The sequence below is a fragment of the Phalangium opilio genome, unplaced genomic scaffold (genome assembly GCF_054372755.1).
Source record: "Phalangium opilio isolate 3A_F unplaced genomic scaffold, DU_Popi_V2 ptg000089l_1, whole genome shotgun sequence".
NCBI lineage: Eukaryota > Metazoa > Arthropoda > Arachnida > Opiliones > Phalangiidae > Phalangium > Phalangium opilio.
In genome coordinates this window covers 7,717,252-7,847,066 of record NW_028324194.1, presented here as the reverse complement: position 1 = coordinate 7,847,066, position 129,815 = coordinate 7,717,252, and the positions used below count along the sequence as shown (strand labels likewise).

General features: G+C 38.2%; 4 protein-coding genes and 1 long non-coding RNA gene across 7 annotated transcripts; 2 read left to right on the top strand and 3 right to left on the bottom strand.

Moving 5' to 3' along the window:
* Nucleotides 1–48,866: 48,866 nt before the first annotated feature.
* LOC149647347 (uncharacterized) lies at nt 48,867–72,340 on the bottom strand. 2 transcript variants are annotated; one of them, XM_089850196.1, is made up of 7 exons: nt 71,852–72,340; nt 53,404–53,476; nt 52,475–52,643; nt 51,366–51,493; nt 50,407–50,646; nt 49,588–49,771; nt 48,867–49,158 (listed from the first exon to the last, which is right to left on the bottom strand). In XM_089850196.1, the coding sequence occupies exons 2-7, from the start codon at nt 53,441–53,443 to the stop codon at nt 49,002–49,004; spliced, it is 918 nt and encodes a 305-aa protein (XP_089706322.1). In that variant the 5' UTR covers nt 53,444–53,476; nt 71,852–72,340; the 3' UTR covers nt 48,867–49,001. The 2 variants fall into 2 exon arrangements, with proteins under 2 accessions (XP_089706322.1, XP_089706321.1); XM_089850195.1 differs by having other exon boundaries at nt 71,859–72,340.
* Nucleotides 72,341–76,518: 4,178 nt separating this feature from the next.
* Nucleotides 76,519–79,894, top strand: LOC149647346 (uncharacterized). Its single transcript, XR_016371809.1, has 5 exons — nt 76,519–76,954; nt 77,034–77,071; nt 78,930–79,195; nt 79,628–79,644; nt 79,733–79,894. It is a non-coding gene; the product is annotated as an uncharacterized LOC149647346 (long non-coding RNA).
* A 3,412-nt stretch (nt 79,895–83,306) lies between these two features.
* LOC149647345 (uncharacterized) lies at nt 83,307–87,014 on the bottom strand. The gene is made up of 3 exons (XM_089850194.1): nt 86,237–87,014; nt 83,599–83,666; nt 83,307–83,395 (listed from the first exon to the last, which is right to left on the bottom strand). The coding sequence occupies exons 1-3, from the start codon at nt 86,721–86,723 to the stop codon at nt 83,327–83,329; spliced, it is 624 nt and encodes a 207-aa protein (XP_089706320.1). The 5' UTR covers nt 86,724–87,014; the 3' UTR covers nt 83,307–83,326.
* A 1,653-nt stretch (nt 87,015–88,667) lies between these two features.
* LOC149647344 (uncharacterized) lies at nt 88,668–96,408 on the top strand. 2 transcript variants are annotated; one of them, XM_089849733.1, is made up of 10 exons: nt 88,668–91,364; nt 91,442–91,710; nt 91,946–92,072; nt 93,023–93,125; nt 93,608–93,728; nt 93,795–93,929; nt 94,345–94,467; nt 95,271–95,492; nt 96,018–96,117; nt 96,200–96,408. In XM_089849733.1, exons 3-10 carry the CDS (start codon nt 91,955–91,957, stop codon nt 96,358–96,360), a joined length of 1,083 nt encoding a protein of 360 aa, XP_089705859.1. In that variant the 5' UTR covers nt 88,668–91,364; nt 91,442–91,710; nt 91,946–91,954; the 3' UTR covers nt 96,361–96,408. The 2 variants fall into 2 exon arrangements, with proteins under 2 accessions (XP_089705859.1, XP_089705860.1); XM_089849734.1 differs by lacking the exons at nt 88,668–91,364; nt 91,442–91,710 and having other exon boundaries at nt 91,736–92,072.
* Nucleotides 96,409–97,480: 1,072 nt separating this feature from the next.
* On the bottom strand, nt 97,481–129,504 carry LOC149647343 (uncharacterized). The gene is made up of 4 exons (XM_089850197.1): nt 129,114–129,504; nt 101,029–101,405; nt 100,460–100,705; nt 97,481–100,077 (listed from the first exon to the last, which is right to left on the bottom strand). Exons 2-4 carry the CDS (start codon nt 101,362–101,364, stop codon nt 99,670–99,672), a joined length of 990 nt encoding a protein of 329 aa, XP_089706323.1. The 5' UTR covers nt 101,365–101,405; nt 129,114–129,504; the 3' UTR covers nt 97,481–99,669.
* Between the last annotated feature and the right edge of the window lie 311 nt (nt 129,505–129,815).

Below are 129,815 nucleotides of genomic sequence, written 5' to 3'. Positions count from 1 at the left end.
ATTAGTCTCCTATAGTTCTGGAAAAATACTCATATATTTTCATGGTTTCGGTTAACGCACCAAAAAGGCCTTTTAAACTTGTCAGGATAATGACTGCGGGGCAAACCCCTTGAATTAAATGTTTCGTGGTAGGAAGAGTCACCAACTAACAAAACAATAAATCAAAAAATAAATTTCATTCAAAACAATGCAAATGGTTCGACCATGCCCCTAAAAGCCATCACGTCTGAACGAGGTTACGTATAAATAAAAAACTGATGGGCATAAATCCTTTTGTTATGGATCGAGTTCGACCTCTTCCCCCTCCCCCCTTTTAATGTCATAAAACCAGGTAGGTGGTCCAATTAAAAAAAGGACAATAAATTCCAATGTATCTAAAAAAAGCTATGAGCATCAGACAACAATTGAGGGAAGCACCACCCTAAAGTCTGAACATCTCAAGAATGAGCGACCCTAACCACTAATACTAGTGTTATCATATTAAATTTAATCAAAGCAGTCGTCAAATTTTGTAACTATTGGTGTAAAAACCCGTATTTTTCATGATATTCAAATTTACTAGTAAGGAACAATTTTAATGACGTAACTGAATGTTTAAACTTAACCATTTCGTAAGATTTCTCTCTTTTGTTAGTCCGTTTGTACGTTTCGGTTTGTACTATTCCCCCGTTTGTATATACTCTCGTATTGTATCTAGACTCTTGTGCCATGGAGGGGGGTCGTACCCAAGCCCTGCAGGCTTCACTACCCTATCCCTCGAGCCTTATTAAATAAATAAATAAATTGCAACGATAAGAGTAAAGTTAGTTTTGAGGTATAGAAAATTAAATTCCTTAAGTCTGCAACACCATCGCGTTATGTATTGAAATTAATGATTCTGAAATTAATGAAAATATATTTTTCATCGAATCATTTTGATAAATATATTGCGAAAATCATCGCTACATTTTTAGTCATGTGAACTCTTTTTCAAATGACTCGTTTCGTCATTTTAAGGCAACTAAAGAAACAAAGTGAGTTGGATTAACTGAAGTCAGTACTTTTTCAAACTTTGTATGCAATTCTTTGGGGAATTTAGGAAACCCAAATAAGCATTTTTATAGAAAAATGTTGCGTATAATTTTTCCTTCTATTTGCTAGAAATCCACGATTCATGCACTGACATTAGCTAAATGACACTCTGTGTTGTACTTTGAACTTTTCGCTGGTGCTATAATCTGTTTTAGTAAATAGGATGTATGTTTTTTCTAAAGGTGTTAGTTAAAATCTGTGTTTTTCCCTAGAACAGTGTAAATAGCAGTGATATTCTAGTGTGAAACTATGTAGATAATTCGACATTGTAAACATATACTTTGGGTATTTTAATACTCGTGCTCGAATGGATGGACGTTTCCTAAGAAATACTTTGTTTAATTAGCTTAGTCTCTGTATAGTAAAACATCGCTATACTATTTACTGCGAAGAGGGGGGGGGGGTTAAGAGGTATTAAATTTTTATTTAACTAGAAAAAAATTGGTGAAATTTTGCTAAATCAAGTGTTTTTGGTGAAACATAGAGTAATTTCGATAAATTTAGCTAAAATTTATCGAAACGTTTTAATTAATTTGAAATGTTTTTCAAATGACTCGTTCCGTGTCTGTCAATTGTCACGTGCATGACTGATTTCGTGTCGGTGGTTTATTCATTTCCCCATGTATTCCTATGGGTTTTTAAAAATTTTAGATGCTCAATTTCGTTGCGAAAAAATGTAACGTGGTTGATCAAAAATGTTTCGATTGTTTTTTACTTTTAACACGAAATGCGTTGTGAATGATGCTTCTTTCAATACCGTTTTTACGTTTTCCACAAATTTTTGATTTACGCTGCCGATAATTTTGATAAATATAGTACGTTTAGGTCAATGCTTCGGTCTAATGATATATTGCCTTTCTGTTGACGCAACGGAAACATCTTAAACTTGTTGAGACTTGTCCTAATAATGCCCTCGGGGCAAACACCTGTAATCAATTAAATGCTTGAAACCCCATCGTAGGATGAATCACCAGCCCCCATTAATAAAGCAATAGATCACTCTAAATATAAATTCCATTGATTCAATACAAATGGTTCGACCCCCCCCCCCCAAAAGCCATTAAGACACGCCTGGACATGTTTACGTCCAGATGGAATGTCTTAACACGTTGGTAGTGAGTCATAAATCACTCTAAATATAAATTACATTGATAGCAATGCAAGGAATCAAGTGACATTGCCCCCCCCAAAGACCTTTAGACACGTCTGAACGTGCTTGCGTATAAATAAAAGCAGATTGGGATAAATTCTTTTGTTATGAACCATGTTCGACCTCCTCCTCCCCCTTAATGTCATGTAACCTACACCTGCTGGGTTGCCAAAGGGGATTTTGTAAACTATAGAGAGTCATTTCAGTTCCGAACTCTGGTGAGAAAGGTTGTTGACAAGGTTAGTAAGAAATCATGTGTTACGGTATATGTAATTCTTTTTTGATTAAAATGTCGCTTAAAATGTGTGCTAATTAGAAAATATATGAAGCAGTCTAGCTATATTCGTGTATACTTTAGTTAGGATCAGCATTTTATGATGTTTTATTGTAATTTTTGTTCATTTTAACTGATTACCAGCTACCAAGTTGTGTAAAAACTGCCGTAATTCCCCTTTTATGATATAAAAATGTGCTATTGTTTTAACCCTGTAACTCAATAACCAATACACAAAAGGAGTACACCTAGAACCGCGTCGTATTCGAACCTTCTTCAATAAACTATGTAAACCCTATCTCAATTAAAACTAGTTCTTTAGTATAACATAAGCATAAATGGAGAGACCTCAAAATCATACAAAGAATAACAACAAGGGAAGGGTAGGTGTAGAAAGGGCCTACTGAACCTATATAAATCACACCATAAATGTATACAATATCATAAAGATATACCAAATAATAACAATACAAAACATGAGTACCTAGAACCGCATCATAGTTTAGTTTTCAATAAAATACGTAAACCCTAACTCAATTAAAACTAGTTCTTTAGTATAACATAAGCATACATGGAGAGACCTTAAAATCGTACAAAGAATAACACTACGGGAAGGGCGTGTGTAGAAAGAGCTTACTGAACCTATATAAATCATACCCTAAATGTACACAATATACTAAAGATACACCGAATAATAACAATACAAAACATGAGTACACCTAGTACCGCGTCGCAACTTAATTTGTAACTGTAATTGGGCAATGTAAACCATATCTCACTTAAAACTAGTTCTTTAGTATAACATAAGCATACATGGAGAGACCTCAAAATCATACAAAGAACAACATTACGGGAAGGGTGTGTGTAGAAAGGGTTTACTTGAACCTATAGAATTACCAACACATTATACCCTAAATGTACGCAATATCCTAAAAATACACCTAATAATAACAATACAAAGCATACATCCTTACTGTAGAACTTAGTCTTTGCTTAATTTTCAATAAACTACGTAAACCTAATCTAGTTCTTTAGTATGGCATAAGCATACATGGAGAGACCTTAAAATCATTCAAAAAAAAAAACAACATTACGGGACGGGTGCGTGTAGAAATGGTCTACTGAACCTATAGAATTACCATTAAATCATCCACTAAATGTATACAAGATCCTAAACATACACCAAATAATAACACTATGGACACTGAATGTCGTCACCAAGTCACATGACGTCGTACCAATACACTAAAAACAAATTCAAATTTCCCGCCAACAATATCACGTGATACGTGCCGTCCCCCCCCAACCATATTTTCCCCCTTCAGGCACGGTACCATCTAGAGGAACGAGATAGATAGAAAAGGGGGGGGCAACAAAGGCTACGTAAAGGCCGCCTGTATACCGAATTAATTCGGTATACAGGCGGCTATACTCTCTACTTTTTAATAACCCTAACTTTTACAATTTTATAAGTTATGTACATTCCATAAGTTTGTCACTGGTTAATGAGAGCTTGTCACGAAGTGAATGAGGTAGGTCTTACTGCAGAGTCCTGCACGGGCCGGGCTCAAGCCCGGTCCGGCCCGAGGCCCTGCCCGATCGGGTCGGGCCGAGCCGGGCTTTCCACTTTTGAAAATTGTATCGGGCCGGGCCAGGTCGGGCTTTCAAAATTTTGGAAATTAACGGGCCGGGCCGGGCGGGCTTTTAAAATTTTGGAAGTTAACGGGCTGGGCCGGGTCGGGCTTTTAAAATTTTGGAAGTTAACGGGCCGGGCCGGGCCGGGCCGAACTTGATTCTCATTTAATCCAAAGTTCAAATGAATGATTATTTAAATGAGTATAAGCTTCTAAGAACAAATGTGACGAATAATTATCAAAAGAAATGAATAATACACGACGCTAAAGCAAATATGAATTCAAATCATTGATTTTATGTAAAAAAAATATAAAAATTACAACTGAACAACGTGTAACGGGCCGGGCCGGCTTGGTTAATGCATGTAACGGGCCGGGCCGGACCGGGCCGAAAAACCAACTATGTACTCGGACTCGGGCCGGGTTTCGGGCTTATTCAAAATTCTAAAACCGGGCCGGGCTTGGGTCGGGCCTGAAAAAGTCGGCCCGTGCAGGTCTCTGGGCCTTAGGTTCGAGGTAAAGCGACGCTAAGTCAAAGGCAGACTAAATGGGAGAAGATAAGTCCTGCAAAATTAACCACCGAGTGATAGGACTTCAATTCTCGCTTGCGTCGTTCTTGCTCGATCTAGCTCGAGCTGTAAGTCTCTTGCATTATGAGGTATAGGTAGTGTCATACTTATGGATGGAACATATCTTATAAACTTATGGTTTGAATTAGGCTTCTACTTCGAGTCAGTTATGTGATTCGCATCGTCTGCTTGGTAGTCTGTTTAAGCAAGTTTATGTATTAACCTCCTGCACCCTAAAGGTGGAATTTATGAACGTCGGACGCAACGCAATTTAGTACAGACAAAGGCAGGGTGTCGTGCGCAAAAGGCAGACGTTTGCGCTCGACGCCCTGCCTTCCCCTGTACTAAATTGCGTTGCGTCCGACGTTCATGAATTGCCATCTTTTTCACAATATTGTTATTTTAGATTCTTCCTATCCTAAAATGAGGCGCACTTTTAGCCACTCATCGAAATAGACATGTTTGAAATTTTACAATGTCTAATATTCATTAAGAAGGTTGTCAGTACAGAAAGCTCTAAATTAGTAACCTTGATTTAGGGAAGGGGACTGAAAGGCCACCTTGACAATTTAGAAAACCCAAGAATCTATAAGGGTAGTCGAAAAAAGGCATAGTAGCCCCCGCGCTGTGTAATAGCGGAAGCAGATGGTGCTGGTGGTGTATTGTGTCGCTACGTATTTTGCATGATAAAGTGAGATATACCAGCCTTTGAGACTAGTCCAAAGAAATCTTTAAAAATAAAGTGCCTACAGTGCTACAGTTTAAAATAACGACCTTTGGAGAAACACACAATAGAAAATCTATATTGCCAAGAAACTTAGTACCCTCTAGGTGACACCTTATAACAAAGAATATAATACTTTAGTACCACAAAAGTGTTCCACAAAACGACCTAATCAATATTGAACTTTGCAAACAGTTGTATTATAGAATTTTAATTTTTAACATTTTTATGTATATATTTATTATGTTACCGAGAGGTTCTGTTATGGTCATGTCTATGTGTGTGTCTGTTGCAATTTCCGAACCGCTATCACAGTTCACAGAAATTTCGAAAATTTTATTTTAATACTACTTGAATCCAATCCACAGTTTTACTGGCGACAATTCCTTCATCTGCCTAGTCGCAAGACCACCACATTAGGTTCTAAAACCACCCATAAACCGGCCTTTGTCTTTGTCTATCGCATATAGACACCTATCTGTAGTAATTGACTTCTCAATACTTGTTCGAAAAAATTACCTCCAGCTCCATTTCAGCTCAAACATCAACTTCTTCTTGATATCAAACCCTAAAAATAATGAAACATTTTCAGTCATTCATAAGTTCATAAGGTATGTTCCATAAGTATGACACTTCGTAATGTCGAGCTAGTTCGGGGGAGAATGACTAGCAAGAATTGAAGTCCCACACTCGGTGGTTAATTTTGCAGGACTTCCATCTTCCAATTTAGTCCAAGCCTTTGACAGCGCCTCACCAGACGTGACCTCCCTCACTTCATAACAAGCTCCAGTTTGTAAAAGAGTCCGACGCCGCTAAAAAGTTGTCGGCGGCGGCGTTTGCACAGTTTAGGCATATTGGCGACGGCGCGCCTCCGGCGCGCCGTTCTATAAACCGGCGGCGGCGCTGCATACAATTTTATTGGCGGCGGCGGCGTTAGAGGCGTGTAAGTTAACAAAGAGTGATTTATGACGTATGCAGTTCTCAGTTGTGAAGTGGTGGTGTTCACAACATCAGTCCATGTTCGAAAATACTGGCTGAAATCTCTTGAAATTTTAATGTGATTTGCAAAATAATGTTTGGTATTTTTTGTGCGAAGTATAAAATGTTTCTCTTTCCTAGCTTTTTGTAAGAACATTAAAACGAAAATTAACCATAATTTAATGGCTTAGTCTCAAACAGTCTAAATTTGTTTCCTTCAGCTTCACTGGTTCGAATCTCTTGAAATTTTAGTGAGAGGCATATTGAAAGGTGTTAAATTATCGTGCAATATTTCAAAATTTTGAAACGAATAGTTCTTTTCCTAAAATTTTCCTAAGCGACTAAATAGGTTGTAGGATTATGCACAAACAAAATTTTATTGAACTTTTTGGAAGTGAATGGTTCGTTTGAACCCTTCAATATGCCTCTCACTAAAATTTCAAGAGATTCGATCAAGTGAAACCACATAAAACTTTTAAACCGTTCGAAGACCAAGCCCTTTAATTAGGGCTAATTTTCGTTTTAATATTTATAAAAAACTATAAAAGTAAATGGTATGAAAATTTCTAAATAATAGCAAACGTTGTTTTGCACATCTCTTTAAAATTTTCAGAGATTTGAACCAGTAGTTTCAACATTCAGGCTAAATAACTGTGTTCCTCCCATAGCCGGCCTATGGCTCCTTCGATTTTTCAAGCCATAAAGCCCAAAATTACCAACACGCGCTTTTACATAGGAAAAACATTGGCGTGGGAAGCCAAATAGTGATCCAGTGGGCTGTGGTTGTAGCAAGGAAGGCAGAAATGAGCACCAGTCAAGGCTAGGAGTCTAGATCCGTGGAGTACAAATTTATAATGACTAGAATTTTTAAACTGGTCCCTCCTCAATTTTCATAAAAGTTCTCAATTAATAAAGTCATCCCAAGGACCTGTAACCCCCGGATTTAGAATAAAAAAACTGGTCCGAGCAATTAATAAACTGGTTTTGGACCTGTGCTATTTCCAAGACTGGTTGGCACGCCGGCGTACGCCGGTGATATTTCGGCGTCGCGGCGGGGCGGCGCGCTGATTAAAAGTACGTACGGCGGCGGCGGGGTTAAAAACTAGAAATGTGGCGGCGCGCCGGCGTACTATCGGCGGCGTCGGACTCTAGTTTGTAACCAGTAACAAGTGTCAGTTGCGCATTAATACAGTCGATATTATGAAGCTGCAATACTGTAATATATCCTAGTTTATATTTATCGTCTAATACCTTAATAATTAATAGATATATTTTGTAATAATACTTATAACACTAGATTAAAATAAATTAATGTCAATTTGAGGCTTTCCCAAATTTGGTTTGTTTTCAACCACGCCTTAACTCTAAATTGTGGAAAATTCTCATTCTTATATAATTTTATGTAATTACTCGCGAAAATGATCATAAAAGCGTGTCTAGTGGTTTCCTTTTGATAGCGTGCGTCGCTTATTATAATTCTATTTGGATATCCGAGCATCTACCCTATTTAACGCTAAACGCCTTTTATTATTATCAAAAATTCCTCCACTTTGGTTGGAAGTTATATCTACCTTAAGAAATATTATTTATTCTTTCTGAGACTTCCGTGAAATTGAGGTTGATGAAGATAAGATTAATAGTAAAATTAAAAGGGAAGTATATTTTGTCCGTAACACAAAAATAGGTGAGAAAAACAAGGAACGGTTACAAAGGAAAACAAAATTGTATTTTCAACCTCAATTAGAAAAGACTTAATATGGCTAGTGGTTTGCCTCTTCCGTCCCAATCTTTAGAACAACTCTCTTCATCTACTTCTAAAGCCTTCATCTAGTTTTATCAGAAGTATATAATACTTCTCTTCGAGGGAAGTGTACCTAACCAAAGAAGTAACATGATTCTTCCCAACATTTATAGAGCAAGGTTACTAAACATACGCGATAAATAGTTCCCTCATCATTATTCTATTAGCACTGCTAAACTGTTTGCCGGGCGCATGCGCTTGTGGATTTTTGTCCCCCCACGTCAAGACAATCAAGGTTTGTGGGTTGATTGCTGAGGATTTAGTATACCAAACTGTAATTAAAAAATTCACCACGGTGCGATGCCCATCTGAAGTTTGATGAGCGGGAGAGCAAACAAAAAGGGTCAGCCTGGGAAGAACCATGTTACATAAATAACGCATTAAGAGGGTACACAGTTCCATCCTTCTTCTGTTATCTTCTTCTGGTGTTACTGATATCAACCATACAGTTTGGTCAACTTCGAAAATTAACTAGTTGTGACAGTGCATAAACAACAAACACGCAAACAAACAAGCTACTTTCTTAAGTACATGAGGTAATTTAGAACTTTATAAATTTTTTCCACAAAATTTAGATTACACTCATTTTGGCGATACAAGTGATACACAATCGATAAAAACCGTCATCGATGTAGACATAAGCATACTGACTATACTGAAATGAAAGTTTCATTATTTATTAGCTGGTTGCCGATTGCAGTACGTTAGTTTATAGAAAACTATTGTTCATTCAATATAAACGTTCCTAATTAAGTTTGAAATAAATAAACTCAACACCCTGACGTTCGTCCCTCCCACAAACTAAAGGGGTGATGAAACAAATTTAACTTTACATCAGAACGCAAGGCGATGACCATAAGTCCCCTTCACGACAAAAGGTAACGTCAGTTGAAGTTACTTCTTCAAAAACCAAATACTTCCTTTCGTCCCTATCATTAGTGGCTTCGAAACAGACTGTAGGACCTAAAAATCAAATAACTTACCCCTTGTAAAGATATATTTATTTCCATAAACATCTAGGCCAAGCGGTCAATTCAGACTAACTAATTATCAGCACATCAGATCCTTGTACATGATGGATCCTGGACTCTCGTTCGCAAGTACCAAGCGAAATTATCCATTATTTCATTTCATTTTACTAAAACGGCTCCCTTTTTCTACCTTGTGCCTCTATCATGACCTTGGGAAGCGATTCAAGGTCATCGATTTCAGTTGAAATTTCTTATCAATGATCCAGAACGGTACGAGCCTGAATATTTAAATTAAGGTTGTAGAAGCGATTGATATAATGCGAAATTTGTGTTAATTCCACCTTCCCTTTAACGAGCGAGGGGGTATGCCTCATCGGTGATTGTTTCTCTTCCGTAACCTCCGAAACCAACCCCCTCAGGTTGTCCAAGCCATCAACTCACGGACGGCTGCTCCCCCTAATGACGCGGCTGCATGGAGGAGGCAAAAGCCTCACCCGAGAGCAGATCGAAGGCAAAGTAGAACCCCACACAATGCCTACGTAATTTATACAAAGCCGGATCGCTCCATTCTTACCATCTAATTTTTTACGTCTTCTAATTCGCCCAAAACGATCACCAGAGGCTCTCTTGTATTAATATTTCTTTCTTTTTTCTAATTCGAAATTTATTCGGGTAAGTTGTGACTCTGACGCACTCATGTAAGCCAAGCTTCTGCGCGACACTGTTCTGACGTCCTACCCTTTAGGGGCTGACTAACCGTGTCCGCTAGTGTTGACTTTTGACCCCATCACCCTTCCACCATCACTAAAGTTAAACCTCATAATTTCGCTGATAAATTAAATCATACTGCGCACTGAATTATCATATGCTGGCCAAGGCGTCTCGGCCACTTCGCCGTGAAAAATTCACAAAATATATATTTATATATTTTTGGCACAATGGCTTATTTAGAGACGACTTAATATGTGATTATCTTAAAATATGAAATTTCGTCCAAATTTTAGATTTAGTTTTAGTCAATTTGCAATACATTTGAGCAATTGGCAAGAACCTTTTAGGTCAAACAAATTTTAAGTGACATAGAAACGAGCCATCTATGGCTACCAACACGCGAAACCTAGCATAACCCGACCCATCTCTGTCCCCGGCTCGAGGGTGACAGACCGTGCACAGGCTTTGTGAAAATATCGTAGGCATTGACGAGCATCACTAATTCTCTCCTTTTCACCCGAAGCTATTATTATAATAAAAGACTAAAGAGGGGATTGTCCCCCTTCAACACCGTGCCAAAGAGTTGGGGGAGAGGGCGTTCGAGGGGGAGTACACTCACTGTTTCTGTAATCCCCTAATTAATTCTTTAATCCTAAAACATAATTAAGTAATCCCAGAAACAATGGTGTAAAAAGACACTTATTACTTGAAAATATTTTGATTGTAGAAAATTTTCTATAATCATGCAATTGTACTCGGAGGTACTTTCTGTAATCCTGCAGTCAAAGTTTCAGTAAATCGCAGAACGTTTCTGGATTCTTTCAGAAACCTTTTTGTAATCGTCAGAAAACGCTTCGGTAGTCAACTATCAACGTTCAGAATCATCAAACGTTTCGGTCGAAGTCGGACTGGGTTTCGGTCGAAGTCGGACTGGGTTGCGGTCGAAATCGGACTGGGTTTCGGTCGAAATCGGACAGGGTTTCGGTCGAAATCGGACAGGGTTTCGGTCGAAATCGGACAGGGTTTCGGTCGAAATCGGACTAGGTTTCGGTCGAAATCGGACTGGGTTTCGGTCGTCATCGGAGAATGTTTCCGTCAATTTTACAGAAGGTTACAGTAGTCATCAGAGAACGTTACCAATAACTCATCCACTGAGGCTCTGATACCAAACTTCAAAATCCGTACATTTACAAGAAAATCAGAATAATAGCAAAGTAATGTACCAATAATCTCTAAAATGTTCTAAAAAGGTGTGAGCCCTTAGTTATTAGCCTCTCGGGAAGTATTTTCCTCGCTCTTTCGAATGGAGCTACTTATACTCTTTTATCGGAGATTGGATTTTGAAAATGAGCGTTGCCTTCGGGTGCTCCCATTATCAAACGCGAGACTTTGTAAGGCTTCAGTTTTGGGGGCCACCCCCATTATTCCGAGAAAATATTTTAATAGACTGGGGGTATTTATCAACGTCCGACACAGATTAGGGACTGCAGCACCTCAGGCACCCAAATAACGGAGGCACTACCCTTCACCCCACCCCCATCGTTATATCAAGACCTAGAAAGTTTAAATGGTTTAAATCATAGATATCCATATACAAGTGAAAGTTCTGACTGATAATCAAGCCCCAGACCTGAAGGAACGTTACTCTTGTAAGTAGTGGGCACTCATTTAAATACATTTTGTCGAATTCATAACCATCTTGAAAAATGACAACCTAAAAAGCAACCAAAAACTGTTTAGAATACTGGTTGATAGCCATATCCATCTTTTAAATGACGGTATACCAATAGAAACAAGAGCTTTCTGACAAACAACGACGGGTTCCTTCACTGATAGATACATATTTTGGTACTAGCTGTTACCCGCGAAGTCGCTCGCGTGAAATAAGAACTTCCATCAAAATGATGCAAAGAATGGGTAGATTTTACTGATGACTAATATATTTGTAGCACCCTAGGAGCGAAGGCACTCGGCGTTGCCCGTCAGCCCCTAGGGATACATTTTTTATTACTTTTCACGCGGACATTATTCCATAAAGAAGGGTTTTTTAGTTTTTGGCCGCCATTTAAAAAGATGGCAACAAATCGAACCCAAAAGACCTTTCAGCCCGTCTATGGGTTAAAGGAAACCAGTGAACTAAATATTTGTGAAATCGGTTGAAACACGCGGACTTTGTTGCATAGAAAAGAGCTTTTTCATTTCTGGGCGCCATTTTTTAAGATGGCGGCGGATTGGAAAAACCTTTCTTAGTACGCGTCTACTACTTATTAGTAACGTTCCTGCAAATTTTCAGCCTTTTAGGGCAAGCGGTTTGGGCTGGGCGTTGATTATCAGTCAGTCAGTCAGTCAGGACTTTGATTTATATAGATATAGATAAATATACAGGGTGTTTCTGAAAAGTCCATCACAAATTAAGGGGCGTGTTTATGGGACCAAACTGAGCGGAAAGTACCAAAGAACATGGGGTGTACAACATTTTGTTACGGATATATGGCCTTCCAAACATTCGCCCCTAAAACAAGGAAATATCCAAAAATGAGGAGTAACACTTAAGACCGACTATCCAGCTTGTTTAAAATCACTAGACAATTTCAATAGCCTTTAATGGAACAATTGATTTCTACCTTTACTAATCAGAAGCGTATAAATGAGTAGAAGTATGCCTACGGTGGTAATGTAAAATTAATCCCAAGTGACATGATGTTTCAAGATCTTCCCAGAACCAAGTAAAATGGTTCTGATTGAAGGGACTTTTATTAGCACAGCGTAAACAACGTTATTTTCAGGAATTAGTCCAAATGTCCACGGGCGGTATTACAAAAATGAGGCAGTCTTTCGAATGATACTTGGATATGTTGGAAGATCCCTGGCTTGTTCCTGATGTCTCAAAACGTAACAAGCTACGCAAGTCTTCATCATCACGGACAACACTCTTGTACGTAAGGTATGACCTTGAGAAAACCTAAAAGATAGACATCTCCAATTAAGGGGCGTGTTGTTTGTTTCCAACAGAGTAAACTCGCCCAGAGAACAATTACAATGCAGAGCCAGGTTTCGGCGTTAATGGCCCACAAAGGTGGTCCCAAAAACAAGAACAAACTTTAATTTGTTTCGTTCAGTAAGTGTTTCATGTGTCAGATAAAACGCCATGATTAATGCACGAAGAAAATGAATTTATTGACAAGTTTTAACATTTAATTGCAACTAGTTACAAAAATTGTTCAAAGTGTTCACCACCCGCGTTAAGGCACACATTAGCACGTCTTACAAATGATTCCCTTACACGTTGAAAAATGCCTGGAGTTTCGCGAATTGTTTGACAGCCGAGAATTATTCGTCGACGTAGCTCTTCAACATCGGGCACTTCAGTCTGATAAACTAAGTCTTTCAGGTGGCCCCAAAGAAAGAAATCACAAGGGTTCAGATCGGGTGATCGAGCAGGCCACTCCACAGGTCCACCTCGACCTTACCACCGCAAAGGGAAGGTCGCGTTAAGATAATTTCGGACCGCGATGCTGAAATGTGGTGGTGCACCATCGTGCATGAACCACATTCTGTTTACCAAACCTAAGGGTACGTCTTCGAGTAGTTCCGGTAAATCGTCCCGTAAGAACTGCAAGTAAGCCACACCGTTTAACCTGGGCTCTAGGAAATATGGCCCAATTAAATTGTCACCCACAATACCACACCACACGTTTAAACTGAATTGTACTTGGTGACTTCTAACGCAAGTTGCGTGGGGGTTTTGCTGGGACCATTGATGTTTATTATGTAAGTTAATAATACCATCCCGTGAAAAGTTAGCTTCGTCAGTAACCAACAAATCCCGTGGGAAATCGATATCGTTTACTTTAGCCAGAAACCACTGACAAAACGCCGTGCGTCGTGGGTAGTCCGCTGGATTCAAACCTTGAACTTTTTGAAAATGGAAAGGATGAAACTGGTGGCTTCTGAGGATTTTCTACACGAGCGTGTGGTTTACGCCTAATCGGCGACCAACTTGGCGGGTACTTGATTCAGGCTCGTCCTCGAAAATGGTGAGAACTTCGTCTTCTACGGCCTCTGGGATGGCTCTCGCTCTAGGTTGAGGTCCAGCCGGTTGGATTCGTCCATCTTGCCTCAAACGTCTGTCCACAGCCTCGAACGTCAGTCGATTTGGTAGTCGCCTCTGCGGAAATCTTTCCTGATACAAGCGTACAGCTGCAGCGGCATTCCCCTCGGCTAGTCCATACATTAGGTGCATATCCGCATATTCGGCATTTGTGAAGAAAGGCATTGTAACAGACTTCGTTGAATTATGAGTTTAATAAAACAAACACATGTACGTGAAACCTCTTTTATTCCTTTCTTAAAAAACATAGTGCTCTGTTTTAGTGCTCTGTTTTTTAAGAATAGGCGAAGTTCTCACTATTTTCGAGGACGATCCAAAAACAAGCAGCCGCCAATTGGGTTGCTGATTAAGAAAAAACCACACGCAACTTGCGTTAGAATTCACAAAGTACAATTCAGCTTAAACGTGTGGTGTAGTATTGTGGGTGACAATTTAATTGGGCCATATTTCCTAGAGCCCAGGTTAAACGGTGTGGCTTACTTGTAGTTCTTGCGGGACGATTTACCAGAACTACTCGAAGACATACCCTTAGGTTTAATAAACAGAATGTGGTTCATGCACGATGGTGCACCACCACATTTCAGCATCGCGGTCCGAAAACTTGTCAATAACATTTTCTTTGTGCATTAATCATGGCGTTTTATCTATGACACATGAAATACTTACTGAACGAAACAAATTAAAGTTTGTTCTTTTGTTTGGGACCACCTTTGTGGGCCATTAACGCCGAAACGTGGCTCTGCATTGTAATTGTTCTCAGGGCGAGTTTACTCTGTTTGAAACAAACAACACGCCCCTTAATTGGAGATGGGTTTTTCAAATACATTCGAGATGTGCTTTTAGGTTTTCTCAAGGTCATACCTAACGTACAAGAGTGTTGTCCGTGATGATGAAGACTTGCGTAGCTTGTTACGTTTTGAGACATCAGGAACAAGCCAGGGATCTTCCAACATATCCAAGTATCATTCGAAAGACTGCCTCGTTTTTGTAATGCCGCCCGTGGACATTTGGACTAATTCCTGAAAATAACGTTGTTTACGCTGTGCTAATAAAAGTCCCTTCAATCAGAACCATTTTACTTGGTGCTGGGAAGATCTTGAAACATCATGTCACTTGGGATTAATTTTACATTACCACCGTAGGCATACTTCTACTCATTTATACGCTTCTGATTAGTAAAGGTAGAAATCAATTGTTCGATTAAAGGCTATTGAAATTGTCTAGTAATTTTAAACAAGCTGGTTAGTCGGTCTTAAGTGTTACTCCTCATTTTTGGATATTTCCTTGTTTTAGGGGCGAATGTTTGGAAGGCCATATCTCCGTAACAAAATGTTGTACACCCCATGTTCTTTGGTACTTTCCGCTCAGTTTGGTCCCATAAACACGCCCCTTAATTTGTGATGGACTTTTCAGAAACACCCTGTAGATTTAGGCCCGTCAAAATCTAATACTCCCGTCACAAAGATGCACGTTTTCTTGATAGATAGTTCTTGAGTAATTGAAATTAAAATTTTCAATATTTTATCAGAGAAACGACACATTGAAAACACGAGTCGGGCCTTCGTAATTCAAGACAAGCGCTTCTCGCGGCACACGCGAACCATAGAGGGATTAATTACGGTGTGCCTTGTAGAACGGAAGCGATGGTTTGCGCGAAATACGTTACAGTTGCAAGATCGATAAGCAAATTGGGAAGATTATATCAGCGAAGGGCTCTAACGATCTGTCCCCCCTTTGACAAACCGTCCCTTGTCGGTCTTAAATCTAATGACCTTCGCATTAAATGTTTGCTAAATATATTCTCCCTTCAACTATAAAACCATCAGAAATCAATAAGCCACGAAGTTGTTCTTAGCTAAAATGTTTTGGGCCGAGTGCTTACTATCAGTCAGTAATTTAAGTTAGATTCCAACTCGACCGAAAACATGACGGAAACGCGACAGTTCGACCGAAAACATTTTACGCCAAGCCCGACGTAATTTCCGCTCGTACGGACATAACTTGTTTCCCATTTTTTACGCCGGCTTGTCAACCAATGAAATTAGTCAGAGAACGTCATACCTTTCAAGAGAGCAATCGTACCGCGGAATGGATAGATAGCGGAATTTGTTTATTGTTAGCGATTACAAGTAGTTGATTAGGACATTTTGAAAAACAACGTTCCCAAGAAATGTTGATGTTGTTTCAGTTTGTTCCCTCGAGAAACCACTCCCATCTGTCACGTGACCCAAAAATATCACCCACCATACTCAAAATTTGTTTGTAGTGTCTACGGTCTACCACCGGAGTACTGCGTAAATTCAAATTTCTACCTTCGGCCACGTGATTTCCGTCGGTATTTTCCCGCTCGAGTGGGAATATATCTAGCTTAAGTCATTAGAAAATTTATTAACTCGTTTGAAGGAGAAAGGGATGGAGTGGAAACCCCCATACCTATAACGTTGCCTCTGTACCCCGACCTACGGAACGGCACTGAAGTCCTCCCTGTGATGTTTTATATATTATTAGTCATTTGAAAATAACCGCCAAAGCTTACAATACCCAGATTAGCTATAAGCGCCATCTATTCAAAAAACAACCTGTATTAAAAGTTCTAGAATAAACCAGTTCCTAGATCTAGAGTAATGCGTAGGCGAGTGATAAGACAGTTCCTTTATTTGTAACCTCTTGAATATTAAACGATGTTTATTAAATATATCCAACACTAATTTAAACAAACGTAACCACAAACATTACATTGGCGACGGAGATGTTTTCGTTTCTACGAGGGACTTGTTAATCTATCTATCAATCGTATGGTTCTTGTACTCGTTTACCAGTCGGAAGTAACCAAGGCTTACCGACGCAATCATCACTAATCATCATGGCCTTATCTGTACCTGCCATAACTCCCTTTGATCTTCACACCGATCCTGCCAATCTTAATGCAGTTTGGAAAAAGTGGACTACCAAGTTTGAAAATTATCTCGTAGCCTCGGGTGTACGAGACGACCTTCGCCAAAAGGCCCTACTCTTACATTGTGCCGGTGATCCAGTACAAGAGATATTCTACGCTCTACCTGGCCATGAAAACGCCTCTACCTATGATGCAGCTAAGACTCTTCTGTCGACACATTTTGCACCAAAACAAAATGTTGATTATGAAGTATACAAGTTCCGGGAAGCACGACAGTTTGACCATGAAACTGTAGATGACTATCACGTACGTTTGCGTTCCCTAGCCAGTTATTGTGCTTTTCCAGACCTCGATATGGAACTTAAACGACACATCGTTCAGACTTGTAAGTCAAAGAAGCTACGCCGATTTGCGTTTGAAAATCCTACCATGTTACTTGACCAAATCCTAGAAAAGGGTCGCCTCATGGCCCTCTCCGAATCTCAAGCATCTACCATTGAAAAGGACCATCTTCCCGCTTCTAGACAAGAGGTCACGCACCTCCGAAGCTCACAACCACAACCTACCTCTAGACCCCAACGATCAAAACAATCAAAACAACACTTTGGTCAATCAAAACAACACTTTAGTCAAAGTCGTCACCCTGCACAAGCCAACAGAAATCAATCCAACCGCAAGTGTGGGTTATGTGGTGGTTCATACCCTCATATGAACTCTCCATGCCCTGCTACTGGCCAAGTTTGTCGAAACTGCGGTAGACTAAATCATTTTAGTGCAGTGTGCCGTTCACCTGCCACATTCAATCGTGCACCCACACCTGTCACCAACCAGTTTACACGTAATCCGATATCTCGGGTTAGGACGCTAAACACGGAACATGCAGCTGAAGCAGCTCAGTCCTCTCACAATGATGATGATGATGAGTCAGAGTATCTGTTTACCTTATTTGATCAGGAGGCTTCACCCTCATCGCTACCACTGGTTGATGTCCAAATTGGAGATACCAACGTTACTTTACTGATGGATAGCGGAGCCAGCGTGAATCTATTAAATCTTCCGACCTATCACGCCCTAAAGAACAAACCACCGCTGGATCCAGCTTCATTGAAGATTTTTCCGTATGGATCGGATACGCCGCTTAAGTTACTTGGCAAGTTTGGATCGGAGATAAAGATACATTCACATCGCGCATACGGTGATTTCTACGTGACATCAGATCGAAGTCCTGCGTCACCGTCTCTCCTTGGATATCCTAGTTTAAAAGATCTTCAACTGATCTCGTCACCATCGTTGTCTGATCATACCGTCAATTTCCTCAATACCTGCGATATCAAAGACCAGTTTCCAAAGCTTTTTCGGGGTATTGGCCTAATCAAAAATGTCACGATCACCCTTGCTTGTGATAACTCTGTTCAACCCATCGCACAACCACATCGCAGGATTCCATTTCATCTACGTCATGCATTGGAAGCAGAGTTGGATCAGTTATTGGCGGATGATATCATCGAGCCTGTGACGGGACAAAGCAGTTGGGTTTCTCCTATTGTTTTGGTTCCTAAGCAGCCCATCAGCACTGGAGATACCTCAATCACCTCTCCATCCTCCACCTCCCAGCCACCCAAAATACGCCTTTGTGTTGACATGCGTGTCCCGAACACGGCTATCATTCGTGTTCGACACGTGATGCCTACTATTGAAGATGTCATCCAGCGATTGAACGGCGCTACGGTTTTCTCCAAACTCGACCTCAACAAGGGCTATCACCAGCTCCTACTTGATCCCGCGTCAAGGGACATCACCACTTTTAGTACACATCGCGGCTTATATCGCTACAAGCGTTTGAGTTTTGGTATTAACTCTGCGGCCGAACTTTTTCATCATACCATCTACTGTCTCATTCAAGATATACCCAATTCCTTCAACGTCTCCGATGACATTTTGGTTTTTGGAAAAGGGTATGAGGCACGCTATTCCCCTCCGCTCGGATTGAAAGGTGGAATCTACGCCTGGCGCCCTACGACATTCATCTCAAGTACCAATCGGGTAAAATGAATCCCGCCGATTTTCTTTCGCGTCATCCATTACGCTTTTCTAACGAGAACCCCTCACCTCTAACATCAAAGACCGAAACACACCTCCACATGATAGTACATTATGCTTTACCAAAGGCTGTGACATATGAGGAGGTCAAGAAAGCCTCGGATGATGACCCATTGGTCCAAGATTTACTTCGACGTTTACGCTCGAATCGTTGGAATGTTCCACTATCTGATCCCCACCAGGCTATCATAAAGCGTTTTGCTGCTGTAAAGGGTGAACTTGCTATTCATGATGGCATGATTTTGAAAGAGCACCGGCTCTATATCCCAACCTCCCTTCAAAATCGGATCGTTGCGCTCGCCCACGAAGGTCATCTTGGTCTCGTCAAGACTAAGCAACTTTTGAGAACCAAAGTGTGGTTTCCCCAAATGGATACAATGGTCGACCAAGTTATTCGATCTTGCCTTCCTTGCCTTGCGTCCACCAATTCATACACTAACGAACCACTTCAAATGACCAAACTACCAACCAAGCCATGGGCCCATCTCGCACTTGACCATCTCGGTCCGTTCAAAACTGGACACTATCTACTTGTCATCATCGACGAACAAACTCGTTTCCCCCTCGCCGAGATTGTGGCCTCCACCTCTGTCGATGCGAACATCAGTATACTACGTCGTGTTTTTTCGATTTTTGGCATACCCGACGTGGTTAAGACCGATAATGGTCCACCCTTTAATTCGCATACCTTCACCGATTTTCTTCATCAGTTTGGCGTCCACCACCGGAAAATTACTCCTTATTGGCCTAGAGCTAATGGCACCGCCGAGAGGTTTATGGCGTCTCTCAATAAGGCAATCAGAGCCGCTGAGGTTGCTCACGTCGACTGGAAGGACGAATTACAACGCTTTTTAGCCAATTATCGCAATACGCCTCATGGTACGACCGGATTGCCACCATCTAACCTCATGTTTGGTCGTCCTTTACGCACGACTCTCCCTTCCCCTCCATCCGCTGTGCCACTGCGCGCTCCCGATCTTGAGACGCGCGACGCTCACGCCAAAACAAGGATGAAAATGTATCATGATCGCAAGCCGCATGTAAAACCATCGAGCTTTCAACTTGGAGATCAAGTTCTCATTAAAGCCAATCGTGGTCACAAAATGATGCCATACTTTGATCCTTTACCGTTCGTCATCACCGCCAAAAACGGGTCAATGATTACGGTCGAACGTAACGGGCAACACGTGACTCGCAATTCTTCATTCTTTAAACCTTTAGTACCACCGAGCATACTTGTCGAAGACATTGAAAATGATCTCACCGATACTGTACCGTCACTGTCGTCTTCTCCTACCATGGCCCCACCATCCAATCCAATTGTAACGACCCCGGGTCCACCGACACCACGTTGTCCAACACCGAACATACCTCAAGGACGGTACAACCTCAGGCAAGCACGTCAACCCCCAAGAAGATTAATTACCGAACTTTAAATTTGCATACTCATTCGTTATCTTTTAATTTTGTTTTGTTTCATAAGAAAAATGAGATGTGATGTTTTATATATTATTAGTCATTTGAAAATAACCGCCAAAGCTTACAATACCCAGATTAGCTATAAGCGCCATCTATTCAAAAAACAACCTGTATTAAAAGTTCTAGAATAAACCAGTTCCTAGATCTAGAGTAATGCGTAGGCGAGTGATAAGACAGTTCCTTTATTTGTAACCTCTTGAATATTAAACGATGTTTATTAAATATATCCAACACTAATTTAAACAAACGTAACCACAAACATTACACTCCCAGCATCCTCAGCGGTTAGGTAGGGTTGCACAGTTCCAAAATTGTAAAAGACTCCCCCTCTGTCTTAAAAATATAAGCTAGTTCTCATGCAAATACAATGGCGCTACGCGGCAGCACTCAACAATCGCCTACCGCAGGTGGCTTACCATCATTTCTACTCCACATTACATAATTTTCTCCCTGTTTTGAGTAAGACATTCGAGAAATTAAGGGTGACATTGGAATATGGATAATTTAGTTACTAGCGATAGTTTCAGTATTATTTCGTGTCGGTATTTGATTACTTCGGCAGTGATTAGTAACCAGAACTCGCGGGGGCTCATTGGGAGTGGCGTGCATTTCAGGTTAACGGCGTAACGTCCAGCGGGGAAGGGTGGCATTTCATTTATAATCTAAGGGGTTATCGAGCCAAATCTAATGGACTTTAAAAATTGATCGCTTATCGATATATTGAATTATAATATATCGAATTCGTCAAGCCATGATCTCATAAAATATAATCCAACAGTTAAATTGCAAAATTTAAAATGACCTAAGCGAAACACAAACGCCTCTAAGAGGCTTCATTGGTGATAAACATTCTGCTATTTTACCATAACGACTTATTTTCGTTTCAAAATTAGGTTCTCAAGCAAAGATGACTTATAATTAAAGAAATAAATACCCACGATTTAAAACAAACTTACTGAATGATAAGCCAGATTGAAAATAATTTACATTACAATTTTATGATAGACGACACTTACTTGCTCATTCGTAACTATTTTATTGTTCGAATCTCTAACTTGTCTCTTGCGTCTGAATTTGTGACCATTTGGATCCGCTTTCAATTCAGCACTGATATTTCTAATTTTACAAAAAATTTCTTTTTTAACATTTTGAAAGGAAAGTTTTTATGTTTGACCTTCAACCCCTTTGTATAAAAATAGAGCAATTCGATTATTAATTGTAATTGCCTAAAATTACGCGTAGAGGCAACAAAACCACCAGATTTTAAAACAAGTTGGGAAAACCAAAATATTACCTCTCCGAGTCAAGAGAAGGACTACCTACAAACTTATTTACCCAGTTATGGAAATGTTTCTTTTTTTTTATGAACAAATACTGAAGTTAAAATTTATGAAATATACAAAGCATAGCAAATATACTGTAAATCAGACGAGATTTTACATCCAATAAGGATATACTTGTACACATTAAAATCATCCGATGGGGGAAAAACGGGAAATGAAGAGATAAAACTTTGGAGGGATATTACCTTTACGTGTTTGTAAAGGCCCAATTTGCTACTCCTCAACTGTATACCCTCTATGTTCAAAGCCATATTCACAACAGGGTTGCCATGTAAACACTATCCTCTCCTTTCACCTCAACAATTTTCTTAGTTTGTCAACATGACGATTAAAGTTACATAACACCAAAGCTAATTTGTGGCTACACACACTGAAAGTAAACGTGCACCATTAAAATCATGATAACACGAAGCTATAATCCGATTACGATCAGACCTTTCACTGATCTGGGCTGCGTTCAGCAGAGCTCACCAAAAAAGACAGCGGATTTTGGAAAACGTTTACCGGTGAGATCTGTCGTCATAGCTTTTCTCCGGTCATCGGTGTTTTAAAAATGAAGCTAGCGCAATAAAGCGTGCAAGGTACAAAGGCTTAACAAAAATTGTATGATAACATATTTATGGAGATAGATAAGAACAACTTTTATAATTAAACATAGAAACTAACATATCTCTTAAAATTCTCGCGTGATCAACTGGTTTCACGTCAAATAAATAGCTATAGTCCCATCAGAACATAGAGACTAGAAACCCCAAGGAGTGGCAGGTCCCCCGCTCTACAAGCGCAAATAATATGTTGCTCATAAATTGGTACATGAGAGCTTCCGGCCCGTTTAATTTTGCTTAGCGGAAGTCGCCGTGTACCCATTGCGTGTACCATGAAAAAGGGCAACAAGTTGAGGCATTCCTGCCACTCCTTGGGGTTTCTAGTCTCTATGATCAGAATCAGCAAGAGCTATTTGTATTAATTCCTCCATGTTTTTTTCGCCAAGCTGAGAACTACGCGTTTTACGTCACGTTATCCAAAAACCCGACTATTTGCTTTGATGACCGCGCTGGCTCAACGCTGAGCACCGTGGCGTCAAAATTCAAAACCAAAATCCCGTTCTGTAGGACACTGCTAACAGCGCTGAGCTCTGCTCAACGCGGCCCAGACTTCCACCATGATTATAAAATCTTAGCCTGATTATTTAAAAGTGTAATTAACTTTCGGCTCACTCTGAACCGTTAATGTCTCTGCATTACAGAAACGAAAACCTAGCGTTTACTTTATGGTTCACTAGGCCTATTGACAAATGAAAGTTCATTTGACCAATATAGTGGCGTTCTTCTTGAAATCACTTTAGAAAGGATTATGCTCTAAACAGATGTAGTATAGCTTAAGTAATATATAAACATCGATTTCAAATAATAATATTAAAAAATATTATTGGGATATCAAAATGAAACAGAGCTTTATAGCTACAAAACCACTAAAGGCATCGAAATTACGAAAAATATTTCCATATATTAATTATACATTATGAGAAAACCAAATATTAAGGTTTTGCAGGATTTCTTTCCACAAAACAAAGCGAACTGCTAACGCGATGCACTAACGGACGGACATACACAGACTAAAACATAGACTGCTTTTTAACTCTTTCCGTTTTAATTTTGAGTTGAGAAACAAGATTATCTTAAATATTAAAATAAATATTATTAATATTAAATATTTTCTTCGTTAGTTGTTCGCCTTATTGAGTGTTACATCGCGTTGATAAAGAACAATTAGACATTCTTGAGAGACTTGACTAATATTGGCGTTTGAAATGAAGCATACGCCGGTTGCATTACCTTACTCAAATAGGTAGTATATAAGGGTGTCGAACTACAGCTAAAAGCAAGAACAACCGCAATTGCGAAAACCTTTGGTGGACAACCCACCCTAGGGAGGCTAGACGTTTCTCGTAACCCTAGCTGATCGCCGCGAATGTCTTAAACCCAACGATGACGATGGAGTAGAAACCAGGTGTACAGACTGGTGTCCAAGTGGAATGGACGAAGACCAGAAGATGGTGGTGATTAGAAGCCAGTATGTACAGACTGGTGTCCATGTGGGATGGACGAAGACCAAAAGATGGTGGTGATTAAAAGCCAGTATGTACAGACTGGTGTCCATGTGGGATGGACGAAGACCAAAAGATGGTGGTGATTAGAAGCCAGTATGTACAGACTGGTGTCCAAGTGGAATGGACGAAGACCAGAAGATGGTGGTGATTAGAAGCCAATGAATACAGACTGGTGTCCATGTGGGATGGACGAAGACCAAAAGATGGTGGTGATTAGAAGCCAGTAAGTACAGACTGGTGTCCAAGTGGGATGGACAAAGACGAGAAGATGGTGGTGTGAGAACTCAAGTAAAGGAGCCATTTCCGTGACTGTGAAAGCAGTTCGGAAATGGCGAACACGTTTGCTCTGATTTGGAAACTGCGAACGCGGTCACGTGGGTGTAACAACAGACACACACAGACACACAGACACACACACAGACACACAGACACACACACACGTCGAAATTAGAACCTCTCCGTGACATACGTCACTCGGAGAGGTAAAAATCTATCAGCTTTTTAAAATAATTCCAAATTTATCTTAATTATAATAGACCTAAAGTATTATTATAGCGTTTTCCTTTGTGTCCTCGCGGAGCGCTCCCATGGAGGAATAAAACTAGGAGATCCTATTCTTCAAAAACAGTCTTTAACGAAGCTGGAAACTACTACTACAATTTTTATTGCTCCTTGGGAGCGCTCCGCGAGGACCCAAAGGAAAACGCTGTTAGAGATAGGGTTTTTGCAAGAAAAAGAGATGGACAAGTTTATGACCATATTACTATTTATTGATTTTATTCTAAAACATACCTCCCTAAACATATTTCATTGAGAGCGTTAACTAGTGGCGTTTTCCATTAGCTGCTAGCAATCTGCCATCATGAAGGAAACATAGCTGCGATGTAAGACTTTCTAAGGAAAACGTTTATTCTCACTACCATAAAATTACTCCATGCTAAATGCTAATGGAAAAAGGTTTAAAGTAGGAAACGTAATGAAATTCAATTTTCCCAATTTCTGTGACTTTCCAACGGTGTCCTGAAATTGTGGACACATTTACTTTACTCCGATTTGCCAATTGCTAAAGCGGTAACAGACACACAGACACGTCCAGGGTAATACCTCTCCTTGATCGGTAATATCAGGACACTAAAAATATACTTCTGATCCAAATTAAAATTTCACATTAATAATTCAGAGTTTTATTTCTATTCAACTCTATACTTTATTAAATGTAATAAAAAATTCAAGAATAAAATGAATATACGGACATTTTTATATTTGACCAAAAAAATTTAATTTTAAAGGTAGTAGCATATAAAGAATAAGTATTGTATTGAAATATATTTTGAAAATAAAGAAAAAAAACCCTTGATGTATATATGTATTAATATATATTTTGAAAAGAAAGAAAAAACCCTTGATGCATATATGCATTAATATATATTTTGAAAAGAAAGAAAAAACCCTTGATGTATATATGTATTAATATATATTTTGAAAAGAAAGAAAAAAAACCCTTGATGTATATATGTATTAATATATATTTTGAAAAGAAAGAAAAAAACCCTTGATGTATATATCCATTAATATATATTTTGAAAAATGTCTATTATAAAAAATTGCGCTTTAAAAATCTTTGACACATTTATGACGTCAACTTGTGCTTATGCACGTTATCGCACGTGGAACTTTCCATGCAGCCTTGAACTAATAATAGACACAAAGGCATCTATTTTTAGTAAAAGACGGAAAAAATACCAGTGACAAGCTAAATATATATTTTGCACTACACAGTTATGACGTCATCACCCATTAGGTTTCCCTCTTTCATTTTAAATTTTCGAAATATTTTCGATTTTCAAACAACAAAACTAAATTTTATAAGGACATAATTATCACGCTTTCAATTATATGAATTATTGTTTTAATAGAATTCAAAGTAATCAAGATTTAAATTTAATCTGATAGGTTGCATATTGGATTTTAATTGCAATGCATTATTAAAGATTAAAGTATTAATTATAATTAGATTAAAACACCGAGTTATAAACCAGTTGCCCCAATAGAAATAATGGATATTTTAGTTAAGACGTTGTAAATAATTAAGAATGGTTAAGTATCAAGTAGAAAAAACAGGTCATAAAAATAGAAAAAAGCAAGAATGATTAAGAAAGAAATGGAAAATGGCGAGACAAAAATCCGTCATATGACGAGATAATTTACTATATATTTCAAAAATTAGTTAAATTCAATTTATCCATTTCCCAGAATTATATTGGACACGTATACCTTTAAAAAATCAAATCCTCATATTCATCCTATTCATTATTTCTATATTTTTAGTTTCAAGTTTGTTCCAGGATTCATTTGAAGTTTTCAATATTTTAAGCTCAATGATTGTCTTTGGTCTTATTAATAGTATGTCAGGTGGTTTAGTGGTTCGAACGGGACGCCCCGATTGTTTTTAACTGACTTGCATTGCGAATGTTGACTTGGCTCCCGAATTGCCGGAGGCGGTATTTAATTCCTGAAGTAAGGCGAGAGTTTGTGTCTTGGCGGGTTGGGTTGTACTTCCGGCGTTTGTGCCCATGAACTTTGTCGTAGTTGTCGTTTATGTCGCTGCAATTTCACCGGATTTCCATCTTGCGTTATGTCGTAGGGTCTTGTTCCCACTGCGAGTGACTGCCACGATTTCTTCATCTTTAGCTTTTTCGTCCTCGGGAGTTGTTTGACTCTGGATTTCCGGAGTTACGTATTGAAGTAGGAGTAGAAATTGATGGAGTGTACCACGAAGTAGGCCATATTTCCATTTTACGATTTGATCTTGTAGGAGATTGGCTCTGTGACTTTAACCGTCTGACCCCTTTCATTGAACCTTGAACTTGACATTATCTATCTTACACTGTTTGCAAATTGAAATGAGTGAAAATCGATTTTTTTAACAATCAAAAGTTGATGATACAAAACGATTTTACCAAAAGATTTCTGTGGATAATTCTTGAGATTGGATAAAGATTATTTCGAGCTATTGCGTTTTGCTTCGACGCGAGATGCGGGCTCCAATGATTCTGTGATTGTTGTGAGAGAGATCTCGATTCTTCGTCACATCTGCATTTCCGCCGGTGAAGACAGTTGGCTTGAAGATTTTGCTCTGGCCGTCTTCAATTGCCTTTCTTGCCACGGATTGAATGATTCGCTCTGTCAAGCCATTCGATTGAGAGTGTCGTCGACTCGAGGTTGAATCACTTCAAGTGTATGTTCGGTACATTGTGTGTACGTTGGCGAGCTGCCTTTCTTGACATGGCTTGATCAATTCCGATATGTCCGTTGTTATTTGGGACCAGTGTACGTGTTGCTTGACCTTCTTCGCTGACGAGCCACATTTATTTGTTGAAGGGTTTCGATGCGTAAGGTTTCTGTAATATAAAGTCTTTCTCCCAAATAGATTAGTTCCCCACTTTGATGCACCTCGTTTTACGTGGGCCAGAACGGTTTGATTGTCGCATTTTAAAGGCCTAACCAAATTTCTGTCATAAAAATTTTAAAACTAAATCTCACCTCATTCAACAGTGGGCGACAGTGAAACTGGTGCTTGTGACGTAGTACTGAAGTCTTTCCCATACACGAACTCCAATAGCGCCCTCTCCTTTGGAGCGCTGTTCTGTTAGGTTGGGCTCTAGAAATTGAATCTAAACGGCTCCCGATTTTGAATCGAAACGTCTCCCGATCTTGAATCGAATCGTCTCCCTATTTTTAATCGAATCGTCTCCCTATTTTTAATCGAATCGTCTCCCTATTTTTAATCGAATCGTCTCCCGATCTTGAATCGAAACGGCTCCCGATCTTGAATCGAAACGGCTCCCGATCTTGAATCGAAACGGCTCCCGATCTTGAATCGAAACGGCTCCCGATCTTGAATCGAAACGGCTCCCGATCTTGAATCGAAACGGCTCCCGATCTTGAATCCGAACGGCTCCCGATCTTGAATCCGAACGGCTCCCGATCTTGAATCCGAACGGCTCCCGATCTTGAATCCGAACGGCTCTCGATCTTGAATCCGAACGGCTCTCGATCTTGAATCCGAACGGCTCCCGATCTTGAATCCGAACGCCTCCCGATCTTGAGTCGAAACGCCTCCCGATCTTGAGTCGAAACGGCTCCCGATCTTGAGTCGAAACGGCTCCCGATCTTGAGTCGAAACGGCTCCCGATCTTGAGTCGAAACGGCTCCCGATCTTGAATCGTAACGGCTCCCGATCTTGAGTCGAAACGGCTCCCGATCTTGAGTCGAAACGGCTCCCGATCTTGAATCGTAACGGCTCCCGATCTTGAGTCGAAACGGCTCCCGATCTTGAGTCGAAACGGCTCCCGATCTTGAGTCGAAACGGCTCCCGATCTTGAGTCGAAACGGCTCCCGATCTTGAGTCGAAACGGCTCCCGATCTTGAGTCGAAACGGCTCCCGATCTTGAGTCGAAACGGCTCCCGATCTTGAGTCGAAACGGCTCCCGATCTTGAATCGAAACGGCTCCCGATCTTGAATCGAAACGGCTCCCGATCTTGCGTCGAAACGGCTCATAAGGAATTTTGCAAACAGATGATGTGAGCCTTGGAAATGGCGAAGAAGTCTTATATAATGGTGATTAACTTGCCGAATGGCACTAGTTTGATGAACCTTGTTTATCCAGTGTAAGGGTTCCTCCCTGTAATGATGCAGAAATGTAGCCATTTGTTACATTGTACCTTGGGCTAATGTCTTGATACAGTCCCGATATTACTTCCAGTTCGCGATTCTGTTGTTGTCGCCGGGTTGAAAGGGCTTTGGGTCGGACAAGGCTCTAGTAGTTGTCAGCTCAGCTTTGTTTTGAAGCCGATAAAAGATACTGTCACGCTGTTTCGTTCCTGGTTAGGTTCGATGACATCTTACACCACATTTTGTGCCGGGAGTATCGAGCCAAGATAACATTTACAAATTTGCGTTCTATGAATCTATCCTTATTAGCGAGATCTTTGTTCTGGCTTATCGTTCGAACTGTTTGTAAAACAAATGTTTTTTCGCTAGGCCACCTTCACAGTTCATTCTTCCCACTGATGTTCTTATCATGTTTCTGTTCAACGTGTTTATGTTATATGACCCGAACACGTGCTGTTTCAACAGTGTCAAGATCTTAAAAAAAACTCTCACATAATATTTTCACGTTTTCCAAAACAACAATTTAAATCAAAGTAAAGTTTAATTTGATAAACTTCTATTATATTAAATTTACATTTTTTCTGTAATAAAATTAATATCATGACATATAAATTTAAAATTGTGATCAACGCAAATTTTCACTTAATATTTTCGAATAAACCATATTTCATAACAATAATTTAATCTATTTAAAATTTAACTTCAATCAATATTGTATATATTAAATTTAACTAATTTTTTCCCTTCTTTGAAACCTTGGGCGGTTTACGAAAAGTGCGAGCATCACTGGATTTAAAAGCATTAAACTCGGGGACTCCATGATAGAATTATTCAATGAAGAAATTAAGGATTATATAACTTTTCGGGTGAAGTAAAAATAGGCCGTACTTCGAAACAGTTTATTAGAGATTAGGCTAGCATGGTAATTAAGACGAATAAAATTTATTTATTTCTAAGCCAATAAATGTAATGAAAAAAGCGGTTGAACTTGTCTCTGATTTTGGTTCATAACCTTCAATCCTTATAAGGGAAGCACAATCAAGCAAAGATAGCGCCGAATATTTTATATTTTTCTAGATTTAGTTGGTATATGCAGGGATGGATTTAATTTTTGAAGTAGGAATGGAGAACAGAGTAGTCTGGGACAGAGAAGAGAAGTCCCGGACCCCCTTCCCGGGGAAGGGGGGGGGGGGTATGAAAGAAGAGGCGGGTCATAGCGACAGAGGTAAAAAAGAATTACGTATTTTTCGCCGTCCCCGTCAGCAACGTCATCAAAACATAGTATAAGTGAGCCAATAAGAAAATGTAAACTTTTCGATGCGTGTTGGAGGGAGGGGCTCTATACTGGGCTATGAGTCAGACTGAAGCAAATACTAACCGTTCTCCATTCCTACTTATAAAATTAAATCTATCCCTGGTATATGCTAACTAAAGCTCCGTATCTTTCATTAATTTAAAGTTACTTATTTCACTATGTGTTACATAACCTAACTAAACTAACCTAGATTATCCACGAGTGGCTAAAGAGCGTCATTTTGAGGTAGCAAAAATACAGGGTGGGAAATAAGGTTTTTTTTTAAACTGGACATTTGGCCAGCGACCCCCTGGCATGGAATAAATAAACTGGTCCATGACCATTGACCAGGGCACGTCGTCTGCTAAACTAAAGAAGTGGATAATTAAAATATTGAAGTTGATGTCTGGACTCTGGTTACCCTCGAATTTTCTTAGTGGTCCCGTGGACCCCTTTCCCCCCTCCGATTAAATTTTTAAACTGAACCAGGCAATTTTTGAACTGGTGATTTATCCTGTGCCACGGCCTTATTTCCCACGCTGAGCAAAATTGTGGAAAGGTGGCAATAAACAAGCTGATTAGCAATCATTTCGAAATACTAGGATAAGTTTGGTGTAAAATCCAATCCAATTTAGTAATGTTTTTTTACAAGGTCTCAATTTAGTAATGTTTTTTTACAAGGTCTCAATTTAGTAATGTTTTTTTACAAGGTCTCAATTTAGTAATGTTTTTTTTACAAGGTCTCAATTTATGTTGTTGATAGCTACAAAAACACGCGCTGAATTTAGCCGCTCATGACAATTCTACATAAGAACTAAATTATTCTACCCTAGCCTAACCAAAACTAGATTATTCAAACCAGATATAACCAAGCCTAGATTACCCTAACCAAAAGTCTATAAAAAACCCCCCTTGGGGGGGGGGTCCCGAAGGGGGGTTTTTATAGACTTGTTTTAACTTATCACTTTCCCTGTGACATGTAGACCCGTTAAATCAACGTTAGGGTTCACAAAGACAAAATTTGTGAAATTTGTTGATCCTTTGGTAATAAAATAAATGATCTCTTATTACAAAATTATACAAAAACGAGTTTTGCTTCGCAGTCCTTAAAAAACTGCATTTATACACAATCCGCGACACTTTTTCAAACCCACAAAGGGGGGCCAGAAACTAGAAATTATTATATGTATTGCAATTTGAAATGAAGTTTAATCGTTATGAGAAATTTGCTTTTAATTGCGTAGTTCAAACATTTGTTATGATTAGAAATTTTAAAACAAAAACGGGTATAAATGCGGCGTTTCGAGATAAAAAGGGACCTTAGATTTTCACGTATGAAATTATATAGAATCTGTTCCCGTAAAAACTTTTCCCTGTCATATAATTAAGGTGAAAAAATACAAAATTAGCTTTTAGCATTTTAATTTTTCGGGGTGGAACAGGTAAAAAGAACGCTTATTTCGAGTAAAATGTCGCTTTACTACTAAAATGAGGTCCCGCATTCTGATTTGTGGCTTAAAAAGCAGTGTCGTATTTCTGACATTTATCATACATTCAGAAAAATGTGTGTTGTTACATCTTGTATAAGTTTTAAATTTCAATTCGAACTCGAGTCATAATCGTCCTTGATTTAGCTCTTTGTTCCGAAACGCCGCATTTATACCCGTTTTTGTTGTAAAATTTCTAATCATAACAAATGTTTGAACTACGCAATTAAAAGCAAATTTCTCATAACGATTAAACTTCATTTCAAATTGCAATACATATAATAATTTCTAATTTCTGGCCCTTTGTGGGTTTGAAAAAGTGTCGCGGATTGTGTATAAATGCAGTTTTTTAAGGACTGCGAAGCAAAACTCGTTTTTGTATAATATCTGTCCCTTTTTGGGGAGAAACGTTATTTGGGAATAAATTAGTTCTGGAATAGTCGAACTCAATCGTCCAATTTTTTAAGACTAATTATATAGTATTTCACTAAATCGTAACTTACGTTTGGAAATTGGAATGGTCGGATAATACAATGCACTGTATAAAAACACACTATGCTAAATATTCGTTGAAACCATGTGAAAATTATAAAAATTCTCCAACTATTTCTTTGTGATCATTTAACCTTAGGCTTAGAAAGACAAAAATAGGCCCAAAAAGTTTTAAAAAAAATCACGTGAACTTAATTAGAGAATCAAAATGGTGAAACTAAGCGCGAGATTTGAATTGAAACTTTTATTGAAAGGCAGCGCGTGCTGGCGCGTGAGCTAGCGCGTGGTTTAAAAATATTTTTTTTGAAACCTATACAAAAAGGCCAAGTTAACCTTACTTCGAGAAATGAGATACTATTCCTTTTTAGCCTTTGCTAGTGCTTTAAAGTTAGGCTGTGAAAAATGTGTACCCTCTTGGTCACGAAACCTTGGGTCTAACTCGCAAAAATTTTTTCACCTCTAATGTTAAGCTCCATAGAGTTTAACATTATGATTTCGGATTGAGTATAAATAGAAAATCCCTGACGGGATTTTCTTAATAATTGCCAATTAATTAACTTAAAAAACAGGACTACTGCGCCATCCGCCATTGGTTTAGTGACCTCTGCAAAACCGAACCTCTTACGTGCGTGATCAAGTGGGCTATGTCCACTCTTACCTCTCTCAGCCTGTGAAAATTCAACCAATCCCGTCGGAAAATCAGTTCAAATGGGATAAGGAAAGGGGTTTGGCAATGTTTGTAAAACCTAAATACGTTATTTCAATTAGTTGAAACTTTTAACTCTCCTACTAATTTAGTTAATCTTTCCACTTTCTAAACCATCAACACCATCAGGGCAACTGCACTCTTTAAATAAATTAACTTTTGTCTAGGGTCGTTTCACTACGCTTATCCTTGAACACGCTATTAGGCCAAATTGTGGAACGTCAATGGAGTTCACATCATTCTCTGACTCGAACAGGGCTGTGTTCTTCTAAAAATTTCGCGATATCACATATCAACGTCCTTTTCATCTGCAGGAATAATCGGCGTTTCACCATCGATAATCCTTAACTCGTGATTAGCGCCGCGTTCTAGTAACAATTTCACGACCTCAATTTGTCCATTCAACGCGGCGAGGTGCATTGGCGTCTGATCATCCTTATCCTTTAACTCGTAATTAGCACCGCTTTCTAATAACAATTTCACGACCTCAATTTGTCCATTTAAAGCGGCGAGGTGCATTGGCGTATCATCATTCTTATCCTTTAACTCGTAATTAGCACCGCTTTCTAGTAACAATTTCACGACCTCAATTCGTCCATTCAAAGCCGCGAGGTGCATTGGCGTTTGTTTGTCCTTATCCTTAAACTCGTAATTAGCGTCGCGATCTAGTAACAATTTCACGACTTCGATTTGTCCATTCAAAGCGGCGAAGTGCATTGGCGTTTGTTCATTCTTATCCATTAACTCGTAATTAGCGTCGCGATCTAGTAACAATTTCACGACTTCAGTGTGGCCCTTCCAGGCAGCGAGGTGCATTGGCGTTACATCTCTGCTTATCCTTCAACTCGAAATTAGCCAGGCGTTCTAGAAACAAGTTCACGACTTCAGTATGGCCTTCTTCAGCCGCAAGGTGCAATGGCGTCCTGTCATACTTATTTTTTAATACGTAATTAGCGCCGCGTTCAAGTAATAATTTCAAGACTTCGCTGTGGCCCTTAACGGCGGCAAGGTGCAACGGCGTATTGTCATACTTATTCTTTAACTCGTAATTAGCGCCGCGTTCAAGTAACAATTTCACGACTTCGATTTGTCCATTCAAAGCGGCGAAGTGCATTGGCGTTTGTTCATTCTTATCCATTAACTCGTAATTAGCGTCGCGATCTAGTAACAATTTCACGACTTCAGTGTGGCCCTTCCAGGCAGCGAGGTGCATTGGCGTTACATCATGCTTATCCTTCAACTCGAAATTAGCCAGGCGTTCTAGAAACAAGTTCACGACTTCAGTATGGCCTTCTTCAGCCGCAAGGTGCAATGGCGTCCTGTCATACTTATTTTTTAATACGTAATTAGCGCCGCGTTCAAGTAATAATTTCAAGACTTCGCTGTGGCCCTTAACGGCGGCAAGGTGCAACGGCGTATTGTCATTCTTATTCTTTAACTCGTAATTAGCTCCGCGTTCAAGTAACAATTTCACGATTTGAATGTGGCCTTCTTCAGCGGCAAGGTCCAATAACGTTCTGTCATTCTCAGCTTTTAATTCGTAATTAGCTCCGCGTTCAAGTAACAATTTCACTACTTCGGTGTGGCCTTCTTCAGCGGCGAGGTGCAATGGTGTACTGTCATTCTCATCTTTTAATTCGTAATTAGCGCCGCGTTCTAGTAACAATTTCACAACTTCAGTGTGGCCTTCTTCAGCGGCGAGGTGCAATGGCGTTCTGTCATTCTCAGCTTTTAATTCGTAATTAGCTCCGCGTTCAAGTAACAATTTCACGACTTCAATGTGGCCTTTTTCAGCGGCGAGGTGCAATGGTGCACTGTCATTCTCATCCTTTAATTCGTAATTAGCTCCGCGTTCAAGTAACAATTTCACTACTTCGGTGTGGCCTTTTTCAACGGCGAGGTGCAATGGTGTACTGTCATTCACATCCTTCAATTCGTAATTAGCGCCACGTTCTAGTAACAATTTCACGACTTCAATTTGTCCATTAAAAGCGGCGAGGTGCATTGGCGTTTGATCATCCTTATCTTTTAACTGGCAGTTAGCACCGCTTTCTAGTAACAATTTCACGACTTCAATTTCTCCATTCATAGCGGCGAGGTGCATTAGCGTTTGTTCATTCTTATTCTTTAACTCGCAATTAGCACCGCTTTCTAGTAACAATTTCACGACTTCAATTTGTCCATTCAAGGCGGCGAGGTGCATTAGCGTTTGATCATTCTTATCCTTTAATTCGTAAATAGCACCGCTTTCTAGTAACAATTTCACGACTTCAATTTGTCCATTCATAGCGGCGAGGTGCATTGGCATTTGATCATTCTTATCCTTTAACTCGTAATTAGCACCGCGTTGTAGTAACAAATTCACGACTTCAATTTGTCCATTTAAGGCAGCGAGGTGAATTGGCGTTACTTCATCCTTATTCTTTAACTCGTAATTAGCACCGCGTTCTAATAACAATTCCACGACTTCAATTTGTCCATGAAAAGCAGCGAGGTGCATTGGCGTTTGACCTATGAAGTCCTTCAACTCGTAATTAGCACCGCTTTCTAGTAACAATTCCACGACTTCAATTTGTCCCGTCAAGGCGGCCAAGTGCATTGGCGTTTGATCAATCTTATTCTTTAACTCGTAATTAGCACCGCTTTCTTGTAACAATTTCACGATTTCAATTTGTCCATTAAAAGCGGCGAAGTGCATTGGTGTTTGATCATACTTATCTTTTAATTCGTGATTAGCGCCGCGTTCTAGTAACAATTTCACGACTTCAATTTGTCCATTAAAAGCGGCGAGGTGCATGGGCGTTTGATCACCCTTATCTTTTAACTCGCAATTAGCACCGCTTTCAAGTAACAATTTCACGACTTCAATTTGTCCATTAAAAGCGGCGAGGTGCATGGGCGTTTGATCACCCTTATCTTTTAACTCGCAATTAGCACCGCTTTCTAGTAACAATTTCACGACTTCAATTTGTCCATTCAAGGCGGCGAGGTGAATTGGCGTTTGATCATTCTTATCCTTTAACTCGTAAATAGCACCGCTTTCTAGTAACAATTTCACGACGTCAATTTGTCCATTCATAGCGGCGAGGTGCATTGGCGTTTCATCATCCGTATCCTTTAACTCGTAATTAGCACCGTGTTGTAGTAACAAATTCACGACTTCAATTCGTCCATTTAAGGCGGCGAGGTGAATTGGCGTTACTTCATCCTTATTCTTTAACTCGTAATTAGCACCGCGTTCTAATAACAATGCCACGACTGCAGTGTGGCCCTTCCAGGCAGCGAGGTGCATTGGCGTTGCATCATGCTTATCCTTCAACTCGAAATTAGCGCCGCTTTCTAGTAACAATTTCACGATTTCAAAATGTCCATTAAAAGCGGCGAAGTGCATTGGCGTTAGATCATACTTATCTTTTAATTCGTGATTAGCGCCGCGTTCTAATAACAATTTCACGACTTCAAATTGTCCATTAAAAGCGGCAAGGTGCATTGGCGTTTCATCATTCTTATTTTTTATCTCGTAATTAGCACCTCTTTCTAGTAACAATTTCACGACTTCAAACTGTCCATTAAAAGCGGCGGGGTGCATTGGCGTTTCATCATTCTTATTTTTTATCTCGTAATTAGCACCTCTTTCTAGAAACATTTTCACGACTTCAAATTGTCCATTAAATGCGGCGAGGTGCATTGGCGTTTCATCATCCGTATCCTTTATCTCGTAATTAGCACCTGTTTCTAGTAACAATTTCACGACTTCAATTTTTCCATTAAAAGCGGCGAGGTGCAATGGGGTTAGTTCATTCTTATTCTTTAACTCGCAATTAGCACCGCGTTCTAATAAAAATTCCACGACTTCAATTTGTGCGTGAAAAGCAGCGAGGTGCAATGGCGTATCATCATTCTTATCCTTTAACTCGTAATTAGCACCGCTTTCTAGTAACAATTTCACGACTTCAATTTGTCCATGCAAAGCAGCGATGTGCATTGGCGTTTGACCTTTGATGTCCTTTAACTCGTAATTAGCACCGCTTTCTATTAACAGTTCCACGACTCCAATTTGTCCCGTCAAGGCGGCGTAGTGCATTGGCGTTTGACCCCTCTTATTCTTTAACTCGAAATTAGCACCGCTTTCCAGTAACAATTTCACAACTTCAATTTGTCCATAAAAAGCGACGATGTGCATTGGCGTTTGATCATTCTTATCCTTAAACTCGTAATTAGCACCGCGTTCTAGTAACAATTTCACGACTTCAATTTGTCCATTCAAAGCGGCGAGGTGTATTGGCGTTAGTTTACTCTCATCCATTAACTCGTAATTAGCACCGCTTTCTAGTAGCAATTTGACGACTTCAATTTGTCCATTCAAAGCGGCGAGGTGCATTGGCGTTTGTTCATCCTTATCTTTTAACTCGTAATTAGCACCGCTTTCTAGTAACAATTTCACGACTTCAATTTGTCCATTAAACGCGGCGACGTGCATTGGCGTTTGTTCATCCTTATCCTTAAACTCGTAATTAGCACCGCTTTCTATTAACAATTTCACGACTTCAATTTGTCCATTCAAAGCGGCGAGGTGCATTGGCGTTTGTTCATTCTTATCCTTAAACTCGTAATTAGCACCGCTTTCTAGTAAAAATTTCACAACTTCAATTTGTCCATTCAAAGCGGCGAGGTGCATTGGCGTTTCATCATCTTTATCCTTTAACTCGTAATTAGCACCTTTTTCCAGTAACAATTTCACGAGTTCAATGCGCCCATTGAAAGCGGCAAAGTGCATTGGCGTAGAGTCGTTTTCAGCCTTTAACTCATGATTACCGCCGCGTTCTATTAACAGTTTCACAACTTCATTTTTTCTATGAAGAGCGACGAGGCGCAATGGAATTGGATCATACGTTTTATTTTTCACGTATTTAACGCTCTCTTCTATTAACAATTTTACGATTTGAATGTTGTGCACACCATGGGCAAGTCTTATTGGCGATTCAGTATGACTTGATCGAGGATTATAGCCGCAAATGGTCTCATGATCGACACCATTAGCCAATAAGAGTCTAACGATCTCCAAATGGTTTTTTTTGCACGCGATATGCAATGGTGTAAAGTTATTTTGGTCCAAGGTATTGACGAGAGCTCCACTTTCAATTAAAATAGTTGCGACTTTAAGGTGGCCCTTCTCGGAGACCAGGTGTAACGGCGTCTTATCTTCGCTCGATCCACAGCAGTTAACATCTGCACCGGCATTGATTAAAAGTTGCACTATTTCAGCGGTTTGGTTTGTGGAGGCTGTTTGCATTGAAGTGCAACCTGGTTAAAAATTTCGATTATTAAATTTAGTTATTGTGTACTCAACTGTTAATTTTACTGTCAAAAACACTTCATGGAGAGGATTCAGAGACATTCACCATTACAAAACGTAAGGATTTCTTCTCTCTTCAAGGAAAAATGGAACTGACACTGAAAATCTTTCTCTCCTCGTCAACGGTGCTCAAAAATGGTGAAGACTGTAAAGCCCACAATGCTTGACCTTATTTGTTGATTCGTCTAAAGCCACGTTCACACTTACACGGGAAACCGGTTCGAAGGGATTCAAAACGATTCCAAAGTTAATTGTGAACAAAACTAACACCCGAGAAGCTAATTACAAACGCGGTTTCTTGAAGTTGCTTCGCGAACCAACTAAAGCCACGTTCACACTTACATGGGAAACCGGTTCGAAGCGACTCAAATCGCTTCCAAAGTTAGGTGTGAACAAAACTGATACTCGAGAAGCTAATTACAAACGCGGTTTCTTGAAGTTGCTTCGCGAACCAACTTAAAGCGGCTTTGGAAGCTAGTTTGTAGTTTTCAGGGATATTTCACCTGGGGTGAGACTAGTATTAAGTGTATTTTCTCCGGCCTTAGCAGACAACACCAACGAAATGATAAGCAGACAGCACTAACAGAATCGTCTTAGAGTGTGAACCGAGGCAATTGAAATCGCTCCGAACTACCATTAAAGAGTGTTTCAAAACTGGTTGGGCAGACGAGTTTTCAACCGGTTCCCGTGCAAGTGTGAACATAGCATTAGAGCATCTTTGGAACAGTCTGGGAAATAGCCCACTTCCTCTGGTCCAAAACCAGTTTATTATTATTCCTTGGACTAGTTTTTAAATTCAAGATGTGGGGGTTACTGGTCCTTAGGACCAGTTTATTAACTGCAAATCTATAGAAGAACAAAGGCTGGGACCAGTCCGGAGACCAGTTAATTATTTCGGGCACTAGGGAATCACTGGTCCCAAAGACAAGTTTAAAAAATATCCTTATTTCCCAGACTGCTTTGGAAGCTAGTTTCTATTTTTCAGGGGTATTTTATATGGTATGAGACTAGTATTAGCCTTTTCACACTTATGGTCACGCATGAGCAGTTGCATGTTTGGCGCCATGAGTTTTACGTTTAGCTTCTATGGAGTTAAAGTGTAAAATAAACTACGATGGACGTGTGGGAGGACTTTTTGTAATTTAATATTAAAATAAAATCCCTAGTATTTAAACCGATAGAGTAAAATTAAAACCATGTTAAGAATAAATAGTGTTTAAAGGGATAGAATCAAGGATTTCCGACTAGTACAAGATGAGGGCAGTTTTAGGTAAAAAAATGTGCCTAAAATTATGTGTGCCAAAAAAAAATCGAATTAAAACGTTTAAAATTAAGAAAAGTACGTTAGATATTTTGAAATTCAAACTAGCCGCGAATACCGCCCAACTTGTTTTGTTACCCTAGTGACGTTGCTAACGTCCACTGATTCATTGGTTGTTTGGAAATAGGAGTATATAGTAGCTTTTCTCCTTCACTGGGGAAGCGGCACATATTCGAGAAGACATTTGTAAACATAATTCTGATTTATCATGTTTATTATCCTTTGTTTCCTTAACTCTTGGTTACGTTGTAGAGTTGGGATGATAGAGATTTGTCAAAATAGTTACGGGGAATGGCCAAAACACCTCATTTTTACGCTATTTTGGCAAAGGCTTAGCTTCCATGAAAAATACTAATTTGGCGAAAATGCAAAATGCAAAATAGTATGAAAACTACTTTTAGGTGTAAATCTACTATATTTCCGTGTGAGAGGAGGCTAGCGGGGTAATGTAGGTGGTTCGCTCGTGTTTTTGCCGAACGACTGTAGAGGGAGCAGTGATGGGAGCGGCGCCGAAAAATAATACTTTTAAAAACTAATTAAATATAGTTAAGTTATTAAAACTATCAATATATATATATTTTTGAAAACGTAATTTTAGGTTCTATCTGATTTAAAAAAATGAAAGCTTTTCGTTAGTAGTCAAAAGATCGATTCTATCCCTTTAAGTTTTAATGGAAATGGTGCAATGATAATAGTTGGTTAAAAGTAACGCCCAAAGCCTCGGCGACAGTATGGGATCATCGCTTCATAGGCGGACATCGCCGATGCCGGCCCATGGCGAAAGCCAGAAAGAGCCCAATTTGGTCTGTAGAATATTATAAACTACCCCACTTTCACGTCTATCAATTGAATTCGATAAAATTTCGCAAAGGAATTTCAATTTATACTTTTACAACCATTAGTACAACACTGTTTTATAAAAATAAACTCGAATGCCTAACTAGTAAGGTAAAAGCAATGGTTACATAAATACGACTGGCAACAAACATTCTTTCTAAGCATGCTCACCTCTAGAGAATTTAACCCCCTTTATACCCTCGCTCTACCTGTGAAAAGGTCTATTAGGGGCATTTTCTCCGGCCTTAGCAGACAACACTAACGAAAAGATGAGCTAACAGCACTAGCAGAACCGAAGCTCTTGAAATTGCATCGATCTAGCAATAAAGAGTGTTTAAAAACTAGTAGGGCAAACGAGTTGTCAACCGACTCCCGTGCAAGTGTCAACATAACTTAAGCGTTGCCTACGGAATAAGTATTATAAGTCGTACAGTTTGTAGACTATCTTTCTGACATTTTTGTTCGCCTTCAGAATCCGCTAGGTGCGCTCTTTGTAGTAGTAGTTCTCCTCTTGACCATACCTGTCCACCATCGCTTGGGCTCAGCTCAGCTCACGTTACTTTATAGAAATTGACAACGAGCTCACCTCAAGCTCAAAATTGAAACAATGTTTCCTTAGAGCTCAATGTGAGCTCAAGCTCAGTTAGTTTTTATAAATGAGCTCGCCTCGGGCTCGGGTTCATTCGCATAATTTTGATGGGCTAAGCTCGAGCTCTAGCTCTCTCTAATATCTTTAGCGGGCTCAGCTCGGGCTCAAAATCGATAGAATTTAAGGCTCACCTCGAGCTCGGGCTCATTCAATTTAGTAAGCTCAAGCTCGAGCTTGGTCTCATATTTCCGGAGAATATTTCTTCCAAACAGTGTAGATGTTGAAATAAATAATTTTGCAGCTATTTTTACGCGATAAATGCAAAACTACAATACATATTTACTATCGAAATGACTCGCACTACATTTGTTTTAAAATGTTTTTTTAAAACTTCATCTACCAATGAGTTACGCTAGTTTCTATTGGCACTGAATACGGCGCTGAGCCAAGCTGAGCGCAGTCTCAAAACAGTGAGCGCCCTTTCAAAATGAGCGGTCTCATAGTTTTCAGTTGGCCTCGCTCGAGCTCAGGAAAGCCAAAACATTTGTAAGAGAGCTCAGCGCAAGCTCTCGTTGATTTTACAGTTGAACCTGGGCTCAGCTCAAGGCTCACTTTGTTTGTGACGTATTGTGAGCTCGGGCTCAAGCTCAGAAAACTTTTTCATAAACTTTCGGGCTCGGCTCGGGCTCGTGACTTTATCAATTATTTCGAAGAGCCTCGCTCAATTCGCGCTCGGGCTCGCTAAATTGAGGTGAGCGCGGACAGCTATGCTCTTGACTCGGAGAGGTAAAATTTTCACAACTTGTTTTTTCCCTAATTTCTTAAGGTCTCTATTTTCGGTCCTCCTTTACAATGCGTCTCAACGAAAGCAGAAACAAACTAAAAAATAAACCCACCTGTTTCAAAACTTTTTTCAACTTCTGCACCATTTAAAAGTATAGCCTCATCAATCTCCGTTGGACTGTAGTTGCACGCTGCGTAAAATGGACTCCACCTGTCAAACTGTAGTGCATTGACGTCACTTCCGGCTTTTAAGAGCTTTTGCACAATTCTTTTATATCCAAACCGGCAAGCCAAGTACAACGGCGAAAACAATCCAGCGGAGCCGTCCGAAGACCATCGACTCACTTCTTCGTTCAGTCTTTCTCGATACTGAACTAAAGACAGTAACAAGCTTTCATTATCTTCGGCTTGACTTGGTTCGAATTTTGATAAAATGTCCATCAAGTCGCTGAGTAAGTGAAGTTTCTTTTCGCGGATTAATACGTGTAACACGGTTTCTTTCGAGGTATTGTAGCACGCTGACTGATTTTCGGGATAGTTCGAAGCTAAGAATTCAACGTAACTTTGTAAAATCTTCTCAGTTTCATTGGAGTTTTGGCCATTTCGAATGAGCACGTCGAGGAAGGTTCGAACTAATGCAAACTCTTCTTTTAACATAATTTCTCGAGTCAAAATTGACAATTTTTCCTTATTTCCTTTATGATATTTAGCAAGATGTAATAGGTAGTCCAGTAAGAAGTATTCGGCGAAGGTTCGATGAATGAACGTCATGTTTTCTCCAACTTTATAAACTAATCCCACCTTTAAAGGTAAAATCTCAACTTCGTCTTTTTCTTCTTCTTCTTCGTCCTCCAGTTCGGGGTAATTCAATTCTTCCCATACGCTTTTTGACAGTAAAAGTTCGAGAGCGTATCGCCTATGCTGTTTACGTATTTCATTTTTAAAACGTTTTTGCTCAAGCATTTTAGCGACGTTACCGTCCAGAGGGCAACATTTTTCACGATCATAAATTTCTATTTTACCTTCGACGAAATCTTCGTAAAAATCCAGTAAAGACACCTTGCCAATTATTTCGTATTGCCCTTTTGAAATTCTACGGAGCATATATGAAGCTAACAATCTGCATTGCAATGGGACGCCCATAAGTTGCCTTTCGTTATCGTTTATAGAGTTGGATAAAGCTTCGATTGATTTTACGGCATATTCCTTCAAACTTCCGATCGTTTCCGGAATTGAAATTTTCATGTCATTAATTTCTTTATGCAGAAAATTAACTACGAAGTTTTCTTGATCTTGTTTGGAAAATGGCACCATTTTACAGGCCCAACTGCTCGAACAATTTTCCAACTGTTCTTTGGTATACGGTCTAGTTGATATTATGATTTTCTCAACACGTGTTTTTGTCAACGCCTTCAACATTGTTATAACAGTTTGTTCGTAAATCGGGCTAATTTCGTCAAATCCGTCGAAAATTAACACCAATCCTCCGTAATTGGTTAACGAATATTCAAAACACTTTTCTTCGAATGGAGTTTTCAAACTGGTGTTTTCGGTGCAAGCCAAGATATATTTAAGCATAAAATTCGATAACTCTTTCGGACTTTCGATGGAAACTTCGTTATCTTGTGCCGATTCCAAAGCCTTTGTGCACGCGTTTAAGTTGACTCTAATAACCCAATAAGCAGGATAATTAGATTTGATTTTTTGTCCCAACACGGAAAGCACGGTGGATTTTCCCATACCGGGAGTGTCGGAAATGATCAATGTTTGGTGAAATTCATCTAATAAGGTATCTTCAGAGACTTGACAACAGCTCCTTTTCTCAACGTATTGACGTAAATAATCCAGTTTACCGCGTGATTTGAACCAAAACAATTTTGAATTTGCATCATATTTTAACCAATGAATGTTTTTAGTTGGATTTTCTTGCCATAAACGTTGAAAATCATCATCATTCGTTATATGAAGCGTGTTTGGTTTATTTGTATCGTTCACAGCTATTAATTCTTCAGAGGATACGTTATCCAATATTTTCTCATCAATAAAAGTTTTTAATTCGAAACTTCGTGAAACATAATAACCCATGATGTCGGCCAAACTCTCCATCTCTTTTCCGACAGTGACGACTTCATTTTTCATCAATTTAACTATAGTTGTTGGATCCAGAACTTCAAGTTGACTTACGTCGTCTTCTTGAAAAAAATGTTTTAAATTCAATTTTTCTTTGCCTTGCAACTCGATTACGTTTTTCTTGAATAGACAATCTTGAGCTTCATTGGTCAACTCGTTCCACGTGATTCCGTCATGTTTAATAACGTGGTCAATATTTAAATCGTGGTTATTTCCATCCGTTATTAAAACTAATTTGACATTAGATTTAGATCTAATTTCGTCTCGCAAACCTCGTAGAAATTTCAGACGTTCAGGATTCGAGCGCAATTCTCCAGCGCATTCGATTAATATTATGGTTTCTTCCAATTTTTCGTGTTTTAAAAATTCCTTCAAATTGAAGAAAATTTCCGTTGTTAAGATACTTTGCAATTCAAAGGCCAAAATTAAACCATCTCTTTGCGAATTTGGAATTGTTGTCAGGGCCTTCGCCATAGCGATATCGGTTCCGTATTCAGCCTGTATTTGGCACACTTGGTTAGATTCACTTAGAAAAAATTCCGTCAAATCAGTCCAAGAAACTTTTGAATCTTTTTCCATTAATATCGTTAAATTCTTGACTTGGTTTCGGTATTTTCGGGTTATGTCTTGGTAAATTTGTTTCCTAACTTCAAAATCGGTTAAGGCTTCTTCGGCTTGTTTATTTAAATCAGGGAAAAGTCTAAGCAAGCATTTTACGTACGGCGCAAGTTGACGAATATCCGAATCGGCATCGCAAGTAACGATATCTTCTTGAAGGTGCAATGCTTGCAATTTACGAATTATCTTCTTTTGAAGTTCATCCGAAATTTGATTCTTGGCAAAAATTCTATTCGGGATTATTTTCAATTGCTGGAAACGCTGCACAAACTTCAATTCCAAGTCGGTGAAAACACCTTTGTGGCATTCATTTTTTCGAAAAGGTTTTGTTTGGTAGCGAACGGTTATCAGTTTTTTATCTTCCGAATCTGTTGAATCGGTGCTTCTTAAAGATATCGTCATATCGTCTGGTTTTGGATCATAATTATTGGTTTTTTTGGCCCAATCGAAAAAATTGGCATATTCTTTCCCCAAAACTGTCTTTGAAATTTTCCAAAATTTTAAAGATGGCCACAAATCGACTTGAATTTCGGGCCAATCGACTACTTCCTTAATATCGAGTGATGATGGATTTCCCAATACTTTCAAAATTCCTTCAAGACCATGAGAATTCAATGTATACGATACATAGTTTTCGCTGTCAATTTCTGGAAAAATTCGGTACAATTTTCCAACGTGCAAATTACAACAGTTGACGAAATTCGGTGATGAGAGATAGGTTGTTATGTCCAGGCTATCCACGTCGCTCGTTTTTCCAGAACATCGCACGTCGAAATCTTTTTCCATTTGTAACAACATGTTTCTGCAACCTGGGCTATCAAAAACCACAGTGTGTGCGTGGTAAGTCGCCTCGAAATCATCTTGATTGGAACTTTTGAAGAAAACGTTTCCTCGTAAATTCAGGTGCTTGAGGAAAAATGTCGTGACTTGAGCTAACCATCCACCTAGTGAATGTCCCGTGAAATAAATTTGAAATTTGACGTTGCATTCTTTCTCGACTAGACTGACGGCTTCATAAACTTTGTGCGTAAATGTGCAAGCGGCGTTCATCTGTTTGACATATTTATTTTGAACGATTCCCTTTATATCGGCTCTTAGCGCGTCGAAATTTTTGATATCGGTTCCCCTATGAGCAATGACAATTCTGCGGCGCACTGGATGTAAAAATGCAGCGCCATAATATCCCCAAATGGTTTTCAAGAACGCCTTGTTTCTTGCCGTTGTAAGAAGTTTCCAACCTTGAAGTAGTTGCAAACGTTTCCGGTAGTCTTCCTCAGTTTCTTTTTCCTCTTTTTCATGAGGAAATTTGTCTTTGTAAGCGCTGTTAGCAAATTGCGCGAGAATGTAAGGATCCAGGAAAGCGGTTACGCTGTCCAACTGTTTTTCTTTAGTCCTTGTTTCTTTTCTCGTTCCAGATTTGAGGGTATTAAGAAAATCATTGTTGCTTAATTCTAACGTAGCGTCAAACGTTAATTTGTCGCAGTACGGTGGTATGGGAACTCCCGCGTCTAAATCCGACGCGTATTAGAAAGCCAGGTTTAATATTCTATCATTTTAGCATAGTACCATGGTCATTTAATCTAGATGGTCATAGCAAAGGGAATCTGCATGAGAAACCCTGGTGAAAGGCAAAATGGATGTAGTTCTCCAGCTTTTGCAAATAACCGTACCATACCGTCTCTATTTACGAAGCTTAACACTTAGTTTTCATTGGGAAATTTCCAAGCGTTTTTCGCAACGAAAAACGCCCAGTGAAAACCAAGCACAAAGCTGCACCACGCGGAAGACCCTTTATTTTCGTGCAGGGTTCTGCATAATAGTTAAGCCGTCACGGGATTCAATAGCGCAATCTTTGATAAAACAGTGAGTGAAACTTTGTGATAATATAGTTTTTGTAAATAGATAGATTCAATTTTAGGCAAATTGCTATTTTTATTAATGAGTGATTAAACATGCCTAAAGTGACATGAACGCCTCAACGAAAAACTAACTTACTGACTCGGCCCTATACTGTATATATATGTATTGCGAAGTAAGGCCCTTTACGAGTACCAGGGTAACGACACTAAAGACAATTTCTGGTTAAAATGGGGTTTTGGCGGATTTCAAAGTGAAATATTATATTACATGTATATAAAATAAACACAAACAGTAAAATTTATAATATGATTATAATTAACCTATTCAGCAATTCAATGTTCTTTGTGAAGAAAACTTTCAACTCCCACTATTGTGGCTAACACTTTTCGTAATACGACCATCTAGCTTGAAGGACCATGGTAATCATTACTATCTGAGCATTTAATGAAATATCCTACCTGCCATCGGAGAAATTTAATTTTTACCAAAAACTCGAATACTTAGCAGAGAGAGCTAAAGTAATAATTTTACACAACAAAAATTATGTAAATTCATTGGAAACAAAACTAAAAGTAAAATGGATGCATCAACTTAAAATAATTCAAACTACTCACGTTACATGGCGCTTTTCAACCCAAATTCTTCGTCCGCCACAAATGGGGTCATAATTCCATTGGTTAAGATCGAAGTATCACCAGGACGCCATTAAATTATAGACAATGTTTCAAAAAACACACTTTTGATATAAAAAAGGTCTGGCTAAGCCTTGGCACGGAATATCTCCAAAACGTTGTAAATCACGCATTCAAATAAGATAAAACGCACTTAATAACAGTTTCTATCTTTACAGGGTCCCGACTAAACGATCTATAACTACACAATTTTTAATCCAATTAAACTAATTTTAACCAGTTTAACCAAATAGTCTTTGTGCGGAACTAACTGGATGATCTCAACGCGACTGAACTAATTTAATCTTCAAGTGCCTTATCTTCTGGGATAATTTCTTGCCGTTGTGCAATAATCTCACCTGTCGTTCAGTAAAAAATACCATAAAATTAGATAAAAAAAATTACAAAACTTAGATTAAACTACAATAGGAAGGGTAGAAGTACAGCTTATCATTGTAAGATAAATGGCAAAGGCATAACCCAATTGAAAAGAGTTTTAACCAAAAATTAATTGTTATTAAGAGAAGATAGAAGTATTGCCTTTATGACTTGATGTGTTTGGAAAACTAGTTGCCGGAAATGTCCGACAATTGCAAAGAACCGCAAAAATTGAGCGTTGCCTTTGTTGTTGTTGTTGTTGTTGTTGTTGTTGTTATGTTTTTTGTATAACATAATTTGATAATCTACCATTAAGTTTCTATTTCTGAACTGGATCATACCTTCAGACAATATCCGTCTCACCACAACCTGGTATGAAATTATACGAGACACCACCTCCGTGAAGGCCTTCTCTTTAGTGTAGTCTCAGTATGACCCGCGAGTGGTGTTGATTGCCGACGAGAAAATTTTTAGAACGCATGTTATAACATGGATTTATTTATTCACTTAAAGGGAGGATGAAATAAAAATCAAGTGATTTTTAATCGATTCTTCTACTAATTATGAGACCAGTCTGCATAGTGAAACATCCAGGAAATACAGTCTCCGAATGATTTTCAAATTAGGTTGAGATTTTATGGATAATTTGAAATAAGGACCTCCGACCAATAGCGTAACGACCTTCCTTCTTGTTAAGAAAATTCACGTGGAACGCTCCATGCCGAATGAAATTTAGCGCGAGATTTGATAAAAGATGAGCGCCATGTGACAATCGTGACACGGGATGTAGAGCGTGCAACGGAAATTTTGTTAACAGGAAGGCAGGGCGTTACGCGATTGGTCAGAGGTGCTTATTTCAAATTTATCCATAAAATCTGAACCTAATTTGAATTTTAAAATCAACTGGAGACTGCACATCCTGGATGTTTGACTATTCAGCCTCAGAGTGGTCTTATAAAGAGTGGAATAATCGATTAAAAATCACTCGATTTTCCACGTCACCTTCCAAAAACTGAATTGCATTAAACTTCCTATAAGTTAAAAGAAGTTGTTAAACCTTTATTTAACTTAAATGTAAACTAAATATATTCATGATGCATGATTAATAATAAATTAAATGTTAATTGCGTTTATTTAGGTTTTAAATTCATCAAGGATGATGGGGGAAGGATGCGAAAATTGAGAGAAATCTGCGCGCTAACTGTGGAACGGCTCAGGTTGGGTGGGACGGAAAAAAATGGGGGAGGAATAGTCGGACGCATTGGTAATTGGTCAAGAACGGATACAGACGAACCAATTACAATTAAGTCCTACTATACCTCCCCCATTTTTGGTGTCCAACCCAACCTTAGCCGTTCCACAGTTAGCGCGCAGATTTCTCTCAGTTTTCGCATCCTCTCCCTTGAATTCATATTAGAATTTTGAACTACTTGAGTCCGCGAGATATTGCAACCGATTTGAACTCCCAACACGGATTCCCATTCTCTTAAAGTTGCGTTTACACTTTTAAACCGTTTCTAACAGTTTTGAAAAAGGTGGAAATGTAGCATTTTGACCTTAACCACAGAGTTATTTGATTAGAAAATGGAAATAGAATTAGGCCTTTCCAAAACGATCGAAAACCGTTTCAAAGTGTATAGCGTTAACGCGACCCGAGTGAAGTTCGCTTGAACTTGAGAATTGTTCGCAAATAACGCAACAAAATAATTTCAAAATCGTAAGTTATTTTTGAAAACTTCACAGTGTCTTTGCATTTAGCTACGGAATGTTTCTTTATTTACAGTTTTAGAAAAGGCGTTCAGTTTCTTTGGCACAAAATATTCTTAAAATCAGTCTTCTCAGGTAATTAATGTAGAATCAACTTTCGATGACTTCACTTTGTTCAAATATGAGTTATCCGTTCTTGTCTGATTTCTCCTCGATGCGCGCTCGGCACCGTGTTTTGAGGTCTGAATGAAGAGGGCGCCTGTGACCGACCTGCGCCCCCATCTTCCGTCGATAAATTGCTTGGGCGAGTCGCCCGGAACGACGGCAAAGGCCTAAGTAATAAAAATATATCGTTTAAGACAAAGAAAAGTTCTTGAAGTAACTTCGCGTAGATGGACAAGTGCTCTAGTTCAATGTTTCCCAAGAATATTCAAAGGGCACATCTGTGAATATTATAAATATATTTAGTAATATATAGACTTCTTCTGCTTGGAATCTTAAAGAGGCCATAGACCCCGCAATAATATCTGATTGAAGTTAAGGGGAAGGGCTTAAAACGTTGTTAAATCACCCGCCCTCATTCCTCGCGTTTCATTGGATATTCACCCTAGGTTTACTCCTTAACACAACGCGATGATATCTTCTTTACATTCGGGTTCAAAGTGGATACGTCGATAGTTACGTCAATTTCGCCCCACAGCGTTTGGGAAACAATGAAATAAAGGCGATATGAAAATGATTGTCTTTGTTCACGTGTTTACCCTCGCTGAATATTATTGGTCTCTCTGTTGGAATGGGCGGACTGGGAGGTGACAGCGATGCCGTTGGGTCTATTCAAGGAGGTACAGACGTTCGAGTCCATACTGCATGAACTCCTGATTTCCCGGTAAGGTGGCGGTGGTTCAGAATGGTTTAGAGGACAGTTCATATGAGCGTTCCTCATGGCTAAAAATTACAACTCTCGTGAAATTTTTTTAGTTTGGCTAAAGGTATAGTAGCATCACAAACCTAACAACACTATCGGGTTAAAATAAAAACAGCGTGTCATTTGGTGCAGTAGTAATGTCAGAAGTATATAGATATAAAAACCAAAAGTACACTTTCTTGAAACTTGCTCGCGCCGTGTAATATGAGAAGCCCAGCCTCCTTTATCCCAGAATAGTGTCAAAACCCCTCTGCGTATGATTACCTTCCCGACCGTGGCACAGGGAACAAGCCATGAATAGGCTCATGAAGTAGCAGAAGATTCTAGCTCTAGTACCAAAAATTAATGTTTGGATCACCAGCATCACGTAATACTTTCTATAAACCTATGACGTCAAGAAGCTCTAACCTAATTGGATAGTTCCTGTAGGCGGTTTAGTGGAAGGTAGTTTGCTTCTCAGTTTACATGTAGTTTACAGTCAAGCAGGAAATTGTTTATGATGTGCACTTTTGTTTCAAAAATCTATATACTTTTGGTAATATTATAATAATTTTATGAAACTTGTAGAAAGTTAAAAGCGGCTAATACAACCTGCGCTTGCACATAAATTTGGTAGATTTGGGTGCTACTATTTAACAACTTAATTTAATTTCACCTCTGGATAATTCTTGGTTGTTTGGCGGGAAGGCGGCGAAAGTGTCATCTATGACGTAATCTCCTCGGTCTTGAATGTCTCTGGGAGCGCCATGTTGTTGGCCGTTCATCTCCATGTGTACGTCCAAGGGAGAGGGAACGCAGCCGTTCTCACCACCTGCTCCTCCTCCACCGCTGAAGGCGTACATGTTGGCCACGCCGCTACCCGAACTACTGCTGCAATGCATTTGGTACAATGGACCTGCATTGACATTAAAAATATTTATAAAAATAACCATAAGATTGAAAATCACGGACTTTTATCAGGGGTTTCTGATAAACGCTGCACTTTATAGGGATTGGCCACTTTCTTTCACAACCCGAGCTGGATGTTAAAAATCCAAAGCCTGTTCGTGTCAAGAATTTTGTAACGCCAAAGACAGACCCAAAGTCGGTTCTTTCCCAGTCCTCTAAGGGTTTCAAGTATCCATGAAATCTCGTGCTCGTGCACATTCACTTATTACGTGCGCTTTGGTTTATTATTACTGAGAGCTTGTCCGGAAGTGACGTAGGTCATAGATTCTAGTAAAGCGACGCCTGGTGAGGCGCTGTCAAAGGCTTAGTAATTCAGAGAAAATAGTAAGATGGACTGCAAAATTAACAGTGTCGTAAATTCTCGCTTGTCGTTCTCGAACTATAGCTCGAGCTGTAAGTCTCTAGCATTACGAAGTTTAGGTAGTGTCATACTTATGGAACATATCTTATAAACTTATGTTTGTACATAACCATATGAAACTAAAAATGGGAAAATCGATATTTTGAGGTCGACCTCAGCGCCATCTACCAGACGGAAGTTAAAATTACGAAATTTTAAGATTAAATGTTAATTTTCGGCGACTCTTTCCGACGAGGCGGTTTTAAGCCACGATTTTTTAGAGAGCGGCCAATCTCTATATAGGACAGCGTATCTTGAAGACTAACCGCCATTGATTGCCGCGTGTTGACGCTTCCTCTTCATGACGCATCGGCGACACAGCAGGCACGAAGCCACGGTCACCAGTACTACCAGAATCATACATCCCAAGACGATGCCCAAAAGTGTCGTTTGGCTAAGAAAATATTACGAAAAGTCACACACAGAATTAATTTGGGAACTTCTGATAAGAAAACAAAGGAATAATGGGCTAAGATAGCAGGTTAAATTAAATCAGACGGAGCTGATTATTTATGCATCATAACCTTATTTAAGCTACAGATTTCCTTGCCAATATATTTTGAGATTTAATTTAAATGTATTTATGCTTAGCTCATGGATATGTATAAATATTGCGAATTGGGTAGCAATTCACTTTATTACCTTCCACAAGGCATTTTGCTTATTCGGCCATGGAAGAGATGGCCAGGTTTTTGGGCTAAGTTGAGAATCCATAATTTGATGATACCATAAGAAAATAATATATAGCTCCAAATTTGGAAGCAAATGCTGTAATATGAAAATGCACTACGTTTCATACTTATACTATATATTATTTCCTTATGTTATTTATCAGCTATATTTTCTAACAATAAATGAAGGGAGCCTTCTTCGATAATGTTACAATGCATATTTCAATATCAGGAAGTCAATCAAATTTTTTATCTTAGTTTGTTAAAATGCCTTTAAAGGGAGGGTGAAGTGGAAAATCAAGTGATTTTTTATCGATTCATCATCTAATTATAAGACCACTCTGCATGGTGAAAGATTCAGGAAATACTTCCGAATGATTTTAAAATTCTAATTAGGTTTCTATTTTAAGAATAATCACGATTGTCACATCGCGCGCAAATTTTATCAAATCTCGCCATAAATTTCGTTCGACACGGAGCGTGCCACGAGAATTTTATTAATAAAAAGGCAGGACGTTACGCGATTGGTCGGAGGGGGATACTTCAAATTATTCTTAAAATCGGAACCTAATTTAAATTTTAAAATCATTCGGAGCTGGTATTTCCTGAATGTTTCACTGTGCAGACTGGTCTTATAATTAGTAGAAGAATCGATAAAAAATCACTTGATTTTCCACTTCACCCTCCCTTTAAACAATTGTTACTCTATTAGCGGTGCGGCAATCCTGTCTTCGTCTCGTTGCGTGCAGCAATACTTGTGGTTAGAGGTGCCGCAACAATAGACTGTCTGTTCACCCAAAGTGGGGCAATAAAAACCGGTATTCCATTTGCCGAAAGAGTCCGTGTAACCCGAACAGTACTGGTTACCAAGAACTAAGAACAGAAAAAGAAAATCATGAAGAACATCTATATATCTATATAAATCAAAGTCCTGACTGACAGACTGACTGATAATCAACGCCCAGCCCAAACCGCTTGCCCTAGAAGGCTGAAAATTTGCAGGAACGTTACTCATAAGTAGTAGGCATGTACTAAGAAAGATTTCCCCCAATCCGCCCCGATCTTAATAAATGGCGCCCAGAAATGTAAAAAATCTTCTCTATGCAACAAAGTTCACGCGTTTTAACCGATTTCGCAAATATTTAGTACACTGGTTTCCTTTAACCTATAGACGGGCTGAAAGGTCTTTCGGGTTCGATTTGTTGCCATCTTTTTAAATGGCGGCCAAAAACTTAAAAACCCTTTTTTATGAAATAATGTCCGCGTGAAAAGTAATGAAATAATGCATCCCTAGGGGCTGACGGGCAACGCCGATTGCCTTCGCTCCTAGGGTGCTACAAAAATATTAGTCGAATCAGTAAAATCTACCCATTCTTGGTATACCATTTCGATGGAAGTTCTTATTACACGCGAGCGACGCCGCGGGTAACAACTAGTACACATATATAAGAAAATCGTGTGCACTGCCTATTCCCGTGCTTTACACTAACTATATCACTAAATAACTGGTTATCAGCCCATAACTCCGTTCGTTATGAAGGTACTGACTGATTGGCCTATAATCAACACCCAACCGGGTTCTTTCGCTGATATAGGGCATAGTTATGTTTAGATTTAAAGAAATTTTGTATACCTTCGTGGTCTTGGTCTTGAAGTCCACCGATTTCCACCATAATGATGGACACTAGCGCTAGTAGATTGACAATCTGTAACGAAACCAACAACGACAACATGAAGATAAAAGCAAGCGACAATTTAATGAAACTAAAACACCATTCGTTTTTCCAAAACGCACCCCTGCGCCCATCAGTGGATGTATTTGGTACGTATGAATTATCCATGTGATAATAAATATGGTTCAGGTTCAAATAATCAAAATGCCTGTTTGAGGCGCTATTTTACAAGATGTCTGCCCAAAATATATCAAGATGGCCGCTGATTTTTACCAGCTCTATTTGCCATAAATAATGTAAGAATAAAAAGTATGACAGTCAATGAAATGCGTTAATGAAGTTGCTTTTTCTATTAAAACATATTGCCCTTTAACCAAATTGTTTGTCAAATCTTGGTAGAAGCTACCAATGGTGGGACGTAGCCCATACAAATAAAAATGAAATAACATGTCAGAATGTGAATAGGAAAACTGATGTGTTCACTTTTAGCTGCTTCTGGTTATAAGACGACAATCTATATCTTTTTAGGGGTTAGGTATTGATTTTCCAAATGTAAATACCGTTCGTAATTCCTTAAGATAACCAGATAGCAGCAGCGTCGCGTTTTCCAAAACTGTACATCCCATTTGAAGTCAAGCTTCCGTAGACCGTGCGCGTCAATGAACGTTTCCCAGACTACCTTGCGATTCGGTAGCAGCGTAACAATACTGTCCCTATGAGCAAAGCTATGAGGCAATTTCGAAAATATTTTCTCATTTTATTTGTGCGCAAACTATACCTTATATTTTTAAGACACAGAGGGCGAATGAATCGTACAACCCTACCGATTTGCGAAGGATGCTGGGAGGATATAAAGCCAGAGAGAATTTATAATAGGGAGTGGAAACTGAGGGATATTATGTAGCTCAAAAATCACGTGATCAACAAAAGTGGCCAGGTCTATTTCCGGTATAATTTTTGTGGCCCCTCCCTCTAGAATGTTGCGGGAGGGTCTAGGGGAGATGGACACTACCATTTTAATAACTCCGAAATCGCCAACCCTTATTGGGTAATTGTACAACCAACAGTGATTGAGGGCAAACTTTAAAATTAAAGGAGAGTCATGTGACCGGAAATTTACCTCGCCAATTTTAGCGTCGCAGCCTACTTGTTTGAGCTACATTGTATTTAGCACTGTCAACGGCAAGAGCTTCTACTCCCTATTATAATTTCTCTCTGATAAAGCTAAGGTAAATAAATATTGGAAGATCGCTAAAAATAGCGAAATTCAACGTAAATTTGTTATTGATTTTAAACCACGATGAGATAGTACGCCCCTATGAAATTGCAAGGCGAAAATGCGTGTAACACTTTCGTATGAGTTTCTCAAGAATTTTCAGTTTGTTTTGTGGAGCTCGAAAGAGCGCCGTCTATCGATTTGTAGATACAATCTTCGAGGAGGCGAGAAAAATGTTCGGACTCGGAACAAAGGCAGCTTTGGCCGACGAAAAGAGAGATTAACTTCCGCTTCCGGATTCAGCCCAAGAGAGAAAATGAATTTCCGGACTCCAATTCGAGGGATCTCACATTTACGACATCTTATATAAATTTGGGAAACTTGTTTGTTTGTTTGTGCAGTCACAGTTCCTTAATTTAAGAATTTGACCAAACTGCATCATGCTTGATATTAGTAGCACTAGGGGACGGTTCAATGGAAGTGGTTCCGTTGAGTTCTTCTCAAGGCTGGGTCCGCGAACGCCTAGTTTTACCTTGGAAGAGGGAAGTACTTCCCTCTTCCAAGGTTTTACTATTAACCCATTACTATAAGCATCAATTTTATGAATTTTGAAAGTTTAAAAAACAATGTGTGGGGAAAGAATATTTAGTGTTTAAATTCCCGGTTTCATGTAAAACACCCAGGCAGCACAGGGTAGCTAAGGTTATAAGTTCATGAACATAAGTTATGTTCAAGAAAAGTAGTCATTGAAAAATAGCAAAATATAGAGAGTAAAAATGCAGCGTTGAATCTTGGAGCAAAAAGGTTTATACTGGGAAAGCATACTCTATAGCACTGATACTAGAGAGCCCTTCCCATACATGGCTAAATTCCAACCGATTAAGGAGGTCTACTGGTAGTCATGTGACTCGGAAGAACTTGGGCCTTGGGCTTCGATTTTTCCATTGGTATCATTTTAATTAGCGCGATCAATTCAAATATGGTCAGGGAAAATACAAGCACAGTCGCTATAACGGTTGGAAACGATTTCAAAGTATCTAGTGAAAACGGAGCTTTAATTTTAGGGTGACGTGTCCAACTCCTTCTTTGTCGACTTTCGGAGCCAAATGAGAAAATGTATGAGAGTCAGGCTGCTGCACCCTTAACGGAGTATAGGTAGTGAGCGCCTCTTTTATTTGAACTTCGTGGCTTTTGCTCGCAGAAGGTTCAAAACGGCTTTAAAACAAAAACGATATAAGAGCTGAATTCAAAATAATATGAGCGTGTTCTGTAATAAAGTCAAGACAAACTTATGATTCTGAAAGTGCACAGTGATAATGAGTCAATTTCCCAATTATTCCAAACTGAATGATTATTGTAATAACAAGAAGTGATATCTTGTTTATTAGGGAGAAGGTATAAATTCGCCACATTTCTAGCTCTTCATCTCCAGTCCAAACGTAGGTCCGGAGATTTCCCGGCCTCTAAATTACAACCAGCGTCTCATTGGTTCTTAAAAACTCACGTCAGCGCGACGCGAATGATGACGAAAATTAAAGTCGTATTTTCCAACTGAGTAGAGGCAAAATAGCCCGGCATCCTTTTACGTCCCCCCTTGTATTTTGAAAGGGGGACTAGGACCATGGTGTGCGAATACTTGGGCATCTTATACCTTCTAGATATTACTTCTTGGTAATACTATACGATAATGTTCATTAAACGTGGTTTGATGTTATTGACATTGAGGTTTACATAATATTTCATCATTCTAGTTAATTCCTATGCCTAATTAATTATTGAATTTGAAGTTGTTTGAAAATGCTAGGTTCCAAAAAAAAACCAAACGAATAATGTAGATATTTCCTATTCAGAGTTGAGTTTCTACATACAAAACTCTTCTCTAGTATCATAAGTTTATAAGATATGTGCCAAAAGTATGACACTACCTATACTTCCTAATGCTAGAGACTTACAACTCGAGCTAGTTCGAGAACAACAAGTGAGAATTGACTACACTCGGTTGATTTTGCAGTCCATCTTGATATTTAGTCTGTACTAAGCCTTTGACAGCGCCTCACCAGGCGTCGCTTTACGAGAGTTCATGACGTTTCACCGACGTCACTTCACTACAAGCTCTCACTAACCAGTGACAAACTTATGGAACATATCTTATGAAGTTATGCTAGTTTAAAATAGAGAACTGAGTTACTGCATTTTAGACTCAAGATTTTTGCAAAGGTCTTAAACGATTTAAATTTTCCATAAGTCTATGTTTTAATAACTTCATAAGTTGGAATGGCCTGAAACCGGCCGAGTTTGAGATGTCTTTACTTCCTAGGTTTAAATTGAATATTCTCCATGCTGACTTATGGGGTCATGCGCGATAGACTTATGCGGTTAGGTTATGCCAAGGCACGAGGGAATTTCGCCAGCTGAGATCCAAGTTGAGAATTTCATTAACTTAGAAATTTAAAATGGCGTTGGTAAAAAGCCCATGAAGTTAACGCCGTAGAAAAAGAATTTGCCGCAGCCATTTTCCTTGCCGAAATTGATTTTTCTTTCAGTCTTGAAAGATATCCTTATTACCTTTGAAGTGAATTTTAAATCGAGCCCTTTCAGCTTGCAACGATCCTACATTTTTGTAATAGAAAACGAAGCCATGACCCTCTAGCCAGCCAATCAGCAACATTTTGAGTTTAATACGCATTTTCTTTTTTGAGAGCAGATAGTTGCAAGGCTGAATAAAACAGCTTGAAAAGTATTATCGTACTCAATTTGACTGCTCCGTGATCGCTCGCTAAGTAATTTCGTCATAATATATGACAAAACGCGGCTATCGTTCTCAATAATATTAGGGCTCTGCTAGCCTTGAAATTTTGGTTTCGAGCATTGAAAATTTCTCTTATCGAGTAACGAGTCGAGCGTTGAGTACTCGAATCAAGTATCGAGTAATTGGAAAATTTGTTTCGAGTATTTATCGAGTAATTGGGATTTTTTTTGTGAAGTATTTCCACACTTTCTGTTAAATATTTACCTCTCCAACGACGACGACGTCACGGAGAGGTATTACACTGGACGTGTCTGTGTGTGTGTTTGTTACCGCGTTCGCAGTTGGCAAATCGGAGCAAAAGTGGTCGCAGAAAGCAATTTTTGGCTTCTACTCCCATCTTTAGGATTAAGAAGTAGGCGGCGAGCGTCTAGGGTTACGAGAAAGGTCTAGCTTCCCAATGGCAGAGCTTCCACTAAAAGCTCACGCAATCTTTTATTTATCGCCTTATATACCCTAAATTTCAAAGAATTGTTAAAGAGGCGTACCCTTGAATTCAAACGTCAACAATAGCTAGGTTTAAAATGATTTTAGAAATACGGTTTCTTAAAACGACTTAAATAGAATTAAGTTAAAATACTGACGATTAAAATAATTAATATTAATTATATTTATTTTAATTATTTATGAAAAACCTCTTAATTAAGTCTCGACTCGGAGAGGTTTATTTTGCTTTCCCAACTTGTTAAAACAATTCACGTGCCAAGCCAAAGGCTTCACGTAGAAAAGATGTATTGAGATTAATTAAATTTTGGGAAACACTGATGTAAAGCGATTAAAAAATCATTTTCTGGACATTCCATTCCGCCTTTAAGAGGAAATAATTAGTAGGGTAAAGTCCTAATTACGAGGCTTTAATTACAAAGTACAAGTTTATATCCAAAATCGTGGTTAATTACGGCTTAACGCGTAGCAGTGCGCGTACGCTCGTAAACATTGTAAAATTCTTAAAACGGAAGAAAATTGTACTAAAAATTGCACCTAATTTGGAATTTTATGGTTCGTTGTAGCCATATCCCATTTACGAAGCGTGTGTTTATTATCAAAATACAAGTAAGTTCTTTGAAAGAAATGATCCCCAACAGAAGTTAATTAACTGGAAGATCTTATCACAACCAAAATTACTGGCTTTAAACTGATAATGAGAATATACCACAAGGAGCGGCAGATTAAGCCTTGGCAAATTCTTTAAAAAAATATGCCCTAAATATTTAAGAGAACCAGGCTGATAAATAAGGATTTTTTTAAACTGGTCATTTGTCCAGTAGAGTCAGAGCACTTAATTTTAAAACTGGTTCAAACAATTTTTAAAGTGGAAATCTGTCCAGGCCCCAGGGCCACCACCTTTTTCTCAGCCTGAGGTTAACTACACCCGGACGATTGGTTTATTCGCAATAACTTCACCTCTTATTGGTTGGAATATGTCGTCTGCTTAAAGACTGAAGCCATTTTAGATCCAATCAGTCTTAACGCGTTACCAATTTAATTTTGTTTTTTTAGTTGAAATTTTGTATGATTCTTACCATGAATACGTAGACTTATTCTACTTGGAATATTTAATAGCATCTGATTGAAGGTAAGGGGAGGGCTAAAACCCGCTCCTCCTTCCTGGAGTTTCATTGGCTCATATTCAACCATATAAGACAACCGTCGACCCTAGGTTTACTCGTTCAAAACACGCAAAGAGTACTTGTTTACATTCGGGTTCGGCGCTCATTGGTCGCGTTAGTCGCGGCACAGGTCGCTAGCTAAGTCAATATCAGCGACACGCGCTCTCAAATACACTATGCTTCTACACCTCCTCCCCTTTAATTCAAGCACAAAGACCCAAAAAATTACCTGTTTAAGATTCCAAGTGGAAGAAAATTACGTATTCCTTTTCTTACATTAAAACTGTACCAAATAGATTGCGAAAATGTTATTGAATTTATCAGGGATAGATAGACTTTTTTAAGACGGAATGGGTAACAGGGTTATTCGGGTGCGCGTCCTAGTCCACGACCCCCTTACCCGTGACGGAGGGGTATGAAAGAAGAGGCGGGTCTTATTTTCGTTATGACGTTGTATGTATATCCGGGTCAAGTAAACGTCGTCTGCCCGTCGTCTGCTCATTCGTCTGCCAAGTTGGAATGGGCTCGGATTGTAATTTTTGGCATAACATTGTTTAAAAATGGAAGTTACACAAGACATAGGGCTTGCAACTGAAAAAAAACGGGGAAGACCCAAGAAAATTAAAAGTGAGTTAGAATTGAGTAAAAGTCTTCATAGATATTACAGCACGAACAGGTTTTAACCAAACACTAAGCTCACAAATCTCCTGACCATTCACTAAGCCTTGGTTAACTTCATCAAATTCGTTTACAAAATCATGAGGATAGTAGAAATTATTGGCTTAAGAAAGAATTAGCGAACACTTTTCACCTTTACAGATGTACTCCAAATCCAAAACACCGGCACCAAATTCACTAACAACCTTCTTAATTGCTATTAAAAACAATTCCCGAATAATTACCTGGACCCTCGCATTTAGACGGCTCCATTTTGAACCCCGGTGAAGACGCTTATCTGTACAACCATAGCCCACTCGATCCGCGCGCTATAGCTATAGCGCGAGCAGCTTGCGTCGTGACGCGCGTGATCGAGTGGGCTATGGTACAACGCAAGAGGGGTCGTAGTCATGGCGACCGAGGTAAACAGGAATTACGTATTTTTGGCCCTCCCCGTCAGCAACGTCACCAATACGTAGTTTTTGTGAGCCAATAAGATAATTTAATTTTTTGGTTACGTGTTGAAGGAAGGGACTATATACTCGTCTATGAGTCGGACTGAAGTAAAGGTCAAACATTGTTTATTCCGTCTTAAAAAAGTCTATCTATCCCTGAATTTATAATCTAACGTTGCAGGCCAATAATCTGACGTTGGAATCACGTGACTGGCTGGGCGAAACTAGAAGCTCTTAATCTCAGAATTAATAAATAACGCTTAATCGTAATAATCAACTCCTCTGTGTATATTCTCTTTGGTTTGACGACCGTTCTTGGTGCTAACGTGGGTTGTTCTGATGATTTCGAGCTTTTGAGATAATTTTCAGCGAACAATGCCTCTCATTGATAAGCGACAACCTCCCACACAACAATAATTTGGCGGGCAATCTGGAAGCCTGCGCAGTGTAGACCCACTTTATATAAACACTGGAATTTTTCATATTCTATTCTAATTCCAAGAAATTCATAATAGACCGGCCGATCTCACCTATCATATTCGTCATCTACTTAATTTGACAATATACAGGGTGGAACGGATCAGATAAAACAATTATTTTGAGTACATTTTCGTTGTACTATTTGTAAACTTAGCCCCGTCATACGTCGATTATTTGGGTTTCACATTTATTATATCATAAGTTAATAAGATGTTTCATAAGTATGACACTACCTATACTTCGTAATGCTACTGAGAGACTTACAGCTCGAACTAGTTCGAGAACGACAAACGAGAACTGAAGTCCTAAAGTCGGTTTATTTTGCAGGACTTCGATCTTCCTATTTAGTCTGCATTACTAAGCCTTTGACAGCGCCTCACCAGGCGTCGCTTTACCTCGAATCTATGACGTTTCGTTTAAGTCACTTCATGACAAGCTCTTAGTAACCAGAACATATCTTATGAACTTATGATCATACCTATTGTTTCAGTTATTCTTCAAAAATATGGGACTATATAGGAAATTATGCAAAAAATAAGACTTCATAGGACATTCTGCAAAAATATAGGACTTCATAGGACATTCAGCAAAAAAATATAGGACTTCATAGGACATTCTGCAAAAATATAGGACTTCATAGGACATTCTGCAAAAAAACATAAGACTTCATAGGACATTCTGCAATGATATAGGACTTCATAGGACATTCTGCAATGATATAGGACTTCATAGGACATTCTGCAATGATATAGGACTTCATAGGACATTCTGCAATGATATAGGACTTCATAGGACATTCTGCAATGATATAGGACGTTCTGCAATGATATAGGACATTCTGCAATGATATAGGACTTCATAGGACATTCTGCAAAAAATATAGGACTTCATAGGTCATTCTGCAAAAAATATAGGACTTCATAGGTCATTCTGCAATGATATAGGACTTCATAGGACATTCTGCAAAATTATAGGACTTCATAGGACATTCTGCAAAATTATAGGACTTCATAGGACATTCTGCAAAATTATAGGACTTCATAGGAAATTCTGCAAAAATATAGGATTTTTAGGAATTATAGGACCTTTTTAGGTCTGTCATCTCCGAAGATCCAACTAGAAAACATCGAAACGTTGGACTTCAGCTGATAAAAATGAATTTTATATATTTTTGAACAAATGCTTCTTTTGACGCATTGCATCTCGTATTGGGAATATTTGGAAATAAAATCTAAAATTGTGACTTTTGGAAACTGCGGAATACCAACCAGTAGGTAGAATGAAAAATAGCCAGATGAAAATCCGATTTTTATGGTATTTGAAATGCAAAGAGGCGCTAAAGGCGGAGAGTTCTTTCCGAATTTTATTGTCTTGAACTGTAACAACGTAAGGTGACGCCACAATTTCATCTCTGTAAGGGCCACAACTGGCAAAACAGCTCGTGCAACAAATAGACGAGATGGTTAAGAAGGTAACTAGGGGCTAAGAAAGTGTTTACAGAAAGCTTATGGGACCACAACGTGAAAAACAGAATTTAGGTTACTTTATATGTGGTTGGGGTGAGCTGGGATGGAACTTAAGCCAACCCCTAGCCATTGAGAGTTTTAAGAACGTCCTACTCTAGACCCGTAACATTTTAGCTTAATGATAAACAGCTAATTAAGCATTGAATATGAAATTTTTAATTAAAAAAAATATACATATTGGTGATATTTCCCAAAGACCAGGGAGGAAAGATGTGAGACGGAGTTGTAATGAAAGTCTCCCAGTGTGCCTCACGCACGCCCCTACCCTTCGGTAGGCGATTGTTAAGTGCCGTTGTATTTATATTAGTACTAGCTTCTTTTTTTAAGACACAGGTGGCATCCTTTACGTTTCCGTACCATACGACCCTACCGAAACGCAGAGTATACTGCCAGGAATTCGTTGCTGTAAATGGGGGTACAGAGGCTGCGTTATAGGTATCCAGATTACGCCTCCATCTCTCCCTCCTTTAAGTAAAGACTATTTAGTCCCTTACAACACCAGGCAGCACGAATTGGTTTAGCTAATGCGATATATTAACAGAGAGGGGGGTCAGAACCACGGAGAAACCAGCTTGACTGGAGATGAAAAACCTATGCCCGTTGCAGAGATGTATTGCACCAGAGCTTGGCAGTTTAAAACACCCAGCACACCTCGCGTTAGCATGGGGCCTACCACTCAGGTGGCATCAAGCGGACCAAATAGCGAGATTGTTTTTTACTGTTCACGAATCACTGATACTATGTGGCTTAAAACTGATAGATGGCGCTGTTATCTTAGGCCCAAGTAAACTAAAGCATAGTGGGTAACAGTCTGGGAAATACCAGCAGACTTGCTCTGGTCCAAAACCAGTTTATTAATTGCTTGGACTAGTTTTTTAATTCAAAAACTTGGGGGTTACTGGTCTTCGGGACCAGTTTATTAATTGAAAATTTATAGGAGAACGAAGGCTGGGACCAGTTCGGAGACCAGTTTATTATTTCGGACACTAGGGGAGTAGTTTAAATAATATCCTTATTTCCCAGACTGGTGGGTAACTCATGCTGCCGAGTATGTCACACCATCTTTTCGCCTCCAGTTTTGCTGGTTCCTCCAAGTCAGAACCACCCTATGTTGTAAGGCATTTTTTGAAGGAAATGGACGTCTTTGGTTGACGACAATATTTCATCTTTTCTTCCTTGGTTTATATGGTGGAGGGGGGGGGGTTACGTTTTCAACGAAAGTGGAGGGGAAGAAAGATTTCGGGAGCGATCAATTCATATCTCCCGCAACTACCGTTCTCCTATACATTATCGGTCGAATTCAGGCTCAGAAGCGCTACATTTTGGGCAAGAAATGACTTAAGACTTTCCCGTTTCTAAGTTGGAATTCTCCTACGGGCTCGCTGGCGGCATTCTCGACCCAAAGTCGAGGGGTCACACACTACCCTGAACATTTTTATAAAAATTTTCTTTCATTTTTTATGAAGATAAAGGATTATCTAGGACTATTATCCATGATTATGGGATTAAATTGGACTTTTATCAATGATTATAGGATAAAATAGGACTTTTATCAATAATTATAGGATTATCTAGGACTTTTATCAATAATCATGGGATTAAATAAGACTTTTATCAATAATTATAGGATTAAATAAGACTTGTATCAATAATTATGGGATTAAACAGGACTTTTATCAATAATTATGGGATTAAACAGGACTTTTATCAATAATTATGGGATTAAATAGGACTTTTATCAATAATTATAGGATTAAATAGGACTTTTATCAATAATTATAGGATTAAATAGGACTTTTATCAATAATTATAGGATTAAATAGGACTTTTATCAATAATTATAGGATTAAACAGGACTTTTATCAATACTTATAGGATTAAACAGGACTTTTCTCAATAATAACTTTCCGAAGATTATGACAAACGTGTTGCTTAAGTGATATGCCCCTCGGCAGATGTTCGGTCCTTCTGATTCACGTACACGCAATGGCGACGATGAAAATATTAAGGTCTCAGAATGGACAGGACATATATTGGGAGGAGGGGGGGGGGTAACAGCTGACGACGAACCATTCGGGCCTTTGACTGTTTGACACCCCAGCAAGACCTATCACCGATATTGGTTTCTTACCACCATCCTCTTCACCAATATGGCCACTGTTCGAAGAGATAAGATACCTCTCCTCAGTGACAAAAGACCATAACTACAAACAAGTTCAGTTTTCGACACCTTCTACGAGTTCGGAATATTTAGTTAATCATTCAATTTAACTGGAACCATAAGTTTATTCATAAGATATGCTTCGTAAATTTGTCACTGGTTACAAACTGGAGCTTGTCATGAAGTGAGTGAGGTAGGTCATAAATTTAGGGTAAAGCGATGCCTGGTGAGGCGCTGTCAAAGGCTTCGTTATGCAGACTAAATAGGACCTAGATGGAAGTCCTGCAAAATTAACCACCGAGTGTAGTCTGCAATCCTCGCTTCCGTCGTTCTCCCTCGAACTAGCTCGAGCTGTAAGTCTCTAGCATTACGAAGTATAGGTAGTGACGTCATGCTTATTGAACATATCTTATAAACTTATGCTTGAATGTATCGTCGGTTGACTTATATAGCCGTACGTTAGCATTTCCAAAATTAAAATATATGTCAGAGAAACCATACAGAAACGAAATAGTAAAATTTCAATAAAATATTTATGTCTAATCGAGAGTAGAAGCTAGAAGTAAGTAACGTCTCTTTCTATATTCTGTCTGCATATTCCCTGCTACAGAACTGTTAAGCGAATGTTATACAATCCTGTAACGGGATGGACTTGATTTATTAGCGCACCATTTATGGGGCTATTTGCAAGATCGCGTTTCACCAATAAATAAACCACCGCTTCAGGACTGTCAGATATATCAGTCACTACAGTAAGTACGGTGTCGTGCCTCTGACATATAATGAAGCCTGTTTGACCTTTGGATCTCCAGCTTACATTAAATCGACGGCTGGTATCAGAATACTCTGACTTATAGTTAATCGTGGTAGCCATGTTTTATCTTATCTGTATATTTGTTCATCAAACTACATTGACCAAACTGCCCACTTTGGGATTAGTAACACCAGAAGTAAGATAAGGGACTAGAAGTATCAAGGTAACCAAATTCTTCACTTGGCGAAAGTGACTATTCTTGATAAGACACCAATGGTTGGCCCTCTGGTAGCGGTTTCTGAGTTTCCCCTCCAAAACGTGAGACGCTCGCGGGTGGCGGTAGACGGTCGAACTAGATTCAAGCACCCGCGTCCGTGTTCCGCGGCTTTAGCTTGAGGGGAAGGGGGTAGGAAATTTTTTTGGAACTCGACCAATTTTTTTCTCTCTAGTGTAGACACTCGCGATGGAAGCGGTGGCATAAAATCCTCAAATTTGTTCACTAGTGCCAGGATCTATTACCAATACTAGAGCTCTTTACTTCTAGTCGCTTATCCTTCTTCTGGTAACACTAGGGAAAGGTTTTAGAAGTGATTTGGTTGAGTTCCTCTTACTTGCTTTGGTCCGCGAACCCCTAACCATTTAATCTTATAAGAGCACAGTAAAAATGACATAGTCGGGTATTTAGCTAGTTATTATTATACAACTCATAGTAAATGAAACAGCACTATTTAAAATTGATATTGGTGTTCTTCACAAAGAAACGTGTCGATTAATGAGTCTAAACGGAAACCTTTCTTGGGGGGGTTGGACTTGGTCTCTTAATGGTTCTCGTTTTCGCACCCACGCCTGTTTTTATACGAAAAAAAAACACAAAGGAGTTTCTTGTGGTTTTTCTCAAACCATTTTATTTTCCATCCAGAAACAGTTTGTTGCTTTTCAAAGTTTTAGAATGAACAAAAAAAAGACGGAGAGCGGAGAGAGAGAGAGCCATGTGGCTAAAACAATCGGGTAAAGTGTTTCTTGTTGGGGCCATGCCAAATATACCATATATATTCACAGATACCATAGAGGGACACATCACTCGTGTTTTTTCGTCTACTAGGCTAGTACGGTGCACCATTGAGATCTGTGTTTCCCAAAAAGGTGTTACTTTGAGGTGAGATTTGAAAAAATGCTTGGTGAAATTTTCAGATAAACTTTTAAATGTCGAGTCAGGGTTCAAGAACAAATTGTGTTACCGAAAAATAAAGTGTATGTCACGTGATAGTTTTAAGTCTATTTATTATGTGTGAATAGCCAATGAAACGCCAGGAAGGAGGAGTGGGCGGTTTACAAAGCTTCAAGCCCCTCCCCTTACCTTCAATCAGATATTAGTAGACGGTCTACAGCCTCTTAAAAATTCCAAATAAAATAATACTATGTGTTCCTGTGGTTTCAAATATTTATATTCGAGCTAAGAGATGCGCATTTGAAACTTGGAAAACTGCGCTAGTGAGTAACTCCTCGATAACATCCCAAAATGGAGTCATTTGTTTGTGTGTGCACTTTGCGTCCAGATAGGGTAAACGTAAGAAATATAGGCTTAGATTTTGGAGGGTGCAAAGGCGATTTCGCTGTAATAGGCCGCAAATGGACACCCTAGATCCTTCCATATGTTACCCAATAAGACCAGTGTCACTTTTTGACAATTTACAAATTTGCAAGAAGCTCATAGATATCGGAAACATAATGGAATAAATTTAGACAAATTCAAAGATATTAAAACTGTATATGGATAATTTTAGAGAAACTCATATTTATCAAAAATATGATTGAATAATTTTAGGTTAATTTATAAGTTCATAGATATCAGAAACATATTAATTGAGGGTGATACTTATTGTTAAAACAGTGCGTATGTTTTTGAAATGTAAAATAGAGTAGTGTCGGTAGAGAGGGGAGTAAACTGTGTATCCCTCCCTCTAGGCGCGCTTTTGTAAGAGGGGATACTGTACGCGCCTGGTAGGGGGGATGAAACTGAGCTAAGAGATAGAAGGGTATGACGTTTGCATACGTAGGACTGACATTACTCTATAAACAAAATATTTTTGGAGTTCTGAAGCTTTTGTTACACATTTGAGAGTTGGGGGTTTTGTTGAATATTATTTACGATTACAAGTTATAAGGGGTTATTGAAAAATGGCCGATTTTTTGGTGTTACGTAATTTGTGAACAGCCCCCTTATTGTCGGTCCTTTTTAACAAAATAAAACAAAATAGTCCGATCTGATCTTGAAAAAAATTAGTCTTCCCTATAATCAGTCTCATTTCCAAAAGTAATAACATCCTAATAATATAGTTACAATTTCAGGCACTAATTAAGACCTCCATAATTAGTGTCTATAGAGTTAAATAATAGATCCATTATAGGCTTTACTGTTCACCGCTTCCGTAGAGAATAAGCCAAAGTTACGCCTCTCTTTCTGCCTACATTTGCCGCGCACGTTGCTCGGGTGTAATTAGAGACGAAGAAATTAGTGAGGTAATTACATACTGTGACGGAGAGTCCCATGGGTGGTCCTCCCAAAATTAAAACCGCTAGAATCAAAGGCTATCGTCTTTCCTTAAGAATGGTGGTCAGTTTACAATGCTCGTATCAGGTTCATTGTTATTTTATTGCAAGTTAACCTTTGGGCACCAAAAATACTGCATTTTTTGGAAGTTTAGTTATTAGGACATTTTCAAAGTCATGGAATAATTTTTAGGGATTTAAATCTACCGCATAACGTGGCCTGGTTGAAATCAACCTCACAACATGACCCGGTTGTAATCAGCCACACAACATGACCCGGTTTTAATCTACCACACAACATGACCCTTTTGTAATCTACCACACAACATGGCAGAATTATAAACTTCTGGTTCAAATCTGTCTAACACATAATATGACCTGGTTCAAATCTGTCTAACACATAATATGACCTGGTTCAAATCTGTCTAACACATAATATGACCTGGTTCAAATCTGTCTAACACATAATATGACCTGGTTCAAATCTGTCTAACACATAATATGACCTGGTTCAAATCTGTCTAACACATAATATGACCTGGTTCAAATCTGTCTAACACATAATATGACCTGGTTCAAATCTGTCTAACACATAATATGACCTGGTTCAAATCTGTCTAACACATAATATGACTTCGTTCAAATCTACCCCATAATATAACCTCATAAATCCGCACCACAATCTGCTACATCATAACAGACCACAACAAAATATGACACAGTTCAAATACATTATCCTTTGTGTGGTATTTAAAAAATACCACACAATGTAAAGATAAAAAAATCAGCAAGCAACGTGACCTCGTAAAACTCGAGCACCCCAGCAGCTCAATGCAAGGGTGAAAGGCCTTGCGTAAAACGGGTAGTTGCATGGTTTGTCGGGGAGACACGGGGTAAGGTGGATCTCTCTTAGCCGCGAATCGAAACTGAACACCTTCATGGCTGCCAGCTCGATAGGCCCTGAAAAACTAATGATCGGTATCGGTGCGGCTCTTCAACAGAACAGTACTTGTTCGTAAAATTAGATATACAGAACATACCAAATTTAGGCTCCACTTGGTATATTCTGTGGAACAGGAGATTAAGCCTTGGCTAAGCTTAGGAAAAATTGAAAGCTGAATTTAAAGGGGCAAGAAGCAAATGCACGATCCTGCTTAAGCAGACTACTAAACAGACGACGTGAATCGCTAAGTAAAACAAAGATTTCATCTAGACCTACTTGGAATATTTATCTTTCCATTTTCTGGGCCTTTCTGCTTGAACTAAAGGGGAGGAGCTGTAGAGACCGTCACCCTTGACGTCAGACCTAATGTATTTGAACTTAGAAGCCAAATGAAATTAACGTACCTATCCACCTACCCGAATATAAACAAGTTATCTTCGCGTTGTGTGAACGAGTAGACCTGTATTTTTGAATAGCCAATGAAACGCGAGGAGTGAGTTTAACAACGTATTAAGCCCTTCCCCTTACCGTCAATCAGATATTAGTAAAAGGAGAAGTAAGATGAGACTAGAAGTGAAGGGCTCTAGCATTGGTAGTAGATCATGGCACTAGTGAACAAATTTGAGGACTTTATGCCGCTTCCATCGCGCCTACACTAGAGAGAAAACAATTTGTCGAGTTCCAAAAACATTTCTACCCCCTTCCTCTCAACCTAATGCCGCGGAACACGGACGCGGGAGCTTGAATCTAGTTCGGCCGTCTACCGCCGCGAGCGTCTCACGGTTTGGAGGGAAAACTCAGAAACCGCTACCAGAGGGCCAACCGTTAGTGTGTTATCAAGAATATTCACTTTCGCCAAGTGAAGAATTTGATTAGCTCAGTACTTCTAGTCTCATCTTACAAAGTATATGGCCTCTTAGAGATCCGAAGCAGAAGACATCGATGTATTCCTGGTAGCATGGCCCACGACAATCTCAGGGCGAACATTGCTCGTCAACTCTGTCCCACACCCACATTTACACTACACTATACTCGAATTATCGATTTGCCAAAGAGAGACCTCGAACCCCATAAAGCCCCCTCCCCCCGCCGTGGGGTTCAAAGCGAAAAGAGCGATCCATAGCTAGAACTCAGTCGCAGACGACCAAAAAAAAAAGGGAAGCCTACGGACCTTTGAGTCAGTTTTCCAATCTTTATACGTAATACCTTTGATCTTTAAGCCTTTCTGCTGATTTTACGATTTGGTCAAGTGATCGAAATTTACTGAAGTTATCCTTGTCATATACCCTAGTTGTTTAAACTTATGAATCAAATATAATAATACTCGTAAGTCTGTATGAAACGGTGTAGATTGCGATTTAAACATAAGCAGTAAACTAAGAAGTAGCACTTAGAAGAAAGGTACTTCCGGTGTAACATCATAGGTTATCATGATGCTACCGGGTGGGTAGCCAGTCATCGTTTTGTGCAGGGTTCGAAAAAATCCAGGTTTTATATTAAAACCCAGTATATCGGGTTTTTGTGGGGTTTTATTTGGTTTTTAATGCCGGGTTTGAAAAAATCCGGGTTATATATTAAAAATCCCAGCCTGCCGGGTATTTTATGGGCTTTTATTGGGGTTTTTTATACAGGGTTTGAAAAAACCCGGGTTATATATTAAAAAAAATTCCACCCCACAGGGTTTTATTGGGTTTTTTATGCAGGGTTCGAAAAAAAACCCCGAGTTTTATATTAAAAACCCCAGCCCACTGGGGTTTCTATGCAGGGTTTGAACAAACCCCAGTTTTATATTAAAAAACCCATCCTACCGGGTTTTTGTGGGGTTTTATTGGGTTTTTTATATTTAGCAGTTAAGTGAGTGAATTGTAGTAATTGTCATACTAAAAAAATGTTAAAATGTTTTGAATAAAATAATAAATATTATTAAATAATCCTTTTAAGGTTGAAACAATAAATATCATAAACTGTCTATTAAAAATTTTCAAATTCTATAAAACGATTATGATGATAAAGTTACTCTGCCCTACTAGTTTTGAATGACAAATCAGAAGTTGGTCAGCATACGTATTTCATTGGGTACCATATTTACTGTCGTAATGTTATTTGCGATGAAAGTTATTAGCAACAATTAAATCTACTCGACTGATGAGATTTCAGTGCAAGAGAGAAAATTATAGGAAAAATTTCTAACATGTTTAAAATCAGACTTGTAAAACGTCTCTATAAAGCCGTTTTGAATATCTTAAGAAGCGCCAGCAGTGGGAATACGTTGTATCATAAAACCAAGGAGGGTGCGAAATAAAGCGGGATTTAATTATACAATCACTGCTTTATTAAATTTATATTAATTGAATTCAGCTTAATTGGGCCTCCTCAGTGAAAAATCGTTCGTAACCCAATTAGTTGGTTAGATAAACTAATTTTAGCAGAATTCGAAACAATGAAATTGTTATTCTATTGCAATAAGATTGGGTTTAATTACGAACTAATTGAATTAAAGATAATATTACTATTTTTTCACTCAACTTGGTTAAGCCTTTTTCAGACTAGTGAACCTTTTGACTCAACTAGATAAATCAAAATAAATACAACTATTAAATTTTTTTTCTCACTACAACTATTATGGTTCCTTCAACGTCTATTGACAAGATCGAACTAGTTAACTCAACTCGAGTTGACTCATCTATTTGTATAGTATATTGAAAAGTCCAAAAAAAAAATTATCAACAACTAGACTCGAGTTGACTTACGAAGTTGAGTCAAATTTTATGCAGACTAAAAAGGTCTTCAGTTAAAATAATTACCAATCAACTTTTCTCACTACTAAATATTCTTTCAAAATCTATTCACACAACTCAATCTATTTGAGTAAAAGGGCTATGTTGTAATATCTGAAAAACCCACAAATCAAAATATGGATTGCCTATAAATTGTTCTCATTGCTAACCCGTTTGGCATCTATTTTCACGACTCAACTAGCTTACTCAAATAGAGTTGACTCTTCAATTTAAGTCAAAAAACTAGTTGTAATGCCTGAAAATACCACCAGTCAAAAAAATGGATCACCAATCAATTTTTTCTTTCTGTTAAACTGGTATGGTATCTATTTACAGGACTCAACTAATTCACTCAACAATTCAACTCTTCAATTTGAGTCAAAAAGCTATCATTGTTACAAATTAAAAAATTGTACAAATGAAATCAAGGCACGGAAAATATCCAATCAAAGAGTAAAGAAAAATCAGCTTACCAGTTACCACCACCACGGTTCAGATCTTAATGATTACGAAGTCCCATCATCGGAAGAGGTCACAATTCGGGGTCAATTTCTCCATAAATCACTGACCCTCGTTGAACTGTTTGGTTATCCACTGATCCTAGCTAGTACAACCGAAAATGACTTGAAAAATCACAAAGCCCTGGCCAGTGCGAATTCCCAAGTGTTGACTGGTCGTCTGTAGGTAGGGTTAAAGCGTTTGACGTTGGGTAGCAGTGTCGTTGTGTCTCAGCCGCCTTGGACTGATTGGACTGACTCTTTAAGTAAGCGGAGGTCGATCAGAGCGAGAGAGAGAAAGTAAGTATGGGTTGTTCTGTCCGCTCGGTAGCATCTAGTGAGAGGACAGAGATGGCCGCTAGGGCGACGCGAGCATTCCTACGTCCGATGTCGAGGAGAAGGATCTTGCGTACTTACGTTCCACGCGATGGATAGGAGAGATGCTCAGGATGCGGAGCGGAACTGGAGGCAGTGAGCACGTACGAGGAGGAAGCGGCATGGAGCAAGGAGGATGTATAAAAGAGGAGACTCGTTCTGGAAAGGGGGGGGGGGTAGAAAAACGAGGCAAATACTAATAGACCCAACCCACAAATAAACAAGTTGAATTGGTCTCATCTCCACCTAAGGGATCACGTGACTAACGAAATTGACTGTAGTATCATCTGTCGTTGAGCGACGAAGGTAAATCTCTTATTTTTCTGATTGGATTAGAGTCTGACTCTTGGGGTAAAACAGGTTCTGCGCATGGCAAAATCAAGCCAATCAGGTTATGCCTTTCTCGCCTCAAAACCCGAGAACAAGATCTGAGCCGTTATAAAAATTCAAGATTTGTTGGCGGTGGAGCGCAATTTAGAGGTGTTGTTGGAAACGAGGGATATTCAAAATTAAAAACCGGCTCATGTGGTTAGAGCAAGGAGGCTTGAAAGCATGCGAGAGAATGTACACTTTCCGTGAGTGAGTAGCGGTAACCATGGCAACCGGGGAACGGCGCAGTACCGTTTTAGGAACGGGGGACTCCGATTCTCCCCTCTTAAACGGGACTTACGAGGCTACCGCCCCCTTTTCGGAGGGTTGGTCTGTCAAGGCTATGGAGCGCGTTCGACGACAGGGAATGTCAGCCACTAGATAAAGGCCGCCGACAGGTTATGGCAGCGCCCACAGACAGAAATAACTCTCGTAAATCCTGTATACATTCTCCTTACTCGGGGTGACCAAATTCTCCTTCAGTGTCCCCCCCCCTTCTAAAACTGGTACCGAGCTTTGGTTCGGTATTAGAGTTCCACACATGCGCAATCGGCGCAACAGAGAGGGAAAACAAAAAGAGAGGATTGTTTACGGCCTGTATTCTTAGCGGATCACGTGAAGTATGGCTCCTCGGCTGTGCACCGAGGTAGGTGCGCGTGAGAGATATCAGATACCTTCCGTTTTTGTGTCTCCTTCTTGTATGTGCTCACTGCTGGCAGAGATGAACAATATTGAGACTCTAGAATGGGGAGCAAAAAGTTAATTACCAAAAACCCACCGTTAATTTTAAATGCATTTTCAAGGTTTCAATTGTTGAAGTGATAAGCCTTTTACTTTTGATATTTATTTCAGAAAATTGTTGGTTTGCTTGTATGAGCTGTTACAATTCGTTAATTTCAGATCAGGTCGATTTTTCTCGGATTTAATTACAAAATAGACTAATACGAATATACATGCAGGGAAACAAGCTTCCAGGGTCAAGCCTCCATGCTGGATAATTTCTCTCACGCCACGATACACCACTAAAGGCACGACAGAGTTGGCTAGCTTGGACTGCTTATAGTGGTGTCTAGTGGCGTGAGTGAAATTATGCAGTATTTAGGCGTGCCACTGGAAGTATGTTTTCCTGCATGTAATATTCGTATTGGTCTATATTGGAGCGATCTCAGAGCAGTATTTCATTTAACACTAAAAACGGGTGTCAGGTCACAAGGGCCTGCCGGCTCTGAAGAATAAAGGAATTCACTATCAGCTAGTTTTGATAATCGAAGCATGTAGTTTAAAACAAATGAAATGAAAACAGCATACCAGGTTTGAAATAGTGGAGATTAAATTTCTTCATCACTAATAAACACCCCAATAGAGTCTCCCTGACCACGATAAAACAAGACGGGAACCGTTTTATTAAAGGGATAGAACCAAGTTTTTTCATCTAGTATAAACTGCATTTGGTTACATATAAAAAAGTATGCCTAAAATTATGTGGTGTACGTAAAAAGTCTGAAAAAAGATTTTAATTACGGAAAAAGAACGTTATAAGTTTAAAAATTTAAACTATACATGGGCACCCGCCAACTTGTTTAGTCCCGTTGTTTCGTCACAACGGTATGCGATCCTATTGGAAGGGAAAAAACTGGAATGCTTCCACCGATTTTAGCTTCTGCAGTAGGATTTTTTTTTTGTTACTTTTTGTACTGGGGAAGCAGCGCATATTTGAGAAGACGTTTGTAAACATAATTCTGAATTTTCATATTTATTATCCATTGTTCTCGTAACTCTTGGTTACGTTGTAGAGTAATTATGATAGCGATTTGTCAAAATTGTCACAGGTAATGTCCAAAACACCACATTTTTACGCTATTTTGGCAAAGGCTTAGCTTCCATATATAATAATGGTATGGCTTTATTTTAGCCTAATGGCCCTAATCTAAGCTTCAACACATTTTTATTTGTAATTAAACCTTGTAAAACTACTACTTTGAATCCCAAAATTACAGTAAAAACTATTTACCTTTCTTTATAACTTTCAAATCATCGGTATCGAAATGAAAAATATGAAGTTGGCAATTTTGGCGAAAATGCAGAATAGTATAAAAAGTACTTTTAGGAGTAAATCTACCATATTTCCGTGTGAGAGGAGGGTAGCGGGGTAATGTAGGTGTTTCGCTCGTGTTTTTGCCAAACTACTGTAGAGGGGGCAGTGATCGGAGCGGTGCCGAAAACTAATACTTTTAAAAACTAATTAAAAATAGTTAAGTTATTAAAACTATCAATATATATATATTTTTGAAAACGTAATTTTAGGTTCTATCTGATTTAAAAAAATGAAAGCTTTTCATTAGTGGTCAAAAGATCGATTCTATCCCTTTAAGGGTTTCGCGCCTTTACCGTATTTCATTGCTCAGCCCGTCCGCTGCTAATTGCATTAATACTTAAAAACCTGTCCGAAATTTCCAAAAAATATATACAGTATAATGGATCGCCAATACTACCCCGTTATACAGAAACAAGGATGGTTAAGTATGGAGAAGAAAAAAAGAAGCCATTAAAAGTAAAAGAAAGGACGATTAAGAATAGAGTGGCGTGGAATACGTTGTATAAAGAGATAATTTCTTAGAAATAAACAAATAAATAATTCCAGTAGAATTATTAGGTTTCGCTGCAGAAACACGAAAACCAGCCTGCCAGCCAGAATGAGATAAAGCAATACTTTAGCCCTACAAAAAAAATATAAATCAGCGAAAAGTAAAAATTTATATTAATATTTAAAAACAAACATTAATTTCGGTCAAATCACGTGGCAATAAATCAAAATCCTTCAACCGCCATTAAAAGGGGTAAACTCCAGTTAAACCAAAAGTAAAATTTACTTGAGAACGTTGCATAATGATGCCATACTATGTTTCAAATATTAGATAAACTTAGATAATTTTTCAATCGTATCTAAACTCTAGAAAACTGAACTTTGACGACAAAAAAAAGATAGAGGTGTATTTCAATAAACTATTTTGAAGTGGCATTCCAAGGTTACTACTGAACGAAATATCAGTTCTCAATTTAAAGGTAAAGTCAAGTAGCATTACATTATACTTTAAAAGAACGGCCTTTTTCTAAATATAGAAGATAAAATGTTAAAAAATAAAATGATCTCTTATTACAAAATAATTAGCATTTAATTAGTCTTAAAAACAATCAAGGACTACTGCGACATCCACCATTGTTTTAATGGCGTCTGCTAAATCGAACCTCTTAGCCCTACCTCTTTCAGCCTGTGAATTGAATTCAACCAATCCCCTAGGGGTAAGGGGTTCGATTTAGCAGACGCCATTAAACCAATGACGGATAGCGCAGTAGTCCTCGTCATGTTTTAAGCTTTGTCCACATTGAACTCGCGCTCGCGTGTCCGCGCCTTCGTCTATTCGCATCTTCGCAACAGATCACGAAAAACATTTGTACTTCTGTTCTGATACACGCAAAAATTTGCTTTTCCAATGGGAAAAGCAGAATGCTGAGAGCCAATAAAGTTTGAGCAATCATTGCGCCATCTGCAGCCGTTCTCCATCGACGTTGTCCAAGGAGTAAAACGAAACTAATCGCCCCAGCTTTCCTCTCGTCTGCGATTGGTGCTTTTCTCGCGAAGGCGCGAAATTCTTAGCCTATTCGCGAGAAATTTGTATCTTCGCGAAGTGAGGACGCAAAGTAGCGAAAATCCAATGTGGACAGTAGCGCGATCTTGCAAACAAACAAAGCGAAGATGCGAACTCGCAAATGTGTCAGTCTGGACAGGCCTTAAGACTAATTAAATGCTATTTATTTTTAATTAGTGATCATTTAATCTTTTATATATTTAATTCCTTTTATATTTAGAAAAAGGCCGTTCATTTAAGCTATAATCTTATGTTACTTGGCCCATTCCTTTAAAACATTGTAGAGCGTTTCAGAAAACGTAACTAAAGATAGAACAAGGCTGGGTTTGAGGAAGAAGAACGCCTCTATTGCAGGGGTATTGCGCAAGCGTTAACTTTATTGATTAGAATTGACTAGTTTCAAACGCAGCCATTACGATCTGTCTGGAACTTACTTCCCAGTTCTCCTAAACCCACGCGCCATCAAGGATGATGGGGGCTTCAACCTTCGCTATCTTATCGCCAATGGCTGCGCCCATATTTTGGCGCGAAAATAGTGCGGGTAACCGGAGAATGGTAATGTTTATCTCAGATTCTCTCACCATCCGTTACGTGTGCTTAAAAATTTCTAACCAAGAACACAAACCAGTACCAGTTGGAACTTTGTCGGTGAATGTGATACACTGAGGAATGGATGGCAAATGGGGAGGTTGTGATTTTTGATTTTGTTATTTTTCAAATTCAAAAGTATTAGAGTTATTATTTAAAATTATTTTACCTATTTTAAGAGTCACCTCGAAGTGGAGAAAATACAGTTCAAGGTCCGGTATGGTATTTAATGATATTTTTAGTTTAAATTAAATTAAATATAATTAGAGAGTATTTAAATGTTGTAACAAGAATTGTTTGTAATAATAAGAGGGCTAAACTTTACTTCAGCTCGCGCATTCAAAATACAGTTTTTTCAATAAATATCATTTATTCAAGGTTAATTATAGGATAATTAGTTAAAATTAAGGTGCGGAAATTAATTAAAATATATATTTTCCATGTTTTTCTATATTTTACCCTTTATATTAAAGGTTAGGTTAGGTTAGGCTAGGCTAGGCTAGGCTAGGTTTGGTTAGTTTTGATTAGGATAGGTTGGGTTAGGTTTGGTTAGGTTAGGTTTGGTTAGGTTAGGTTAGGTTAGGTTTGGTTAGGCTAGGTTAGGTTTGGTTAGTTTTGATTAGGATAGGTTGGGTTAGGTTGGGTTAGGTTAGGTTAGGTTGGGTTAGGTTAGGTTAGGTTTGGTTTGGTTTGGTTTGGTTTGGTTTGGTTTGGTTAGGTTGGGTTAGGTTTGGTTTGGTTAGTTTTGATTAGGTTAGGTTAAGTTGGGTTAGGTTAGGTTTGGTTTGGTTAGTTTTGATTAGGTTAGGTTAGGTTGGGTTAGGTTAGGTTGGGTTAGATTTTTACATATTTTATGGTATTTGGTGGCTAGGAAGAAGGAACTGGTCGGGTTTTTATGGTAGTGAAAATATTGATTAAAATAGTTTCCGCGACTTAAATTTAATTAATTATCATATAATTAACCTCCAAGAAATGATATTTATTGGAAAAACTGCATTTTGAATGAGCGAGCTAAAGTAAAGTTTTTCCGATTTCGACTCGTCGAAAATGTTCCAAAGGTTGCAGAGTTTTATAGCTGATCCCTTATTTTTAATTAGCATTTTCCTACCGTTTATGAGTTAAGATTGAAGTATTTTAGGGACGGCCCCTTAATTTTAATAATAAGTAACAAACTGAAAGACAATTCTAATTAAAATTAAAGGGGTAATCATAAAAACCGTTCGATCAGAATTTTAGGATGGCGCAATGCGAATTTAATTTAAGGGGGCATTCGTAAATCAGTCCAAGCTACGGTTCTAAACCGTTAAATTATTTACCTGGGTAACTGTAATTTACGATTTTCTCGGGTAAAATGGTAAATACCTTCGTCATTACCGCGGTTATTTACCACCACCGAATTCTTATTTCTTTAGCCTAGAAAAAGCTCCATGTTTTAAACCGTGCTACAGCTATAAAAAGTGCATGTAATTTTCATTATTTAACTTAAAATTATTAATATTTAATTTATTTTTGAATTTTGGTAAATGACCTTGAAAGCTGTAATTTACCATTTTCCAAAATTATCGTAATTTTCGAAGCATGACCTTGAAAACGGTGACCCTAAAACTTAACTAAAATGTCATAGAACCTTCCTATTCAACTCAAAATCGCCCAAAGACCATGCCCATAATTTCTTACAGATCAAGAAGTGAAATCTAGTTTATTAGAGAGAAGTTATAAATTCGCTACATTCCCAGCTTTATCTCCAGTCCAAACGTAGCCTGTCCGGAGTTAATCCCCCCCCCCCGCCTCTAAATTACAACCAGCATCTCATTGGTTCTTGAAACTCACGTCAGCGCGACGCGAATGACGAAAATTACAGTCATATTTTCCGACTAAGGAGAGGCTGCGAAATAGCCCGCGGGCTCCTTTTACGTCCCCCGTTGTATTTTGAAAGGGGGATTAAGACTATGGCGCGCGAATACTTAGGCACTTTCTCCCTAGTAAACTAGATATCGCTTCTTGTACAGATATTGTTGCATCATCGCAAACCTAGAACTTATTAATTAATTAATTTATAATTAAAATAATTTCAGATAGTTGTTGAGGCGCCAAGACCACCTTCACCCAAAACTCCGGACTTTTCCATAGACAATTCAAGCTCAAAATCTAAATAACTAAATTTAGGCCTAAATAATAATTGTTACATACTTCGAAATATTTTTATATCATTGACCATTACGAAACCATTGTCTTATAGTTAGCTTTAATATTCTTGTTAACTATCAGGGCTTTTATAAAATTAACGCGAAAATGGGTTCTTTATTGTCCGGAAATCCTGGTCCAAGTAGTTCAAGCGCAGGTAAATGCTAACGCGCACGCGCTGTGATATCAGATCAGAAGTATATGATAATTTTTATAGAGAAGTGAGCCTAATATCAACCTAAATTCTGTAAACACTAATTTAGTTGTGATATGGGTGGATTATTTTCAAGAGATCCATTAGGACCTAAGTTATGCGGAGGTAAATACATTAAATTATATTAGAAGTATGTTATTATTGTTTTAGGGAAGTGTTCTAAGGTATATGAATACATTTATTTTCCATATTTTTCGAAGTTGGGCACCGGACGGTATATGGACAACAAATACGTTTAAAATACTTAATTGTAATTACTTAAAATAAATTGCTACATTTCTCTTAAAAAATAGTTATATACTTCTGATTTGGTGATATAAATAGAAAATTCTATATTAATATTATATTTTTTGTCGTTTTTTTTTCTTTGAACAGGGAGTGTGGTTGGCCCAGTAAGAATTTTAGCAATAAAATAATTAATTAATTAGCAATACTATACGTATTGCTAATTAACTAAAATAATTAACGGTTTCATCGCAGTACCGCGTTGAAGCCCCTAAACCTCCCACACCGGATGATGATAGTGACAAAGAAGATGTACCACCAGTAAAAAGAACATCCAATTCGAATGAAAATGAGGATGAAGGCGGTTAAAGATAATTAGGATTGTTGTTTTCATAAATAAAATTATTTTTAAAATTGTTTGAATGTTTTTGCTACTTAAAAAGAAATTTACCGCAAAAATAATACTAATAATAATAGTGGTAGAATGTCTGTCTACTGCGTGAGCGACCCGGGTTCGATCCCCGGGCTGACCTGAAAATTTTTTTAATTAATATAAAATCTCTAACCGACCTCAGTTATCCCTATTGGTGGGTTGAGGTACTATAGTATAGAGTTCCTTTTAAGCTAAAATCTGACGATAACGAAAGCAACAACCCCGGCCACTACTACTACTACTACTACTACTACTACTACTACTACGGCTCAGGTCAAACTAAGAGCCTCATCGTATACTACGATGTGGCTAAAAACTAAGACTTTTGCTAGGTTAGGTTAGGTTATATGAACAGACCTAGCTTTGCCATAGAATTAAGTGTGTGTGTGTGTGTGTGTGTGTGTGTGTGTGTGCTCGTGGCCCGGGTATACGAAAAACAAGAGAGGATAGAAACAGATTATGGCAATAGACCATTTCGACGTGACTAAGAGGGAAACCCATAAAGGAGTAAAACTCTGCAGTCCATCTCCATTTTCGGCGCCTGCCCTGTAGTCGTTTATTGTATCATAAGATTGAGAGTGCGCAGAAACGGTAATGTATCAATCCCCTTGTATGTCCCGATACTGATGGCTGCCTACCCCTCTTTTTACGTCGAAAAGGTCTATCGTAACGTGAAAAAATTGCGAGTTAAAGTACATAATCGTTTCCTGACTTCGAATAAACTTAAAACAAATTTCCTGAGACCCTTTTCAAGAAAAGAGCCACGTAGGGAAAGAATTCACCTGGGTTCATCGCGGCAACCCTAAAATTTTGGTTTAATTTGATGGATAGCTGTATCGAAGCCGATTTGTTGAAAGTGTATAGATTTAAAATATTTTCTTTAAACACGTTTTCATTAGGTTGACGCGGCGGACGAAGTAAAACATGAATACTGAACACATATGAAAGTTTTAATTTGCGTGACTTGTTTTTCGCGTGCAAGACAAACTAACCTAACTAACTAAACAACTTGTGTTTAGCGCGTAACAAACAATTTTTAATCAGTTACTATCTCTTTAGTATGTTTCGAAGTTTACCATATATAAAAGATAAGCAAGAAAACCTTAATTGTTTCTATTGAAGTTAAGCTTATCGGGGTATGATATCAGGTGTTTAATAAATTAAAAAAAAATCCTTTTTAAAGGCCAACTTCCAGCGAAAAGGGTTCTAACGAACTGAAAACCGAGCATCGAGACTAACAATGGAGCGACCGTGCCGATTTTCGAATCCCCGCTGGGGTAAAAGATGGAAGGGTTCTCGCTAACTGAAAGCCGTGCAATGTGGTTCTAGCGAACAAAAGATGAACAATAGAAATCCTTCTAAATTTATTTCCTCTCGAATTTTTGCTTTCCCCTGAAGGAAATTCTCTATTGTGTATCTTCAGTTCGATAGAACCACATTGCACGGCTTTCAGTTAGCTAGAACCCTATAGAACAACGGCTTTCAGTTAGCTAGAACCCTATAGAACAACGGCTTTCAGTTAGCTAGAACCCTATAGAACAACGGCTTTCAGTTAGCTAGAACCCTATAGAACAACGGCTTTCAGTTAGCTAGAACCCTATAGAACAACGGCTTTCAGTTAGCTAGAACCCTTCCATCTTTTACCCCAGAGGGGGTTCGAAAATACGAACGAACGGTCGCTCCATTGTTAGTCTCTATGCTCGGTTTTCAGTTCGCTAGAACTCTTTTCGATGGAAGTCGGCCTTTAACGGCACCGCTGTTGAATACTGCGTTCTACTATGCATTTGAATTAATGTTTTCTGCATTAAGCGTGGTCTTTACTCTTTTTGAATTTCATTCTCTATCAAAGACCCTACCTACCATTTCTTATCAATCGTTTTTTAGCCATATCGTAGTATACGATAGGCTCTTAGTTTGACCCGAGCCGTCCGTAGTAGTAGTAGTAGTAGTGGCCGGGGTTGTCGCTTCGTTATCGTCAGATTTTAGCTTAAAATGTCGGGGTGATGTGGGGTGGGGTACCTCTTAATCTGTGGGGTCGGAAACTTTTGAATTTTTATCTGTGGAGTCGGATACTTATGAATTTGTATGTTTGGGGTTTTTATATTTATTTTCTTTTTATGTATGTGCTAATTAAATAGATAACGATTTTCCCCGTTTTTCGTTCTCGTTCGGTAGCTATCGTCATCTATGTTATGTTTGACTGGAACGTTTTGGCGGTTAATTCAAATGTGGGTTTAGATAGAGCTAACATAGTGTTAAATGAGCGTTATGCGTTTGATCATTTTAGCATTGCTAAAGGTAATTCGAGGGGATAATCACTAAAATGCGTAATCACTATAACTAAACTTTCTCTTTCAAAAGTTTCTGGGCATAAGTCCTTGTTAGAAATTTATAAGAAGCGATAAGTGTGCATCGGCATAAGTCTATGTTGTAAACTCATCGAGGGGATTATCACTAAAAACTATCTGTTCTTCGATTCGCCGGAATATTAGAATTACAGCATAAGTAAATTTATACGGTTATAATTTAATCACTGTTTAGAGTAGGGAATCGAGGGGCTATTCACTCTGATTTTATGCACGGTAAATAATTTAAGCATTGAAAAAGATAGCGCTATTCACTCATTAGGATAAGGTATAGAGGGGTTATCCACTCATTAGGGTAGGGTATAGAGGGGCTATTCACTCGTACGATATGGCTACTATTACGAGCCCTTGGGCCGTCTTGTTAATCTCTCTTCCGTCGTTCTCGATGTAGCTCGAGCTGTAAGCATCTAGCATTACGAAGTATAAGTAATGTCAAACTAATCATGTAACATCTATATCTATATAAATCAAAGTCCTGACTGACTGATAATCAAGGCCCAGCCCAAACCGCTTGCCCTAGAAGGCTGAAAATTTGCAGGAACGTTACTCACAAGTAATAGGCGCGTACTAAGAAAGATTTTTCCAATTTGCCGCCATCTTAATAAATGGCGCCCAGAAATGTAAAAACATTTCTCTATGCAACAACGTCCGCGCGTTTCAACCGATTTCGCAAATATTTAGTGCACTGTTTTCCTTTAACCTATAGACGGGCTGAATGGTCTTTTGGGTTCGATTTGTTGCCATCTTTGTAAATGGCGGCCAAAAACTGAAAAACCCTTCTTTATGGAATAATGTCCGCGTGTAAAGTAATAATGAAAAAATGCATCCCTAGGGGCTGACGGGCAACGCCGAGTGCCTTCTCTCCTAGGGTGCTACAAAAATATTAGTCGAATCAGTTAAATCTACCCATTCTTTATATCATTTTGATGGAAGTTCTTATTATACACGCGAGCGACGCCGCGGGAATAACAGCTAGTATCTTATAAACTTATGATTTTAGCGAATAAATTCATGGTTATTGCTATAGACACTCGATTCTTCAAATTAAGTTTAATCATTTGGTTCCAACTTTATTCGTTTGTGGGGCACTATTGTCTCATACATTTCGTCATCCAAATCCTCAAGAAAAACATTCATAAAACATACATTTGAATAAATTCGTTGAACGTATCATAAGTAACACTATTACAATAAGTATGATAAGCATTACTGGCGAAAATCAGGTTTTACTCAGAACCCTCCCCCATTTTATTGGTTCTTTTGCAGTTCATACTCATTGTTCTTAAGTAAGTCTGGCGGTGAAACTATTTATTTAAACTTACAGTGCTCTCAAGCTCTGTTCTGTCAAAACCATGGCTTGTTGTGGTGGGTAATATAAAATCTTCATCGTCTGACAATAACGATAGTATTGAGATTAAAAGATTGTTTACGTTTCAACGAGGAGGGGTGGGAAGGAAGGCCCAAGGGCGGAAATAAGCACAGGACACTGGACATTGACCAATAAAATTTTAAAATGTCCCATATATTTTTTTGGGTAAAAACTAAGGGGGTCACTGGACGGTTGACCAGTAAATTATTCCGACGTTTTGACAGCTTGACTATGAAGACGCGACGCAATTTTTGCGCACTTCAGTGGTCAATGTCCTATACATTTTCCAGTCAAAGGGGGTACCACTGGACACATGTTCTATAAACATTTTTTTTTTTTCATTTCCGGCCCTGGGAAGGCCTAGTTAATGGAATAGGTTGCAGCATTGCTGTAGAAGCATAGCCCAATCGATCACGCACTCAAGGACGCAAGCAGCGTGCGTGATCGAGTGGGCTATGGTAGAGCCAACTGAAAATAATTTTTTTCAGAGGCTTCATGTATTTGCCAAAACCAGAATAAGGAATAGGATAAGCAATTTGCCATGGTTTAAACATGGATAAAGAATACGCGTGAGGAAATTTGATTTCGCGCTATAGGATAGGCAACTCCCTATCTCGAACGACAGCTTATTCTGTATATACTCCGTTACAACATCGGTTGTCAGCACGCGCAAAGCTAGGTCTCTATGCAACCTACGCGTGAAATTGCCTACAGCCTACTACACGTATTTCAAACTAAGGCCTAGAGGTCCGTGCACTCGAGCTATAAAAAACTCGCGCATATTTTAAATCCTGAAGTTTTTTGTCTCTTGTCAGCACGCACAAAGCTAAATTGCATAGAGACCTAGCTTTGCGCGTGCTGACAACCGATGTTGTAACAGAGTATATACAGAATAAGCTGTGGTCTGAGATAGGGAGTTGCCTATCCTATAGCGTGAAAACAGAATTCCTCACGCGCATTCTTTATCCATGGTTTAAACCTACAGAACACAGATCTCTCCCATTCCAAAGACACTTATTAACTTGGACACTCTAATTACAAAACATTTAAAAATGTTTTGATTAACCCATGATTTTTAAAATGGTTCAGTTGACCACCGACCCTCCTCGGGTCTATTTTTAATACCGGTCAAGGCAATTGTAAAACTGAAAATTTTCCCTGATTCAATAGACGAATTCGGAAACCCCATACTCAGAAAACAACTTTCAGGGGCGCTAGCCATATCGGGCCAAATATTTGTAATAACACATCACGGTAGATGGCGCTAAAAGACTTGCTCTTGATATTAATTATTTTTTTAAAAATTTTTCGTGTTATTTTGCGTTTGTATATATACAAATAAATTTGTACCTAAGATCCAAACTTATTTATGCAAAAATTGATATAATTATTATAAGTGCAATTAGTTATTAGTTCTCGTTTTAAAGTGTAGGGGGCGAACGGTTTAAAAAAGTGCACTCTCATGCTGATTGCCTAGACGGACCCGTGAGCAGACGATGCTAATGACTTGGTGCGTAATTCTAGGCAATCAGCATGAGAGTGCGCTTTTTTTAAACCGTTCGCCCCTACACTTTAAAACGAGAACTAATAACTAATTGCACTTATAGTAATTATATCAATTTTGACATAAATAAGTTTGGATCTTAGGTACAAATTTATTTGTATATAGGCCTATACAAACGCAAAATAACACGAAAATTTTTTAAGAAAATAATTAATATCAAGAGCAAGTCTTTTAGCGCCATCTACCGTGATGTGTTATTACAAATATTTGCCCCCCCCCCCGATATGGCTAGCGCCCCTGAAAGTTGTTTTCTGAGTATGGGGTTTCCGAATTCGTCTATTTCTCTGACTTCCCCATTTTAAAATGACTACAAGTTTCACAAACTCAGTGAAATTCATTCTGGGTCTTGATCAGGTTTTTGCCAACCAAAATTAACTAAAAAAAAATGTTTGTCTAATCATTTCATTCTCCCTTTAAAGCTAGGAGTGTATATCCTTGGAATAGAAATTATTTAAAACCACTTTGAATTTCTAAACTGGTTCCTGTCTCTCAATTTTTCCAAATTAATGGGAGATTTACGCACACTTGTCCAAGCAATTAAAAAATTGACCTTTGACCCCTAATATCAATTTCCAAGACTGTTTAACACTACAAAGACTCAGTAAATAAAAATAAACCTTCGTCGTTTTCCACCATGATATTGCCATGGATGAAGGATGCGCGTGAAAAACATTCGTCGCTCAACAGGATGTGCAACTCCCTATACTAAAATGTAGACAAGTCTATACTAGCGCCGCCTGGCTATCAGCGCTGGAAACCCTCGTGGGAAAAATAAAAAAATACTGGACACGAGAAAAAAAACACGCGCTACCGTCGATTTTTTTCCTTAGCGTCGTCTGCTAGAAGCAAAACGGTTGTTTTATTCTTATTTCCTGTATTTTTTATTTTTCCCACGAGGGTTTCCAGCGCCGGTAGGCAGGCGGCGCTAGTATCGACTTGTCTACTTTTTAGTATATAGGGGGTTGCACATCCTGTCGAGCGTCGAATGTTTTTCACGCGCATGCATCATCCATGATATTGCACTTACTGGAAGACATTGTTTCAAAGATATTATTTTTGATCATAGTTATCGGAGGAAAGTTTTGGTTTAATAAAACTGTTGGAACGCTTTGATTCTGGATTTCCAATACATTTGGAGCGTTTTGGTTTATTAATTTAACTGTTTGCAAATTTGAAAAAATAGTTGGACTACAATCCTTTTTAAGCTTCTTGCGAACGTAAGGTGAAACTGCGTTAGCAGCTTCTAATGTTTCTTTGCTGAGAGTGGTACCAATGAAACAATCCGGTGTAAAATGCACGGAACATACAAGACTACTTTGTTTAACGCTAGAAACGTCCATGTTCATGTTAATCGCCCACTTTTCGCGCATGTTTTGGTCTTTTGGAATGGCGTGGAACGACAGACTCTTGTCACTGCTGTTGTTTTTACATCCCGGTGCAGAACAGTAGCGATTTATCTTAAGCCTTGGCTTTTTCTCACGTTTCGTCGGCCTTGCAGACGATTTGACTTCCATTATTATAAGTTAAGGTGGTAAGAACTTGTAAATATGAATTAATTTTACGACTTCATAACTTAAATTTAGTTAGGAGAGTTACAGGAAACAGTAGATTCAAATTAAAACTGTAAATAAATTTGACGAAAGTCGAAACTCGAAAGCCGACAGGGATGCCAGATTGAAAACCTTCAACCCGCCAAAATCAAATTGGAAACAAGCCCAAAAAACCGCCAATCTATATTTCGAAAAGAAGCCCAAAAACTGACTAAGATCTAAACAATCCAGCCCAAAAACAAGCCAAAAATTTCTCGTGAAAATTTGGAATTTGTCTTTCTTTAAGAAATTTCAATGCATATTACATTCTGACACCATTTTTAAAACCAAAAACAAAATTAAACCACTTTATTTAACCATAAATTGACGAATTATAACCCACACAAATGGTTTGACAGTACGATTTGTCAGTTTTTTGGGTATTTTAATGATCTTTGCCTATTGGCGGTATTTTAAGTACAGAAAGCCAAAGAAAAATCCCGACAAGCCCAATTTCCAGCCAACAGCCAACCCTTTTATTTCCAGCCAATATTTTGGAGAAGAAGCCCAATTGGCGGCTATCCAGCCCAATATGGCATCCCTGAAAGCCGAGCAGACGACTGCTAGAGACGTTTCCGGAAAATTGGACCAATCGGGTTAGCGTTAGCCTGGTCATAGCCATCACGATTCGGCGGACGCATCTCTCTCGAAGAATAGGGACTTGGCAGTACTACGTCATGCAACGTCAGGCTACCTTCCACTAGTGCTAAAAAACATACCAGGAGGAGGGGCTTATGTAGCTTTCATTCTGTTAAAAAATATACCATAATGGCGCTGGGGGCGGAGTTAAGCCCGAATTGCCAAGTCCCTATTATTTTCCAATTCAAAAGCGCGTATCTTGGATTCTTGGATTGTGGGATTGGCCCTAATTCTGAAAATATTGGTTCAAAAAACTTCAAATCTCTTGAGATTGTGCAAGAGTTTCAAAAGTTTCTCTTTGATAGTTTTTTGCATAAAAATTAAATCGGTTATTAGCCATAATTAAGTGAGGAAAGGTGTTTTTTCACTGGATCATTAAAATTTCTTGAAATTTTATTATTCAAGGCTTTTAAATTATCGAACAAAGTTTCAAAGATTTAAAACCAAAAGTTTAGAAGTTCATTTAAAGGGGCTAACCGGCGCTGTTGGGGTGAAGTCCGCCCTTAGTTCAGAGGGAAAACACCCAGCTCTTTGGCCATAAGGAATGGCGCCACTGTCGCGGTGGGCCCCCTCCCCCCCTTCACCCCAACAGCTCCGGCCAGCCCCTTTAATTTTTCTTACAAAAAAAAATGAATGATAAACTTTTGAAAATATACAACATAATAACAAACCAATCATCTAATTAAAATTCCAAAAGATTTTAAACAGCGGTTTTTGAAAATGAAGGAATTTGGGAGAAAAACGAGGCTTCACGCATTGGCGACCATATTTTCGGCATAAAAAATGGAGCTGGGCTGATTGGACGGGCATCCATAGCTCGAGTAGCTTGCGTCGTTGAGCGCGTAATTCAGTTGGCTGTGGCCTAAGTTGGATTCGCAAATTAGCATAACAGATAAAACGCGCCGTTTTTAAAATGCGGTCGAGAAATCTTACAGACCAAAAGAAGTTGATCCAAGCTGTCCACACCTTTCGAAGGCGATGGGTTTCCTAATGTTAATAGTTACGCTGTAGCTTCTAAATTCAAAATTATTTCTAGGCCTAGTTTTAAACCAATAAATTCACTATGAGGACAGTTCTTATTATAGTTTTCCAATTTATTTTAACCGTGGTAGAGAACAGGGGATCGTAATTTCGTAAGATATGTCACATAAGTTTGTCACCGGTTACAAACTGGAGCTTGTCATGAAGTGGCGTATGCCATAGATTCGAGGTAAAGCGAGACCTGGTGAGGCGCTGTCATAGGCTTATTACAGACTAAATAGGAAGATGGACTGTAAAATTAACCGAGTGTAGTCAATTCTCGCTTCAGTTCTCGAACTAGCTCGAGCTGTAAGTCTCTAGCACTACCAAGTATAGGTAGTGTCAAACTTATGGAACATATCTTATAAACTTATGGCAAAATCAACTGAAAAACACTGAAAGCTTTGGCCGCGATTCAACTTAAAAGCTGTTTGTATAAACCTCACGATGCACTTTTCGCGCTTGCCGTGGTATAGTACCACTACATGTCGGAGCTAAAACGCGTTGAGTGCCATAAAGTAACTCGTAGAAAAGTTTGTTGTGGCAAATAAAACGGTTTGCTGCAATAGAAACTTATTGATATCATTGTGTCTTGTTTTTAATTTTAATATCATTGCGCGTGCTTTAGCAATTGTTAGAGAATAGCAAGTAATTAGTGACTACGGTAGGTGGGTTGGACAACCGTTTGATTATTTCTGAAGTAAGTGTTAATTTAATATTTATGTAAAAAACATAAGTTTATAAGTTATGTTCCATAAGTATGACACTACATATACTTCATAATGCTAGACTTACAGCGCGAGCTAGTTCGAGACCGACGCGAGAATTGAGTACACTCTGGTTTGCAGTCCATCTTCCTATTTAGTCGTGTACTAAGCCTTTAACAGCGCCTCACTTCACGAGAATCTATGACGTTTCACTTTATGACAAGCTCCCAGTAATCAGTGACAAGGCCTGAATAAGAGGATGCACAATATGCCTTTGGCATCGGTGCTAGGGCGCGTACCCTCCTCTACAATAATAATAATAATAATCAGTGACAAACTTATCGAAAATATCTTATGATCTTACGATAGTTGTGATTAATTGTGGGCCATACACTTTTGTTGTGTAATATGCCAATTTTGCCTAAGAGTCCAATTTAGGATTTTTTTACTCGAAATTTAAAAACGATTTGAAAATCTCGGAATAGAGTTGACGAACACAAAGTTATGTGTATTTTTCGCGTTAATATATCAAGAGGAAAGTAATTTTGAGTTTATTTGCTTTTTTATATTCTCGCCGTAGATCTATAATTGAACCCTAAATTTAATACAGTATTTCCCAATAATTTGCCTGTTTAATATTATAATGTTATTTCGGGTTATGCTAATTGAAAGGAAATTATATGGCATATTATTACGTCGTTGAATATTTATTACTCCAAGCAGAAATATGCTCCAAGGTATATATATTTGTTATTAAATAATATAATAATATATATATGTTATGAATCATAGAAAGTTATTACATTTACAACCGTTGACGACAAATTTATTTCGATCAAAACAACCCAAGAATAAAACCAAATATTTCCATTCAATATCAAAGCAAGAAGTGATATCTAGTTTAATAGGGAGAAGGTATAAATTCGCCACATTTCTAGCTTTATCTCCAGTCCAAACGTAGCCTGTCCGGAGTTAATCCCCGCCTCTAAATTACACCCAGCAGCATCTCATTGGTTCTTGAAAACTCACGTCAGCGCGACGCGAATGACGAAAATTACTTGTATTTTCCGACTGAGGAGAGTGGCGAAATAGCCCGGCCTCCTTTTACGTCTCCCCCTTGTATTTTGAAAGGGGGACTGGGACTATGGCGCGCGAATACTAAGGCATCTTATATCATCTCACTAATAAACTAGATATCACTTCTTGATCAAAGTAAACATAGTAAATATTTATGGATAAGAGAAAGTTCTGACTGACTGATAATCAGCACCCAACCCATATCCTCCGCTTTGTCAGAAAGCTGACAATTTAGCAGGGACGTTACTTATAATCATAAGTTTATATGATATGTTCCTTCCATAAGTTTGACACTTACTATAATTTGTAATGCTAGAAACTTACAGTTCGAGCTAGTTCGAGGGAGAACGACGGAAGCGAGAATTGAAGTTCTACACTCGGTGTTTATTTTGCAGGACTTCCATCTTCCTATTTAGTCTGTACTAAGTCTTTGACAGCGCCACACCAGGCCTCGCTTTACCAGAATCTAATCTATGACGTTTCGCCTATGTCACTTCATGACCAGCTTTCAGTAACCAGTGACAAAATCATGGAACATATACTATGAACTTATGCCACACATTATGAACCGTTCTGAAGCCGTCTTGAAAAATGGCGGCCTGATCAAAACGTTATAACCTTTCCGTGAGAAATAGTCTGCGCCAACGTTTCATCTGAATTCATGGATTAGTATACTGGTTAGCTATAACCTATAGACAGGCTTTATGGCTTGCCTTTTATGCTTGAAAATAGGCGCTATATTTTAAAATGGCTGACCGAGTAGCATATCGTAATGTATTGATGGGCAACACCGAATCCCTTTGCTGGTCAAATGAACTCAACTGACTGATCATGACAGAATCTCCAAGCTCTGACTTGAACCACTACGCCGAAAGCCTTTTGACTATACTATTCGTAGAAGTTGTTAAACGAAAAAATTTCAGATTTTCGCTAAATTTATTATCTTTCTTCGATGCCAGCCACTGCAGCTACGGAATGTTTATAGATTGCAAAATACACGAATAAACACATCGCCGATAACTAGAAATATGTTACAGATTTTATGATTAACAATATAACTGTATTACCCTCACTTACAGGGTTGATTTAATTGTACGACTGGATTTCTTTGACTAGATCGATGGTAACGCGTGTACTAGAAAAGCAGAAGGTGCAACCTTTTCAGTATAATTTGACACATTCGAATTTTTCCATTTACAGTGCGAAATGAACAAGAAGGCGATCTTGTCGGGTATAGCGGCATTCCTCTTCAGTTTGACAATGGGAAACGTGCACGCCATAGGAAATCTAATACCGTATTTGGCGTCTTATCTTCGACACTACGTCAACCCAGAAATAGGATTAAACAACATGATTTGGATACAAACCATTTCCGAGGCTTCTTTGAACTTATTTACATTTGCCGGGGGATTTTTAATTGATAAATTCAGTCTAAGGGCAGTGGCGTTCACTGGAACTCTACTATACAGGTAAATTACATGGCCAACTTGGATTGCCTTCTTTCGGCAGAAGGAGTTGAAGTTGGTCATGGTCCTGTTTCCCAATCGTTTAAAGGTGGAATTCATAAACGTCGGACGCAACGCAATTTAGTACAGGCGAAGGCCAGGGCGTCGTGCCCAAACGTCTTGCCTTCATGCCTTTACTAAAATGTGATGCGTCCGACGTTAATGAATTCCACCTCTAATTGTCATGTTGTAATTGCAGTGGTTTCCAATGTCTTTCCTACTTTACCATCCAAAAAAGTTATTTTTTATGGTTAGTGACTTACTCGTTTTGCGCCTGGATTGGAGGAGGATTTCTCTATGTTTCAGTAATTGTTGCCCGTTCCAAAGTAATCAATTAAAATAAATGTTCATAGGCCTACTTTCAAATGAAACTGATTCGAAGCTATTCAGATAATCGAGAACCTTGTTACAAACACAGTTCGCGAATCAACTTGAAGCGACTTTTGGATTGACAAATTATTTTATTACAAACAGAGAAACCAATATTCAGGGGCGTGGCCGCCATTGGGGTATCCTCCCTTTCACCAAGAAGTCACCCGAGTTCACTACTTCACGCAGAAGGCAAACCAACTCACAATGGCTCTAAGGAGCTTCTTGGCGAGAGGGACAATACCCCAATAGTGGCCTCGCCCCTTTGTGTTGGTTTGCATTTTGTAATAAACAAATTTGTCTATTTGAAGACTAGTTTTTGACTTGTTAAACGCCATTGTAAAGACGTATTAGCTAGTCAAGATGGGGTGGCGTAGCGGTTAGCGCTTTCGCCTCGCAGCAAGAGGATCCCGGGTTCGATCCCGGACTGTGGCACCGGGTGAAAAATCTGGGAAGAAATCCTTCCGCGTAGAGTTTGCAAGTTCTCTCCCCGCTTGTTAAAAGGAGTTTTCCTCCGCGGTCTAACCCGGTTTCTCCTTTCCATCAAAACTTGCAGAGGTTAACGGTAATAGTTAGTATCGGGCGCTGTCGGTTAGCTGTGGGGGCATAGGGGCTAGCCACCACCCCTCTATGCATTGTATAGGCGTTAGATAAGTGGCAATAAGTCGCAAGATGACTTGGTCCAATTAGCTAGCTGAACTTTAACTGTATGATATGAGTTTGGGCTGGTGTTAAATATTACTACACATGTAACGTTGAGAGAAAATGTGTTCAAATACTATATGCCAGACAACCTTAACGAAAGCGTCTTCAAGTGTGAACTGAGGCTGTTAGAATCGCTTCGAACTAGCACGGCCAACTGTTTTGCAGTGGTTTCCCAACAATTATGGTGTGGCTTACGGGTTAGTCGGTACAGGGCTTGGCCTCGGAGGTGTAATATGGCTACAAACTCAAACGGCACTGCTCAACCCAGAAAATTTTGAACTAAACAACACTTCGACAAGTTATAGGTAAAATCTTCAAAATGTTAAACAAAAGCCCCATTCTAGAATTTTTTCCTTTCGTTTATTCGAAAGAGCATTTAAAATATTGAATATTATAAATTGGTATCATGAATTCATCAGTAATATTCATAAAGATACGACTAATTACGTTCTATGACTGAACCCTACGCGTCATGACGATAGACCACGTCAAATTTCTATTGTACGAGTCACGACTAGTACTGACAAATTCGTCCAAATGGATAACATAGCCCTTTTGCGTCATAGTCTCAAAGAGGTCTATTGCGTTCGTGATCTTGGATCGAATGCACTATGGCCTAACACGTAGTGTAGGACATTAAAAGAAAACTTCACTCCTTATAATATTGTATATTAAAACATTATTCCAATTTAAATAATTCACTATCTTGCATTTTCTTTCGAATATAAAAGAAATACTATCCTGAAATTTCCATTCAATAGAGTTATAATTGTAAGGAACTTTTTAGATATTTTACTGACGAAACACTGTTGGATCGTGTTCCTAATATGCTATGGGAGATTCCACTTATTTTTCTAGTTTTAAATCTTTGTGGAATGTTGCTATTATTTGATAACGAATCTTCAGAGGTATTAAAAATGCAATGATTATTCACTCAAATGCATACAAGACTCAAATTTTGATTTTACATATAGGTCATCTCGGACACAACAATTGAAGGCACGAAAGTATCATTTTCATCGTACTTTAGGCGTGCAGAGCTTTATCTACTATGGATTATAAGTTTGCTACTGATACTGCCAACTATGTATATTATGGCCTATTTGAAAGTAAGCTTTTCCAAAGCGTGAGAGGCACAGCAACAAATACGACTCCAAGTGATGAATTGAGGGGTTTGTCTGTGAGACTCTCATGGTCGAACTTCTCTCGAGTTTTTATAAAACCTGTACTGCTCAAAAGAGAGGTTCATTTATAGAACTATCTCTGAAGCCTTAGCGTGACGTCACCCATGCTATTTGCCCATAGAACCAAAGCGGGACTAAACATGGCTGATCATTGACAAAGCTAAGCCCGTGACGTTTTACAACCAATCGGCTTCTGTTACAACTGAGATAGCTCTATTCTATGGGAAAAATTACGGGATATTGGAAATGTTGATAATCTGTTAATATGAATCTGATATTTGCACTGTTTTTGAATATGAGCTATTTACAATTTTTATAAGCAATGTTTTACACTTCCAAGTCGTTTGGTCTACACGTAGTCAATGATGACCACAAGATGACGTATCTTCTGTCCTTTTTCGAAATTGGATTCATGTCGGGAAAAATTATTACAGGCGTCATTGCTGGCAAAGTGTCTTACAAGGTAATGGACCTAAATTTTCCTCGGTTTAACCTTTTGCGAACAATAAGGTAAAATTGAACACGGGCATTGAAGGAGTGCTAGGAATTAAGGCGGTGTTTCCCAAACTTTTCATAGTTGCGAGTGCGTCTTTGTCTTTTGACCTGGGAGGGGTTTGATCCCGGCCGGTGGCAGCTTGTGAAAAACCGGGTAAAAATCCTTCTGCATAGAATTTGCGAATTTGAAAATCTCACGACATGGAGTAATAGATGTCGATACAGCTAGTAATTGTCGTACCTAGCTAGAAGTAGAACTTCATTGTACGGCTTATAGTTTTTTAAAACCCTTAGAATTTTTGCACCAAATGGGGACTCGAAATTCGGCACGATCTTGAGCTTTAGTTACACCATAAGATCATAAGATGCGTTCCATAAGTTTGTCACTGGTTAATGAGAGCTTGTCACGAAGGGACGTAGGTCATAGATTCTCGTAAAGCGACGCGTGGTGAGGCGCTGTTATCAAAGGCTTAGTATAGACTAAATAGAAAGATGGAACTTGGAAGTCCTGCAAAATTAACCGAGTGTAGTCAATTCTCGCTTCCGTCGTTCTCCCCCGAACTAGTTCGAGCTGTAAGTCTCTCAGTAGCATTACGAAGTATAGAAAGTGTCATACTTATGGAACGTATCTCATAAACTTATGATTACACTAAATAAAAAATGAATATACTCTATGCAAATTGTACTTAAAGTAATTATCATTAAAACTTATTAAGCAGCGTGTTTCGATTTGAGCACGAGGTTCTATTATTCACTTTTCCCTACATACAGGTAGCTCTTGTGGTGATTTGTTTAAGCTTGGGACCATTCACCCAGTTGCTAACATTCTGCGCTTACCTTCCGCCGATACCGTTCCTGGTGACATATTCAATCTGCGGTTTTATAGTCTTTTCCGCAGCCAGTGGCACATTCACAATCGTTCCAATTTGTGCCGTGAAAATCTTTGGTCAAACTCATTCGGGAACAGTCTCGGGTCTTCTATTGACTTCTCAGGTGATGAAAATATTTTTACTTTCAGTAACCTCAAACTGGCCAGAAAAACTAGAAACTTTTTCTCCCAAAAATCGCTTTTGAAGACATTTTAATGAAAGCATAAGCTTATAAGATATGTTCCTTCCATAAGTATGACACTACCTATACTTCGTAATGCTACTGAGAGACTTACAACTAAAGCTAGTTCGGGGGAGAACGACGAAAGCGAGAATTGAAGTCCCACACTCGGTGGTTAATTTTGCAGGACTTCCATCTAATCCTATTTAGTCGGCATTACTAAGCCTTTGACAGCGCCTCACCAGGTGTCGCTTTACACTGAATCTATGACCTACCTCACTCACTTCGTGACAAGCTCTCAGTAACCAGTGACAAACTTATGGGGAACATATCTTATAAACTTATGATGAAACGTAATTTTACTCTGTGAAATTTCCACTAACAAAGTGAAAACACATGGGCTAGAAAACCGTAACATATATGAAATTAATTAGTTTGAAAGTTAATTATAACAGTTTTAATATTTAGGTTGCTGGCAGCCTTCTCTCAAGCGCCATAAGCGACCCTTTGCAAAATATCTTAGGCTGGGATTGGATGTTCTTTGTCCAGTTAGTCTTCTCACTCGCAGGTTAGTTGACACGTTGAGCAATACCTTCCTCGCTTGAAATTCGTCACTTCACTCATCCAACATTGTTTCCAATATTGACCAGCATTAATCATCGTAATATTCCTTCCCCCTGATTCTAAGTCAAGATCCGCAAAGTCAAAAACAGCAACAGAAATTCCAGAAATCCCAAATATTAGTCGTAACGTTACTTTGAAAACATATTCGAAGAATTGTTACGGCGCAAATGACGATACATTGCAATGATTTTTTATCGATTAAATGATGTTGTTATTATTATTATTATTATTATTATTATTAAAAGCCGGTTTTTGGTTCAATTTTTTAATTGTTTTCGCGACCCCTGACATTGAATTATGTTCTGTTTCGATTCATCAATGTGCAAAACATTTTTCTCACAAAATACGGCCTCTAAGGCTTCTTCCATCGGGAGTGTTTACACTCAATAATTAAGTCTTCCCCTTCTCTTATGATTGTCTCTTTGAACAATACGCCAAACTAGTCAAAGGCTTCTTAGGTAACAACCAAATCAAATTAGCATAAAAGATGTGTATAGCGTGTGAAGTTTGGAAACCTGGAATGTAAAGGATGTATAAATTTGAATTTTGAAGTAAACCTTTTCTAAGGCAGCTCTCGAAATAGCAACCGCGATTCCGTAAAAACAGCGGCGTTGTTCAAAAACTACAGTTCCAGAAATAGCGGCTGCTGTTTTAGGAAATAGCAGTTTTTAGCTTGAGTTTTGATCAATTCTTAAACCTACATGTAGTTTACCTTACCTATTAAACACAACAAGATCATCATACGCTAACCTAACCTAACCTTACCTTACCTTACCTGACCTAATAGCTATTCGGGTTGGAATAACAATACCTGAACTGACCCTAATACTACGAGGTTCAAATAACCAAACCTTATCTCTTGTAACACTTTTTTGATACAAGTAACCAAGTTTAACCAAACTTAATTTCACTATCGTTTATCACTTCTCGGTTGTACTGCTCTTTTGGAAACTGCTTAACGGTCCGCCGCGTTTACGAGAACTTCTGAATTGCCGTAACGGGTAAACTGCACTTTCGGGAAACCGCTTTTTGGGGAACAACTGTTATGAGGACCGCTATTATGGGATCCTCTCATACGGGAACTGCTAATATGAGGGCTTCATATTTGACCATTAAATCCCTTCAATCAAGGAGAAACCTGAAAAAAATTAGGCAATTTTAATATTTCTACAATATGAACCCTTTTAACCATAACAATTTGGCACTCTCTGAAATAAACCTCTTTAAAGCAATTACGATTTCTGCAATAAACCTTTTTGCGCTGTTACTTGTTTGCTTTACATACCAATTGGTTGAGAAAAACAAACTGCAAAAAGAGTTTTTTTTTATTAAATCCACGCAGTTTATTGTAAATTTTGGACAAATTTTGGCATGTTAATAATTCAAGGCACTATAATAGGGCTTTTTTACGTATTTCCGTTTACCAATACGAAACAAAAAAAAATTAAAATATTTAAATCCAGTTGAAAAATTAAAAAAAAAACAGTGTCTTTTCATTTCTTTATACGCGAATTTCGCGTTAAATATAAACGAAAAAAAAAATATTTGAGATAATTGACGTTAACAAGAATTAATTAACATAAAGAATTAATAATAAACACTGGGAATGAATCAATCAAAAATTATCAAAAGGTCATTCAAAGTTCAAATTCATAAAAGTACCACCATGGCGAGTATGTTGAAATAATTCAACAAATAATAAGTTACGTCACTTTACGCGCGTCTTGATTCTAATCAACTTATAACGTCGTTGTTTTCCCTAATTTGATTTATTCTTTGATGAACTTTTTCAAGCGCCGTTTTCAAGTCAAAATGTAGGCCTATATCATTCGATCACTGAAGGCCCATTAACACGCCTACTTATTAAGCGTGAGATTAAGATTTCTCTATTTTGCTCTAACATCATAGGCTAGCGTGTAAATGGGACGAATTGGGTTTGAAATTGGTAAAATAGTACGTTAAGCGCCATTTTCACGCCATAATATCTCATTTAAGTCCCATTTACACGTTAACGTACTCGGCTTTAGGTGAAAAAAGTTCGAAAATTAACCAGAACATTTCTAAAGTAATCGGAAAAACGGGCACATCACCGTCTGTCAAGCGCCATTTCCACGCCATAATACCTCACTTAATTCACTTAAGTCCCATTTACATGCTAACGTATTCAGAATTAGGTACATAACGTTCTAAAATCAAGTATAGAACATTTCGCATCCAGTTTGAAAAGTGGGCACGTAAATGGGACGACTTGAGTTCGAAATTCAAGAAATAGTATGTTGGATAAAACCACCGCCTGTCAAGCGCCATTTTCACGCCATAATATCTCACTTAATTCACTGAAGTCCCATTTACACGCTAACGTACTCAACCTTATGTGGAAAATGTTCTAAAATTAACTGCAGAACATCTCGCACACAATCTGAAACGTGGGCTCGTAAATGGGAGGGGCGACTTGATCTCGAAATTGATTACGTAGGATGTCTGTCAAGCGCTATTTTCACTCCATAATATCTCACTTAATACACGTAAGTCCCATTTACACGCTAACGTATGCAGCCATGGGTGAAAGAAGTTCTAAAATTAACTATAGAACATCTCGCATCCAGTTTGAAACGTGGGTACGTAAATGGGAGGGGCGACTTCAGTTCGAAATTGATTACGTAGTATGTTGGATAAACGACAGTCTGTCAAGCGCCATTTTCACTCCATAATATCTCACTTAATTCATTGAAGTCCCATTTACACGCTAACGTATTCAGCCATGGGTGAAAGAAGTCCTAAAATTAACTATAGAACATCTCGTATCCAGTTTGAAAAGTGGGCACGTAAATGGGAGGGACGACTCGAGTTCAAAATTGGTTACGTAGTATGTTGGATAAACCACCGTCTGTCAAGCGCCATTTTCACTCCATAATATCTCACTTAATTCATTGAAGTCCCATTTACACGCTAACGTATTCAGCCATGGGTGAAAGAAGTCCTAAAATTAACTATAGAACATCTCGTATCCAGTTTGAAAAGTGGGCACGTAAATGGGAGAGACGACTCGAGTTCAAAATTGGTTACGTAGTATGTTGGATAAACCACCGTCTGTCAAGCGCCATTTTCACTCCATAATATCTCACTTAATACACGTAAGTCCCATTTACACGCTAACGTATTCAGCCATGGGTGAAAGAAGTCCTAAAATTAACTATAGAACATCTCGTATCCAGTTTGAAAAGTGGGCACGTAAATGGGAGGGACGACTCGAGTTCAAAATTGGTTACGTTGTATGTTGGATAAACCACCGTCTGTCAAGCGCCATTTTCACTCCATAATATCTCACTTAATTCATTGAAGTCCCATTTACACGCTAACGTATTCAGCCATGGGTGAAAAAAGTTCTAAAATTAACTATAGAACATCTCGTACACAGTTTGAAAAGCGGGCACGTAAATGGGAGGGACGACTTGAGTTCAAAATTGATTACATAGTACGTTAATTGTATAGTAAATCACCGCCTGGCTTTGCCTTTAAAGGCGAATTTCTTCCAAAACGATCCTTTCTTAAGATGATCCGGGGATGTATTGCTTTCTTTATGGACATTTTTGTTACGATTATCTTGAAGTTGATAATCAGGGACGGGTATTTGTTCGTAACCGCGAACGTCAACGCGCGTTGATTGATTTTCGTGGTCATAGTTATCAAGGTCCATACGTTCGACGCCACCATCGTGATCCTCGTAGTTAACTTGATGGGACGGACTAGAATGACCGCTGTCCGTTTCTTTACGCGGGTCTTTCAGCATGTCCAGGAATGTCGGCTCGGATTTGGCCACTTTGGCTCGGGTTAGAGTAAAGCTGTAATTGCTGTTTTTCTCGTTGTTGGATGGAAGAGCTTGGACCGTGTCCGCCTCGAGAACCTAGGGGCCAAAAACATCGTTCAACAAGGAGACAATAGAATCGCTAGAAGCATAAGATTATAAGATATGTTCCTTCCATAAGTTGGCACTACATATACTTCGTAATGCTAGAGACTTAACAGCTCGAGATATCTAGTTCGAGAACGACGCAAGCGAGAATTGAAGTCCTACACTCGGTGGTTAATTTTGCAGGACTTCCATCTAGGTCCTATTTTGTCTGTATTATTAAGCCTTTGACAGCGCCTCACCAGGCGTATGTCGCTTTACCCTGACTATGACCTACCTCAATCACTTCATGACAAGCTCCAGTTTGTAACCAGAATTTACAAACTTATGGATGGAACATATCTTATGAACTTATGATGGTATCGACAAGACATACCGTTGGATCCTCGACAAAAGCTTGGGCCAAATTCCTGCTTATTTGTTTCCGAATGGTTTTCTTCATTGACAAGTGTCTTTCCAAGTGTTTGATGTCCTTGTCCGTCAACGTCTTCGACGAATAACCAGGACCGTCTCTCTCGACCGACGCTGAACGGTTGCGCTGTTCATTACGATTACCCTGATTCCTGTTGACATCTCCGGCGAAACCAGAACGATTGCCATTCTTCTTCGACGACGAAGAATGCTGTTCATGAAATAAAATGTTTAACACACTTCCGGAAAATAACTTAAAAAAAGTTGAAAATAGAACAAAATGGCCAGAAATATATTAATAGCCCCTTCCAAAAAGTTTGACTGCCTTGTGCATCTTGTTGTTTAAGTTCTTCGCGCATGCGCACTTGGAGCTAAAAAAACGTCATATCTAGGTTGTGAACTAGGCTATGCGGGGAAATTACTTCCTGTTTGTAGGAAGAACTGAACTGACTCAGACTAAGAACATTTTTTCAAAACTTTTTGTAAGGGGCTATTTAGGTAGTCTGGCCATTTTTTTCTCTCTTTAGTACTTACTCTGGAATCGCATCGACTAGATCTGTGGTCGTTGTTTGGAGCGATGGCTCCAGATCGATCGTAGTTGCTTTGGTTCATCTCGTTATCGGTTGAGTCCGAGTGGTCAGTATCGATGAAATCGTTGGGCGAAGAGGAAGTGGAGACGTCATCGCGACTAAAGGAGGAATTGGACGAAGAGGAATCGTCCCGGATTTGATTTCGTCTTCGACTGCCCGGTGAATAATCGTACTCTCGCACTTCCGTTTTGCGACCGACTTCCGCTTTGTTGGAGGAACCTCCTCGGTACGGGGCGAAGATGTCTCGTACGTGAGGAATACCGCGGTCCATGGCTAACATTGACACCACCGACGCTGATAAACTCTAATCAACACTGAAATCTGAAATGAAATTAAATTAAGAATTATAATTAAAAACATCTTAGGCTTCAGATAACAAATATGACAAGATAAAGAAACGCTGCTTAAAAAATAAGAGCGACGTAGGAATCAATGTCGAAAAACGTACATTTCCCCACCTTGAAATTTCAAAGGCCTATTCAGACTGAACAAAAATTTTACGTTCACGTTGGTAAATTCGCTTTGCTCGCTTAATTAAACACGTGTCAACGAATGCGTAAAAGCAAAGATTCGCGGGTTTAGTTAGAAATTTTTTGGTTTCGCCGGGCAATGCATAGACATGGCGCCACCTCGTAAGGGCCGTTATTTAGCCATAGCTCACTCGATCATGCTTACTTACGCATAATTGATTGGGCTACGAATTATCAAACGATATATGAAAGAGTTTTGAGAATTCTCAGCGGTATTTGACACATTGGTATTTTAGAATTCAAATATCATGGTTCAAAAATTACAATGAATGTGACTCGTTTTAAGTCGTCTGCTCCCACGTCAGAACAGCGCGATGAAACGTACAGTCTGAATGGGCTTTAAGAGTTAAAAATAGTATTACCAAAACGAACTTTATAAGAATAACATTACCCGTTTTGAAATAAAAAATCTTTAAAAATCCTAACAGATGTCAAGTTAAGTGTAAACATAAGTTTATAAGATATGTTCCATAAGTATGACACTACCCATACTTCGTAATGCTGAGACTTACTGAGAGCTTGTCTGAGAACTCGGATTTGCAGTCCATCTTACTATTTATTCTGTACTAAGGCTTTGACAGCGCCTCACCAGGCGTATGTCGCTTTACCCTGAAACTATGACCTACTTCAATCACTTCATGACAAGCTCCAGTTTGCAACCAGAAATTACAAACTTATGGAGAACATATCTTTTGAACTTATGGTGTAAATAATATAATTATTGTTTTGGTGCAACGCAAAAGCACATCTCTAATTTGACTATCTGTTCCTTCAGCCAAGCTATATTGACCACTATTCCATTACTTTTTAAACCACAAAGACAGTTTTTCATTAATAACAATTAATGGTCCGAGATATTGACCCTAGTGGAATTAAATAATTCCAAAGAATATATTAAACATTTATAATGGTTACTATAGAATCTTGAAAGTAGTGGGGGGGGGGTTTGATGGGGGAAGTGGTTTAAAACTGGCTTCAAGGCGTTGTCGAGACTTTTAAGTAAACTAAACCGGTTGCGTTTTACAATGAGAGGTTTTTTTGTTAAGTTTAATTCTGGACCGGTGTTGAAGGTTTTCATATTTTCATAAAAGCTAAGGTTTGCGTCACTCTTTCTTAACTTTTTAAAGTCTCACCCACACACAAGATAATATCATAAGCTAAATAAGACACCTGGAAGTTTACATTTGAGCAACGAGGTTGCGCAGAGTTTAAAAGAGAAAGAAGATAGTTGCTTGTTTTAATGTTCTTTACGCACAGACACAATTTAATATCGATATGATATCGGTATCCATTACCGATATGACGCTTTAACCGATATATCGGATCGAGATTGATTTGTCGATTTTGACCAATTTATCGGTGATTAATCGGTGAACGTCGGTGGGTAATTGCTAATAACATCGGTGGATATTGGTCTCGATAACCGATATATCGATTCGAAATTGATTTGCCGATTTTTACCAACTTATCGGTTAATAATCGGTAAAAATCGGTGGGTAATTGGTTAAAAACATCGGTGGATATTGGTCTCGATAACCGATATATCGATTCGAGATTAATTTGCCGATTTTACCAATTTATCGGTTAACAATCGGTGAACATTGGAGGGTAATTGCTAAAACCATCGGTGGATATTGGTCTCGATAACCAATATGAAACTTAAACCGATATATCGATTCGAGATTAATTTTCCGAATTTTACCAATTTATCGGTTAATAATCGGTAAACATCGGTAGGTAATTGGTAAAAAAATCGGTGGATATTGGTCTCGATAACCGATATATTGGTTCAAGATTAATTTACCCAATTTTTACCAATTTATCGGTTAATAATTGGTAAAAAAATCTATTTTTATTTGGCAAAAAATCTGTGGGTAATTGCTAAAAAAATCGGTGATAACTGGTCTTGATAACTGATATGACACTTTAACCGATATATCGGTTCGAGATTAATTTACCGATTTTTACCAATTTATCATTATCAGTAAACATCGGTGGGTAATTAGCTAAAAAAAATGGGTTCATATGGGTTTCATTGGGTTATATAATCGGCCGAGTTCAATCCATAATCAGTTAACCTCGGTATTGGTTCAGTAATACTTATCCCCATATCGGCATCGGGGATTGATCAACGCTAGATGTTAACATAAATCGGGGGAAACATTTACAAGTTTTTGAATTCTGTATCTACTTAATCCTTCTTCATTTTCCCTTCAAATAAACATTCTAGATGGCGTAACGTTACTTAAGATTGCCTCTCACGCGTTCAATATGACGAGACTCGAAACCTTGGCGCCACACTAGCTAGATCTTACGCTAGACTGAATTTACTTATGAAAATGCCTAAAGTCAAGAAGAACGTTAACGTTCTGAAAAATTACGAGGAGTCCACAGATCATACTTTATTTTTAGAAATCATCATAACACGAGATAAATTAACTGTTTACATGAAGAATAGACGCGCTAAATACTAGGCCTTACTGTTCTTTTAATGAGGATTAACATAATGTACTTTAACCTAAAAAATACTCTCGAGTAATTAAACTTATCTCGATCAAAATGTGTCAAATTTATGAAAACGTGTGAACTCTTTTCTGATAATATCGTTTTAATTTAACTTAGTTATTTTCAACGTAAGTAGCGCAATAAAAACACAGGAAGGAAACTGTATAAGATATAGAGTAATAAGTCTTTGACCATGGAAAGTTGAAAAATTAAAATTACTTTTAATTTAATTATTTATATCTATATAAATCAAAGTCCTGACTGACTGACTGACTGATAATCAACGCCCAGCCCAAACCGCTTGCCCTAGAAGGCTGAAAATTTACAGGAACGTTACTCGTAAGTAGTAGGCGCGTACTTAGAAAGATTCCCCCAATCCACCGCCATATTCAAAAATGGCGTCCAGAAATGTAAAAAGTCCGCGCGTTTCAACCGATTTCGCAAATATTTAGTACACTGGTTTCCTTTAACCTATAGACGGGCTGAAAGGTCTTTTGGGTTCGATTTGTTGCCATCTTTTTAAATGGCGGCCAGAAATTTAAAACCCTTCTTTATGGAATAATGTCCGCGTGAAAAGTAGTAATAAAAATGCATCCCTAAGGGCTGACGGGCAACACCGAGTGCCTTCGCTCCTAGGGTGCTACAAAAATTGGACATCAGTAAAATCTACCCATTCTTTATATAATTTTCATGGAAGTTCTTATTACACTCGACCGACGCCGCGGGTAAAAGCTAGTTACACATAATATCACGAGAAAACCGAAATGGCAAAGGCTGCCTTACTTAAACTTAAAATTAGAATGTTATGTCCGACTAAAGTCTAAATTAAAAATTCTAAAGTGTACAAAAAACCCTCCACGTGATTTAACCCACTACATACATAAAACTAATTTAAATACTAAAATCCCTTTTAATCGATAAAAAACTGGACGATTAAATTTACTTTCTAGAGCGTAAAATCCAATGAAAAGCACTTGGAATTCTATTTTTATATAAAACCATCTGAAATACAACGAAAAGTATCTTCGAATTAGCCTAAGGTGTATAATAATCCTTGATAATGAAAAAGTTGCGGAACTCTTTTTACCTTGATTTTCAAAATAATTCGAAAGCCGCGAATGGAATACATAAGTTTTTTAACACTATAACTTTCCCGCTTCTGGGAAATTTTGGTTACTTTATAGTATACGCCCGCCACTCGTTGAACTAAATCGGAAAATTAGAACGCGAATTTTTATTGTGGATTTATTGGAAAACTATTCTGGCCAATCATAGCCTCTGGCGCAATAACGCTGTTCAACTTTTCGCAACCTTATCCATTATGAAAGATAGTAAACTTTTACATTTTTTTAAAATCAAAATGTTCTGTTATATTTTAGACTCTTTGAAAGAGAGCGTGGAGGTTTCAAACAATTAAGATAATGTACATCTTTTTTAGATGATATAACGTTTTGACTCATTTAGATGAACCAACTTGAGTTGTGTAAACTAGTTGGGTCGTCTGAACAGAAGTTGGTTGAACAAGTTAAATCACCAAATTATAAATTGATCACCGACCAATTTTTTGACCCATCTATTTGAGTCAAAAGTTGTACAGTCTGAAAAAGCCATAATTCGCCTTTGAATTGGTTCAAAAACGTTGATCGAACTATTCAAATAATTTTCATGAATTTTTAACAGATTTCAAAGGTTGTCGATATTGAGGCTAAAATATCCAATATGAATAGGTGATTCCAGAAGCGGATTACATATGTAATCCGCTTCTGATGATTCCAAAACGCTATAAGGCTGCAGTTTCTAGAATTTCTCCCATTTCTATACTGGCAGCCATGTGTCTTCTTTGGGAAAGTTTAGCAAGTGATAACCATGTGTTCTGAGTTGAAAGTGTCAACAACATGGGGGCCATCAAAATTTAGTTGAAACGAGGAAGTAGTCACACATGTCGAATAAGACACATCAACCTTCCAGTCTTCAATGTAAGAACTTTCTGAACATTTTTTAGCAGAAGTGTACTATTAAAATTGGTAAAAATGTGCGCACGCTGACAATGTAAGGCTAACTACTCCACATTACGTGTTTTTATTTCCAAGTTTTAGGGGACAATCCATGTGTGGGAGCCCATAACTCCGTGCTAAATGTTATAGACACACTTTCCCCTCAGATTGACCCTAAGAACACATATTTTACTTTATGGCAGAATTATCAAAAACCCAGTTTATATAACCAATCCTTTAGGTACGTGAGATTGAACAACATCTTTATAACATAGAAAAAACAAGGTAGTATGAGCCGCACACAAGTTTAGAAATCACCTATTGAGGATTCAACTGCATCGAGTTGAATAACTTTGGTTTGATTTGATTAGGTTTCTTGAATCTTCCGCAACAGATAAGATGCAATTGGGAAATTGAATCCACAATTCCAAACTTAACAGTGAAGTTAACACTCGTGTAAGGAAAAACTGAAGTAATTTCGGAGAATAATAAATTAAACTTAAAAATAAAAGAGTTCAAAGTTTGAATAATTCGAAACCATGCACTTTTTAAAACAGTTAACTAAAAATACATTAAAAATTATAGGGCTATGTCTTCGCGACGATCTAACGGGGTCAAATATCAAAATTACTATCGCATCGAAAGTTTTGAGAGAAAAAAATCCAATGTGATAGCAATCTTAAGATACAAACAGTGAAACGAAAGAACCGAGTGAATTTTTAACCCTGGACCTTTGAAATCATATGGAAACAATCTGGTTTTATTTCATTTTACCTTATAGATAAGAACCAAAACCAGAAAAAGACGTATGCAAAATAAGGCTTAAAAAACTAGAATTTTCCATATCATTTAACATTTTCTGATAATAAACCCTTTCGGTTTCGTTATGGTGTCCCATTTAATCTTTATCTACGTGTCATTATAAACAAACGTAGATTATAGAAAGGAGTTTTGGGTGGCCTTGGGCTTTTGTGTGTCTGTTAGTTTGTTTTGAATATTGCATGCGCAGAAATTCAGTTTGTTGAGAAGCTAGTTAAGAAATGATCAATAATTATAGCGGCTATTGAGGTGTAGTTCAATTCTTGGCTAGAACTCAAGAGTACTTCAGAATGAGGGTTCACACTTAAAGTGTTCAAACTGTAATTGATGACGGGCGTTTCTCGACACTAATTGAAGTGTTCATTTAATTCATAACTTGAAACTGGACGTCAAAATGTCATAGAACACTTTTTGATTTAAAATCACTCAACGAATATTTCCCTTAATGCAGGTTATTATAGCGTATTTCATTTATGCTCTGGGGAAATTTCGGAGTACTCTGAAAATTTATGAGCGTTCCATTTTAAGGGTAAATCTAGATCACCTCGCGCTCAGATTTCTCTTTTGCATTTGCATCTCTCATTAGTGATTTGAATTAAAAGATCGCTTGCTAAAACTTGAAAGACGTTTTCTTTTTTTTTTTTGGAAACGACACTTATTTCATTTTGAGAGTAATCTCAAATTAATTAAGGAAGATGTTGAACCTTGATCTGCATATCGGCTTTAATGACTTAAGAGAGCAAATCACGAGCGATATCAGAGCAGTAAAATGGAACACGCCATTACTGCTGCCCAATGCCTCTGTGACGTTTAACAACATTACGAAGTATTTTTTTTTACAAAGCTACTCTTACACACGAAGATATGAACACAACTATGTTGCGTTTCTTGTTCGTATTTTCTATTTAAATGTTAAAGAAAAATCGCTTGAAAAGAATAGAAAATCCCACACTATTTTATACCTACGGCTTCTACGCCAATAGAAAGTAACTTGGTTCACACCCTATGTTTAGAACTACACTTCCCACACCTCGGTTCAACCGCGATTGCTAAATTCTACTTTCTTTTCTACGAAATATGACCTTACGTATTAATACGCTTCACTAAAAACAAGTTTGTCAAGCGCGGTTGAACAAAATAAAAATGAAGGCTAATTTATCAAAATATTTTAGAAGGGCAACTTTTGCCAAAATAAAACCAGTTTACAGCTGGAAGTTTCGATTGGTTTTCATTTCAAAGGGACAATGAAATGAACGGGGAAAACTAACAGAATGCAAACGCTTGGGGATAAGACGGCAAGCTTACCCCACATGGCATTGGAGGTTTCTTAAGTTAGGTTTGTTTAGATTTTTGGTTGGCTTGTTAGGTTTATAATATATGTTCCATAAGTTTGTTACTGGTTACTGAGAGCTTGTCGTGAAGTGACGTAGGTGAAACGTCATAGATTTGAGGCAAAGCGACGTCAGGTAAGGCGCTGTCAAAGGCTTAGTACAACCAAAATATTAAATAAGAAGATGGACTGCAAATCCTAAGCTTTGTTCACACTTGCAAGGGAGTCGGTTGCTCAAATAATTTTTAAACACACTTTATTGCTAGTTCGGAGCGGTTTCAACAGTCTCGGCTCACACCTTAAGAAGTTAAGACGCTTCTGTTAATGCTGTCTGCTTATCTTTTCGTTGGCGCTGTCTGCTTATCTTTTCGTTGGCGCTGTCTGCTAAGGCCGGAGAAAATACCCAGCTTAATACTAGTCTCATCCCATGTGAAATACCCCTGAAAACTAGAAACTAGCTTCTTCAAAAAAAAAAAAAAAAAAACTGCGGTTGTAATTAGCTTCTCAACTATAAGTTTTGTTCAAACTTAACTTGGGAAGCGTTTTGAATCGCTTCGAACCGGTTTCCCCATGTAAGTGTAGTCTATTCTCGCTTCCGTCGTTCTCGAACTAGCTCGAGCTGTAAGTCTCTAGCATTACGAAGTATAGGAAGTGTCATACTTATGGAAGGAACATATCATTTATAAACTTATGGTTGAATCCGTATAGCAACGATATGACTTTATGTCGAGTCGAATTGCTCACCTTGTTCTAGACTAGAGCTAGTAGTCCGTAGGCCGGGGGTTTCTGATGGAATCGATTGACTACGCAGCTAGACAAGTGGCTGCAAAAGTCAACGCCCTTTCCCTGACAACTTATATTACAGTTCTCTTAGATTTTCCCATTTTTCTCGGTCCTTTTCATAAAAGCGTTTCGTGATCGCCTAATTTATTCTGGGTCACGTCTATTGAAACGAAGCAAAATAACACTCGTACACAATACGTATTTATTCTCCCCTATAAACTAACAAGGCGAACTTTATAATGTGGTTTGTTGTGAGGTAAAGGGTAACATAGACTGAAACAACGTAGCTACGTTGAAGAAAAACTTCAGGTAACATAACATGATACCTTAAAAGAACAGTCTTTTTCTAAATATAAAAGGAATAAAAAAATAAATGATCTCTTATTACAAATGATAATTAGAACATTTAATTAGTCTTAAAAAAGAGGACTACTGCGCCATCCAGCATTGGTTTAGTGGTGTCTGCTAAATTGAGGCACTTACCCATACCCAGAAGTGATATCTAGTTTATTAGGGAGAAGGTATAAATTCGCCACATTTATAATCTAGCTTTATCTCCAGTCCAAACGTATATAGGTCCGGAGTTAATCCCCGCCTCTAAATTACAATCAGCATCTCATTGGGTCTCGAAAACTCACGTCAGCGTGGCGACGCGAATGACGAAAATTACAGTCATATTTTCCAACTGAGGAGAGGCAGTGAAATAGCCCGGCCTCCTTTTACGTCCCCCTTTGTATTTTGAAAGGGGGACTGGGAATATGGCGCGCGAATACTTAGGCACCTTATACCTTCTCCCTAATAAACTAGATATCACTTCTTGCCCAAACGGAATTGGTTGAATTCTCACCGGCTGAGAATTCAAAACCACGAACGACATTCTGAAATATACACTTAATTGGGGTCGAATGGCTAACCCACCCTGTAGTTCAATGCTGTGTTTCATAATTGTTCGGAGAAGTTATACTATACGTATGTGTTAAAACAACCATAAGTTCATTAGATATGTTGGCCATAAGTTTGTCACTGGTTACCAACTGGAGCTTGTCATGAAGTGCCGTTGGCCATAGATTATCGTAAAGCAACGCCTGATATGGTGCTGTCAAAGGCTCAGTACAAACTAAATAAGTAACCAAGAAGTAGGACTTCAATTTTCGCTTCCGTAGTTCTTGAACTAGCTCGAGCTGCAAGTCTCTAGCATTACGAAGTATAGATAAAGTCAAACTTATGGAAGGAACATATCTGATAAACTTATACTAACAACTCGAGTGTAGCACGCTCTGTTGACCACAAAAACGCCGCCTCGCGTTTTAAGAATATATTTTTAGAAAGGACGCCGAGGTTGAAGGGGTCATAGACTAGATCGTTAAATTCTTTGGAAGCGATTCGGAAAGATATCGTGCGTAAAACGGCAGCGCTAAGCCTAACCTAAGCCACCATAATCTAGGTTATAATTAACAGAAATTTTCAATACGGATCTTTATTTGAACCTCAAATTTTCTTTTCTCTTTTAAGACAGTCCCCGTACAGTTCAGTTTCTCAAAAGAATTTTAAGAGCATCTTTCAAGAGAAACAATAGGGGTTGTTAAATTTATTATTAACACGTGACTTTTTGAGCAGGATTTGATTTGTTTACCCTAACTCAGCTACCAATGTTCCAATTTCTACTGAAAAATAGGTCAATCTGGTCTATATTAGAATTATCATAAGTTTATAAGATATGTTCCTTCCATAAGTATGACACTGCCTATACTTCGTAATGCTACAGAGAGACTTACAGCTCGAGCTAGTTCAATTAAGAACGACGGAAGCGAGAATTGAAGTCCTACACTCGGTGGTGGTTAATTTTGCAGGACCAAGTTCCATCTAGGTCCTATTTAGTCTGCATTACTAAGCCTTTGACAGCAGCGCCTCACCAGGCGTACTTCGCTTTACCCTGAATCTATGACCTACCTCCCTCACTTCATGACAAGCTCCAGTTTCTAAGTTACCAGTGACAAACTTATGGATGAACATATCTTATGAACTTATGGTATTTTGATTACATGGTTAAAATTGATCTATTTTAGACTTTCGATAACGTTAAATTTTAGAAGAATAAATAGGTCAAATTGATCTATTTCTGTGTAACGATAACAATATATACATTAAGGAGGAAATGGACGTATGAAGAGGCTCACGTGTGGGCAGGAAATAAGCAACAAAAAATAAATGTATGCTCCTGACAGAGAGACAACAAAATAAATAAATAAACAACAACATGAAATAAAATTTCGAAGATTTGCCCCCCGAATTTCCTTGAGATGGGTCGGGTCAACTATATAATTAAAGCTTCAAACAGAGAACACGCGGTTTTCGGATAATTGATCGACAAACGTTTCCAATTCCAGAACATTAAAACTATGTGGTTTTGAGGAAAATAACGAAAGGAAACTTGCGGCGGATTGATATACGATGTTAAATCTCTTAAGAATAATATTCGTTTGAATGGAGAAAGATTGAACGTCTGATTTCAGATATAAATTTATATTATTGACATCAGAAGTCAATTCAAACTCTCCAGAATGGGGAAGTACCAAAAATCACATGTGTTTTTGGTTAACATCAGTATGGCAACTTGAAAAATAAAGGCACAATTATACTTAACACTAAGTCGTCACACATTTCAATCAATTAACTTTCAAATTTGAATTGAATTCGTAGACAAAATTGAAATAATGTGGTACTGAAAACGTCAACACCATGCACGTGGTCGTTTTAAGCTATCATTGTTGGCCTACGTTTAGTTATCATTACTTGATTACTTGATTACTTTTCCACTAGTCGCATCTGCTGACACGAATTCAGACGCTGACTTCAAAACTCAAGACAAGTAACATAGCAACAATAAGAATGAAATCCGTTAACTGAGACGAATTGTTTCCAAATAAAACATGTTTTACCGATAACCAACTTCTGATTTATCAAAACTATCATAGGTGTGATATCCCAGACCCCTGGTGAGAGAAACGAAAAACGTATCCATAATATAAGCACACGAGAACCATTTTAAGATACTAAGCATTACCATAAGTTTATAAGTGATATGTTTCATAAGTATGACAATACTTCGTAATGCTAGAGACTTACTGACAGCTATAGTTCAAGAATAAACTACACTGGGTTTGCAGTCCATCTTCCTATTTAGTCTGCATTACTAAGCCCCCTTGACAGCGCCTCACCAGGCATCGCTTTACCTCGAATCTATGACCTACCACAATCACTTCATGACAAGCTCCACTTTGTAACCAGTGACAAACTTATAGTGACCATATGTCATTACAGATTCAATGTTATACTTATTGCTATTAAGTTACTAATGATACGACGTATATAATGACGAATATGGTTGCTTCCCCTAAAGCGTTCGTATTCGTCAGCTGACCTTGTATGGAACAGTAAAAGAAGTAATTTTCAAAGTATATTTGACCGAAAACAGGTTCCAGTTTTGTATAAATTAAAGAGACTAAAGTTTCAGCTGTAAATAAAACCTGCAGCCTGTATTAAAATTGCATTTATAAAGGGGCAATTAAACATAATATAAATTCGTAAGATATGTTGGCCATAAGTTTGTCACTGGTTACAAACTGGAGCTTGTCATGAAGTGAATGAGGTAGCCTGGTCATAGATTCGAGGTAAAGCGACGCCTGGTCATAGATTCGAGGTAAAGCGACGCCTGGTCATAGATTCGAGGTAAAGCGACGCCTGGTCATAGATTCGAGGTAAAGCGACGCCTGGTCATAGATTCGAGGTAAAGCGACGCCTGGTCATAGATTCGAGGTAAAGCGACGCCTGGTCATAGATTCGAGGTAAAGCGACGCCTGGTCATAGATTCGAGGTAAAGCGACGCCTGTTGAGGCGCTGCAGTCAAAGGCTTAGTAATGCAGACTAAGTAACAAAATCATGGTTCATACAACTTTTGGAAAACAAATTTCCCTGAGATTTCCAGGTTTTTCCTCATTTACTTCCCTGAATTTTCCAGTTTTTCCCCTATATGGAGTATTCTATGGAGCAAATATTAACGGAGGGGGGGGGGGCAAATATCACTATAACATAATCAAATAGCATCCCCGTATCTCTAATATAACCAGAGTTATGAGCCTCCAAAGTATAGTGTAATGCTATTCCTATGGAGGGTATGTTAATGAGCATTTTGCTTAATTACTCGGCCCCTGTTCGACGCAAATTTCCCTGATTTCCCTGAATTTTACTAAAAATTCGTAAATTTCCCTGAGGTTTTTGTCAACTATTTCCCTGATTTTTCCAGGTTTGTATGAACCCTGAAAATTAACCACTGAGTGTAGTCTGCAATTTTGGCTTGTCGTTCTCGAACTAGCTCGAGCTGTAAGTCTCTCAGTAGCATTACGAAGCATAAGTAGTGACATACTTAAGGAGCATATCTTATTAATAAATTCTTCGAATATAATTCTTTCAAATTTATAAATTGCTTGCATTCTCCCTTTAATAGAAGCTTTATAGTTTGGAAGTCAAAATATTAGAGCGCGGCGTTAAGAATGAGGATCTTGTAATTTAGCGAGGCGTCTTCACTCTCTCATCTCTCCGAGATTTGCTCGGGGCCTTTTGAAAGCATTTTATAACGAACCGAATAAAACCTACGTACATTTTCCCCCATAAAACAAAAAGGGACAAAAATCAGACCTTGGTTGGTTTAACTATAGACGATGGGGCCCTGAACGCCGCAGATAACTTTTCCTCAAACAGTTTCTTAAAATAAATCCCATGTAGCCAAGTCCTAAATAAACCAAGTGCTTTAAGTGCTACAAGCTGAGCAAAAACTGTCTTTTTAACAAGAAAAACTAAAAACTCGCATTTTTAAATTATTTGATATGTTTGAACTAAATAAGGTACAAGACCCACTTTCTAATAATTTTTATCGTTTTTTAAACTTAAACGATAAGCTTTCATTTTAACTATTTCCTAAATTGCCATGTAGCTAAATTATAAAGATTACTTAATTTGTTTTTGAAGATTAAGACAACTTAAGAATATTCTACTGAATATCTATTGTCTAGTAATATTAATATTTATTTTTACAGATCTATTTTAGATCAAGAGTTATAATAGTTAAATATTAGTTTTAAAATATGGATTTTTTAGTGTAAGTTGAAACTGTTTTTCATACAAAATATATTCCAACTTGAGAGAATATTCTACTGAATGTCTATTGTCTGGTAATATTAATATTGATCTACTTTTGAACAAGAGTTATAATAGTTAAAAATTGGTTTTAAAATGTGGATTTTTGAAACTTTTTTCATACAAAATATGTTTCAACTTTGAGAGAATATTCTACGTTTATTTTTAAAATTATTTACTTTAAATCAAACGATATAATTTAAAATTGGTTTAAAAGCCGGCTTTTCTGTTTATGATGGCAATTTAAAGGAAAAGGTTAGGCAACATAACACTATACCTTAATATAAAAATAATTAAATATTAAAAATTAAAGAAATGATCTCTTATTACAAAATAATTCGCATTTAATTAGTCTTAAAAGCAATCAAGGACTACGGCGCCAACTGCCATTGCTTTAGCGGCGTCTGCTAAATAGAACCACTTACCCCTTACCTCTCTCAGCCTTTGAGAAATCAACCAATCCCGTATGGGTAAGTGGTTCAATTTAGCAGACGACAGTAAACCAATGGCAGTAGTGGCGGATGGCGCGGTAGTCCTTGATAGTTTTTAAGACTAATTGAATGCTAATTAATTATTTTGTGATAAGAGATCATTTATTTTATATCAATTTACTCTGCGACTCTAAATTTGAAACTATTTCAAATCAGAGGAGAAACCGTTAGCAAGAAGTGATATCTAGTTTACTAGGGAGAAGGTAGCAGATGCCTAAGTATTCGCGCGCCATAGTCCCAGTCCTCCTTTCGAAATACAAGGGGGGACGTAAAAGGAGGCCGGGCTATTTCGCCACACTCTCCTCAGTCGGAAAATATGACTGTAATTTTCGTAAATCATTCGCGTGGCGCTGACGTGAGTTTTCAAGAACCAATGAGATGCTGCTGGTTGTAATTTAGATGCGGCGAGGATCAACTCCGGACCTACGTCTTTTGGACTGGAGATAAAGCTAGATTATAAATGTGGCGAATTTATACCTTCTCCCTAGTAAACTAGATATGACTTCTTGCCGTTAGGGAAACACGTACTAAATTATTCATATTTCACTGTCAAACTTACAATTGTTACGTCACTTACAATTCCACGTGGTAATATTTAAAATTAAAAATTCTAAGGAAATCTCTAAAGAAATAAAACTTGAATGTTTCCATTTCATTGAACAATGTTGAATATTGAATGTTCCGCTCGGAAATAAATTATTATAATTTGAATAATTGTATAATTAGAAAGGGCAACGAGTGCAGTGTGGAGAAAGCGTGGCAAGCGTGACAAGGGAGAACGTTTTTCCAGGCGTCAAACCATGAAAACTCTACTACGAAAGTTCAGTAAGGAAAGCGTGAAATCAAAATATGCATTATTTCTTCGCCAAACTTCCGTGTTTTGGTATAATTCCGTGTATGTATCACACACTCGGCTGATTTTCAACCTTGCCAATAGACAAACGCTAAACATAAATGAGTATATTTCATTTTCATTCCATTCTCATTAAGTTTAAAATAAAAATCTCACGTTTTTAAAAGGAATTCTAATTCTAGTTTAATTAAGGCATATAAAGGGTTAATTCAGTTCAAACATTAAAAGGAAAATACGTTAGTATTTACAGGGTGGAAACCTTCGCCTCTGACCAGTCTAAATACAATTATCTTAGGGTTGTTCTTATGCTTGGATAATTTGAACGAAATTCACAAAAGTTAATATATTTATTTGAAGAAAGTGAGTGAACATAAGTCATTGGTCATTGGACTTGAAATGAGTGTGCTCGTAGCGCGTTTTAGTGGTTTCTCATAAGGCGTAGAACAACTTTTAAATCAATACAACTTTGTAAAATTATTTTAAATAATAAAAAAAAAATTGCATAGAATTTCTAGCAGACAAGAATTGCAGACTACAATCTGTGGTTAATTTTGCAGGACTCCATCTTCCTACATAGTCTGCATTACTAAGCCTTTGAAAGCGCCCCAGTCACCAGGCGTTGCTTAACTTCGAATCTATGACCTAGGCCTATACGTCACTTCATGACAAGCTCCATTTGTACCCAGTGGCAAACTTATAATCAACATATCTTATGAACAAATGTTATTAGTTTACTACTTTTAAATTATTTACTTAATGACAACATACAAGATATTGAATAATTTAAGGTTATCCTTGCATTTACGCTTTAACGGCGCTCATGAAAAATTTAGACGCACCACAAAAGATTGTTTCAGGGTTTTGTTTTCTGATGACGTATTCGACTCTCAAATTTCAAACTGGTCTGATCGGAAAGAATTGTAAAACCAGTTTAAGATCCGGACGGTGCATGCACTTCAAGATATCCCCTCGAATGGAATAGAGAAATTTAGCATACGGCGTCCACCGTAGAGGTACAGACGCCGCACGCTACCTAACAATGATTAGACTGTTTCACCAATATCTTTGGACCGTAATTAATTATTCACGCCTAAATGAATATCTTTAGAAATTATTCAGTTATGAATGCAATTGGAGCATCCTACCATCACGTGCAATATTCAAAAGGGATTTCTAGAAATTTTCCATTACTTAACAACTCCATGTTACTTATAATAAGGTATCGTTTAACCCACAAACGATATACTATAAGTATGACCACAAATACATAGATTTCTTGGGTCTTTCTGCTTGAAATAAGTAGGTGGTGATGTAGAAACCGTCACCCTGACGTCAGGTATATCTTATTTGAGCATAGAAATCACGTGATATCGGCTTAGCCTGTAACCTATGCGGGGCACAACAGAGTTATCCAAAACCGAGGGGGTAGACACTTGAGAACTCAGGTGTACAATATGTCTTTAACTCAATGCACTGTCAAAGCTGAATTTTGAGTTCCGAAGGCTTTGAACTCGCACTGTCAAAGCTGAACTCTTTTGAACTCAGGTGTACACAGAGATCCAGAGCGTCTACCCCTCGTCCAAACATCCTATACATTCTAATCAACAATGAAACGCGAGAAATAGGAGCTGCCGGTTTACTCAGGTAGGACTGTTCACGAGCCGAGCTGAGCGAGCTTTTTAAAACCTCGTCTCGGCTCGAGTCAAAAAAACGGCGGCTCGGCTCGACTCGAGCCGAGCTGGGTCTTGGCTCGGCTCTAGCTCGGCTCGGCTCGAAAATGATCGAGCCGAGCCGAGCTGGCTCGGTTAATATATACATGTTTAAAAAAAACTGCTAATACCAACGTCAAACTTGAGAATGACTATAAATGCCATCCCATGTTTAGGAATGTAGTGGTTCATTAAAACCCGCTCATTAAAATATGCTCAAGGTTAGAGACGAGAGATTTTTCCCACGCTTTATTTCATGTAAAAATATAACGGAACGCTATTGGTGGAGAGAATAAAGACTAAAAGGAAAGCACTATATCAGTGACTAAGCTCGCGAGCCGGCTCGGCTCGACCATAAAAAAGCTCGCTCGTTAATTAATCGAGCCGCAAAAGTGGAGGCTCGGCTCGGCTCGAACTCGGCTCGCTCGTCACGAGCCCGAGCTGGCTCGAGCTCGTGAACAGTCCTAGTTTAACGTAGTTCTAAGCCCCTCCCATTATCTCCGACCAGATATTAGTTTGTAAGGAGGTTAACCGCTATTTAGTAGGTAATAAATAAGAAAGATTTTTCGAATCCGTGGCCATCTTGAAAAATGGCGGCAAGAAATGTGATAAGCCTTCTTTAAGCGCGTTTTTCAACCAATTTGCCTAAATTTAGTGTACTGGTTCGCCCCTGGCTTTTGATGTTCAATTTGCCGCCATTTAATAAAATGGCTGCCTGAGAAGTAATAAAAATGTCCCAAAATGCAACGCCCGGGTTTCCATTTGCTACTAATCATAATACAAGGTGTTTCTGAAAGGTTTATCAGAAATTAATTTGGGATGTTCTGTTTGGAATGTTTTTTAATTAAATTATAAATCATTATCTTTCAGTTTATTAATTAAATTTAAGTGGTCATAACGGTGTCCGTTTAGCACACTACGCAAATGAGGCAATCACTTGATTCACCGGAACTAAAATTCTAAAACTCAGGGTTATTAACTTAGTAAACAATGCTTATACTTCTACTCCTTTGGAACTGATTAATGTTGGAAATTTAAAAATAGATTTAAATAGCTGAATTAAATTGCAGTCCTTTCAAGGCTGAGTTCCAGTATACACATCATGCCATACTTAACATCGAAACGTCCTCGAGAAATGACGTTATAAATATTGTTTAGCTCATTTATGTCAGATAATGCTAAGGCGATTCAAATACCTTATTCCAAACAAAGGAACTCCGTTACGTAACAGTTTTTGATGAGTTTTGAATTGTTCATCCGTTAAAATTAACGTGTCTTTTTTCCCCTTAGCACGCGACATTTTTATGGCGGAAGTTTCTCTTTTAACCCAAAAATTTTGATTTTCAAATAAATTTCAATGACAACCTTAACAGGGAAATAACCAACATTTTTTACCTAACAATGAAAACATTATTTATTTATTTTTTTAAAATAACTTTTTTTTTATCTTTCAAATATTATAAAACTTTTGATTCAAATCCCAAACCATTGTTTTGAAAATAACAAAAGAACGTAAAATTAATTTTAATTTACTTGGAAATATTTTAAAATTTTAGTAATTAGTAAATATATTAATATAAATTATTAATATAATTAACCCCTTAAAGGGAGAATGAAATGGATTGGTATAATTTTTTATTCGATTTACACTAATGGAAGTAACTCAAAAGAACGTAAACTGAACTTAAATTTACTTGGAATTGAAATAATTGAAATTTTAGTAATTAGTAAATAGGTAATATAATTAACCTCTTAAAGGGAGAATGAAATGTATTGCCAATATTATGTAGTCTATTTAGACAAATGGAAGTAACTCAAAATAATTTTGACAAATTTAACAAAAAATATCTGTTAATTTTAAACTGTAAATTTTTAATAGTGGATTTTTATTTTAACTACCTATAACCAATTACATTACCAGCTTAATCACACTTCTACCTTTAAAAGTACACTTAACTTGTGCCATAAGAAGGCTCACTAACGTTCTTAGATTGGAGGCTATTGAAATTGTCTAAACAAGAAGGGCAAGCTGAATGTCTTACTCTCCAGTGTGCCAATTTCCTTGTTTTGGGGGCTCAATGTTTGGGGGCCGTACCTCCAAAACTAAACGCTTTGAACCCCATGATTTTTGACACTTTTCACGCAGTCTAACCCTTTAATTCATGACATTCTTATCAGAAACACAGCCCAACGGATAACTTCTGATAAATTAAGTTTAATAACGACTTTGATGGCCTTTAATTATCTTAAATAGGTTACAAAATATTGTCTGTCCATTTCATTAACACCTTAAGGTGCATGGCTAGGTCAAAAATCCTCCAATCAATTTTAATTGACTTTCTATCTCATTTATTAATTAATAAGATTTAATGATTTATTTACCTGAGTGTTTTTTTTTTCAAGATCATTTTTAATAATTTTTTTTCCTTTATTCTCTTGATTTTTATGATAAACGTAACCTCAATTTTCGGTACCGGTTTTTGTTGGTTTTTAGACACGTAGTGGCACCGTATGATATTTTTCCATTCGAATTAATAAAGCCTTAACGTGTTAATTGCCATTAGTCCATCGAAAATCTTTGAAGCGAAACTCTTCCCCAACGAATTTTTCTAATAAAGGAGTTTTTTTAGGATGTTGTAACAGACGATGGTAAATAAGTTGAAACCTTTCAGATTCTAATCGTAATCTAGTTTATGCCTCTATTGCATTTTTCTAAAGAAACGGGAACGCCTGACGTAAAGAAATAAGGCCTACCATAATTTTATGCCAATAATGTTGCTGTTGGAGTGAAAAGTCGTGTTCCCCCAGGCTAAAATTGGGTACATTTCACATTGGTCTCCTTAAATTGCTATACAGTCATTGGAACACAATTAACGCTTTGGTGGTAGGTTTAATTAACAGTTTAATGGCACGCTAACTTCCACTTAGGCTTGGTAAAAACATACCAGAATATCTCAAGTAAATTCGATTCGGCAATAAGTGAACATACAAAAATGACATCAGTCATTGGAAGGCAATTAACCCTTGCGCGGTAGGTTTAATGGGAATTCTATACGTCATGTTAGCTTCTACTTATGCTATAGGTAGAAAACATACCAGGATATCTCAAATTAATTCAATTCGGCAATAAGTAAACATAGAAAAATTGCAACGCAAATTTGAGAAATAATTGCCTCGTCCATATTAGCATACTTGATGAAGACTCCATTTTCATTTAATATCAGATATAACAACGCATATCAGCCCGCTTCAACTATCCCCTCTTTTAACAAAACAACGGTTTCAAGAGCAGAGTTCGAAAAAACCGCGGGTTTTGTTTAAAATAACCAGCCCAGCGGCTTTTATCGGGTTTTTCTAGGCTCTGTGGGTTTTTTTCTCGGTTTTATTGGGTTTTTATGGGTTTAATTCAAAAGTACCAGCCCAGCGGCTTTTATCGGGTTTTTCTGGGCTATGTTGGTTTTTATGGGTTTTATTCAAAAGTACCAGCCCAGCGGCTTTTATCGGGTTTTTCTGGGCCCTGTGGGTTTTTCTGGGTTTATTTGTGTTTACTGGGTTTTTATGGGTTTTATTGCTTTTTCTCTGAATTTAATTCGATTTTATTTGGGGTATTCTGGGTTTTTTCGGGGTCTAAGTGGTATTTTTCAGCGTTTCCTTGGGCTATTTTATATTTATCAGTTGCGTCAATTTTAGTAATTATCATTATGAAGTGATTGCTCAATGAACACAAATCTAAAAACATTTCACTAAAAAAAATTATAAAAAATAAATTTTAAAGTTGAAACAAACTATCTTCACAAAGAAACTATTGAAAATTTTAGAGATGGGTTTTATTAAGTATTTTTTGTTTTTCGAATCTTGTTAAAAGTAACAAGGCCCAACAGAAGAGAGTAGTTTAGCGATGTTATGCCAAAATGACAGTTTAATTTTTATAATTTAACATATTTCGTGTCCATCAGCTTTTTTTTTTGTTGGCCTCAACAACAGTGTTTAAAGTCCGGGGTCCAAAAGTCTAGCAATTAAAGGGAGTAGCGTAGCGATGAAATGGGTAGTTTTAGCTTCAGTAAATAAACAGTAATTGAATTGACTCTTTTCATATTGCACAGGTATACGCTAGATGCCTCGTCCTGGTACGATTCATAAAAGTAGTTATTAATTTTAACCAAAGTTATTTTACATATTGTTTAATGCGTGTTTAGCAACCATAATTTACCTCGAAAGCTGTTCTTATAAAGCAAGAAAGCAAGAAAGAATTGTGGATTGTCATATTATAAGAGAAACGTCTCTGAAGAGCGTTTGATTTATGTCTTACGATTGAGACTGGTGATTTTGAATATCATCACTTATGCTATAAACATTTGCTTTAATCCAACTAAAAGGTTTAATCAAGAAGTGATATCTAGTTTATTAGGGAGAAGGTATAAGATGCCTAAGTGCTCTTCGCGCCATAGTCCCAGTCCCCCTTTTGAAATACAAGGGGGGGACGTAAAAGGAGGCCGGGCTATTTCACTACACTCTCCTCAGTCGGAAAATATGACTGTAATTTTCATTATCATTCGCGTCGCGCTGACGTGAGTTTTCAAGAACCAATGAGATGCTGGTTGTAATTTAGAGGCGGCGGGGATTAACTCCGGACAGGCTACGTTTGGATTCGAGATAAAGAGCTGGAAATGTGGCGCGAATTTAAACCTTCTCCCTAATAAAATAGATATCACTTCTTGGTTTAATATAAGGAAGCTTTAAACTCAAATTAACATTTGCACATGTATGTCAAGGTAAAAGTTTAAAAGTTAAGGTTACATACGAGCAATATTTCAAGTTAATTATATAAAAGTAAGATTAGTAAAAAGTGATCAAGAAGAAATTTTAGCTCAAAAACAAATCTCACCTTTCTTAAACATATCCTTTGTGAATTTGACTTTATAGTTACGTTAACAAACAAACAAACCCCAAAATTAAATATTTTTAGAAAGTCATTAAACATTTCTTGCAATGTACAATTATTTTTATTTGACGTAGTTTGTATATCTATATATATAAAATTCTAGAGCAAATATCTGTTGTTTTTATGCTTTTTATTGTTTATTTACTTCTTGACAGTTCGAAATTTTTATTTACTTTTTTCTTGAAACTTTCCTGGTCGCGCGTACCATCGCGATCTTCGTTCTATTTTATTAATTCTGTGATGTAATGTTATTGCTAGACTGAAATAGATCAATTTGACCTATAAAACCAAATAAGTCTGATCAAACTCCGATGTTATGCTGCCCTAAGATACCCATGGTCAGCTGAAGAATGCATATTTATACAGATAATTCCAAACGTGGATTCTGTTTGAAATTTTGAGTCGAACATGTAACTTCCACTGCATTTTGTCCTATAAAGGATAACTGTTTCATAGTAATGATTGCAGTCATTAACGGAAAAATTAAACTAGAAATCATTGTTGCTTAATTAAATTTAAGTGGACATACCTAAAACATTCAAATCAAAACTCGAAGACAAGTGCCGCTTAGGTCAAACAAAATGGAGATACATGTTACTTAAGCCATGTTCACACTCGACACTTTGAAACCGTTTTCAGCAGGTTTTGAATGGTCAAAATGTAAAATTTGTCTGTTAATCATAGAGATATTTTGGAGAAAATACAATAATTATTTTGAAAAAAAGATTTGACCTCCTCAAAACGGTTGAAAACGGTTTCGAAGTGTCAAATGTGAACATGGCTATATTCGACCAAAATTGTTTTCCCAAACATGCAGCCTGTACAAATGTAATATCAGGGATAGATTTAATTTTAGAAGTTGGAATGGAGAACGGTTGGTATTTACTTCAGTCCGACTCATAGCCCAGTACAGAGCCCCTCCCTCCAACACCTAACGAAAAGTTTAAAATTTCTTATTGGCTCACTTAAACTTCGTTTTGATGACGTTGCTGACGGGGACGGTGGCGAAAAATACGTAATTACATGTTACCTCTGTCGCTATGACCCGCCTCTTCTTTCATACCCCCCTCCGTCACGTGGAAGGGGGTCCGGGACTTTGACGCGCGCCCACATTACTCTGTTCTCCATTCCTACTTCTAAAATTAAATCTATCCCTGGTAATATCTAAACCATAGCCGGTGGTAAGCCAATGGTAAATTTCTTAATATTAAACCAAGTATTTTTGCTAATAATGTTTTGCGAGCGTTACTAATATCATAATATTAAAATTAGTTCCACCACGCGTAGGTTTCAATTTTAAGATTGCTTGCTAAAAAAGAGCAAATTAATAATATTTTCTATAACAAACTGGAAAGCTTTATCTTCTGTCAAAACAATTTTACCCTGACATTTGTAAGCGTTGCGTTTTATGTAGCAGATGTTTAGCGTGGCTATATAACCATAAGTTCATAAGATATGTTCACCATAAGTTTGTCACTGGTAACTTAGAAACTAGAGCTTGTCATGAAGTGAGTGAGGTAGGTCATAGATTCGAGGTAAAGCGACATACGCCTGGTGAGGCGCTGCTGTCAAAGGCTTAGTAATGCAGACTAAATAGGATCTAGATGGAACTTGGTCCTGCAAAATTAACCACCATCGAGTGTAGGACTTCAATTCTCGCTTCCGTCGTTCTCCCCCGAACTAGCTCGAGCTGTAAGTCTCTAGCATTACGAAGTATGAGAAGTGTCACACTTATGGAACATATCACTTATAAACTTATGGTAAAACTAAAAGCGTATAGTGGAAAAGGTCAAATTAATCTACGTCTGTAGTGTTTGTTTACAATAAAAACATAACATAGTTCTGCTAGATTTGTAATCTAATTAAAACCCACTTTCGCCATAGGAGAAAATATAATCAAAATTTTACGTCATGCGTTAAACTTAAGTTGGGATAAAAATAACTTTGATATCAGAAATATAATTTAACTCGAAACTTCTTTCACTCATTCACTAACCATTTTTTAATTGTTAAATGATTTCATAATCTGCATTAATTCATTATAACATCTTCTCTACAAAACGGCACTAATTCAACGTAATCAAATCAAAAACATGATTAAAACATGATTGTAAATTTAGTGGTTAAACCAAAAATACGTTTAAGCCTAATTGAGGCCTATTTTACGTTTACAGTCAATAATTTTGCTAGGCCTAAAATAAACGAGTCAAATTAAGCCTAATTCAGGCCTATTTATGTTTACAGTCAATATCTTTGCTCAGCCTAAAACAAACAGGTTAAATTTAACCTAATTATGTCCTATTTCATTTTTAAAGTCAATATCTTTGTTAATTCTAACACAATTAAGTCAAATTAAGCCTAATTCAGGCCTATTTTATATCTACAGTCAAAATATTTCCTAAGCCTAAAACAAAGTCAAATTAAGCCTATTTTAAATTATTAGCCGATAGAACTAAATCCAAAGTAACTTTACAACTTAAGGCAATCAAATTATGTCCACACAATATATAAATGACTTGATTTTCTCGCCGTTGATGCATGCACATTCCCTTTCTCAAGCTTGAGACAAACAATGGCCAGGGTTCAACTTAATTTACATACGACTCCAGAAGACAACTCGACGTCGTCCTAATGGTGTAAACGTTCGAAGTTTCCCACGAAAATTGACGGGGGGCCTAATCTTTTATCCAATTAAATTTATTGAGATCGTTTTGATTCTCACAATAGAAGAGGACGGAGTTTGATTTCAACCGTGGTGGCTACAAAAGGAATCCGAAGCCGCCGACGGTCTACCCATAAGACCTTTCGCGCAGTGGGTGGATGACAACTTTCTAACAATAGAAGAGCGGGGTTCAAAAGAGGGCCATTGATCGCTATTACGACCCTTAAACGAAGGGGTGTCTGACCCTGACGGCCGGGGTCGTTCCTAAAGGTGACGATTCATTCGTTGAACCCATAAGTTCATGAGATATGTTCATCCATAAGTTTGTTAATCTCTGGTAACTTGGAAACTGGAGCTTGTCATGAAGTGAGTGAGGCAGGTCATAGATTTGAGGTAAAGCGACATACGCCTGATGAGGCGCTGCAGTCAAAGGCTTAGTTATGCAGACTAAATTGGAAGATGGAAGTCCCGCAAAATTAGCCACCGAGTGTAGGACTTCAATTCTCGCTTCCGTCGTTCTCCCTCGAACTAGCTCGAGCTGTAAGTCTCTCAGTAGCATTACGAAGTATATGTAGTGTCACACTTATGGAAGGAACATATCACTTATAAACTTATGGTTGAACTCCATGTCATAGCACCCTTAATTTCTGAATAGCCTTTCAGAGACAGTACCCTGTATAAGCACTACTTTCTACCTTAAGAGATTGAACACGACGTATTCTTACGCCTTTAATAGACCCTTTTAAAACGTGGGGGCGTGGTTTCGTCTGATTGGTATTGAGTTAATAATAAACGTGACGATTCATACATTGAACTCCATAGATAATGATACAGTGTATACGCAAAATGCAACCGTACTATATAACCACTACTTTTTAGCCACATCGTAGTATACGATGAGGCTCTTAGTTTGACCCGAGCCGTAGTAGTAGTAGTAGTACATGTGGCCGGAGTTTTCGCTTTCGTTATCGTTATTTTTTGGCTTATAAGGAACTCCACATTACCACAACCCACCCATAGGGGTAACTGGGCTCGGTTAGAGATTTAATTTTAATTAAAATTTTTTTCGGATCGCAGTCGGGAATCGAACCCGGGTCGTTGGCGTGGTAAGCAAAGATTCTACCATTGAGCCATAGAGACTTGATAGAAACCCCGAGTTTTTTATTATTTATTTTTATCTCTAAAATGTCGGGGTGATGTGGGGTGGGGTATCTCTTAATCTGTGGGGTCGGATACTTATGAATTTGTATGTTTGGGGTTTTTATATTTATTTTCTTTTTATTTATGTGCTAATTAAATAGATAACGATTTTTCCCGTTCCGTTCTCGTTCGGTAGCTATCGCCATCTATGTTATGATTGACTGGATCGTTTTGGCGGTTAATTCAAATGTGGGTTTAGATAGAGCTAACATAGTGTTAAATGAGCGTAATGCGTTTGATCATTTTAGCATTGCTAAAGGTAGTTCGAGGGGATAATCACTAAAATGATTATAATCACTATAATGAACTTGTATCTTTGGGGTCGGATACTTCTGAACTTGTATCTTTGGGGTCGGATACTTCTGAACTTGTATCTTTGGGGTCGGATACTTCTGAACTTGTATCTTTGGGGTCGGATACTTCTGAACTTGTATCTTTGGGGTCGGATACTTCTGAACTTGTATCTTTGGGGTCGGATACTTCTGAACTTGTATCTTTGGGGTCGGATACTTCTGAACTTGTATCTTTGGGGTCGGATACTTCTGAACTTGTATCTTTGGGGTCGGATACTTCTGAACTTGTATCTTTGGGGTCGGATACTTCTGAACTTGTATCTTTGGGGTCGGATACTTCTGAACTTGTATCTTTGGGGTCGGATACTTCTGAACTTGTATCTTTGGGGTCGGATACTTCTGAACTTGTATCTTTGGGGTCGGATACTTCTGAACTTGTATCTTTGGGGTCGGATACTTCTGAACTTGTATCTTTGGGGTCGGATACTTCTGAACTTGTATCTTTGGGGTCGGATACTTCTGAACTTGTATCTTTGGGGTCGGATACTTCTGAACTTGTATCTTTGGGGTCGGATACTTCTGAACTTGTATCTTTGGGGTCGGATACTTCTGAACTTGTATCTATGGGGTCAGATACTTCTGAACTTGTATCTATGGGGTCAGATACTTCTGAACTTGTATCTATGGGGTCAGATACTTCTGAACTTGTATCTATGGGGTCAGATACTTCTGAACTTGTATCTTTGGGGTCGGATACTTCTGAACTTGTATCTTTGGGGTCGGATACTTCTGAACTTGTATCTTTGGGGTCGGATACTTCTGAACTTGTATCTTTGGGGTCGGATACATCTGAACTTGTATCTTTGGGGTCGGATACATCTGAACTTGTATCTTTGGGGTCGGATACATCTGAACTTGTATCTTTGGGGTCGGATACATCTGAACTTGTATCTTTGGGGTCGGATACTTCTGAACTTGTATCTTTGGGGTCGGATACTTCTGAACTTGTATCTTTGGGGTCGGATACTTCTGAACTTGTATCTTTGGGGTCGGATACTTCTGAACTTGTATCTTTGGGGTCGGATACTTCTGAACTTGTATCTTTGGGGTCGGATACTTCTGAACTTGTATCTTTGGGGTCGGATACTTTTGAACTTGTATCTTTGGGGTCGGATACTTCTGAACTTGTATCTTTGGGGTCGGATACTTCTGAACTTGTATCTTTGGGGTCGGATACTTCTGAACTTGTATCTTTGGGGTCGGATACTTCTGAACTTGTATCTTTGGGGTCGGATACTTCTGAACTTGTATCTTTGGGGTCGGATACTTCTGAACTTGTATCTTTGGGGTCGGATACTTCTGAACTTGTATCTTTGGGGTCGGATACTTCTGAACTTGTATCTTTGGGGTCGGATACTTCTGAACTTGTATCTTTGGGGTCGGATACATCTGAACTTGTATCTTTGGGGTTGGATACATCTGAACTTGTATCTTTGGGGTCGGATACATCTGAACTTGTATCTTTAGGGTCGGATACTTCTGAACTTGTATCTTTGGGGTCGGATACTTCTGAACTTGTATCTTTGGGGTCGGATACTTCTGAACTTGTATCTTTGGGGTCGGATACTTCTGAACTTGTATCTTTGGGGTCGGATACTTCTGAACTTGTATCTTTGGGGTCGGATACTTCTGAACTTGTATCTTTGGGGTCGGATACTTCTGAACTTGTATCTTTGGGGTATGGGTTTAGATAGAGCTAACATAGTGTTAAATGAGCGTTACGCGTTTGATCATTTTAGCATTGCTAAAGGTAATTCGAGGGGATAATCACTATAACTAAACTTTGGCTTTCAAACGTTTCTGGGCATAAATATCTGTTCTTCAATTCGCCGGAATATTAGAATTACAGCGTAAGTAAGTTTATACGGTTATAATTTTATCACTGTTTAGAGTAGGGCATCGAGGGGCTATTAACTCTGATTTTATGCACGGTAAATCATTTAAGCATTGTAAAAGATAGCGCTATTCACTCATTAGGGTAAGTTATAGAGGGGTTATCCACTCATTAGGGTAGGGTATAGAGGGGCTATTCACTCGTACGATGTGGCTACTATTACGAGCCCTTGGGCCGTCTTGTTTTTTTTAAAGACATTTTACACAATGTATATGATGACGTCATAGATGCGAACGTGAAAATGCTTGTAGTTATTTTTTTATTAATTAAATAAATAAATAACGCCTATATTATTAATAACTATGCCCAATTTTAAAATTAATTTGAAATAAAAAACACCCATTTTAGAATTTGTTCTCGAGTTTTTAGGTGAATTTCATAAAATGCCAATTTTTTAAAATTAAAAAACGATTTCCAACTCAGAATATCATAAGAAACAAAAAATATTTCTTTAGATTTTTGATTATTAATTTGCAAGTCTGAATTTCAAAAAACGAGTCAAATTAATGTCTATTTCTTGAATTAATGTCTATTATTTAAAATATCAGAAATTAGGAAAAACCTTAACTAATCAACGAAAAAATTATAATTGCACTCGTTAAGCCTAACTTCAAAAACCTTTTAAAAACCTACAGACCTTTCTGGAATTTTTCATTATCAATTTCTAAAACCGAACTCACTAGTATCGCAAAAAAGTCCGGATAACGTCAACAACGGTCAAGTTTAAAAATCACAAATAACCAAACACACACAAAAAATAAATCAACTCACCAATTATAGAAATACGTCGATATTTTTAAAGTTTTCAAATTGCAATAATTTTCATCATAATCAAATAGCTCTCGAGGCGAAAATGTCGTTGACCATCAGGAGAAGAAGGCACGTTTGACCCCGGTCTGTGGTTCCTCCAAATTTTTCATCGATTTTTCCGACGCGCACAAATTTTAACCGACACAATTAAATATTACCGAAATACCTACGATTAATTGAGAATTACTTAAAATAATTATAAAAGATGTTTATTAAATTGCAAAATCCGATTAGGGCGCACTTTACACGCGCGAAAAACTGAGCCTTTCAGGGACGGACTAAGTAACGGAGCGACGAGGAGCGGTTCGTATCAAAGCGAACGCCTGGTGCCCGAATGAGACGAAAATGGCAGGTGCACTTTCGCCAAGGAGAGATCTCTTCCTCCCCCCAGCGCCCTTTACGCTATAAAAAAGCAGACGATACAATACAGCCGCCTTGTTAATCCGATTTTGTTAAGACGCGGCTACACGGCTCGACTAACCTGCACGATACATTGTAAAAAGATGTAAAACAATGAGAATACATCAAAGGAATAGAAGAATAAGGTGTTTTTGTAACAGTGAGGTTAAGGCCGGGTTCTAGTGACGTGATCGCGTCGTCTGCTTAGTGTTCTGGTTAAAGCGAGTCTTGGCTGTGTGGTTTAGTTTAAACATAGCCCACTCG

Excerpts from the sequence above, each read along its gene's own strand:
- LOC149647344 (XM_089849733.1), top strand. The coding sequence starts at position 91,955 with ATGTCTTTCCTACTTTACCATCCAAAAAAGTTATTTTTTATGGTTAGT. Across the intron at positions 93,729-93,794 it reads TTGATAACGAATCTTCAGAG|GTCATCTCGGACACAACAAT; the intron begins GTATTAAAAATG and ends TTTTACATATAG. Across the intron at positions 94,468-95,270 it reads CTGGCAAAGTGTCTTACAAG|GTAGCTCTTGTGGTGATTTG; the intron begins GTAATGGACCTA and ends CCCTACATACAG.
- LOC149647345 (XM_089850194.1), bottom strand. The coding sequence starts at position 86,723 with ATGGAAGTCAAATCGTCTGCAAGGCCGACGAAACGTGAGAAAAAGCCA. Across the intron at positions 83,667-86,236 it reads CTTTGAAACAATGTCTTCCA|ACGATGAAGATTTTATATTA; the intron begins GTAAGTGCAATA and ends CGTTATTGTCAG. Across the intron at positions 83,396-83,598 it reads GAACAGAGCTTGAGAGCACT|GATTTGGATGACGAAATGTA; the intron begins GTAAGTTTAAAT and ends GTTTTTCTTGAG.
- LOC149647347 (XM_089850196.1), bottom strand. The coding sequence starts at position 53,443 with ATGGTGGAAATCGGTGGACTTCAAGACCAAGACCACGAAG. Across the intron at positions 52,644-53,403 it reads TCAAGACCAAGACCACGAAG|TTCTTGGTAACCAGTACTGT; the intron begins GTATACAAAATT and ends TTCTGTTCTTAG. Across the intron at positions 50,647-51,365 it reads ACACGCGGCAATCAATGGCG|GTCCATTGTACCAAATGCAT; the intron begins GTTAGTCTTCAA and ends ATGTCAATGCAG.
- LOC149647343 (XM_089850197.1), bottom strand. The coding sequence starts at position 101,364 with ATGTTAGCCATGGACCGCGGTATTCCTCACGTACGAGACATCTTCGCC. Across the intron at positions 100,706-101,028 it reads CTAGTCGATGCGATTCCAGA|CATTCTTCGTCGTCGAAGAA; the intron begins GTAAGTACTAAA and ends TTTCATGAACAG. Across the intron at positions 100,078-100,459 it reads CTTTTGTCGAGGATCCAACG|GTTCTCGAGGCGGACACGGT; the intron begins GTATGTCTTGTC and ends TTTGGCCCCTAG.